This window comes from Anguilla rostrata, chromosome 11 (genome assembly GCF_018555375.3).
Source record: "Anguilla rostrata isolate EN2019 chromosome 11, ASM1855537v3, whole genome shotgun sequence".
NCBI classification, from domain to species: Eukaryota; Metazoa; Chordata; class Actinopteri; order Anguilliformes; family Anguillidae; genus Anguilla; species Anguilla rostrata.
In genome coordinates, this window is record NC_057943.1 from 26,226,400 (window position 1) to 26,348,295 (window position 121,896).

The following is a 121,896-nucleotide window of genomic DNA, read 5'->3' on the forward strand; positions in this document are numbered from 1 at the left end:
GGGGTGATGCATGGCTACTTGGTCAAGAATGATCAAGTAACAAGGAATTCCTTTGTGACCGGTTTGAAAAAGAGGAGAAGGTCACAAGTTTGAGCAGCGCTAAACCTCACCCTGTCTCTTAGTTCCTCTTGAGTTTTCTTCAGCCTATAAAAAGCCTTGCGTTGCGCTGAGCCAGCCTGCAGAACGTGCGTTTCTGTGATAGCTTTCACGTACTTGAAACTCCATGGGAACGGGACAATGTTTACATTATCAACTGAGCCTTGCCAGCTCCCTCTCACTTTGCCAGAGGAAACCTCCGCTGCACAATCTCTGCCGGGCCTTCAGCGGGCAGATAAGATGCAGATTATTTGCCGGTTAATTTTTTCCATCTCCGGCGCAAAGGAGCCAGCCTGGCAGCAGCCGCATTCACTCAAAGTTAAGCGAATGAGTTTTCGACGTCGCCTCGGCGTGTCGCGTTGCCGCCCCTGTGGTCCGAGCGCGCTTTGGGCGACAGAGAGGTTGCCTGTCTACGTCACAAGGCTGTTTTTGTTGCGTGCCACCTGCTCCTCTGTGACACGAGGGCTGGGCTGAGTTTGTCCGTCCCAGGGGCGCAAAGCCGGGTGGACCTGTCTTGGTGCTTGTGGCGATCCCTCTGGGGCGGCGATTGCGAAACGGCAGCGCTGCTGGAACACGCAGCCCTTGGTCTGCGACCCCGTGACGTCAGACGCCTGGCTATCGCGTTACACCGGCAGCACGTCGCTCCCGTGTTTGCACACACAACCCCAGCAGCTCCTGAGCTTGGGCCCGGACCAGCAATGGCAGCCCAGCCTTCGTTTTCATGATGACTAGTTTTAGCATGACAGTAAGGAGTCATACATCTCAGGAATGCATTAGCACAATATCGTGGTTCGCTATTGCAGCACAACTCAAAGGCAGGATGAGTTTACGCTGCCATTTTTTATTTTGGAAATTAAACTGTCTTTGTTTTTGATACGCTTTAATATTTTGACTGCAAGTAGCCATTGTTAAAGTTTGGATAGATGTTGTTTTTTTCACATTTATGTGCAGGTACCTGTCCTCCTGTGGCATCCTGATGACAAAGACTTCCAGAATGCTTTGCTACCAAGACTGGGAGACGACAACCATTCCCGCACGCAGAACCTTCATTAGCTTCACCAACAAGAGGAAAGAGTACTCGGAGCGCAGAATACTGGGGTGAGAGGTGCAGCCTGGCTCAAAATTCCACGTATGAAAATATAACTGCAATCCTGCTGCTACTGTGCACAAGGGAGGGATGTCTGTCAAGCAGCAAGTCTTGAGACCAAACCTTAAACCATCATGAATCGGAGACTGTTTCTCCCTCCAGTTTTGAATTGGGACCTACTGTAATGTTAATGTTTATTTAGCAACAGGAAGTGAGGCGTGATGAGGCAGGGTTTGGAGAGCCTTTAATAACGCTGTCGCAGTAACAAGGGGAGTGTAGTGGCCTGCTGTGCTTGTGTGGACATTTCCTTACACTGCAATGCAATTTTCGATACTTTTGCATTGTTATGATTGCAGATTAAGCTCCTGGTGCTGTGATAATTTACCACAATTCAGAAGTTCACTGGATAAACTGCACAGAAAAAATGGCGCATGTGACAAAGATTTTTTTTAAACGTTTAAAGGATAGTAAATCATAAATGGCCTCCACTGACTTTCTGTTCAAAGAAGTGAACACGTGAATTCTTGGGATTGTTGAAATGCACACCTCTTGCCCCCTCGGCGCAACATTATGGGGAGCTAGTGCATTTCGTAACATTCCGTCGCATGCTGCTCCTGTAGCATGGTCCCAGCTTCTTGGATTAAACGGCCCCCAGAGAAATGAACAGGAGCGAACTTGCGTACGATAAGATAATGTCCATTTCTGCAGTTAGGAATGTCTCCTCTCCCTGTGCGTGAGCAGGTACTCCATGCTGGAGATGTACAGCGTGGTTTCCAACGTCGACGACTACAAGCTGTTTGTCCCGTGGTGTAAGAAGTCCCAGACGATAATGAAGAGGAGTGGGCACGCCAAAGCGCAGCTGGAAGTGGGCTTCCCCCCCATTGTGGAACGATACACGTCCATGATCACAAACGTGCGCCCCCACCTCGTCAAGGTCAGTGCCTCCGCCCCCCCCAACCAAAAACAGGACTTGGTGTCACAGCTGACACGTGTCTGCGTAGGCAAGGGGCTTTGTCCCGGATCAGCTCAAAACGTCCAACTAGATGAGAATGGCAAACTTGCCGAAAGAAAACAACAGGACCATTCCAGAGTTACTGAGTAAAATGCTACACAGCCCACACCAAAGGAATGGCTAATAAATTAAATTGCTGTTTTCATAATGAGTTCTGAGTTGGCTGAGAAGTCATCTTTAACTCTGGACTCAAGGTCTGATGTGCTGATTGTCGGAGACGATGGAAGCCGTCTGCAGACGTTCATAAACTCAGTGGTTAACACTGAAGACGTGGTCTCTTAACGCTGGTGAAGGTGCTGACAGCCTCTTCTGCTCTCCGCGCCCTGCAGGCCGTGTGTACGGACGGGAAGCTCTTCAACCACCTGGAGACGATATGGCGCTTCAGTCCTGGGCTCCCGGGGTACCCCCGCACCTGCACCGTAGACTTCTCTGTGAGCTCCCTTCCCCGTGCCGTACCTCCACCAACTGGGGACCCCCAAACAAGCACTGCCACTGTTCCTCTTTGGGACGTCTCTCTATCTCTCTCTGTCTCTGTCTCTCATATTAGTGCAGTCAAAATTTGTGATAAAACGTGTGGTGGTACAGCCACTGTTTACCCACTATAGAACATTTACGTACTCTTTACTCTCTGTCACATGAACAGCCAGTTTGGTGTATGTTCCTCCCACTGTAAGTCTAATGATTTCTGTTGGTCACTCATTTATATGAATTAGGAAACGCATCATTGAAATGTCTCTCTCCTCTCTTTTTCTTTCTCTCCCTCTCTTCCTCCCTCTCTCTCTCAGATCTCCTTTGAGTTCCGCTCGCTGCTGCACTCCCAGCTGGCCACGGTGTTCTTTGACGAGGTGGTGAAGCAGATGGTGGCGGCGTTCGAGCGGCGCGCCTGCACGCTGTACGGCCCCGAGACCCGCATCCCGCGCGAGCTCATGTTCCACGAGGTGCACCAGACGTGAACGTCCGCGCGTGTGTGTGTGTGCCGCCGTGCGTGTGCGAGTGTGTGTCCCCTCCCCCCTACCCCCCAAAATGCCATTTCAGTGTACGGTCAGTTAACGTGTTACCCCCCCCCCGCCTACGGGACACTCAAAACCAGAGACCCTCCTCACACTTTTATTCGGCCACACAGCTCCAGCTACTGCATGTCATGTTCCAAACTGATGGACCAATCGCCTGGACCCTCTTCATCCCCCTGTCTTTACACTGGACCCGTTTTCAGCACCGATTTCAACAAGCGGCACCTTCTACCTCTTAAACTGGGTCCCCGGTCCACACATCGCTGTTTTTACACCTGCCACTACGATCACGAAGTCACTGTGAATAATTTCAAAATCGCCTCGCTTGATGAAGTGAATTGTATCGCCGCCCGCTAATTAGCGAGAGATTAGCGATCAGTTCGAACAGCTGACGGCAGTTCTCCGGAGCTCACAGACTCTGGGCCCCCCGTTGAGGTCTCATTTTGAATGTTTGAACTGACAGCTGTGAGCGGTGAAGCCTGAACCTTCAGCGCTGAGGTTCGCTCTGTAATCTGTGACATCATCCCGATCCACCCATATTCCCTTGTCGCAATCCTGGTGTCCAATCACGCGTGGCGTGGTTCAGTTGACAGCGTGGCCTCATCAATCCTAGTGGATGGCGTCAACAGCAGACGGTTGTTTGGTCAGTTTTCGTATCCCTCCCCAGTTCCGTTTCCCCATTGCGCACAGCCCATTACGGAGATACTCTTATTTCTTATTTTTAAAACTCCACGCCATTGCTCTTAGGTCTTGAATATCCTCTGAAATCAATAGGGACTCAATAAATGTATTAAACAGAAAACTGTTATTGCTATTTTCATATTCTAGTGCATTTTGGTTCCGTTTTATTAAACAGTGAATTGAAAGCGTTAAGGCTTTCGCTTGAATGGCGGCATCGTTTGAAGCCAGTCAGGGTTTGATAGGTTATGGTCAAGCATGTATTTCTGTGTGTCCCCTCTTTTCTCTGAGGGCTTTCTGTGAGCCACCATTCATCTGGGAAAAATAATTCTGCACTTTATTTGTACAAAGGAAAAATTTTAAGTCTGGCTAATAAAATCATAGTCTTTTAGAAGAGGCTGATTTGTGTATTCACATATTATATATTCAGTGTTCAGTACACATCCAATTCTGAAATGAATTCATTCACTCCTTTTAGATGGTTTTAAATACAGCTGGCTCTTCGCCAGTCTTTTTGTTCTGTGGTTGTGCAGAGAGCTTGAAGGTGCTTGAGTTTCCTGTTAGTTTATTTATTTCATGAAAATGTTCTTTTATCGTAACCAGGCATACACTAATCAGCAAAAATAAATACTCTGTGGCAGTTATGTTTTCCACAAACTGAAAATCTAACTTAGTCTGGGTACAGTACAAGAGAGTGATTTTTTCAGTTTGACATTTTCCAAATGTTCGAAAATCATTAATTCACCTATAAAATCCTTCAAAATTGAATTGCTATTGAGGGACCTTGAGAAGTCTGAAATTTGCTTTAGAAACACTGTAGGAACCTTGTAGGTTAAGTGCCAGTTCCAGTGAATTGCTGAATTTGTACAGGTACCTTCTAGCCTGTGGCTCATTGAGTTGTGGGTGACACAGGTGTATGCCCTGACTGATTGGGCTGTGGGTGACACAGACGTTTGTCCTCACTGGTTGGGTTGTGGGTGACACAGACGTTTGTCCTCACTGGTTGGGTTGTGGGTGACACAGACGTTTGTCCTCACTGGTTGGGTTGTGGGTGACACAGATGTTTGTCCTCACTGGTTGGGTTGTGGGTGACACGGGCGTTTGTCCTCACTGGTTGGGTTGTGGGTGACACAGATGTTTGTCCTCATTGGTTGGGTTGTGGGTGACACGGGCGTTTGTCCTCACTGGTTGGGTTGTAGTGGATACAGGTGTCTGCCCTCATTGGTTGGGTTGTATGGGACACAGATGTTTTCCCTCACTGGTTGAGTTGTGGGTGACGCGGGACACAGGTATTTGCCCTGACTGGTTGAGTTGTGGGTGACGCAGGACACAGGTATTTGCCCTGACTGGTTGAGTTGTGGGTGACGCGGGACACAGGTATTTGCCTTGACTGGTTGAGTTGTGGGTGACGCGGGACACAGGTATTTGCCCTGACTGGTTGAGTTGTGGGTGACGCGGGACACAGGTATTTGCCCTGACTGGTTGAGTTGTGGGTGACGCAGGACACAGGTATTTGCCCTGACTGGTTGAGTTGTGGGTGACGCGGGACACAGGTATTTGCCTTGACTGGTTGAGTTGTGGGTGACGCGGGACACAGGTATTTCCCCTGACTGGTTGAAGCCAAGTGGGTGTAGAACAGCTGCTGTTAGCCTAGATATTTAACATTCCAGAGTAGTTTGAAATAGATCTGGTCTGTGTGGTACTTTTTTTTCTTTCTAATTGGGATGGACGCCTAGTTTTGTGTCATTTCATTTCAGCCAGCCTAAGCTCCAAGCAGCCGCTCTGCTAACCTTCTGCCACAACCGTTCCAGCTCACATTCTTTCTCTATCAAACCTCACAAGTTTCCACCATTACTGCAAGGGTAGCAGGTGGTGTTCGTAAGAAACATTTGTGGAAAAACTGTGACTGGTGGAACTTGGCCCTGAATTCACAGGGCCCATAAAGCCTTTATAACGTCTCTGAGCTTTCTTCATTGGTCATGCACAAGCACCCAAGGACAGAAATGGGTGTGACGCTTACATCTCCCTTGACTTTGGTTACTGAATAGACACTAAAATCCACTTTTAAAAGCTATTTAAATAGTTAGAATCTCAGAATTGCTACTCTTCGGCCTGTGGCTGTTGTGACTGCTGTAACCCTCAGCCTGTCAACAGCACTGAGTTTTCACTTTTAATGAGTGGGTTGTGTGTGTGTGTTTTTACCTGAAAGCTGATGTCTTTTGATGTCTTCTGGTGTCTTCCTGTTTCCAGGCAGCTCAGCAGACATTCTGCACACGCACACCTTGCACAAGCCTCACTGCACCAATAAAATCACGGAAAAGGAAGCACACTACAGCCGTTAGGCCTGCAGGCACTCTCGCAGCAGAGCAGCTTAGCGCTCGTTTCTGTCAGGTCGATATTTCAGAAGCCCCATGGAAAGGCCCTGATCACAGTCATTCACACATTTGGTCAGTGATTTTCAGGGCCTAATGTGTGATTTATTATCCCAGAAGGAGGCCAATTGGGCTGAGGCGTGGGGGAGAAAAGACGTCGATTTGTCACCCAGGAATAAAATGGCGATATCTAATCAGATAATCTCTTTCGAACAAATGATCAGTCGGCGTTACAAAAGGCTTTGTGATCACCGTCGCTGTCTCTTTCCAAACGGCAGGTATTTGTCTGAATGTGCTGACGATGATCTTCCAGCTGTCTAATTTAGTCTCGGTTTCTGCAAGAGCGCGAGAGCTCGGATATCTGGCACTGGGGAAACGCGGGGCTGCATCACAGTGCCGATTCAGCCTGACCTGATGTTTCTTTAATCAGGCCTGGGGCCTTGTGATTGGTGGATCCCAACACATAGATTTGTCGCTTGCAGTGACAGGCTAAAGAATCATCATGTTGCTCTTGATCCTCTGTCAAGCATTATTTAATGAATGTTCCGGATAAAAAGAACTGGGTAGAACAGTCTATGAAGGTCCTCCTTATGACCTGCACAAAGCCTTCCTGAGTACCGCATGATCTCTCAAAAGGGTGCAGAGTGTCAACATGTATGTCATAAATTATGTTCCGTTAAAGTGACATGGTTTATGATTTGGTTGGTAATGTGAGAGATGTTACGATAACGTTGTCTGATGACATATGGGCTTATAACCGCTGCTGTAGTGCTCATTACGGTCTAACGTAGGCCTAATGAAGGCCACATGCAGTTCTTATGTATGACCCTTTGTAGGAAATTAGGTGAATTTCTCACAGAACTGGAACAGTTTGCAAAAACCATATTTTAGCCTGAATTGATGCAATCAGAGAGGAGGATCTTAATGAGCATAATGGATGTAGTTACTGCACCCAGTCAAAGTCTGAACCATTGAAAAGACTTTAGAAAAGGCTTTTGGGCTGAAATGAGTGGCTGTTCCAGTGGATGTGGATGGGCCCCACGGTCTGGTATTGAATCTGGACTGTGCCGGTGCTGATTGTGGCCATGCAGTCTAGCCCAGAGAGGGAGGGAGTCAGTCGGTCATGATGACCGTATCTCATCACTGGACCCCAGCTGGTTCGCCATTCCCCTGGTCTGCCTGCTCAAGCTGCACATGAAGCGTCTTCCTCCTTTTCATATTCTGCAGAAGCTTAGCTTGTGGACTTCCCGCTTGTCTGATGGCGGGGGCTGGCTGGTGAATACTATTGGCCAATCTGAACTAGGAGATGAAGGGGGAAAGAAAGTGAAAGAAAAACAATATAGCTCCACATATTTTGCGGTTCATGAAACCTCACGAATCATTAGTCCAAGAAACTGAGAATTTATGAAGGCTGAAAAAGGCTGAATTTTTGTAGGATCAAGGCACTCCAGTCACATTGTTTTCCAATTCACTAATCCTCAGATTGACCAGTTAAACAACAACAAAAAAAATGTTTTCCTTTTCCAAACATCTTTGTTCCAAATCGCAACTGTGAAAGTATCAGTTGAAGTTTTAAAACTTAACTCGACAGATCCATTTCGACTGACCTTGCCTTCACCTGTCCAAGTTCAGCAGTGTCCCATGTGATATCACGCCTCGTACGTTATATAATCATCCTGACTGCTGTTCCTGTAAATACCCATATCCACACTTCATTCAGACAGCGTCACAAGGAGGAGGCGGGGGGGGGGGTTTGATGAGTGGTACATTTCCAGCAGTCGGGCTCGCTGACAGGCGTACGCTCGGGCCCGTCCGAATCCGCTTCGCCTGGAGCGTTTTCACCCGCCTTGCACTCCACCTGCTGTGGTCAGGGGGAATAAGTGAGGAAATGTCCCTCTGCTCCCTTTTATAACCTGTCATTGTTATATTTGTTTATTAAATTCAGGATGTAGGGTGGTCGCGAAGTGTCCTTTTTTCCTGTATACTGTATATATGCTGCTCTTATTTATTTTTCCAGTGCTGGTGAGGACCCGTCAGAATGTATGTCAGTTAAAAAAACAGTTGTTTCGTAATGAAAGGGATCTCCACATTATATATAAGTGGACATTTGGGGCTAGGTGTGATGAATTTCAGCAAAAATGAACATTTTTAGCAGCACAGATTATTGTGGAGATTGGAGTGGGGGAGAATCCCTGCAGTTTGCAGTTTTGTGGTTGAATGTCCATCCATCTAGAAATTGAACCGAGCTGGTGATGGGTGGGTGTAACGACACTTGAAACTCTACGGTGCTTTATATTATATTAATATTGTGAAGAATGATGACTTTAGCATGGTTTAATTTTGATGACTTCACTGAATTTTCATGTCAGACAGCACTGCTGGCAATTAGAACTTTTTAGTTTTTACTTTCATTGAGTACCTGGAAAAATAATCTCATAGTATCATATATTATATCATATAATGTACTGTAGTATACTGTAATTTTCTGATTTGAGAGGGGGCTGCCCATAGTGGCAATACTATCACCAAGCATTTAAAATATTTTTTAGAATACGATATACTGTTCAGTGTTTTTTGTGTATTTATGCCAGGGAGAATCAGGTATTAGAGTCTTCGTTTCTATGAGGAGGTTCACTCCTGATTGGCTCCTTTTGGAGTGATATAATTGGGTCTTCAGGCCCAGTGTATAGTCAGGGTGTGCCTGGTTCTGCTGGTCCTGGAGCTTTGAAGGTGCATTTCAGTGTCCCATTTGGCTTTGATCATTTATCTCACATAAGAATGTGTAGATACTCACAAAAATTAAACTGGGTTTAGAGCTTGTTCAATTATTTATATTTTTTCACATATTCATTGCAATATTTTTGTCAAGGCTGAAACAGGGACATGTTTTGCGTTTTCATTCTATAACTTGACAAAAAACAAAGCTGACACAAAGCAGCTGTGGAACAATACACATAATTGTGCTTCCTTTGGTTTTAAACTGTAAATATTTTTTAAAAATGACTTTCCTGGGGAATGTCAGCTGTCAGGAGCAGGTGTGTGTGCATGTGTGTGTGTGCGCTAGTCTTGATCACTGTTCATCTCCGGTAATAAACTGACTCCAACTTTTAAATGAGCTGGCCTTAGGACTGTATTCATTGTAACCCCAATTCCCTCTGCTGTCATCATTGCATAGCAGAATGCATTAAGTGTTATTAATGCAAACGCAGAACAGATTACAGAACACCAAGGTAAAAGGAGGAGGAGCAAACTACTTAAAGGAACACTGCTTAATTTCCCCCATGCTGTGTTGGGGACAATGCAGAGATTGAACGGTACCCTGATAGAACATACAGTGCACGGTGGTCTGGGCTTGGGTGTTTCGACTGCTCTTGAACCAGACTTGATTTGCGTTGGTGTGAGCAAGTCCTTACTGTACCTGGTCATTTTAATGGACTGATTGCGTCTCACTTCACTTCCTGAAATTCCCAACCTGGGTTTTCAAACAGGAAACTGCTTCTGTAAAAGCGTCACATGGCCCATTTCCTCCTTCGCCCTGCTTAAATCTTCAGTGCCAACCGATTGTTGGCCATGCTTTGACCCTCAAGTCATGTGCTCAAGTTGTCTCACACGATACTGGAAGCCTATTTCACATACATACATATAATTTCCCGTGTTCAATGCCACCTTAGCCCATCCATGTATATTATTTAATTTGTTTGAAGAGGTTGTAAACTACTATATGAAATATTTAAAATAAAAAATTGAAGCTGCTTTTGTTTTTGTGTCGATCTTTTGTGAATCCCAGTTACAGGGGATTACACACTTGAATCAAAGGGTGTAAATTGTGTATAAATTGTGTTTATAGAAATTAATAAATTCATATTTTATTGTAAAAACACACAGTAAACATTCAATGAATGTATTGACTTTGTACAATAAAAGTAGAGTTAAAATATATGAATAATTACCAATAAAAGTAAAAATTTATTTCCTGGGTTTTTAAAAAAAAAAGAAATTGATCCCCTGATGTTTGACCTCCTCAAAATGGATCCAGGATCAAATGCTGGGGGAGGGTAATGTGAATTTAACAGGCTGAGGAAAGGGGCCCTTCATAAACAGAACAAATATAGAACCTGCCGGAACGGGAACGGAAACTGTGAAGATGTGGGGTGTGAATGTATAGAAAGAATGTGAAGGAACTCTGGACCCGTGATGTTTGGAGGGGGAGGGGGGTGTCGTCTTCTGCCTTTTCAAAGGGCGATCGGGGGTGGGGACAGAAATCAGAGTGGGGTAATGGCATTTAGGCCAGCTATTTATAAACCGTAGGCAGCAAGCAAGGAGCAACCATAAACAAGACAGACAATCGCTGCATTACACCACTCACTCTCCAGAATACACAATATAATGCCAGCAGAACACCATTTCAGGCACGGAACTTACCATGGTCTTCACTCAACTAATCAGACTGGTGGAACTGGGTGGCTGTGGCTGAAGTCACACTCCAAGGACACACAGCCTTGACATTACCAACCCCTAAAATGGACCAGAACAACAAAAACTAACTTCTCCCAAACATACTCTGGTCAGATTCAAGGCCATATTTTTTATTTTAACACAAAATGAATGTCTTTATAAAGTTCAGAATGTTAAGAAAAGTTCAAGATCGCAGATGGATTTTAATTCCAACATGTTCAGTGAAACCCTTGAACGTGTATTATTGATAAACAAGATCTAGGATTAATATGAAAATCATGTGACATTTATCAGAAGCTGTAATCCAGAGCAAACGACTTCTGCATTTTTAAGCTAGTTTCCATTTATACAGCTGGATCTACAGTGAGCTCCATATCGTTTGGGACAAATACTTTTTTTCTTCTTCTTGATTTGGGTCTAAATCAACAATTTTAGATTTGTATTTTAAAATGTAGAAATTATATGCTAATGCTTGTTGAGGTGTTGCCGTCAAACATTCCAGACACTCTCAAACTCCAGAACTCATACAGACCTGCCAGCCTGCCTGTACTCCTGACAGATTGCTCTGAGTCTGCGTAGAGCGAGGACCAGAGCAGGTTTCTATGGTGCTGTAGAGTCAGGTTATGGGCAAAGGTTATTACACTGCAGCCAACAGGACAGCCCCCATCTACTTGCAGGACATGATTTGATCCTATGTCCCTGCTCGACCACTCCGCTCTGCGGCAGCAGGGCGCCTTGTAACCCCTCCCACCCGACCAAAGGGATCACAGAGCTTCTCCACCCTAGCTCCCCAGTGGTGGAACAAACTCCCCGTCCCTCTCAGAACCTCCCCCTCACTACCCATCTTCCGCCTGGAAGACTCATCTCTTCAGACTATACCTAGACTAACCACCACCACGCTGTATATTTCACTCTAAACCCCCCCTTTTCATGACACTTGTTACATGTTGCCCCATCCCAGCACTTTTTGGTAATTTGTATTTGTCCTAATACTGTAGCTTATTCTTCTGCCTAGTTGGCTTTGCAGAGGTTAGGCCTGAATAGTGTGAACTAAACTGTGTTCTTGGCTAGAAATAGCTGTACAAATTAAGTATTGTATCTTACTGAACCTGTGTTTAGCAGTTGTCTATGACCATGAAATGCACTTTTTTGTACGTCGCTTTGGATAAAAGCGTCTGCCAAATAAATGTAATGTGATGTAAAGGGGAACAAGGAGACCTTTATCTCACGGTTGGTTGCATGTCCCTGTCAGACATTCCTGAGGAGGAACAGACCCGCAGGTACATCAGCAGCAACTTGTCCCTCAAACATACCAGTATGTCCAGCACCATGAATGGCAGGGTGTCAGTAACCATGTGCAACTATGCATTTTGGCACAAAAAAGTGAATCTTAACATAATGCAGTAAAACTTAATTTAAAAGAATTAAAAATTTTTTAAACCACACAAAAAGTCATAAATACCCACCTTAACTTGGAGAACTGTGCTGGTCAGTCCTGTATTGTAAAAGGACCAAATAGAACCATTTTAAATCAGCAATAAATAAATATCACAGGAAACAGTGTTCGTTAATAAAAACATTTATTGGTTTTCATTTTTTTTGTTGCATTTTCCATTTTTTACTCCTATGCATTGCCCTCCCTTCCAAGCCCAATTCCCTGTCCCTCTACAGTTCCCCCTTATTATTCCCACCTCAATGCACCCCTCGCCGCCTCCACCCTCGTCTTCACTGCATTATCCAATCAGAGTAACCTGCGCTGTGACCTCACAATGGGACCAAAACCACACGGATATAAACTGGACAGACACGCACACGCCGACACACGCAGACCCGCACACACACAGTGCGTGAGGGAGAGAGAGAAAGAGACAGCAGGCCACACGCCACACGAGAAAAACAGGACCGTCAGACCTCACTAACCGAGCACAGAGCAGTGGGAAGCGCTGAAGCGAGACTCAGGCAGAAGGAATCGAGTGCACCCAGGTGCGGAGTGTTTGAGGGCCTGTGCGGAGACAGGTAAAGGTGCACGGGGGCTCCCCGTCCCGTTAGACCCGAGAGCAGCCCAGGAGTACAGCCTACAGCAGCCCGTCCAGGGGGACTCCCCTACCTACACCCCTCACTGGCCAGCACAGTGTTATTTACAAACAGAGCCGATTAAAGGGCTAGCCTCTTCCTGTTAATGCCGACTAAATCATTAAGCTACATAAGAGTAGAACAGCCTGCTGTGTGTACATGCGTACGTGTGTGTGAGCGCTTGTGTAAACCTGAATTCCAGCCTCAACACCACTGTCAGATTACAGTTGAGCACCAGCAAAATACTAATTATTATTATACCACCAATTAAAAGCAGACAAAATAAACAATTCTTTTTTCATTACAACATGGATATCGCACACCAAACCAAGTCATCTAAAGGGGGGAACTACGTCAAACAAGGGGCGACCACTGGCGACCAGGACTCAAGTGCTCATTTAGGAGTAGCAGATCACTGAAGTGCTCCGATTTAGCAAGAAAAAAAAAAAAAGTACACACACCATTTAAACTCTAAAAATTTAAACTGGCTTCAAACGCACAAGACGGACTCCTGGACTGCTCCTTCCCAATGTTTCCTGGCTGCTCTCAAGTGGGGGTGGGGGTGGGGGGGTGGGGGGGATGAGGGGAGAATAAAAGAAACAACCAAACTGAAAACTGACCTCCGCCTCTTCAAGCAAAAGAAACCAGAAACCCAGCACCCACTGTACCCTTTTCCACAAACCGAGCTATAATTTAAATTAGTTACACCTTACCCACTTTACACTTTTCCAACACATCCGGGTTTCGGGCATAAAAGGCAGCGACTGAGGCGGCCAGCGGCAGGTCACTCTGATCAGAGAAGGCGGCTGCGCGGGCCAGAGGCCAGAAGGGAGGCTCGCCGAGGCAGGAGAGCCTCACGAAGACCGTCGATTTAAAGGGGCAGTACCCATTTAACTGGGGGGTGGGGGGACAAAAAGAAGAAGAAAAAAAAACGGCCTGATCTTTAGTCTAACGGGAGCCGGGACAGGAAGCCGAGCGTGGAGTGCTGTGGCGGGGAGCTCTCCCGCCGCGGGCCGTCCGGGCTGAAGCAGGGGCAAAGACGCGCGGGAAAGCTTTTTTTCGGGAGAATTCGTTCGGTTCAGTTTCCTTGTTCGTGCTGGCGAGGTGTGGAGATTCGGCAAACGCTGGCAGCGCCGTTCGAGAGAACTCCGACCCTCAGGAGCAGCCTGCTGCCAGCCTCTGCCCTGTCAGTTTCGTCTGTGTGCGTTATACCGAATGAGAGGGGAGCGGATGTACGCTCGCCGGGCCTCCCTGGACCAGAGGACACTAAGGTGAGCGCTGTGTGTAAAGACTGCAGCCATGTCACGGGCGTGGTGTGTTGTGGCGAGGTTGTGTTGTGCGTACAGGGTTGCAGGTTCTGACGAGCCGGATGCTTCCGGAAAACCCCCCATCCTCATGAAGGGATCCGTACGCCATGATGTCAGAACGGTGGCGATGGCGATTAGCGCGCGGCGGCCCGCCGTGTCAGTCTCAGCGTTTGCCCCGGCTTCAGCAGGAAAGGCCCCCTTCACCAGCGGTCCCTCCTTTTAACGGAGCCAGGCTCGGGGCTTCTAGAAGCTTCCAAACCACGGCGTTGGGGTACAGACCTCATCGGTGAGATGCGGCGACACGAGACCATGCGCCATTGGCCAGCGTGGAGCACGAGAGCTTCACGATTGGCTGGTCGCCTCCCTGAACCCAGGGAAGAATAGGGTTCCTTTTTAATTAAGCTGCCAGACTTCAAACCAATGGCGCATGTTCTCAGTGGAAAAGAAGCACTTTCTAAAAACTCTGTTTTAAGCATGGGATGTTTCAAAAAGGGGGAATAAATACAGAAAGAAAAAAAGAAAAAACTTCCCTCTCTCTTTTTGAAAACTGTTTTTTTGTGTGAAAACATTTATCAACGAATACCACTTTACTTGGTAACCTAATGCAATCTAATGTAAAGGCCCTTTTTACAATTATATCTCGAAACTCATTTAAAAGCGTACTGTCTCTTTGAATCCCCCTCCCCAGGGGTAATCTTGCAGCTCTTCCTCCTCCTCCTCCCCTTCTCGCGCCCCTCCCCCCCGACCCCGTCCCGCTCTTTAACCCGACTTGGCCCCCACCAGCGCCATCAGCCCGTCCGTGCTCATGGACTTGGGGCGCTCCAGGGGGAACCCCAGGGCTCGGCTCCACACCAGCTGGGCCAGGACGCCCAGGGCCCGCGACACGCCGAACAGCACCGTGTAGTAGTTCATCTCCGTCATGCCGTAGTACTGCGGGGGGGGAGAGAGGGGGCGTCATCACACCGCTCAAAGGATGCAGCACTGCACAAAACGCACGTCCCAGTGACGTCTAGGGATGGGGCAAATTCCAGTTAACCCTCTGAAGTGTAAGATCAAATACGAGATTAGAATGTTCTGAATGTTCCAATGCTGATGTAACGATCACTACTGGCAACTGAAAGCAGTGGAGTTCTACAACATATACTTAGAATTTTAAAAAACATTCCACAAAAACCTACCATTCAAAGGGTTAAATTCAGTCAATTATGGAAATGAGCAGAAACTCAATTCACAAACAATTTCCAGGATGACAATCCTATGAGCCCTTTCTCTCTCCAGTTAAAGAACTCAACTGCACCACAGGCAGTACGGGAGACAGTCTTTCTGGGCAGGGCCTTGGAATCCACCTCGTTTGCATCCCTTTTGCCTCTCCAGGCTTACTGTATGATATTCAATTCACAAAACTATTCATGATTACCATTAGAGCTTCACTCACAAATGCGCATGAATAAACTGAAATAACAGCATGTGCCTTGCTAAGCTCCAGGAGTACACAAGCATTAAAAAGAACACTTGGCTGGGATTCAATCAACATTCAACAATTGACCAACAGTTACAATCACGAGGTGCTGCTTTTCCTTTACAAACAGTTTGTGTTGTGAAAGAAGTTCAGCAACTGCGAAAACAGACTTGCCAAACAGTTTGTGAAGAAAAGAAGGTGACATTTGTGTTCAGATGCAATTGAAAGGCAGGTACAAATGTTGACTGAATGCAGGCCTTTCTTCATCTACCATTACCATACTGCGTAAATGCATTCACAGCATGTTCTCACAGACTGTCAGTTTGAATTCTGACCTTAAAATGAGTTTTTAAGTCGCGTTCCTCAGACCACCTGCTCTTTCTCAGGGTACGCACACTTTCGGCTCCCCCGCAGGGGTAGCGACCCCACACCCACCTGCAGCAGGACCCCGCTGTGGGCGTCCACGTTGGGCCAGGGGTTCTTGGCCTTGCCCTGCTCCAGCAGGACGTTGGGCACGATCTTGTAGAGCTGGGCCACCAGTTTGAACATGGGGTCGTCGGGGAGGTGCTTGAGGGCGAACTCGCGCTGGCAGGTGTACCGCGGGTCCGTTTTCCTCAGCACGGCGTGGCCGTACCCCGGCACCACCTGCGCCGACAGGGGGCGGGAGGGGAGGGGTGAGGGGGGGCAGGACAGCCCAAACTCCCCATCCCTACTGGACCCATCTTACACATTCCAGCATCAATCATTCCCACGTTCAACCATTTTTTTAATTTTTCATTTGGCATCTACAATCCCATCTGAATTTGAAACGTCCAATTTGCGAGCTGTGTACAAGCATTCTCATATACAGCCGCTGCTGCTGGACAGGAAGACTGAAGACAACTCGCGGTCCTCCTCCGAAACGCACGGTGTCAGCCAGCTGCTGGTGTTCACAAGCCACGCATGTGCACAGAGCGGGGGCAGAGGAGACCCAATCATATGCACGCCCAGACAGCTAGCCACGGCCTGCCTGGATGGCCAACAGGGGTCGCTCGGACAATCAACACCGCTATATATGTCCCTCACGTATCTCATATGTCCCTTGGGTAACGCAGAGCTAATTATACACCGGCCCTGCAGGGCTGCCAGCCACAGTCGGCACAGGCACAGATTTGCCCCGCGGCTGTGGTGCTCACCGCAAGCAGCACGTTTACTGAGTGAGCTCCCGACTCACATTTCAGACGTTCCAGTCAGACACGATTAAAGCTCGTTTTAAGTGAAGCTTTCAAACTGCACCAGCCAATGGCCTACTGCTCGCGTGCCCCCAACAGCCGTTTGTCAGTGCGCGACACTGAAACGGGCAGTGCTGCACAGGCGGGGGGCCTCCTCACCCTGCCGGACTTCAGCGTGTTCCAGATGTAATCCCTCAGCTTCTCGTCAGACACCTCCCCTCCCAGCTCCTTCTGCAGAGCCGTCAGCCACACCAGCACCTCCTGCAGGACACAAAGGGAAAGGCGAGCGATCAGCATCCCCTCCGCGCTGGCCTGCTCAGTGCGCACAGCTCTGCCAAAAGCACAGCGGTTATAATCAGTTTCCATACAGAAGATAAATACTTCAGCAACAAAGAAATCCATAAATAAATTAATACACAAACAGAGATGCAGAGAGCAATAAATGCCCCAAGATATATAGATAAACAGATTCATTAAAAAGTGGCTGCATGATGTTAGTCATCAAGATGAATAGAGCAGTGTTACAGATGAAGATTATACATATTTATAATAGTTAAGTTGGTACAGAGAGAGAAATGTATATCCAGAAACATGTAGGGTGCATCAAACAGAGATAAGTGGGTGAACAGATACAGAATGTATACTGTACATAAACAAACAGGGAGGGTGAACATTATTTAGAGCAGTATGAATGGATTCAGATAGACTTTAGATTTAGATAAGGATTCACATGCAGGGTTATATAAATGAGATGAATGGATATTGGGTCAGACCTGGTTGGCCAGCCCGTGCAGGGGTCCTGCCAGCCCGTTCATGGCGGCGCTGAAGGAGAGGTAGGGGTCGGACAGGGCACTGCCCACCAGGTGGCTGGTGTGGGCACTGACGTTTCCACCCTCATGGTCACTGCAGTGGGGAATAATCACAAGAGCTGCCTGCGTCAGAGACAACAACATCACCATCCGCTAACAAGTGAGGCAACGACATCACCCGCTAATGCGTGTAAGACAGACATCACCATCCACTAAAGAGCCCGAGATGTTGCCAGCTAACAAGCGTGGGACGATGACATCACTCACTAACAAGCATGAGAAATCCAAATTACCACCCACTAAAAAGCATAAGACTATCACCATCCGCTAATGAGCCCAAGACTAACACTGCCACCCACTAACACTCGTCAGCACTTCCACAGTGCAACAGAATATAAACATTTCATATTTATTAAACATTTTAAAACAACTTAAATGGTGTTCAGGTGAGTCAAACAGTAAGATGACAGGAGAAAATAAAAAAGTAATAAAAAAAGAGAGAAGCATAAAATGAAGTACAAATACAAACATACTGATCCCAACTGTCAATTACTTAATACTGCACTGCCCTGTAATTGTTTCCATTCTTCCCTTGCTGTCCCCACAGTTACCACTAGAGGGCAGAGTCTATAAATCCAAATACAACAACCTCCAAAATGAGTCATTCTAAAACCCCCGTGGCCAAAGCACGGCCCTGGTCCTCGTGCACCAACACAGAAGTACGCAGTTGAGCTCTAATGGGCTGCAGCAGTCTCGGAACACCGCAATACAACGCAGAAAGATAGGGAAGACATAGGAACATTTAGGGCTTTTGAACTAAATTTAGCCACAATTGCTGCTCTTCTTTCCATATACTTTTTACAGACAGAGTAAAAACCGTAGCAACCACTAGATATAAATGATTACTGGTACTAATTTCCTTAAACCAACATGCAAAAACTATAATTCTAATTTCTACCTATGCATCATCTATTTTTACACAACTGCCACTGTAAACTCATAACAGCACACAGCAAAAGCTCAGCAGCATACGTACTGTAGCCACCCGCTGCAGCATACAAGCATAAACAGGACTGAAATAAGATTCTGTGAAAGAACTGTGAAAATGATCATGAGGTGTACAGGGCACAGTTCAGGGGCAGGGCATGGATTGGTCACTGCCAAATCACACCAATCACTGCCCTGCTTCGACTAAAGTACAGCCAAACTCACGCGTCAAGCGCTAAACCGGGTGCAAGGGAAGGCAGACCGTTTCAAAGTCTAGATGCACATCTCTCTTATGGGGGCTATTAATTTGTACTGCATGACATTGCTAGTTAATATTTTGCAACTATTCTATATTCATTAGCAAGCTAGACAGCGCTTAGCATGCTCCCAATTCCGTTGTCATGTTCCATCATGATTACTTTGCCGTGGTAGCCTCAACAAGGCCAATACTGGAAGTAGCCAGCTGTATGTATTTATTGGCTATTACACAACAGTTAGCTGCATGGCTGTGTGTACATGACGTGTGCATTCTACTGGCAGGCGTCTCATCTGGGAGTGGTCTTCAGGCACCTAGTTGCCATGGTACCGAAAGCCACAGCAAAAAAAATATCATTAAAATATTCTTGTGATGCGATACTGGAGTATTTAAACAGGGTACCTCTCTCCCTCTTGCCCGTAAAACACAGAGTTCCGGCAGGCTGCTGGCTTTCGGTGCGTTTCAGCACTTAATGCAGGTCACTGACTGGCTCAAGTCCACACAGCCCGTTTCAAAGTGCCAAACTTGCTGCTGATTGAAAGGAAACCACGGCAACCTGCATGCCCTACAGCCCGCCAGGGCTCCAGTTAAACCCGTCTGTCCAGTTAATTCAGGAAGTAAATTGAATTTCGGATTCATTTCCTGCACGGAGGAAGCTGAGATTGGATTGACCCAAACCCTGATTGGACGGTGTTCCATCAGAGGGATTGCACCAAGCAGACTCGAGTCTCGCCTCACAGTTCACAGAGAAGAACAGCCCTCACTGTAGCGTTAGGCATTCCAGGGCCAGTGTAGAACACGGGTTAGATTCTCAGAGGATGGTTTGCAAACTATACTATATTTGCCACAGACCTCTTCTCACTATTCAACTAACTAAGCCATTGGTTAACTATTGAAAAGTAGGCAGAATTATTGCTTCGAATTGGCAAGCTGAGAGCGGAATGGTAAGCAATAGGCTAACAGCACTCTGGCCTAGGTATAGTTCACAGGTAGGTGCACACTAACCTGTGAATGGTTAGCGCTAGGCTAAGTGCACCCTGGCCTGGGTATGGTTCACACTAGGCTAAGTGCACTCTGGCCTAGGTATGGTTCACACTACGCTAAGTGCACACTAACCTGTGAATGGTTAGCGCTAGGCTAAGTGCACTCTGTCCTGGGTACGGTTCACACTAGGCTAAGTGCACTCTGGCCTGTGTGTGGTTAGCGCTAGGCTCACTAGGCTAAGCGCACTCTCACCTGTGAATGGTTAGCGCTAGGCTAAGCGTACTCTCACCTGTGAACGGTTAGCGCTAGGCTACGCGCCGCACTGAAGGTTAGCAGGCTAGCACCTGGCCTGTGATGGTTAGCGCTAGGCTCACTAGGCTAAGCGCACTCTCACCTGTGAACGGTTAGCGCTAGGCTACGCGCACGCTCACCTGTGAATGGTGAGGTATAGCCTCATGAGCTCGGTGAACTGAGGCTCGCTGTAGCCCAGCATGTTGGTGAAGTTGTGGGACCAGTCCAGGTTGGAGTCGATGGCGCCGATGCTGCTGCCCTCGCGGTACAGGTTGCGGTAGATCTTTGCCGCCACACACGGCAGCTTTGCGATCAAGTCCATGGAATCCTCATAGATGAACTGGAAGAGGCAGAAAAATCACTGCTTAACATCCCCATACCTTATAGTTAGACAAATATAACCAGTACTGCTATACTAAAGATTTGACTGGCTTGCTGTGCACTTCTTTCATTGCTTGTAGTTAATCCCTTGTCACTATGTATTCATAGTATGGAACATCCATAAAGCTGAAATAGATAAACAGGAAGAGGAAGAAAGGGTGTGGGGATGGGGCTTCAGGCAGCCTAACTGACGTATAAGGTAGACTCAAGGTCAGCTGTCATTACGCAAGTCCCCATAAAGAAAGGCACTTCAGACATCCAACCAGTGTTGAGCAAGTCATACCAATTACTTTGGTTTCAATCTTAGACCGAGAAAAACACCCCTGCATTCTTCATATCTATTATACATGCATTGCGACAGCAGACATCAAACACATTAGTCATTCCAATTATTATCTGTATACAAAGCAAGAATGCAGTTGTGAATTATGCAGGGAATATTCTTGCCACCAGACACTAGCCTAGAGGATTAAATTTTAGTGAAGCAAGCAAAGAAGACCAAGAGATTTTTTTAAATAAGTGAAAGATTCACATTCAGCATTGAGGAAAATATTACTTTCTTCCCCCTTCCCTCCAGGGACATCATATACCAGCTTTATTTCAGATACTCTTTGTGAAGGAAAGAGTGGATTTTATAGGTGTTTTATGTTTTGAAACTTTCTTTCTTCAGAACAGTGTGAAACTAACCTTGTACAACTGCCTCCAATATCATAAGCATTGTTAAGCCCAGAAAACAAAACAAACTACTTAACAACCACCATGACAGAGGGCACAGCCTTTCATCACCGAGGGAAAACAAAGGTAATATCACATAAATTGTAAGTCGAGCGGCCCCCGGTGCTGTCCTCGCTGTGAGCACCCCCTGCTGGTGAAGCCCCGCACGCGCGCTCACCTCCCAGTACTTGGCCTTGTTGACGCCCTCGGAGTAGGCGCGGGCGAAGCTGCTCTCGCTGTTGAGCGCGGTGATGGCGGCGCTGAACTGGGACATGGGGTGCAGGTTGGTGGGGAAGTTGTCCAGCATGGTGACCACGTGGGACGGGAGGGCCGCCCGCTTGGCCCACTCCTTAGACACCCAGCTCACCTGAGGCAGGGGGGCGGGGCGGGGGCACACAGGCTCAGTCAGCACAAAACACATCCACTTCTGAACTCTGACTCAGTGAAGACCCCCTGGGGAAAGGGCCCATGCAAGACCTCACTGGCCAACTATTAGCCAACACCTGTCAATCATTGCAGCTGGGTGCAGCCTTTGCGAAACATACGTCCGGTACAAGACAGGAAGAGAAACTGCTGGCAGCCGATTAAGACCTGAATGTTCCCTTTCAGATCAAATGAAAGTGTTTACAGAGTGTTAAACAAATCCATACATGCCTTCAAGTCTGATATGGCTGAAAAAATCATTCAGCTACAGTGGTGTTTGGTTATTGGTTGGCAGTAAACCAGCATTAGCACTTTAGTGATGCTGCATCTAAATTCACTGCTCTGGTAGTGTTCACCAGGACACTATTGCTCATATTAATCAGGTGAATGCCTATTACAGGTAAAGAATATCTGCTAAGTGAATGTAATGTAATGAGCTTCAACATAGTTATAAAATTCCCGATTCTGCATTCTTTTAACTGGGCTCAAGTTCATGCTGAGGTTCGCACAGGCGCTGTGATTTTCTCACTGATAAAGACACTCAATATAGCTGTGAAGTCCTCATAGCTCTCCAAATACAAGCATGAAGAGCAAAATGGAGAAAATGGCAGGAAACACCATTTCATTCAAAAAGTGTCAAGATAACTGTGACCTGCTGCTGGGGTGGCTGCCAGTGGTTGGTTGGAGCAGATGTTGCATGGGGCTAAACCTGCACACAGGGCTAAACCCGCACACAGGCCTAAACCTGCACACAGGGCTAAACCTGCACACAGGGCTAAATCCGCACACAGGGCTAAACCTGCACACAGGGCTAAATCCGCACACAAGGCTAAACCCGCACACAGGCCTAAACCTGCACACAGGGCTACACCCGCACACAGGGCTAAACCTGCACACAGGGCTACACCCGCACACAGGCCTAAACCCGCACACAGGCCTAAACCTGCACACAGGGCTACACCTGCACACAGGGCTACACCCGCACACAGGGCTAAACCTGCACACAGGGCTACACCCGCACACAGGGCTACACCCGCACACAGGGCTACACCCGCACACAGGGTTAAACCTGCACACAGGGCTACACCTGCACACAGGCCTAAACCTGCACACAGGGCTACACCCGCACACAGGCCTAAACCTGCACACAGGGTTAAACCTGCACACAGGCCTAAACCTGCACACAGGGCTACACCCGCACACAGGGCTACACCCGCACACAGGGCTACACCCGCACACAGGGCTACACCCGCACACAGGGTTAAACCTGCACACAGGGCTACACCTGCACACAGGGCTACACCCGCACACAGGGCTACACCCGCACACAGGGTTAAACCTGCACACAGGGCTAAACCTGCACACAGGGTTAAACCCGCACACAGGGCTACACCCGCACACAGGGTTAAACTGCACACAGGGCTCACCTGCACACAAGGGCCTAAACCTGACACAGGGTTAAACCTGCACACAGGGCTACACCCGCATACAGGGCTACACCCGCACACAGGGTTAAACCTGCACACAGGGCTACACCCGCACACAGGCCTACACCCGCACACAGGGCTACACCCACACACAGGGCTACACCCGCACACAGGCCTAAACCTGCACACAGGGCTACATCCGCACACAGGCCTAAACCTGCACACAGGGTTAAACCTGCACACAGGGCTAAACCCGCACACAGGGTTAAACCTGCACACAGGGTTAAACCTGCACACAGGGCTACACCTGCACACAGGCCTAAACCTGCACACAGGCCTAAACCTGCACACAGGGCTACACCTGCACACAGGCCTAAACCTGCACACAGGGCTACACCCGCACACAGGGCTACACCCGCACACAGGGCTACACCTGCACACAGGGCTACACCCGCACACAGGGCTACACCCGCACACAGGGTTAAACCCGCACACAGGCCTAAACCCGCACACAGGGCTACACCCGCACACAGGCCTAAACCTGCACACAGGGCTACATCCGCACACAGGCCTAAACCTGCACACAGGGCTACACCTGCACACAGGGCTACACCCGCACACAGGGCTCCCCTTGTTGGCCTCTCACCTGCTCCTCTGTGGGGACCTGCCCGGTAACCAGGAGCCAAAACAGGCCCTCTGGGAGGGGCTCCTGGCCTTCGGGGGCCTTGGGCAGCAACTGTTGACATTCAGGAATGCTGTATCCACGGAAACGGATTCCCTGGACACAAAAGGAGAGGGAGGGGGGGGCGCAAGAGAGAGGTGAATCCTCATGACGGATGAAAGGTGAGGACAGGTAAAAACAGGTAAAACAGGTGGAACCAGGTTAAAATACAACCTGCAGGTGGTACATTACCTGAAAGCACATTCCGACAGGCTTGCAAACGTTCCTTTCAGATGGTAGTAAAATCAATCATTGATTTCCTCCACACAAAACTCCGTAGTCACACATACTCCAGGAGTATGTCCCAATATTTCAGTAACCTTTCTTCCCCCTCCCCAACTCGGCCCACCCCATCCCAAACCAAGGTCAGCTGGCTCAAAATGGTTGCATAACCCGGGAGGCGTGGGAAGTCGCGTCTGCTGGCCAGTGACTTCCCACGCGCAGGTCTCGTGATCTGGCGCGTTGTGCATGCGGGAGATAAAGGCCTGGTTCCAGCCCCTCCCCTTTACCCGGGTTAGTGACTCACGCGCGCAGCGCTGTTACTCAGCTACAGTGCGCTTGCATAACGGGAGGTCTCGGCACAGGCCCTTACACGCAGGACACATCCAGGGGCCACTCCCTACTGTACCCTGTACCCTGAATAGCTGTGCTTCAATTACAAGTCCCCTGCAGAGTCTAAATAAAGTGCGCTAATCCCAAATCAAAATAGTGTGGCTCATTTTAACTGTGACTGACCTCCCCCAGACTCCACTCACAGGGGAGTTAGGGCTGTAGGTGCTGGGTGCAGGTGCACTGGTGTGTCCTTAAGTGAAGTCGCTGTAGTGGGAGACATGGCTACGCAGGGCTCCCTGAGATAAGGTCGTGGGGTTGCCAGCGTGGAGCGCAGGACTCACCTCATCTGGATCCAGCACAGAGGTCTCGTACACCAGGCCCTTCATCCCCCTCATGCCGCCGTATACCTGCAAAACACACCCACAAACACACGCACACACACGCAGAAAGTCAGTCAGCAGTAGAGCCCAGCACGGTCGCGTATTCATTCCTTTGACTGCACAGAACGCTGGCGTTACACTTTGGCTTGAGAGATTTTCCGACTCTCTCGCTCCGGTTTTACTCTCCCGCTCTGATTTTAGATCGTACCGTTCCAAAGAGAAACCTCAGAAACCTCAGCCGGACAATGTTTGGACTGTCAGTGCAGGAGGAAGAAGACCAGCAGCTGAGTCACTGAGCGGCGGCCATGGAAGGGCAGAACCCAGCCTGCGCACGGCACGCGCTCCACTAAAAGACTAATGACTTAGTGCTAGGAGCGGCAGAACTCAACGCAAGACCGCTGTGCCCTCCATTCAAAAAGAAACAGGGGTCTTGTTGTTCCCATTTACCATTTCAAACACTGACAGGCTACATTATCAACAAGACGTTGAGTTAAACAACATTGTTGTTCAATTAAGAGTTTACACAACACTCATTTACGTAACGGAAAGACCGTGACCTGTAAATTAACCTTTGGGCATTTAAGACTTTAAAACAAGGCTGACACTGGTCTGAGAGTCCATCACCAAATGCCTTTCACCTCAATATCCCATAATAATGCAACCTTTTCATTCAGCCCTTCCTCCATGCAATGCTATACTTGTCTCACATCAATAATTAACTTTCAGACTGATGACGTGGGCGTGTGTGAGTGAGTGAGTGAGTGCATGCGAGCCCTCATGTCAATGTGCATCTGTCACGGGTCGCATGCGTTTTAGCATCAGAAATCACGTGTGTGTGTGTGTGTGTGTGTGTGTGTGTGTGTGTGTGTGTGTGTGTGTGTGTGTGTGTGTGTGTGTGTGCGTGCGAGTGTGTGGGGGCAGCAGTGTAGTATAATGCGTAAGGATTCGGTCTCGTAACCCAAAAGTCACAGGTTCAATTCCCAAACAGGACACTGCTGTTTTACCCTTGAGCAATGTACTTAGCCTGTATTGCTTCATTATATGGATGCAATGTAAATGCTATGTAAAAAGATGTGCAAGTCACTGTGGATAAGAGCGTCTGCTAAATGCCTGTAATGTCAATTTTAAGATAAAACTTAATAGCATAAGGAGGATGCGGTAGTCCTCCACGCAGTAGGTGGCACTGGTCATTTCACAACAGAGGATTAAATCAGCAGTGCCGTCATGGGGGTACACTCACCATGTCCACAGTGATCTGGCCGATGTTGGTTTTGCCATACTGCTGTTTGAAGTTCTTGATCCTGCTCTGTTCTTTGGGGATGAGGTCTGAGAGAACATCCTTCAGGTTCTGCAACGGATCGGCCAACAAAATGTCACAAATGCACCACTCATTCACAAAATAAACGCACGAACCAACTACCCCATCAAGCAGGACCTAGAAAAGGCAGAACAGACCAGAGAAACCAGGCGGCTACGCGCTAACGGCGCGCGGTTCTGCAGACTCACCGCTGACGCGCTGGCGTTTCTGGCGGCCACGAGGACGCAGGCCGCGTTCTGAAAGAGAGCAGAGGAAGAGAGTCACAGGACCGGCGGGACAGAGCGCCGCTTTTCAGAGTGAAGGACGCTGGGAGCCCCTGCGGGGGGGGGGGGGGCAGTACCAGCTGTTCAGGGAAGGCGGTGCCACCGCCCGGCTCTTAATAATGAAGGAGAGCTGCTCCGTGCGTCTGCGGCACGGAGGCCGGAATCTGATACGAACAGGAACAGCTCAGGTGGAGTCACTGATCAGACCGAGAACAGGCTGACTGCCATTTTCCCACCATGCTTTCAATTCCTTCCCAAAGAAATGTTATTACTTCAGGGATGAAGGAGTCCCCATCTGAACCCTGGCAAGAGGCCCGGCTCGCTTTCTCCAGATCACGTCTGCAGAAACAGGCCCACGAGTCAGCATTCTAATCGTGTTATGAAATCCAATCTGATGCCCTACCTTTCTTCTCTCTCACACACACACACAACTATTTATCTCTAAAAATAGCTTAAAGGATTAAGACCAGTGATGTGACGCAGACGAGGCGTTCTCCAGGCGCGATCAGTACGACATGCACACGCACGTCACCAATCGCTCCCGATTCCTCTGCCACCCGGGATACCTAAAATTTCCACTTTAGGTGTGCCACAAGACTCAGGCCGGCACGGGGGAGGAGCCCAGACTAGGGGATTGGGAGGGATTAGGGGAGTGTGCAGGTCGGGAGAGGGGAGGCAAGCTGGACGCGGGCCGGAAATCCCGCCGCAAGCCTCGACTGGCACGCTGCCACGTCCCGTAAGCGAGAGTGACCGTACCGAAATGGGACACCTGGGGGGGAGAGGGCTGAAAGAGGAGTCCCGCCACTCTGGCCACCTGGACGGACTCCCGCAGCACACTGCTGCAGAGAACGGCCGAGGGCAGCAGAGTGCCTTCCACGGGCCTCGGTAGTTTCCAGAACAATCCGACAGCGGCCGCGGGTTTGGATTAGCGCCACACCATGACTGCGTCGGTTCTCGTTCGCTAAGAGATCAGCAAAACTACGCCAGGCAGGTCGGACAGAACTGTCACAATCACAGAGTTGTCCATCTGCAATTGTGCTGAAGTGCGCGTGGGTGTTCTATTTTTGACCTTGGTTGCACCACTGCCGTGCATCTGCTTCGGATAACTACGACAGTCGAGCATATTTTTAACCCCGCTGGTGGCATCATTCCACTTCCTACTTCCTGCCAAATCTGCAAAACATGAGTCCGCAGAACGGCTCCCTTCAGAACATGGGAGCTGGACCAACCGATTGCTGGTGTAAAGGCACGCGCTCAGATTTTTGAATGCCGTGGGAAATATCACAATTCACACTGAGGGGGAGCTGACTTCATAGAACTGCAGCCAACACAAGAAGAGCCTGACGCCATTACAGAACCGGGAATCAGAGGGGAATCACTGGCAGCTTCTCAACGGCCACGTGCTCTTCCCTGCAGCTTCAGCCGTTCTGGCCTTACATCCATGGTTACTTTGTGCTTTAAAACAACTGAGTGGAATGGCAACACTATCAACAGGAGCATCGCACACTGTTAGTATTCACGCTATGCAAATACAACATTGTACTAAAGTGTTACATATTTGCTTTTTTTTCAAATCTTGAAATGTAACCAAGTCCACGACTCTGGAATACAATCAATGCAGTCAATGCAAAACAAAAAAAGTTCAAATGGAAATATGGCCCTCCATCAAACACCTAATGCTACCGGGGTGCCTTATTTTAGAGGAGTGGGTAGTCAGCTGCATTAGGGGCAGACACTGGACAGACCAACAGTTTGGTGTCAGAGGGCATCAGACTATTAGCCCATCATTTAATTTATACATTACATGCAGAATCTGAAGATGTCCATGGCAACACATTTTAACTGAACAGCTTGCTTTTGTGGGTTTTCTGATTATCATTTCGTTTTTAGTATATGTTTTCAATTGGCCCTGAGTTTGATAGAGATGAAGGATATTTCAAGATATTTACAGAAGTCTGACAACTAGCAATAAACATGCTTCAGCACATACAAAATTGTTGGGGCCAACTGAAAATATATACCAAAACTGAAACAGTATTTAAAAACTCAGTATTTTAAAAAAGTGTATAAACCCTTTAACTTCCATGCAGCTGCACAGGCCAATCAGAACCCAATGTGTCGAGTGGTTGATGAAGACAAACTCAACCCCACCTGCCACTGATTCTAGAATATCAAAAGAAGCCAAACACCTGCTTACAGGAATGTCAGCATTCTGTAGCTTTTTAGGCTGCATTTCAGCAGGAAGGTTCCCAGGGGGCATAGTCAGAGGTCATACTGCTGCTCGCTGGAAACAGCAGCAGAAATCACATGACCACCAGAAATAGAGCACATATGGTTTTTGGCACACGGGGCACCAGAAGATTTAACTGCCCAAGGCAGTTAATGGAGCACACAGCCGAGGCCATGTGTGCTAGCCCTGAACGGACAGCCCCACCTGTTCACCTTTCACCTGTGCCTTAGAGTTGAGCCTGACAGGCCTGGTACGTCAAACAAGGCCAGCTGACACCCAGTTCAGGCAATCCTGCTAAGTCTACCTCCCCCATTAATTTTGTACAAAAGTTTCTCTGGTCATTCACAGATCAGCCAGCAGACCTTCTAAAAAACAACCTGACGCCTATCGGTCCGTTGTAGTTTTCTGTGGTTTAATATTGCAGACAAAATGACCTTATTGCAGACAAAATGACCTTCGGCAGTAACAAAACACTGCCATAGTTTTGCTTCACAGCTAGAAACTATACCCTTGCATTTTTCCATCATCTTACATTTCAGAAGAGTGCACATTTGATGACCCCCCCCCAACCTAAAAAATAATTGCATACCAATCATAGCAACATTTCAACGCTGATAAGTCCTACCTAACTCCAGCTTATCTTCAAATCGGAGTTCATTGTAATTTCTTAAAAGCAATTTACAATAGCACCAATAGTCGTGGGATCAATGTGCAACATGACAGCAGGTCATTGGAACAGGGCAGTAGGTCCACTTCCTTCTAGGTCACAACCGTTGTCATTGTGGAAATCTGATAATGCTGTCCCTTAAAATGTTATGACCTTGTACACAATAAGGGACAGGAGAGAATGTATGACTTGGCTCCACCCAACAGTCACATTAACAAATTTGATTTGGGAAAACAAAGTCGTGGTGACTCAGTTTTACAGGGGGTGCATTTGGAAGACCAGGAACAGCTCTATCAAAAAGGTAATAAATTGCCAGTTTTCACTGAGCCCTTTCTTGCAGATAAAACGATATCAATCGCCATAAAACAGTCCTTCCGGAGTCTGAATGTGCTAACCCGGGCTACAAAGAACAGATGAGATTACTTCTGAGCAATTTATATGACAAATATGCATTTGCCAACACATATCACAAAAACTAATTGTGCTTTTAAAGCGACAGACTTGCAATCCACAATTGTTTTTGTATTTATACTAGAATACTTGGGCACATTCAATTTATTGGTCTTTACAGCACCATAGCGATAAATTACCATATTAAAACACGTCTGTCCGGTCTGTACCATTTCACTACAGACTATAGCGCGAATACACACATTGAACTTAACCGATGGAATGTAATATGCATCATCCGCCTGTATCAGAAAATAGAGCATCCACCCAATAGCACAAGCCATAAAACTCAACCATCCAAAAGCCTCAGCAAAGGTTTTACAGATAGGGACCGCGTCCAAAAGCGTAATGTACATAAGACTGTTGCTGCAGAAAGAAGTGCACTTTCTGCCAGAGGTTTTAAAAAAACTATGGCTATAGTGCTGCACTGCAGTTTTGATGCACCTAGTTAGATGGCTCATTAGCTAGCCCACTGATTAAGGCAGTGTAGCGGGCTTCTGTGGCCTAACGCCATTAAGGGTGGCTTGCTAACGAGTTTGAATATAGGTTACAAAGACATAGGTTACATAACAAAAACCTATACGTTCATTTAAAAGGCATTTATAGCCAGAAGCAATAAAAAAAAATAAAAAGTACCTAACTAGTCGCCTAATAAACCCAGTTAACTTGCTAGTGAAGGACAACAAAGTTAACTCTGAAACTAGCCAGTGCTCTCAGCTAACGCTCGTTGGACTTCCTTCGCTTTAGTCACAAGCCATCAGGAGCATTGGTCGTCAACTATCGAGCTCTACTTAAGAAATGACTCAATAGTATCTAGCCAACAATTAACGTTAGTCCAAGTGTAACAGTCTTTGTGGAGGGCAAATGAATGACCATTGTGTCAGTAAATGTAAACGCGATCGACAATTTGAAAGGTAAAACTAGTCAAATAACTTCAGCTACAGAACCAGAAGCTAAGCTAGGTAACGTTAGCTAGTTACTTACGTGCTCGCGAAAATGAGCCCCCCGACCAGGGCAAACAGGAGGCCATCCGTGCCCGTAGCCTTTCTTAAACTGGCTAGCTAGGTATAGAATTAACTACACTACTAACTAGCTAGGCCGGTAATATCAGTCTTAACTTCAACAGGCTAGCTATCCAAGTGCTAGTTCATGTTCATCCATATGAATCGAATGAATTAAGACATTTTAGCTAGCCTTTGCTGTCTAGATAGCTAGCTACTTGAGCGTGCGATACCACAAAAGGTCTTCATCGCTCAGTCAGCTAGTTAGTTTGCCAGCTAGCTAATTACATAATTTAAACCGGCTAAATTAGTATCGATATCTTACCATTTATAATGGTTAGTGCGCTGGCCGGTGATTAAGGGGATACAATAATTTCAGTTACCTAAAATATCCAACCAGCAATGCAGCCAAGAACTTAGGGCTAGCGCTAGCTAGCGCCAGCCACCGTAAGACACATTGGCTCATACAACTCTGCAGACAAACAACACAGAGTTGGCATTGTTTCCCTCCTCTTACCTTTGAATTGAGGAGCCTAGGCGCTAGCCTGCTTACAGTCAGAAGGGACATGATGTTTCTGAAGAATATTGTATTTTCCTTTAATTATTAAGCCGCTGCCGATGCACCACGGAGCTTGGTGAAGGTGCCCCTCCTGATTCAGTAGAGTGAAGGTTGAAAGAGAGACTCGGGGCCGCAAGTAGTCGCAATTTGGATTGGACGGGGCCTAAAAAGGTGGTAATGGCGACGAGGCATGTGATTGGCTGGTAAAACCTTCAGAAAGAAATTATTGGATGCCAGTTCCTACATTTTGTAAAACAATTGGCTAAAGTTGGGTCAGTCCGTTTTAAGCGACTACATTGAGCAGCGGTTTCTGAAGTTGCCTGAAACTCAACCTGAAAACTAATGATAGTGTTTTGTCAAAGCAGGATCAGATCATTTGTTTGACTAAAGAACAACTGCTCCCCTTTTAGTTGAAAATAAAAATTATTCACAAATCCACCGTAATATTAACATTATAGCGGCATGTCGTTTTTATTTAACACAGGCGCTATCATGAAAACCTATTTTCTAAAAGCGTGTCTCCGCACCATTTTTTGCATAAAATAAAAATAAAAATACAAAATGGAAGGAACTATATTGTATACAATGTATAATGCTGTTTTGTGAAGCCATGTGTCTGCGCTTCTTTGAACTTGAAGGTTAAGATAAGGTCACATTCAGAGAAATTTAAAGACTGTAAAATTTAAAGATCCATCCCTAACACTGTAGTGCGAGCTCAGTGAAGTTCAGCTTATATATAGTTTTTTTTTCTCCCTGGTGAAAAATAAACAGAGGACTGAAGCCCTCAACAACACAGGTTTTGGGTGATTAAGCATCACATTTCTACCGTGAATAAGGAAGGCTGTGTCTGTGTTTAACGTAATCTGCACACTAGCTTGCTACTGGCTTGAATTTGGATGCAGCAATCTTACAGCCTTTTCACATATACACATTTCACCTTTATTTATTTGGAAGATAATGATCTCAAAACAATAGGATGCGAACGGTGCCAACAATCGTATCGGTGAAGTCACTCAGGTAATATTAGACCATAACCCCCCCACCCCCCATCCTTTTTATGTGCAATGTGCATATGAGCGAGTCCCAGTTCACAGTATTTTGAACCTGATCTGTGACAGTGAAGTCAAAGAACCCACGCGGTGATGCAACATGTTCGTTCCGAGATAGAGATCCACTGAGCTGACAAAACCACTAAGGTCAAACCAATAGGTCAGATCTTTGCTGTCCCAATACTTACTATAGGCTGTGAAATGGGCTAAAAGTTTCTATGTGTACCTTTTTATACATTAAACCTTGCCACTGAGTGACTAGTAATAAAGTAATACGTTGCCTCTTTCGCACCTCAAAGAACACAGCATCACGATAGCTTGTCTCAGCTGTCTGTCATCATAAGCTGTCTCCGTCTGTTTGAACATATAGTGAGCTTCATAATGTTAGGGACAAAGACATTTTTTCTTGATTTGGCTTGGTACTCTAAAATTTTATTTTCCATACATAGCTCCCCCATTTCAGGGAACTGTAATGTTTGGGACATATTAATGTTGTGTAAATTAAAGTAGTCATATTTGATACTTTGTTGCATACTTGTTGCATGTGATGACCGGTTGTGTGTGACTCATAGACATCCCCAGGTGCTGAGTATCTTCTCTGGTAATGCTCTGCCAGGCCTGTACGGCAGCATAATTTAGCAGAATGTTTGGGATCATTGTCTTGCTATTGGGTGAAGCACCATCCAATGAGTCTGGATACATTTGGTTGAACTTGAGCAGATGTTTCTGTACAATTCATTCTGGGGGGTGGCGCTTGCCATCACTCTAATACAAGGGAATCGTGGTCTCATCTGTCCACAATACATTTTTCCAGAACTTTCCAGGATCTTTTAAGTATTTCTTAGCAAACTGTAAAGAGACTATCCTGTTTATGCCGCTAAGTAGAGATTTGCATCTTGCAGTGTTGCCTCTGTAGTTCTGATTGTGAAGACTCTGCAGACAGTAGTCAATGACACATCCATGCTGGCCTCCTGAAGTGTATTTCTGATCTGTTGGGCAGGTGTTTGTGGGTTTTTCTTCATTATAGTTGGAATTCTTCAGTCATAATTTCTCGTGCACTCTGGCAAAGAAATATACCCGACACCTAGTGAGAGCCGATGGTTACTGGTACATTACTGTTGAATTTTTTCCCATCAAGCACAAAAGAAGCAGATGTAATAATTGTTCAATAGGTCTTGTTGCATTTTGCCAAAAATTAGGGACCCCAACTGGCTCTGCCAGTGAATTCGCTAGCGATGAGCGTAGGATTGACTCTCAGCTAAGTTATCAGTGAACTGTAACCAGGCCTTTATGCCGGTGGGACAAGATTGACTTTTGCCACCAGGGCTGGGTGGATTTCAGTCAGCCAGGGTTACTGAAGAATCCAGTGTGCCAGGTGCCAACAGCTGTTGTCAGGGAGAACTTCCCTCTAGTTGCTCTTGTGGTGCTGTGAGAAAATGGCCATTAGCTCATGGGTGAGAGCACTGGAGGAGTGCTGATGCTTCAGCTGCAGTGCACCTCACCTGGGGCGAGCTGCGGCAGTGATCTCTTGAGAGACACAACTAGAGATTCCACACTCAGGAGCATAGGCATAGGGTTCTTTTCCACTTTGGGGGAGACACACTGGCTTGCAAGTCTCACTAGCATACCAGCTCGTAGCAATTAACTCATGTGAAAATATTGGGGGTGAAATGTGTCCCTGTCTTCTCCCAAACCTATGCCCGTTCTCAGGAGAAATAAAATATCCTCTAATTTCTGATTGGGAACTTTGGAATACAATTTTACCAGTTTGAGGTCATAGACAACTATTGTTTGAGTTGTTGCATTCATTTTGAAATGAACTTACTAACAGGCTTTGAGTCTATTGAGCATAAAAAACCAAAATGTATATAAACCAAAGAAGACAATACTTTATTTTAAAAAACACATTAACCATACCTTTTCGTGAAAGAAAAATACAAAAAGAAACTTAATGGCTTAAGGGCATTCATTTACAAACAACATGCACATCACCACGTTTCCATGGCTTTGGTAGAGACAAAGCAGGCTGGGAGGGGACTGTGTGGAACTACAATCTAGTGCATTCTGGAACATGAAGTCTTGAGCAGGTGCAATGTTAGTCTATTTTTGCAGTTATTGAGTTTTCACATTTGCAATACAAAGGGAAAACAAAAGATATTTTCATTAAAAGTACAAAAAAAAGGGGGAGGAAATGAGACTGACTTTAGGCGTACACGCTAGGTAGCACTCAGATATCTGGTTATTGCTCGTTATCTTGATTTGTCAGCTTCTAAGGAATGTAACATTTCCAATTGAATGATTATATCCTTACACAGTAGAATACAATTTTTTTTCAGTGGGACATTACACTATATGAGGTTACAGGTAAGACACAATGAGAAATAAAAACAAATTCTTTTTAAGCAGCCAGATCAGAAATATTGTCAACCATGCAATAAACCTGTATTAAGATACGCATTCACAATCCAGTCAAGTGAAACCATTGGGGAAAACTCTTCTTCATTCAGGGAAAGAGACTGACTCATTAGCCTTATAAGACATACAAATCAGCAAAAAGAAAATGCAAGGACTGCAGTTGCTTGTAAATACAGCAAAATGGGTGGAACCATGTGTTCAGCAATACAAATAATACTAATAATAAAAAAAGATCAATTCATTTTGCACAATAGGCTGATTCTCAGCCAGCAGAAAAGTCATCCCCTGCATTCCTAAGGGTGTTCTTTTCTGAACTGGTGCAAGCCAGGCATCCGAGCAGCAGTCTTTTTTTAAAAGGTGATCTTGAATCCCAAGCATCCACTGGCTGTTCCAGCATTTGCTTGTAAGTCAGATCCTCTGCACTGAGTCACACATACCAGAGACGTGTAACACCTTGCGAGAGCCCCCCGCAACAAAAACATTTTACACAGGCCAACGAGGGAATGCATCATGCCGAATCCTACAGAAGGCCAAAGTAAACTGGACAGGTCTCTGGTATCAGTGCGCAGGTGATTCCACGCGCACGGATATGAAAAGAAAGGCAAAATGAGAGAGAGGGAAGGCCCCCTTTCGTAGAATTCAGAGGTGCGGCGCGAGAGGCGGGCGCTTAAAATTCATCTGCAAATTTTTCTGCTTCCCTCGTCCCGCACCGCGCTGGACGGTCTGATCTGGGGCAGCGTCAGACCAGCATTGGGGTCCGTCATCCCTCCATCAGCTTGGGGAGGGGTGAGTGGGTGGGGGGGATTCAGTAATGGTCCTCCTGGCTCAGAACTGCAGGGTAGTGGATGTGCAAGCGTGGAGAGGGAGGGGTTTATAAATTGTCCTCTCTTGACCTTCAGATGGTTCTGGGTAGGGGATGCGCTAGCGTTGCTGGAGTGGGGGGGGGGGGTAGCAGGGTGGGGATTCAGTAGGCATCCTCTCGGTCCTCGGCTGGTTTGTGGTAGGGGAAGCGTTAGCGTTGCTGGAGTGGGGGGTAGCAGGGTGGGGATTCAGTAGGCATCCTCTCGGTCCTCGGCTGGTTTGTGGTAGGGGAAGCGTTAGCGTTGCTGGAGTGGAGGGAGGGGGGTAGCAGGGTGGGGATTCAGTAGGCATCCTCTCGGTCCTCGGCTGGTTTGTGGTAGGGGAAGCGTTAGCGTGCTGGAGTGGTGGGGAGGGGTAGCAGGGTGGGGATTCAGTAGGCATCCTCTCGGTCCTCGGCTGGTTGTGGTAGGGGAAGCGTTAGCGTTGCTGGAGTGGAGGGGGGGGGGGGGTAGCAGGGTGGGGATTCAGTAGGCATCCTCTCGGCCCTCGGCGGGTTTGTGGTAGGGGATGCGCTAGCGTTGCTGGAGTGGGGGGGGGGGGTAGCAGGGTGGGGATTCAGTAGGCATCCTCTCGGTCCTCGGCTTGTTCGGGGTAGGGGATGCGCTAGTGTGGCGGAGCGGGGGCGCAGCGGGGCCTCAGTAGTCCTCCTCTGGGGACTCTGGTTCGGGGGCGTAGGGGAAGTACTCCAGGCAGGCCTGGTAGAAGTGGCAGAGCCTGCGCTGGCAGTGCTGTCTGCTGCTCTCCTCTCGCAGGGCGTGGCCCTCGTCCGGGTACAGCTGCAGGGAGTAGTTGGCCTCCATCTTCACCAGGCGGCTGAGGAGCTCGGCACTGTGCTGGAAGTGCACCCGCGCTGTCACACACAGGCGGGGTGAACAAGAGGGGGCGGGGTGAACGAGAGGGGGCGGGACAACGAGAGGGAGTGGGGAGAACGAGAGGGGCGGGTGAACAAGAGGGGGCGGGGTGAACGAGAAGGGGCGGGAGAACGAGAGGGGCGGGGTGAACAAGCGGGGGCGGGGAAACGAGAGGGGCGGGTGAACAAGAGGGGCGGGAGAACGAGAGGGGGCGAGGATAATGAGAGGAGGGCGGGGAAAACGAGAGGGGGCGGGAATAATGAGAGGGGGGCGGGGAAAACGAGTGAGAGAGGGGACAACGAGAGAGGGCGGCGAGAATGAGTGGGGGCGGCGAGAAGGAGTGGGGGTGGGGAAAAAGAGAGGGAGCAGGATCGAGAGAGGAAGAAAAGGAGGGAGGGAGAAAAAGGAATAACATTTCCATAACAAAGCAGAGGTATTCAGGACATCAATACAATATAAAAATTGTGTTTTATTTAACAAAAAGGAAATGGAGAGCAAAAAATTATGGGGATCTATCGTATTTTGAGATTTTAAGCTGTAAACCTTAATAAAAATCGACATCCTATATCACAGCAGTGTGCTGTATTACATTTATATAGTTTTGACATTTAGCTTATTAAAAACGTTAAACAGATTATAAATCAGCTTGTCTAATGCAAATTAATGCTGCAGATTTTTATTATCTGAGGATAATGAAGCTTGGGACTCATCCGAATCCCCTTCAAGATTTCTGTTATTTTAATAATAGTGTACAGTATATGTTCTTCTGAAGAAATTTCTGAAAGGGAGTTCCCAAAAATAAGTACTGCATTTCAGGGAATCATGTGAAAATTCCTAACACGATACAGCAGCATTTTCAGTTTCTTATTTAAAATCATATTACAGAGTATTACAGTAAACAATAACACTCCTCTATTGTATGAGCACAAATGAGAAATTACAAATCTACAAATAAAAGGAGGACAGGACAAAGAAAGGGGGGAGGGTGTTAGTGCTGAGAGAATTTCCTATTACTTTTTTAAAAAATAGCTTAAAAAATACAACTCACTGTCAGCAGTGCCGTGCAGTAGCAGGAAGTTCTCATCTTTCAGTCTGTGGACTTCCTCTAGCACTGACGCAGCCTTATAAGGGGAAAAAATGGATACCCTTCAGAAACGCAGATTCTCTACAACAGGGGGCCCTTGAAGGTACTGTAGGGGGTCCCTGGCCAGACTTGATAAGCAATGACTATATTTACAATTAAGAAAAAAAATTAAAATATATGTTTTCAAATATAGCACTTATTTATAATGCGGTTCCCCTTTAATTCTGGGTGGGTCGAGGTCCCTGGTCAGAAAAACCCCTGGCTCTACATAAACCAGCACCATCAGAAGGAAGCTAGGAAAAGGAAATGAAAAGTCTGTAATAATGATGATTGCATCAGTGCCTTTAATCTAATCATGTAACGATAGTACAGTGCTGGTCATCTAATCCAGTGTTACTCAAGTTCGGCCAAGGGAACCCCTGAGTTATCAGAATTTTAACAAGCTGTTTATTACCCTTAAGTAAGCTTTTCGTGTCTGAGGGATTATTTACCCCATTAAGCCACATTATGTCAGACCTGTCTATTCATGCCATGAAGAATGAAAGTCCCACATTATGCTATATTGCAAATGATTACATAAAGACCGGTAAAACATTTTTTAACTGATAAAATTAAAGACTGAAGTGAATCAACAGGCTCCTAATTGGTGAAATTGTGGATACATGGCCACTAAAACTCACCATTTAGTAGATAAAGAAGAATTCAGGGACAAAGCAAATGATACTGAGCCAAACCTGCATTTTGTTATCAGTTCAAGGGAAAAGCCATTAAAAGCTTAAACTCCTCCCCCCCCAAACCATTTGTCAACTTGTGTTGTGGCTACAAGTCTGCTCAATGCAGTCATGACACGACCACTTTTCTACCACAGTGTTTTGTACTCAGTGCATTACCAATGTCAAAAAACTTTAATTTCTGTCCCACTAACGGACGTCATATCGACCTCCATGACCAACGTTGACTAAACGTCTAACCGACATCAAAACGTTCGGTGGGATTTGTTCAACAACCTTAATTGAGCAAGAGAAACAAAAACCAGGATACACCAGGTTCCCCTGGGACTGAACTTGAGAGCCACTGATCTAATCTGAGGATCTGAAAGCACTTCACTGTGAAATGGGGTAGGACACTTTTTTTTCGATGCCTAGCACCCACCCCTTGGGAAAATGCACGGCAGTCATTGCTCACCAGAACAATCACCACACACCAACTGAGTGAGGAGGGAAGTATTTATTAACACAATTAAACTGGGGGATAATTAGAGTTCAGAGAGACAGATGGGGAATTCACCTCGGACAGAATCTAATCCCCCCTGTTTGCAATAAGTGTCACAGGATCCTTAATGACTACACCGAGACACAACTTTGATTTAAAGTGATAGTTCACTTTACGGAATTTTAAAAATAATATTGCAGTTTTAGTGTAATTATGTTCATCTGGCCTAGGCAAATTTGTGTATGCGATGAAGGAGAGCTTATTTTTAGAGAAATTTCTGACAACCTGCCAGAAACAGGATGTCACTGCACAGACAGCTTTGGAGTTACTTGAAGTGTTTTTTCTTGCTTTAGACTACAAACCACTGAATACCATACAACAGGCATGTCATATGAATATCTGAATATCAAAAATATACTTTATACCATGGTCTGGGCCAATCTAAAACACTTTAAAACCAAAAATATCAAAAAAGAAAGTGAACATCCCTTCAATATCTCATCTGAAGGACAGTATCTCCTAAAGCACAGTGTCCCCATCACTACAGAACCCTGGTTTTCTGATTAGTCCTGAGGTAATACTTCCCCTACACTGGCTACACTAAAAGCTGTGGTGTCAGCATGAGCTCTGCAACAGAGGTCACCACTAGGGGAGCTGTGCTCAATGTCAATACTGAAGGGTGAGGAAAGTATTTATCATATCAACTCGTGTTTCTAATCAGCTGATCAAACTGGGCCAGATCACATATCCTAGCACAGAGGTTCATTATCCTGGCACACAAAAAACACAGTGTTCTCTATAAGAGAAAAAATTATCCATCATAGAAAAATATTATGCAGTCAGCTCACTGCACCCAGTTTCTTTGGTTTGAATCGGTAAATAAGTTTAAGGTGAAAACAAAAATCAGCTAAATCTGTGGCTCTCCAGGAGGAAGGTTGGCCACCCCTGTCCTAGCCGCTGAAGGTCGGGGAGAGTTGCTCTGAATGGGTGGAGACAGCCTTGTGCCAGTTTTGTAAACAAACAGTCAGTGCATGAGGGACCTCACCGTATAGAAACTCTCTTCTTTGGCAGGAAGACCCAGGAACCTCTCCGAAAAGGCAGCACCTACACACAGAGTTTACCTCATCTTTAAACACCTCTAACACACAGCACAGAGTTTACCCCACATTTACACACCTCTAACACACAGCACAGAGTTTACCCCACATTTACACACCTCTAACACACAGCACAGAGCTTACACCACATTTACACACCTCTAACACACAGCACAGAGCTTACCCCACATTTACACACCTCTAACACACAGCACAGAGTTTACCCCACATTTACACACCTCTAACACACAGCACAGAGTTTACCCCACATTTACACACCTCTAACACACAGCACAGAGTTTACCCCACATTTACACACCTCTAACACACAGCACAGAGTTTACCCCACATTTACACACCTCTAACACACAGTACAGAGATTACCTCATCTTTAAACACCTCTAACACACAGCACAGAGTTTACCCCACATTTAAACACCTCTAACACACAGCACAGAGTTTACCCCACATTTACACACCTCTAACACACAGCACAGAGCTTACACCACATTTACACACCTCTAACACACAGCACAGAGCTTACCCCACATTTACACACCTCTAACACACAGCACAGAGTTTACCCCACATTTAAACACCTCTAACACACAGCACAGAGTTTACCCCACATTTACACACCTCTAACACACAGCACAGAGTTTACCCCACATTTACACACCTCTAACACACAGCACAGAGCTTACACCACATTTACACACCTCTAACACACAGCACAGAGCTTACCCCACATTTACACACCTCTAACACACAAGAACTCAAGTTTAACCCCTAACACCACTCTTACACACACCTCTAACACACAGCACATAGCGTACCCCACATTTATACACCTCTAACACACAGTACAGAGATTACCTCATATTTAAACACCTCTAACACACAGCACAGAGCTTACCCCACATTTACACACCTCTAACACACAGCACAGAGCTTACCCCACATTTACACACCTCTAACACACAGCACAGAGCTTACCCCACATTTACACACCTCTAACACACAGCACAGAGTTACCCACTTTACACACCTCTAACACACAGCACAGAGCTTACCCCACATTTACACACCTCTAACACACAGCACAGAGCTTACCCCACATTTACACACCTCTAACACACAGCACAGAGTTTACCCCACATTTACACACCTCTAACACACAGCACAGAGCTTACCCCACATTTACACACCTCTAACACACAGTACAGAGATTACCTCATTTTAAACCCTCTAACACACAGCACAGAGTTACCCACTTTACACACCTCTAACACACAGCACATGAGTTTACCCCACATTTATACACCTCTAACACACAGTACAGAGTTCCCCTCAATTTAAAACACCTCTAACACACAGACAGAGCTTACCCACTTTAAACACCTCTAACACACAGCACAGAGTTACCCCACATTTACACACCTCTAACACACAGCACAGAGTTTACCCCACATTTACACACCTCTAACACACAGCACAGAGTTTACCCCACATTTACACACCTCTAACACACAGCACAGAGCTTACACCACATTTACACACCTCTAACACACAGCACAGAGCTTACCCCACATTTACACACCTCTAACACACAGTACAGAGATTACCTCATATTTAAACACCTCTAACACACAGCACAGAGCTTACACCACGTTTACACACCTCTAACACACAGCACATAGCGTACCCCACATTTATACACCTCTAACACACAGTACAGAGATTACCTCATATTTAAACACCTCTAACACACAGCACAGAGCTTACCCCACATTTACACACCTCTAACACACAGCACAGAGCTTACCCCACATTTACACACCTCTAACACACAGCACAGAGCTTACCCCACATTTACACACCTCTAACACACAGTACAGAGATTACCTCATATTTAAACACCTCTAACACACAGCACAGAGCTTACCCCACATTTACACACCTCTAACACACAGCACAGAGATTACCTCATATTTAAACACCTCTAACACACAGTACAGAGATTACCTCATATTTAAACACCTCTAACACACAGCACAGAGCTTACCCCACATTTACACACCTCTAACACACAGCACAGAGCTTACCCCACATTTACACACCTCTAACACACAGTACAGAGATTACCTCATATTTAAACACCTCTAACACACAGCACAGAGCTTACCCCACATTTACACACCTCTAACACACAGCACAGAGCTTACCCCACATTTACACACCACCCACATGGAGGACCAGCCAAAGACTTACTATAGAGCCGGAAGTCTGTTATGGGAGCCATCACAGCTGCACACTTGAACAGCTTGTCTGTGGCAGACAGCATCTTTAGGGTTAAATAGCCTCCAAAGGCCTGTGGGAAATAAAACAACCAAAGTACAACAGCAGAACAAGAAAACATATTCATATATATTCCACATATTTGTATTTTTAACAAGGAAAATCTACTTCAGTTACATCAGTATAGTAACAATTACAGGTTTGGCATATAACTGATAATTGTATAACCTATGCAGCTTTTCTAAAGCATTAAGGAAGTATGTTTAGATAACATTTTGTGATATAAATGTAATTTCTTAATGCTACCAGGCACCTGACATGGAAAACAGTATGTGTGTGTGTGTGTGTGTGTGTCCGTGTGTGTGTATGAGTATTTGTGTGTTTGTGTATGTCTGTATGTGTGTGTGGTGTGTGTGTATGCATATGTGTGTATAAGTCTGTGTGAGGCCAGGGACTCCAGAATATTTGGGATGCAGGGACACACCCACACACACCAAAATGATAATGTCACATGACACCTCTGAAAGCCAGAGGCCCCAAGCCCAAGGAGACCTGCATGCAGGCCAGCAAGGGGCCCGTTCTGTCTGGCAGGCCACAGAGCGCAGATCGCAGCGCACTTTAAAGTCTCATCAAAGAAAAAGTACCTTCCCGTAAAGAGCGATCCGTCTGTGGTCTATGTAAGGCAACTGCATGAGCCACCTGCAGGGAACAGGATAACAAGGCAATTAGTTCACTCAACGGTCCTTCTGTGCCGTTCTGCCCTCTTCCCAATTCGAGGAGGACCCTGCAGTAATGGGCCAAGTCTATGAACCTAACGGGGATTTCCAAACTGGAATTTAAACTAAAAAAAAACAAATATATATACTTTTAAATGAGAGTATTTCATGGCAGTTGATCTTGAGGGTTCTACCTGACTGCTACCGTTAGCACACACGATTAAAAAGACTTAAGCATGTAAAACAAAACTATCATTTGCACAAGGACGTTGTCAAGGATTTGTGTGGCTTCAGCGTCATGTACTTTCTGTGCCATGCATCTTATAAAAGAGTCTGATAACAGCTATACAGCAGCGTAGTAACACAAGCACCAATGGTTAAAAGGTAAGGAGTAATGGCAGCTCAGTGGCAGTATATCTGGGTATGAAATTCTTAAGAAGGGCTGTTTTATGAGTGCAAAAATAGAATATGAGTTAGACCAGAGGTAGTGTTGGACACCCCTGAGTTGTAAAAATATTTTTTTTGCTCATAAATAAATAAATGGGAATGAAAAGGATGAAAATATTTTAAAACTATATCAGCCCTGTAGGACCAAAAACTGAAAAATAGTTTCAAGAGAATCATTGAATGCATAATTTAAACTCCGGCAATAAAAAAAACAACATTGGCCCCCTAGTGGACAACTCACTCAACTACACCCAGCTGATCCTTGACCGCCAGGGAGCCCAGTTTTCGGGGGTCGAGGGCGGGTGACTTCTGACCCCGCGCGACCCCGTTCCTGCCGTCCACCCAGGCCAGCGCCACCCCGTGGGAGCTGCACAGTGCCTCCGGCCAGCCTAACGAGAACTCCTCTGTGACTGCCTGGCTGCCAGGAACTCCGTCTCTGAGGGAAAGGAGGGGTAGAAACAGGAGAGAGAGAGGGAGATCGGGAGAAAGAAGGGGAGAGCGGAGGATGCAAGACAGTTGATGATTTGCTCAGAGGATGATTTTAAGAGACAGATGGCGAAATAGTATGCCTAAGATCATTGTTGCATGGACGTAAAATGTCTCATTTTTATTTTATGGCATCAAACATATTGTGGGACTTTCGTGTTTTGAAAAGCTGAACTGTGGGGAGATTTAAAAAGCACAAGCTGAAATCTCACAAAGAAAATTCTGTCATTCAGCACCAACTGCTGCCGTTAAATCTGAGAGAGAAAGTCACAGATCTTATGACAGGAGTTGTGGTTCATGTGAACGCTCTACCTCTGGAGAGGACGGGCCCCCCCGCTGATGCAGCTCGCTTTGAAATTTTACTCGTAAAAATTGGACGGCTTCCATCCTGCCACAAACACCCACAATGCCTCTCTAGATGGGGCTGGGCGGTGTTTTCATGAAGTATTCATTTTTAACAAGCAGCTGGAATGAATTTTACATTAAACCAGCCTGGACAATGGCCAGGGTCCCAACAGCTTTTCACTATTCAGAGGTGCAGAGCCCTGACGCTTGCGGTCCTCCAGGCAGCTCACTAAAAGGCGGGGACTGGCATTGGTGTGTGGCGTGTGGGCAACGGCGGGGTGGCCTTACACTATGAGGAGGAGCGGGTGGAGGTTGCTCTCGTACCCCAGGGGCAGCGCCATCTTCAGGTGAAGATCTGAAACGCAGAAGCAGAACTTCATGTTTTGCTCACACAATCAGCCTGCTCCTCTATGCAGATCATAAGGAGGCTGGCGGCTAGGCTCAAGCGGCCTGAAGCTCTACATGCGTTCCCAAATCACAGGTCCCTAAGTCCTACACTGCATTACCACACAACACCAGCACCCTGTCACACAGCACTTATACACACACACACACACACACACCGTAATACACACATATATACACATGCACTTATATACACACACACCGTAATACACACATATATACACATGCACTTATACACACACACACACACACACTGTTATACACACATATATACACATGCACTTATACACACTTATACACACACACACACACACACACATACACACTTATACACTCTTATATACACGCACACACAAACACACACACATACGCTGATACACACATATGCACACACACCTGGAAGATTGCTCCTTTGGGCCATGGTAGAAGAGCAAAGCAAAGCCCACCGTTTAACACAGCGACATCAAATGGCTGCATTTTTTATGCGATGCTGCCATGGTGACGCTTCACTGTCTGCATCAAGATATAACCGAGTGGTGATTCACTCGCAGTGCATCCTCAGCATTTGCCAAATAAGTACCCAGACTAATAAAACGCTGCTCCAGGCCGTGCTGGCGGGTCTGTCCCAGTACTTAGTCATGCCAGAGTGGGTCGCCTCTGATGGAGATTTGTGTGAGCAAGTGCTCCACAGGAACCCAGTAAACCCATCAACAGGGTTCAGTGACTGCCAAACAGAGCAGTGCGGGACAGCTAGGGCCGTCGCATGCACTTACCGAAGTCCACGTCCGAGAGGGTCTGAAACTGGATCTCTGGCAACCGCTTTCCCTCCAGGGCCTGAGACAGTGGCCAATTATCCTCCAGCACAGTGTATCCTGGGTGGTAAAAAAACCCACTGTGATTGGACAGCAAGGCTTCACGAGCCCACCCACGCCTTCCAGTTTGTAGTACGTCGGCCCTGTGTTGTCATTTTCATTTGCATACATACATAGGGTATGTTTCAGGCCTCAAAGCAAGTATAGACCCTAAAGCAATGGTGTCCATCTCCAGTCCTGGAAGGTACTTGGTGGTTCCCTTTCAATAAGCAGCCAATTAAGGCCTTGAGTCTAGGCGTGTAGACTCTTCAGACAATGAATGACTTAAATTAATCACTCGTGCTAAAACACACCAAAAACTGGCAGACAATGTGGCCCTCCAGGACTGGAGTTTGACACCCCTACCCTAAAGCCTATAATACCTGGGGTGGACAATAAGGGCCGATCTGTTTCAAGATTGTGTTGCAACTTCTGCTCTTGATAATTTAATTAGCTCAGTCATACCTCGATCTGACATTTGTATAAGCACCAGTGAGATCCACAGGCTGCAAGTGTATCTTAAAGAGTTTACTGTGCTCAAGTACCGAAGTGAACCAGTGTAGTTTATAGCGCTGTCAGAAAACTAAATCTAAGGTAATTGGTTGGAACAAAAACCACCACGCAGACCAGCCCTCCAGGACCGGTGTTGTGAACCCCTGCTATATACTAAAAATGTTACCCTTGAGGCGGACAGTACTGCTGTAATTGTTGACTACAGGGATGTCAAACTCCAGAACTGACGTTTGTCCAGCAAAATTCTATGCTAAAGTAATAAGGATCAAAAATATTACATCTGAGTCAGGTGCTCCCCGAGCACGGCATATGTGGTGCAAATACTGTCCTCTAGTGGTCCTTATAGGAACCACATCATATTAATGGGTCGCTGTGCTTGTTAGAACCGAAGACGGTGTAAAAAAAAAACACCACTCACTGTACGGATCATTTGTCCTGTGAACAGTAACTTTGGGGATACCAGGGCCTGGAGTAACAAAAACAAACGGCACTGCATTGAGACCACAGGAATGTTACTTCATAAATACAGAATCAATGAACTGATTACATAATTCTGTTTCAGTTAAGAAGGCAAAAAGAGAAACAGGCACTGAGACCTCACCCAAGCAATGGAGGATGAACTGAGTTTGGTTGGGGCTGAACTGAGCCTTGAAAAAGCTGCACCCCTCAATAAGATTGCAGGTAAGGCACTGTCTCAGGAATACTCCCCCAACATCCACACTGTGTAAGAAACAGAGATGGAGAGAGAGAAAGTGGGTGATGTTAAACAAACAAAAAAAGAAAAGAAAAAAACACAATTCTGCAGTTTCTCTTTCCTCTTGGTGGAATTCTGAGCTTCAATGAAAACTGGCGTGTTACTGAAATGATGAGTTGCTGAAATGTTGAAATGAGCTGACTGAAATTGAGGTGGGGGATTAAAGATAAATTGGTAAAGCTAAAACTGTAAAAAAATAAATAAATAAAAAGTATTTAATTTGAACTAAACCCTGCTTATGAAGTTTGGAGCTGCGGTCAGAACAATTATGCTGAGCAAAAGAGAATCTAGATTGAATCTGATGACTATGTGAAAAGACACAAGAAAGCAATATTTCAACATCAAATGAACAATCAGAAGAAGGTTTTAAAAAGAACACATAGCGCCTCGTGCCCCTCCCCAAACCCAAACTCCCTCTTCCCCTCCCCACACACATTGTGCCAAACTGCATTTCGGACTCATTTAGGGCTCTGCACAAAGGCACTCTGCTTCACAAACGACTACCCAGGCAGCCCCACAGAGTGCAGCGGGGGAAGGCAATGTTGGAGAGAGCTCCTATAACTGGTTTCTGAGCCCATTGCCCTCTGGCAGTGCGGTGCTGTTTCAGTGGGAGCGGTCCGCTGGGATCACTGAGTCAGTCACCCAGTCCGTCAGTGACTGACAGGGGCCGCCGTTTCCTGCAGGCACAGCCGACCGGTGGAAAAGGACCACAGCGTCAGAGGTGGAAGGGGACGATAAGGGAAGGTAAAGGGACGCATCACCAGTATTTCTGCTGAGGGAGGGGGGAACATGATACTCCAGCTATACACGTTGCATTAAAAAATGTTTTACATAGAGTCCAGATTGCATTCATTAACTATGGATTACTAATGAATGTGAGGTGTTTGTTTTTGTTGTTTTTATTGCTGTTGTTGAGAATAAAATGATTAATATGAAGTACAAAAAGGAGCAACAACAGAAAAAAGAATGAGATGGATGGTTCTTTCATGAACTGGAACACTTCCTATTTCTGCAAAACTATCGAAGCGGGCAAACAATGGTTATCAAAACAAGGGTTATTTTTTCTCTCTGCAGCTCACCAGCCAGCACTGCTCCTTAATGCAGCTGATGAGTTAAAATTCATTATTCCATCCATATTGGTCCTTTTCCAAGGACGAGGAGTTTACTTTAAAATTTTGCTTTCCGGGAGATACAGTAAAAAAGAGCAAATTTGGCGTTGCTTCCTGGATGACTGCCCCTGCGTATACAGTGCAGCCAGCTCCCTGGCAGTCCGATACGAGGCTGAAGCTCAGTAAGGAGGGCCTCCAGCCTTAATGAGGACCGTACATCAGCGGGCTTTTCACACGCCAATGAGTCACGCTGTCGTAGCCGTCCGCGCTAAATGAGCGAAGTGGCCATTTGGGAGGAGGAGCTCCTCCGTGCGGCAGCGGCAGTCGCCTCGCTGGTACCGCCGCGGCGCTGCCGGGACGTGTGAAGTGTGTTCTCCGTGACTTCGGGTTTCACTAATGGAACGGCCCCCTCCTCAGCCCGTTCCGTTAAATCTGCGCTGCCACCAACGCCATCTTCCATTTTCCGTGCTAATTACACAACAGAGGTGTGGAGAAATTCTGCATCTTGTGTGTGTGTGTGACAGAGAGAGTGAGCATAGATGTGTGTGTGTGTGTGACAGAGAGAGTGAGCATAGGTGTGTGTGAGAGAGAGAGAGAGAGAGTATCTGTGCACGGTTGTGAGTGTGTATGTGCGTGCATACGTGTGAATGAGCAAGCATGGGTGTGTGGGTGTACATTTGTGTATGCATGCATGCATGCATGTGTGAATTTATGAGTACACGTGTGAGTGTGTGTGTATATGTGTGCATGCACATGTATGTGGGTGGTGTGTGTTTAGATTTCCATGTTAATCCTAAGTACATAAACAGTCACGTGAGGAAGGCAATAACATTATAGTAACAGCCCCCACTGCTCAACGAGCCAGTAGAATACGTAAATAGAAGCGCTGGAAGGAATTTCTCTTTCCTGGATTTGGAGCCATGTGATTCTTTTTTCTGGGATATAACTGTCACTTCTGTTTGTGCCAGCAGAAAAAAATATGCGTGTTGGAAACATCAAGTGTGGCACCTACTAACCACCCACACTATTAATATTCATGAATACAGCCATAAGGATGCATTTATGCATCTCAAAACTGTGCTTCTAAGCATGGCGACACTTAGGGCCGTTTTGCAGATGGTTTCTATGCCTATATCCTGTGCATTGAGCAATAAAAACTCATAGATGCGTTTGTTTCCAATCCCAACACAATATTCTCTCACGAAAGAAATCACTGCACTGGGACTTTAGTGTCTCAGAGCTCCAAAACAAATAAACTGCTGAAAAAATAAACGGACCTTTTTCACAGGGGGCAAGGAATGGGTGCATTATTGTCACTTGCAATAAAAATGTCGATGTTGTTGCAGACAACATCTTCTCACAGCCGGTCCGCTGGTCTAAGTGTTGATTTCCTTTCGGTGCATCAATTATTGAAACTGTTTGAATGAAAAGCAGGCCCGCTTCACAAACTACCTGAATTTTAATGATAAGAGCACTGCTCCTTTAAAAAAGTCCCCACAAGTACTTTATGAGATGTGAAATACAGTGCCAGAGTATAAAGACGAATCATTTTAGAGTATTGAAAAAGCATTAAATAATGCAGGAAGGAGGAAACTGATAAAATAACCCGATAAAGGCCTCAGGCGTCCTGAAGCAGCAGTCTTACCTGTATAAATGTCTGCTCTGCCTGGATTCTTCAGTGCTCAGGAAGTATCTGTAAGCAGCAAACAGGGCGGAGGAACGTCCTCACACTCATTCCACACAAAAATGGATATTTATGCATTATGACACACAAGACCAGGGCCTCTGAACAGGCCGTGTAGGTAAGCCAGTCACCGAAAATGAGAAAGGATCAGCCCGTAAGCTCCAGGGCGTATAACCCACAGGCTCTGACTGAGACAGATTTCTGAACTTTTGAGCGCTTTACTCTCGAGAAAGCTGCTGAATTGAATCTGACAGGAACTTTTTTCCCTCACTCTTTGGGGATATGAGATAGCCCTCCAAATTTGAAGGGGAAGGCGGGGGTGTTGACATGGCAACAGTGTTCGGTCCCTCTGCGTTGGCCTACTCTAAGGTCACTGCCACTAAAACGGGGCTAATTAACACCTGGTTTTTATGGTCAAAACTTGTGAAAAGAAACTCCGCAAGGTCTCATGGTGTCTTATAAATGCAGCCACTGCTCCACACATTTGGCAGCAACATTGTTATCATCATTTCCCATCTTGTACCTCTAGATGTATGCAGATACCCTTTTAATTAAATTGTTGTTATACATAGCTCAGGAGGTAAGACCGATTGTCTGGCAGTCGGAGGGTTGCCGGTTCAAACCCCGTCCTGGGCGTGTCGAAGTGTCCTTGAGCAAGACACCTAACCCCTAACCCCTAACTGCTCTGGTGAATGAGAGGCATCAATTGTAAAGCGCTTTGGATAAAAGCGCTATATAAATGCAGTCCATTTATACTGGTAATTAGGTGGCCCTGTATTCTTAGCGGTTTAAATATAGTTTTAATTACGATCAGCTGGCTCCAGTAATAACAACGCGCTGCCATATTCTGAGCATTTCGCCTCCTCACATTCAGCTGTACATGGCACAGCTTAGTGGGTCATCTGTGCTGCGGTGCTCTGCTGCTATTAGCCGCGCGTGCTAATCTGTGCTGCGGTGCTCTGCTGCTATTAGCCGCGCGTGCTAATCTGTGCTGCGATAGCTCTGCTGCTATTAGCCGCGCGTGCTAATCTGTGCTGCGATAGCTCTGCTGCTATTAGCCGCGCGTGCTAATCTGTGCTGCGATAGCTCTGCTGCTATTAGCCGCGCGTGCTAATCTGTGCTGCGATAGCTCTGCTGCTATTAGCCACGCGTGCTAATCTGTGCTGCGATAGCTCTGCTGCTATTAGCCGCGCGTGCTAATCTGCGTCGCGGCACTCAGCCAGGCGTCACACCCTCCCGTACATTTTCCCCTGCTCCTCGTCCAAGGCGCACAGCGACGTGACGTCCCAGTTTCCCGACGTCAGGAAGCGAGGGGGGACAGAGGGGACGGCGGGCTGCTCAAATGTCAGGGAAGAAAGAAAGAAAAACAAAGGGAAGAATTAAGGAGGGATGAATAAGAAGCAGACTCAGGTTATATCATCAGTGGTGCTGTTAGCATGCTTTAATATCAGTCCTTGGTTACCCTCCCAGGCCAATAAGTACCATGAAATGTACCAAGCAGGCCCTCTGAGGGAGGTCGTAATGCAATTACTGAAGGATAAAAGAATAAACCGCATCATCCGTGCTCACTATTTGACTGAAAACAGAACTGACAGAGAGATTGGTACAGCTGCACCATGATGTTAGCAGAGCTGGAATTTGTGCAGTCATTGTCATTGTGCAGAGATAGCTTTCACTACCAGCCCATAAATCATATGGGCACAGAATGGCGCACACACGCACGCACGCATGCACGCACAAAGGGTATTATTGTCTCCTGGCTGACCTGAACCGGAAGGGCCGCAATGTGTCGGAATTCGCCGCGAGCGCCCTGCTTGGCAGGGAGAGTCAGGTAGAACACGGAACCATCTCCAGAAAACAACGGCACCTCCTGTTGGAAGGGAAATGCAATGACGCTCAGCACCAGCGTAATCTACTGAGTTGCCAGCAATCAATACTTTCACTTTGTTGGGATGAACCTGGATCTAAATCACTTGAAAGCAGGACAAGACAGCTTACGGATGAAAGGAGATGTGAAAAAATACGATTCGGAAAACCACAAACTGCAAACTGCAATTAAAAAACAACAAAGTATAGAATCACAGGGTCCAAATTGCACAATGCAGCAAATTATCCCAGCACAAACTCTAAAAAAAAATGTATTCCGTCTTCAAGGCTTTCTGTCTTCTGTAAGAACTATTGATTAATGATCTGTCACTAAATTCAGCAAAGTTTACAGTATTTGTGTCAAAATATTTGTATCTCGCAGTGACTCTGTGACAACAGTTGTCACAAATGCATTGCTGGAATTTTACACAAATACAATTTTTGGGTAGTTTATGAGCTCCTATGATATGATAGCCAGAAGTGGGCGAATAATAATTACCTGCCGCTGATCCTGCCAGACATCCACAGCCATTTTGTGTTTCTGGGATTGAAGAAAAAGGCAGTGAAATCATCCATGACTGTCATGAAAAAACACTCTTGGGAACTACCCCATTTGACACCCACATACATGCACACACATACGCATGTATTCCGATAGTCTCCCTGAGGTCTGTATTCCCCACAGACTCATTAACGGTTAAATCAAACATAGGGCAGATATTGGAGTGGGCCACTGTGGATTGGCACATGACCTTTGACCTCTCACCTCTGAGCACGCCCCGGTCGTGGCCTCACACACAGAGAGCACTGATTGGTTCTGAGGCCTGTTCAGCCAGCGCACGGCGAGGCGGGTGCTGCTGATCCACTTCACCATGGAGATGTAGTAGTTCCTGTGCAGAATGCTGGCTTATGAGGAGGTTTATATACTGTAAATAACATAAAGTAATGGCCCTAATGTTGTTTATATGCGGATTCTACTCCATAATTTGGTGTATTACACACACTGCACCTCAAGCATAGAGTCTAGTCATAGAGTTTTTTGTTCTAGAATGAACAAAAAAAATTTCAGTCACACAGTTTTAAATGTCACCCAGCTCTTAGAAACATTTTCAAACATGCAGAGGTTCATCCGTCTCCAGGGAAATTTACTGGATGCTGGCGCAGCACTTGAGTGAAAAGATATGAAAAGATGGAAATAAAATATGTGGTTTAGCTGGATGTTAGATTTTGGGAAGCTCTACCTAAAGGGTACAGAAAATGTAATAGATTTTTTTGCTTGGGGGTGGGGGCGGTTACCTGGTCCTGAACGAGTCTGGGGGAATCATCTCCAAGGTGTGGGCGGGGCCGTAGAGGTTGACGACGAAGAGGCCCACTGCAGGGATATTGGCACCAGCCTATAGGAGCAACCGTGCGTCAGGCTGAGAACCTTCCTTCCATTTTACACCAAAGCTAACCTCAACTCTTCACCCATTTTGTAAAAACACACAGCCTGAAGACCCTGTTAATGCATTACACCGGCAAACACTCTTAGCGAACTTGCTTTTAAAGGAGTGCAGGTTGCTCCAGATTTCATTACAACATGCTCTGTTCAAAGCATGACATCCAGCAATGCCAGCCTTGGAGGCCCTTTCCAGCTAGAATATAACCTAAATTTGAAGAATAAAAAACGAATGCTATATATGAGAAGAAGTTTCTCTGAGTTTAATATTGGCCCTAAATGACCCATAATCAAAGCCATGCCAAGCAGAACAAGCAATGATCAAAAACAGTCCTGCATTTAACTGAACTCTTCTGCCTTAAGCTGACAGTTCAAAGCAGATTAGAAAACGTTCTAGCATGTTTCTCTCGGACCACGGCTCACCTTGGGATAAGGGTAGAACATATTGGAAGGGTAACCCCCACCCAGGAAGTGAGGTATCTCCATAAAGGGCGTGGCTGAATTGTTGATGGTGAGGTAAGCCAATCGAGCTCCATCCCCGGACCACCAGTGGGCGGGGTACGTCAGCAGCACCTCCTCTGTCATTTTCAGCCAGTTGGGATTCAACAGAGAGGAACAGAGAGCACAACAATGACGTTTTCCCAATATTCTACAAACGTTCTTTTTACATTTTGCCTACCAGCTATTCTCAGAAAAATTTTTTAAAACAAGAAATGCAAGTAGACATGAACCATTTAGATTTTTTCCCTTATTAAGCCAATTACATCAAATACCTCATAAACGCCACCGTATTGATCTGAACAAACAGGCGCCCTTAATTAGCCACACTGAGGGAAACTAGAATGAGATGTAAATCGACTGAAATTTGACAGATGCCCAGAACCTTTCTTACCCCCATAGATCCAGTCAGTCACTCCGTTGACAACCAGACCCTGCCTGCCCGAGGATGTGAGGCGAAGGGGGCCACTGGACACCTCAGACTGGTAGTATATGTTGTTATCATAGACAAAAGCCTAAAAAGAGGAGATTATTGTTCAGTTAGACAGGAGAGTATTGTCCAGTTAAAGAGGAGAGTATGGTCCCTTTAGAAGGGAGTGCAGTCTTACCAGCTGGTTCCCTTGGGGTCCCCATGCAGCATACTGCACAACAGCAGCCTCCATCTCAGGGGGCTTGAGAGCAGATAAATCCCTGGAACATAAACACACACACACACGCATATATACACATACAAGCACACACACATACGCGCACACATGCACACAGACACACAAACACATACACTCAGTGAAACAGAATAAATTTTAAAGGCGACATGAAGGGATACTAATGTAGGTATAACTAAGATTTTAAGGCAGGGCTTCACAGTCCATCCATACCTATAAAGTACCTTGAGACCATTTCCCCCAAAAAACAGGATGCAAATGAAAACTGAACAGAAAATGTGGGCATACCATGCACAGAGAAAAATCTTTGGGACAGATCTTTAAAAACAAGCAAACAGAATATCCTGTCCCAAGACATTCTCAGGAGGCTGGGTTACTGATCGCAGTCACTTGTGGGGACTGGCCAGTCCCACACAGCAGGCAGTGGGGTGGAATCTCAGGCAGTTGCAGCCCCCCGCTTGCATTCTCCGGAGCAAGGCCTTCCATCAACAAACAGATGACGCAAATCCTAATGGATGAACGCAAGCAACAGGGGCTCCTGACTGTGGATTGAGTTTTGAGTAAAACACACAAAAAATTGCTGGCACGGCCCTACATTAAACGCAAAACTACAAACCTGAGACTGCAGCTAAGAGGGCAGACGACGCGCAGGCCTTTTCTCTGGGACGTGGGGACCCACAGTAACACTATGCGTGGGAATCAGATGGAGGGGATGCCGACGGGAATGGATGGGGCATGTCAGACTCCGGGAGCCAGGTTTCTGTGGCTGCGAACATGCTTAGGAAAGGGCCAGAGAACAGCCTGGCTCTACATACCCAGTGCCCACACTGTAGACCACATAGGAGGCTGTGTAGGACTGAGAGAACACCTGCAGGAGCAGAACACAGTGGGGACTCAATCCTGCCTCGATTACACACCCGATCTGACTCGTACAATCACACACACACGCACACACACACACGCACACACACACACACACACGCACACACACACACGCACACACACACACACACACGCACGCGCGCACACACACACACACACACACACCGCACGCATGCACACAGACACACGCACACACACACACACACACACACACACACACGCACACACACACACACATGCACGCACGCACACAGACACACACACTTATACATGGCCACACACACACACTATGGCCTCTTTTCAATCTGAAAGAAGAAAACACCAAATGTTTTTTTTAGTGCTTCATTTCAGTGAGACTTGCTTCTCTCCCACAGCATTGTGAGTTTAGTACTTGCTTCATTTTAAAAGGTAACTACATCAAATAATCAAAGGTTTATTATACCGTTTCCTCCCTTAAAGTTTCATAGGGATGCCAGTATCCTGCTTCACAGAATGGAGAAATCTGTTTCCTTCTGATGAGGTCAGCAGAGGACACTTCACCACTTCAATGAATGGCTGATGAACGGATGCATGCCTTCAAACAGTATCTCCTTATTAGCCTTCAAAGCACAGATGGTTATCTGCTATGAACCATTAAACCTTTAACTTTTCAGTGAAATATCGATATTTCTTAAATGCACATAAACTGGCTGTATGCCTCATTTAAGTTTCATCTAGTTAAGACACACACCAACTTAGTTTACAAAGCGTGTGCTATATGCACTGCCAAGCAATGCACCCAGTTTCTATATTTCTATACTTCAACATTTAAGTGATCAAGAGAAGCATTAAAGAATCAGTGATGCGACATAAAAAAGCCATTTGCATTTGAGAGGAGAAGTGGTGGAGAGATTAGTTCTGGGTTTTGAATGGGATTTGATAGCGGGAACTAACAAGTAACAAACAAAAACAAATGAAAATTTCCAGTGAATAAATAAACTATAGCAATTAAAGGAAAGGCATAACAAAATTACAATTCAGATTTTCAGGGGCTACCGTTCAGACATTGGGAATCTTTCAAATATACCGTTACAATGGTGATTCAAATTCATGGACAAAGAACGTTGGTGTTAGATTGAATAATCTACAGCTGTACTTCTGTCAGTTGTAATCAAACATCATACTGTTGAGTATATAGAGGAACATTACCCAACCTGAGCATAATCAAGCAGCCTAACGCAGCTACATGCAGAAACCAAGGCCCGTGGAAACCCCCAACGTTCATCTCTCTCACCAGCACCAGGCTATTATCTGTCCTCACGGGCTTCAGTTTTAATTTATCCATCATATCATTCACGACAAAGTCATCAAACTGCCTGGGAAATAATTAGTAAGCACATCGCAATCAATTTCGCACCTCGTCTGAGAGTCCAGGAGCGGAGCCAGCGTCGGGACCAGCAGAGGGAGGGCTCTAACGGGGAGGGCGGGGCCGTCCCCACGGCTCAGTGGCGCAATTACCGCTAATCTACCTCCTAATGAGCGCGATGCAGAGCGCTGCCTCGGCTTCAATGGCGTGTGAGACCGGCGACCAAAACCGCGGCCCGCTGAGCCAGTTTGGCCACTAGGGGGGGGATGTTCTCTTACAGTTTTTTCTGATTGCTTAGGCACTATCTTTGAAACTATAGGCTATTTTTGCAAAACTCTACACATTAACCACAAAACCTTACACCAAACCAGCAAAACATTATACATCTCTTGCAAAAGCAAACAATTCTTGCAAAACTCTTCAAATTCTTTTAAAAAATTGTGTTTTTGCATCAATACAGTACACACAAACCATCATTTTAATAAGCACACGAAGCACCAACTACGCACTGATAGTATAAATGAAAAACACTTGTGGGTTTTGCTTTTTCTGTGTAGTAAACACGCATACACAAAGGTATCCAAATGTGTGTGTATTCTGAACATAACACACTATCATAACACACTAATACAAATAAGGGGAAAAATTAATCTTTTTTTTCCTCAAAATGTTATAACACTCCTCAAACAACAAAAGCGCAGTAGTAGAAAACAAAAACATTTGTGTTAGAAAAGAAGAACAGAAAAACATATCGCTAAATCGCGCCTTCTTTGTGGGTCTGGTCCTCCTCTAGTTCTCACCCCTTTTACTTTCTGTCCAATATTGGCCTCCATTGTTGTCCAAACGAAATGTTTACCTGTGGCCTATTTATAGTTAGAACATTTGCAAAACACAATTTTTTAAAAGAGTTTGAAGAGTTTTGCAAGAATTGTTTGCTTTTGCAAGAGATGTATAATGTTTTGCTGGTTTGGTGTAAGGTTTTGTGGTTAGTGTGTAGAGTTTTGCAAAAATAGGCTATAGTTTCAAAGATAGTGCCTAAGCAATCAGAAAAAACTGTAAACCGCTCTCGTGTTTTTAAAACGGGAGGTGGACTCACGCCTCTTACCAACGAGCACAATCTATTAACAACCCACACAAAGACGTTATTGATTCCAGGCACGGTGTCTCGCTGGAGAACTTCGGCCAAAAAGGAGCTGAGGCTGTCCCAGTTCGAGTGCTGAGCCTCTGGGAGACTCCATACCTGAGTGAAGAGTCAGTCCGTAACGAGGCTGGGTCCACAGCCTCCATGGCATACTAAAGAGCAGTGGGGTTATTTTCTTATTCCCACCAAGGCCTGCCTTCAGGATGGAGATGGGGGTGCGGGGGTGGGGTGGGGGGGGTGCTGCAGGATAGGGGGAAAGCTCAGGCGGCTGGGTCGGTTTTGCAGAGATTGCTGATCCGCATAGATCTCCCAGTCTGTTAGATTAATGGCATGGTTAGAGTTTACACAACTCCGCCTATCCTCCCGGTTCCAACGCGGGACGGTGCAGCAATGAGGCAGGACGGCCTCCGATGGCCACCCAAACAAAGCCATCCATTACAGGGCCGCGTATCTCTCACATCTGTCAGAGGAGCGGGAGGCATCTGCAGAGTAATGCAGTGCCGAATCCCGTCTGGGGCCCGAACGCAGGCTTCAGGACCTCACGATGTTCCCATCACGCCTCAAACCTGCTGAGCGAGAGGTTTCACAGAAAACTTTTAAGGGAAAGTTTTCATCTTGGTGGTCAGCGGTGAAGTCAGTGGATTAGCCGAGCTCACTTTAAACCCAACAGAACGTGCGCATCACCAGCAAGGATTCATATTAGTATCTTACTAATCTACTGCAACCAATTCACTACAGAAAGGAAGGAATGTCTTTCTCAGACGTACATTTCCCCAAATGAAAATGAACATTCAGTAATAAAGACGGGAGCAGGAGTGTGCCGGGGGGTGGGGGGTGGTCTCACGCGTCAGTCCTACCTCAGGAGCCGCACCATGGGAAACACAGTATTATAAGAGAATGACAGCTGATATTAAAACGGTGAGAAGCAGCAGCAGCAGCCATTAAGACCAGAGGGAGGGAATGGTGCTCATGAGGCTAAATGAGCTAATGAGTTTTTACAGGCTGTGGGGCCGGGGGGGGCGGGGGGCATGAGGCGCAGGGCGGGGGGGGGAGGGAGCAGACTCGTCAGCTTAATTAGCTGTTTCGGATTTGTCAACAGCCGTGGCTCCGGCTCATAAGTCACTATTAGGGAAACACGCGCGAGGCGCCCGGAGCAACAGGATGAATCTCGACGAGGCTTCGCAGAGCGTGGAAAATGGGAGATCCCCCCACCGTGCCTCAGCAGAACGCCTGGCCCCCCCCCACAGGCCTCTCGCTGTAATAGGGCTCGGAAGGGGGGGTTTGAGTGGGAGAGGAGGGGTGTTAAGCACGTGAAAAGGTTTTCAGAGGAGAGCGATAGCACCGCGGCTCTGAGGAGCCCTTTACACAGGCCGCGTAAAGCCGGTTTTTAACGGGCCAATTAGAGCGGGGCCCTCGGGAGAGAGACCCCGCGCCCGCGCTCGTCCTCCATGCACGCGCTTCTCCCTCATTCCTCTCATTCACTGTTTGACTGGGAGGCGCCGCCATCTCTTCCTGTTCTCCTTCATCTCTCCAATAATGCATTGCCTCCTACCATTCCTCTCCTCTTGGCCTTCTGTCTCTCCCTCCCTCCCTCCCTCAGTCCTGCTGCGTCTGTACACCTGTGCAGTTCCGCCACTTTCACCTGATACGACCTCTCCGTTCAGCCGCAAGGTGCTTCCTGCCACACGTGCACCCCCCCGCCCCCGCTCCCCCCCATCAGAGCCGCACCTCCTCGTATTAATCTTTCCGTCTTGCCTACATATCATCGGTCCTCCAGTGAACCACAACGTCCACGGCACTTCGCTTACCGCCCCGTTGCAAAAGAAAAAAAGGTTTCGATTTACACCGAGCCCACGCGCCCCCCCACCCCCGGCACTCCCTCTCCCCGGCCCTGCGTTTGATTGATACAGGCTGGACGACTGGCACGCGTTGCCTCATCCCTCATCCGCCGTGCTCAGGCCTGGCAGCCATCTTCCGCAGACCGCCCCCCTCTCAGCCTCCCCTACGAACGCGGCAGCCAGCTTTCAGCGCAAACCGCCCCAGTCAGCAAAAACAGCCCTACAGAGAGAGCGGAGGAAGGAGGGAAAACGGGAGAGAGGAGGGGAAAAAGACAACCTTTCCTCTCGCACGTTCACGGACACATCCTCACTCACTCCAGGGTGACATGGACGCGCGTCCGATTACAAAAAAAAAAAATCCCCGTAAATTGTTGAAAGGCGCACCGAGTCCCTCACACACAGAGAGGTATGAGCGCGCACACGCGCTCTCACGCATTCCAGGCTGCGGACGCATCTGCATGCGCGCAGACGGCTGATCCTTCTGAACCTGGAGCGAATGCAGATTGGCAGGAAGAGCGCATGCAAAACAAAAGGTGCATACAAAGAGGCAGCAGCCCGCTTGCGGTCCTCCTCCAGTGGGCCACGCTCGCTCGCACGCTGCTGGTAAATGCCAGCGCAGTCCCTCGAGCGCGACCAAAACCAGCCCTTATCCTGTAAGAGAAATCCAGATCGAAGGCTATTTGGGACTCTCGGTAACCAGAGACTGCTGCTGGAAAATGCTTTTTTGATTTAAAGTGCAACGATGACAACAGAGTAATGCCAAAAATGTGATGTACAGCGTAAAGGGCATACGCGTGTACACACACACACACACACACACACACAAACACAAAAGAGAACTGTGATATATATCAGTACCAGGTTTTAATAAGCAATAAGAATTGTGCCGACAGAGGATTTTTCTCTCTAATACCCTTTCTCTCTTTATTTGGACTGCTCTCCCACAGCACCTCTCTGTCGCTCTGCTGGGAAAAGTGAAAACAATTTATTAAGCGCGGCGTTATTTACGCTGTGGAGAGGGTCAGCGCAGGACGTCTCGCTGGCGGAGGCGGCGGGGAAAGACGAACGCGTTTCATTCGGTTCACAGAGACGGCGAGGTGATTCAGCCAGCCTGCGCTCTGCCTGCGCTCTGCCTGCGCTCTGCCCGCGTTCGCCTCGCGTCCGCGGTTACAGGAGCGCGCTCAGGGAAAAAAAGGGAAACGGCGATCCGTAGAATCTGGCACACAACTTTCATCATGAGAACCCCTCCTCTGTTGCGCTCGCCGCAGCTCTGCACTGGCACGAAGCCGATTCGTCTTCCCGCTCGCATCCACCCCCCCCCCACCCCCACCCCACCCCGTTTCCCCCCTCCCGCCCCCGAGTTCGAATATTCAATTCCCCGCACGTTTTCTCCGTGATTCGTCGCGATTCGCGCAAAGAACAGAAAATGCAGCAGCGGGTGCTGGCGGCTCTCTCTCCCTTTGTCTGGGAGCCGGCTTCGCGGTGCCGCCGTTACACGCCTGATGCTCGCTAACGGCCGGCAGCCAGCGGGAGAAGAGCGTCGGATCAAAGCAAACACTGAATAAAACTGCTGTGCATGGAGCAGGGCTGCTGTGCCTGTCCTTCACAAAGGAAACTAGGCCAGCGCAGACCGAGGGGTAGCCTCAGCGTCTTTAATGCAAATGGACACCTCCCTCTCCGAGCCTCGTGCCAGCGTCACTCTCTCAGCTATGCAACAACTGTGCGTGTGAGAAGGTAATGATGAAAACTACTTTGTTCATTAGGGCAGGGCTTTGGAAAGGACTGCATCTCCCATGATGCTGTGCCTGGAAGGAGAATGGTTTCACCGACGCACATCTTTCTCACCGGGTGAATGTCGTAGGCCAGCAGGATAAACTTCTGGTCGGCAGACACCTGGAATTTGATGGCTTTCAGGTCCTTGGAAAGCGGAGGGAATAAGAGAGAGAGAGAGAGTGAGAAAAAGAGGAAGAGAGAGAGAGAGTGAGAAAAAGAGGAAGAGAGAGAGAGGCGCTGGTCAGGCTCTGCCCCAGAGGACCTGGCTCATCTGCCCCCTTGTGTGTCTGTCCCCAAGTTTAACCGTGAGCCTTAGCATTCGGGAGCACTGGTGTGTGTGTGTGTGTGTGTGTGCAAGTGCGCGTATGTGCGCGCACGTGCGTGTGCTGTACATGTGTATACGGGCCAGTGTGTGGGACTAATGAGGGTGCACATCAGAGAAGTGTGGTGTGGCACAGGAGGGAGTGGCAGAGAGCTCTCTGAGTTTGACAGAGACGCGCTGAGCTGCGAGGGGGGTGACCCACATACATCTCTGCGCTGAACGAGGACGTTTCAAAGCATTGCCATCGCTCCACTATCTCTTTGAAGCCAGATGCAAAGGCTTGGTTTGTGAGTCAACCCCATGCATTAGAAGAGAGAGGAGGCAGCCACTGCATGAGCATACTTGGGTGCTCTATCTCTCTCACACTCTCTCTGTCTCTCTCTAACTCTCTATCTCTTTCTTGTACACCATCTTTCTCTATCTCTCACTGTCTCTCCCACTGCCTGCCTCTCTCCCTCTCTCTCTCTCTCTCTCTCACACACTCTCTCTGTCTCTTTCTCTCTAACTCTATCTCTGTCTCGCACACCATCTCTCACTCCCTGCCTCGCTCACTCTCTTTCTCTATCTCTCCACCTCTCTCTCCTCCTCTCTCTGTGTCTTTCTCTTTTCACACCCTCTCTCTTTCCCTCTCTCCCTCTCTCTCCCTCTCTCTGCCCCGTTCTCCCTCTCTCTCTCCGGTCAGTGCCAGAGCCAGCGGCTGGGCAGTGACTCACGAAGGTGGAGTTGTCCAGCAGGGTGGTGGTGAGGTTGAGGTGGAGGCTGTGTTTCAGCACGTATCCCGCCCGGCTGCGGAGCGCCACCTCGTTCTCTGCGACAGGAAACGCAACTGGAATCGGGCGGCAACAGGAAACACTCCGGGGGGAGAGGCAAGGGATCCAAACAGGGGTTGGGGCCCCAAAAAGGTTATGAAGATGTGTGTATTTGTGGGGGATCCTCCGAAAATTTAAGAATATATATATATTTTTTGAAAGAATATTTTGTTTAGTTCCACAGTTCTTGAATGATGGATTACAGCCATTTAGATGAAATAAAATGGTATCTGATTTACACGTCCTTATTAATATTATCATTATTATCATGTATTATATGTTTATATTTATTATTACATTTTAATCAGTCTGAAGTTGATATATAATCTAATTTGAGACATGACTGAATGTAATAGTATGTTAAATAGCATTAAAATTTAATTGCTGCCTGTAGTCACAATTGGATAAAGAATTTTTTGTCAACCTTCTATTAGCCTCCTGGTGGTCTGTGGCTTAGCTATTCAAAGACATGGCAGTTTGATTGTTACAGTCAGGTAAGGACAGCATTGGGAAATGTTTTATCTCAATTCAGAAGGTGATACATTTGGACGGTTAAAACCATGAAAACATGCACGAAGGGGTGCATAGGAACAATAACCCCCCTGGATTTGACTGAACCCTCCCACACGGATCTGTACGGCAGCTCTCACCATTCAGCCAGGTCACGCAGGGGTCATGAACTTTGAACTCCTCAGTCTCCAAATCCTCTACAGTCAGGGGGGACAGGAGAGTGAGCCGAGACTCATCTGAAAAAGGGAGGGGGCCGCAAAGGATGAATGAAAACACTTTCCTGTCTTACTTTCCTTCCACAACTCAACTGCCAAAGCTAATGAAATTCACAGGAGGTCATAACGTTTGATGTCACTTATCAGTGAGTTCTCAGCCTGCCATAAAAGCAGCTATATTTTATTTTTTAAACATGTGTATGTGTGTGTGCATGTACCTCTGTCTGTGTGTGTGTGCATGAATTGAATATGAGTGTGTTCACCTCCCCCTCTCCATCCCCGCCCCCCCCCCCCGGTCCCCCACCACTCCCCCTCCCCCAGCCCTGCACCCCCCTTCAGGCCGTCTTACCAGGGCTCAGCAGGATGACAGCAAGGATGACCAAAGACATAACCCCCAGGATCACCACCATCGCAATCCCAATGCCCTTCCAGTTTCGGGGGGGTCCCCCTGAACCCCCCAAGTCCTGCTACAAAACACAAATACAGAAACAGTTACAATCACACACAGACAGACACACACTTCAAACACACATATACATACACATACACACAGACTCACTAATTCAAACACACTCACACATACACACGCACAGAGACTCACTAATTCACACAAACAAACACACTAATTCACATACACACACAGACACATTCACTCACTCACACACACACACACGCACACACACACACACACACACACACACACACACATACACACACACACACACACACTCCACACACACTCACGCATGCGTAACCAGGTTCGTTTATTTCTCACTCGTAAAACTAAGATCAAACACGTTCCTTAAAAAGCGATGTTTGCATCAAATGCACCGATTAAGAAAACATGCATAACATGTGTGAGGCAGGAGATTAAAAATTTCAATGGTACATTGACATTATCAGCTTTTGTGAATACACTGTACATGGAGCACATGCCACACCACCCGTGCTCATCAGAGTGCCCCGGATAAAGGGAAGACATACGGATGCGCAGGTTGCTCAACCCTTTGCTAGCCACTCCCCCCTTCCCAAGTGACCTTGCATAAACCACCAAAATCCCAAAATGCCTCAATACAAGAAGAATATTAAAACAAACCAACAAATAAAACTAGATAAGCGATCACAGAGAAATACAGCAATACGAGGTCTAGTGAAATAATTACACCAGAATTAATCCTGCGACAGAGGCACACACACTTTCACAGACACACACACACAAACGCCCCTCCATACTCACACACACACACACACACACACTCACACACATATACACATACACACGCACACTCCAGACTCTCTGTCACACACACACACGCACACACACACGCGTACACACACACACATACACACGCACACTCCAGACTCTCTCTCACACACACACACAGGCACACACACACGCGTACACACACACACATGCTGGGTAAGGCGTTTCTCAGGCGCTGAGAGGAGCACATCAGTGCCGCTTCATTTCCACAGCCTCGCTGCAGGGATTGTTTCAGAGGCTGGATCAGTACAGAGGGCCTCCAGAGAGAAAAGAGAGCGTAACTCAGAGGGGGGGTTCAAGCATTAAATGAGAAATTAATTGCCGTCTGTATTTTTCTGTCAAAGACTAATTTCACCTGTAAGAGTATTTGCCTGTGTGTGGGAGGGGGGGGAGAGGGGGGCAGCTTTATAGTACCATAAATAAAATGCATAAACTCTTCAAGCCCATGAAATATTCTCTTATCAATACTGCAGCCTTTATGGACGCCGTAAGCAACTGCTCTTTGGCGCAACTTAATTAAGCAAATTGACTGCTCCTGTCAGTAAAAAAGCCAAATAAAGGAAGACGGAGGAATTATGTAAAACAGTTAAACGCAGCAGTATTAGAGGTCTGAGTCTGTGTGGTTTGTGTTTCTGTTTGGTCTGTAATAAATTTCGGAATAACTGCTGGTCACCGGGACCCAGGCTCAATGACTCGAAGGAGGGGAGCGGTGGCTTTAGTCAGACGTGATCGTGGCCCTTTTCAAAGGCAACGTGAGCTCCCTGGTAATGATGGCTCAGGCAGTAACGTGTGGCCTGGCGCTGCCACAAGGAGCTCAATCACGGGCTCCTGCCGTAAAACCTTAAACCTAAAAACCATAAAACAGCCTTTATTATCTCCGTCTTCACGGCTAGCCTCTCAGGCCGGCCCGAGATGCACCCCCCCCCCCCCCCACTCGGGTATGCAGCCAGGGCCCCTGTGTGCCACCAGCTGTCAAGAAGCTGGGGCCAAAAGAAACAGGAACACCCTAACACACACACAAACACACACACACTCACACACATACAAACACACACATACTCACACATGTGAAAACACACACACACACTCACACGAACACACATATACTCACACATGCAAAAACACACACACATACACACACTCACACACACACACACACACACTCACACATGCAAAAACGCACACACATACACACACACACTCACACATGTGCACACATACACACACACACCTGCACAATTATACAGTCCAAACACAAACACATTCATACACATTGAGTTGCATGCTTATACAGTATACACACAAACACACTGATACACATATACATTTATGCAGCATATATACATACCAAAATGCGCTCACTCACACACGCGCATACACATTTATGAAAATAAGCACAAACACATAAACGTGCTCCCGCACCACAGTAGAACACAGATGGGAACCTCAGAGTTACTAATAACGAATACAACTTCAAAGCAGCGTAATGCAATCACGTCTTTTCAAGCCCCTTCTTATAAGATACAAGTTTCCCTAACACACGGCAACCATTAGCACTGATGCAAAAAGGTGAGCATTAAGCGGTAATGGGTCACACATTCCCTTAATGAAAAAAAACTGGAAAACACTCCCCCCTCTATTACTGTGTGTCGGGTTCCATCTAAATCGGACAGATTTTGAGCTGAGCAAGTTTCCAAGGGAGTGAGTTAATGAAGCAAATCTGTGGTATCTATTTGTGTACAATAAAACACACATTTCGAAAAGCTGTTTGACATTTTAAAAGAATCATGTTTCTTCCCTCGTTTTCACCCCTGCACTAGGTGCTTTGGGGTCACACACAGGGCATTATTTATTTTTTGCTTAAAACCACAAACCCCTGGATGCCCCTATATCTGTCACTGTAAAGCTAGCAGGCCCTCAGAAACGTCAATAACGTAAATATCTGCAAACTACCCCTTATCGCACACAGAAACAGCCTGGGCCAATCGAAAACACTGTAAAACTGAAATACTAGCGAAGAGCTCCGGGAAGGGAACTTTGAGCGGAGCTGGGGACTGAGCACCACCGGCTCGCAGGCAGACCACTGCGTCCCATTAAACGTCCCCTCTCTGCCGCCGTGTCTTTATTGGCACGGCCAGACCTGCCCTCAACGTGCTTCTGACTCACAGTCTGGCCCGAGTCTGCTTCTACACAACACTTCCCTCCCCGTCAATTTGGTCAACAGCTTTCAGGTCCTCTGTAACTGATATACATACGTGCACGTTTCTTATGCATTTTTTCCACTTTACTTAGACCGCCACAGACAGCAGATGGGATCGCGGCCCAGACAGTGCCACGGTGGGGGAATCTGTATTTGGGTTGAGAGTCGGCCACCGCGAGGACTGCACCACGCAGTCTCTCCGTAATTTACAATGTCTTGTGGGTGAGATCAGAAGAAACACCGTAGTATTTTGTGCTACCCGTTTTCAACTGCGCACTTTATTCTGATGCTGCATGCAAACAGTAATTACAGCATGTCCACCTGAAGAATAGAAGTATCTCCATATTTTGTGAGCCAACTCCGCAAGCGTGAATATCCGAATCCACTAATTATCAGGGACTATCAAAATTATACAAGGGGCATCTCTTTCACTGTTGTGAACATAATCAAAAACAAACAATATTATACAGTACCTATAAATACTCCTGCAAGCATGTATATTTACACACACATACGTGTATGCACATGCTTGTAATTGCATACACAGACTAACATTTAATTCTTTCATTGAGACTACAGTTAACACAAAATAAAGGGCCACAGATGTTCTGACGCTGGGATGTCTTAAGACTTTGAATCTACTCATTGACGGTGTCGCTGGCAAAACAAGTCATAATTCTCACAAGGACTGTTAAATGGATTAATCGGGCCATTAAACTAGACTCTCACAGCAGTTATTCAGGGACACAAAAAGCAGCACCTTCTCCATACCAAGAGGCCGCCCATGATGGTGGAAACAGAGCAGAACATCCTTTCATTTTTGAAGAGGCCTCTTATTTGCAACCCTCTCACAAGTAGTCAATGTATATACCCCAGACAACCAAACATAAAAATGATAAATTGGTTTTATTGGTATTATTATTATAGGTTTGCCTGTGTGGTTAGCCCAAACAAAACACATATGGCATACACACATTTCCTTGCACACATATATACAGACAGGTATACATACATGCTCTCTCACACACACAATTGCACAATATGCACACAGAAAATAAAAGCCCAAATCATCCTTAATCAACTGACTATGTCAGTTATGATGGAAGCAGTGTTAGAATGGTGTGGAGCAGCAACTGTAAATGGCACTTGCAAACACACACACGCACACACACAAACACACACACACACACACGCACGCATACACATTTATGCTGCACAGGTGTAACTGACATTATGCTCTTATGGAAAGGCAGCAGTGGGACCAGAGGGGCTGAGATTACATCATAAATCTAAAGACCCAAGGCCTGATCACAAAGTATAATGCTGCTAAGCCCCAGCGCAATTCTGCTCCTCCCACCAACCAGTCAGTTGACTCCCCAACCAGTGGCTGGGGAGTCAAGGCTGCAAACTGATATGGCTGGTGCTATTAAAAAAGACCCTGTTGGTAGGGAATTATATGAAAATTTAGGCCAAGCACAAGTAGAGCTGGGTAGTCAATAATTCAGTTTCTAATCACATTTGTAGATCTGAATGTTTTACCAAGCAAACCCCATTCTAAATGTTGGGGTTTCTGTGTAAGTGTACGAGATAGGATGGCGGCGGTAACAGTACAGAGCTCCCTTCCACGTTTCAGAGATAATCGACCAATCACAATCGCAGTCGGACTGGCCATCAGGCAATTCTGGCAGGTGGCAGATGGACCAGTCCATTCACTGGGGCACTTTTGGACCACGATCCTAACAATCCCCCCCACAGCCCCTCCAGGTCCACGATTGTAACCCTTCTCCCCTCGGGGTGGGCCAGTCGAGTTGCCAGAACTTGATTTTCCTCCCGGTCTGGCCCTCGTCACAATGACAAATAAACACAGAAATGTGGGAAGAGAGACGGCTGAAGGGGCGAGGAAGAAGAGAGGGTGGGTGTTAATCAAAATGAGAGAACAGCAAAAGGCTGAGTTTTACTGCAGGACCAATTTTACTGTCCCTTTACTTTGAGAAGTAGCCATCACCCTCCTCACCCTCCTACCTCACGTTCTTCATTGGCGGGCTGATATTTATTTCTTGTGTCACATAAATTTGTGGCTCTGTTCTTAATTTCATTTTCAACAAATAAGTTCTGAGGAGGTAAAAAAAGATATTGATCGCTCTGCCGCGTGGACTCCAGCCAAAACCTTATTTTTTAAAGGCTGTCCCAAACACCAGTGCTACAACAACCCCCAAATTAAAACCGCTGAGCCCTGGCCAATGGGGACGCGTCCGAACCGATGTTCTGCCTCGGGGCAGGCCAGCTGTCACCAGCAGATCGATGGGTCGGGGTCGGCTTCATCAGCGGGGGATCCGGGAAAACACAAAACACCTACAAGGATAAAACGAGCTGCTCCGTGACTGCCGTTGTCTTTTTTTGGGTTTAATCTCATTACGGAGATTCAGGCGCACACCGCCCGCGTCGCCCCCTTCTCGCAGCGAGACACGGGCGAGGCGCGCGCCATTAAAGCGCCGCGCGGGGCGAGCACCCCCGGCTCAATTTGTGTAATTTGTTCGCCTGGCTGATCCCGGCTCTGACTCTGGTGTTTTTATTTCTGAGTTGTCTGTATAATTACGGTACGCCCAGATAACGTTAAAACTCCTCTAATGGGATTCACCGCGGCTCCGACTACGTCCCCCCCCCCCCTCCGGGCGTAGAAATTAAGAGGACGCTTTCAATTAAAGGGGGCCTGGGCGGGTGGGGGTGCGGAAAGGCAGCGGCCAATGGAGAGGAAAGGTGGCTGTCACGCGGAGAGGAAGCGAGGCTGGAGACTTGGGAGCCCGGTGCTGACGCAGACGTAAGGCTGACGCAGAGATACATCGAATAACAACAGCTGGGGGGGGGAACATGCACACATCGGCCTCAGAACATTGATTTGGAAAGGCACCGTGAGGCTGACATTACAACGAACCCTCGATGAATCAATCAGCCCATCGGAAAAGCACACAACAAGGGAGGAGCGGGCGTGGGCGACCCCCCTCTGAGACTAGGAACGGGGCCTACCTCTCTGAGATGGGGGATGGGGCCTACCTCTCTGAGACGAGGGACAGGGCCTACCTCTCTGAGACGGGGGATGGGGCCTACCTCTCTGAGACGAGGGACGGGGCCTACCTCTCTGAGACGAGGGACGGGGCCTACCTCTCTGAGACGAGGGACGGGGCCTACCTCTCTGAGACGACGGACAGGGCCTACCTCTCTGAGATGAGGAAGAGGGACTACCTCCCAGCCCCCCCTGCCATCGGCCGGGCGGCTGGCACAGCGCTGAGTTCGCGTGAGGAATCGGTGCCAGTAGCCAGTGGTGCTGGGAGAGTTTAATACATCCAAAAGAGGTAGCCAATCAATATGAAGAATGACCATTTGGCTCCAGGGGAAACAATTAATTGAAAGAACACACTACAGGATGGAAGCGGATAGACAAGCCTCCTGGGGACGTCTCTCCCTTGTAAAGTTCAATAATACACCCCCCTGGTCTCCTAACATGTGATACACACACACATACACACGCACATACACACACACATACTGTACGCACACAACACTTCCTTTCTCCTCTGAAAAGCAACGTGGCAAAATTTCACTTTCTTCCTCGCTCAAAATCTACACTGCCGAATGGGAAGTCATTGTGAAGATCAGAAACAAAGAGGAAAAAAAAGCACCTGAGCTTCGAAACCACGAGCAATTATTCAACCAATTCCCTGTGCGCAGAGACCACTTCCAGTAGGTTCTGCGCAGAGTCAACAACTGAAGCGATTCATAAATTAGACTCGCGGGATCACCTGCAAAAGACGGCATAAACAACACCATAAATCATGCCGAGAAGACTTGTAACACTACTGCAGCTGTTGCAGAGGCCGCTGGGTGAAATCTGCATAATTGTATACGACCAATTACGCTGCCATGCCTGCCATAACCGTGACCAAACCCAGCAGCCTTGGAGCAAATGGAGCCTACTCAAAGCAATGGAAGAGCATGCGCATTTATGTCAGAGACAAAGAGACCGCTCTCCTTTAAAGTTGTGTTTAATCTTTTCGGTTTTTTTTGGAACTACTTACTGTGGTGCACACAAACTGAGACTGCTATGCTCGTAAGTACAGGCAGAATAATAAAATGAATATTTATGTCTACAATTGTAAATAAACACTCTTACAAATGAATCTGTTGATATGTAGGCTGCAGCCTTTTAAAGCTACCTGATGTTCTGAGAGCTTCTGAGAGCTTTTTAAAAGTACACATAAATACCATATTGGCAAAGCAAAAACATACAGTAAAGTTGAAAAGAATAAAAAAACAAAACATCCTATTCCTTCAAAAAAGGAGATTCTGATTGTTGATGGAAATATTCCAATTTTGTGAATGAAGGTTTAAGAATAAACATCCAACTGGTCTTACTAAATCAGCATTTAAATTATTTCATGTACATAAAGATAATGCTATCATGAGAAACAAGAGAATTTCCAATGGATAGCATGCATTCCACCCATATATTCTGCCTCATAAATTTCACATTCACCAGCTACCACAAGCCCTTTGTGAGCTATGCTAACAGTTCCCAAACCACAAATTATGAATTAAATTCTATTCAATGAATGTACATAATATATGAAAAAGTACCAATTTTACATAAATTTTCCAGTGTGACATTTAAAGGCAGAAAATTTCCAACTCACCAGGGAAGGGGGAGAGAGGGGCAGCTTTGAGCAGAGCAAGAAAAAAGAAAGGGGGAGGAGCTAGCACACACACAAAACCATAGTATAAGAAAACAAATTATAATCCTGCTTACTGTGAATAATTTTGTGACAAAATATAAATGTAATAAGCAGTATAAAAAAACTAAATCACTACTTATTTCAGAATTCATGAATATAAATGATGTCCTTGGCTCTACGGTTCAGAAATATGGCCAGCTGAGATCCTGCAGTGTGCACAAGTAGTATCAAAGCGTGGAGACTCAGCGGGTGGACCGCTCAGAGACAAGAAGCAGTGACTAGCTTTGCATGCTTCAAAGAGGAGGCACGCATTTCTGAACACGTCTGAACTGACTTAAGACATTGCGGTGATTGATGAAGCAACCAGATGCATCCAGGCACTTCTCAGTCAAAAAGGAGAAAAGTAATAGAGCGAGAAAAAACAGGGGATGCACAGTTTCTTAAAAGATAACTAAATGACACACAGTAGTTATGCACTGCCACTAATGCACCACTTGCAGCTATAAACAATTTCTATAAATTTTCTATTAATATTTCTTTTTGAATTTGTACATACAGAAGAGCCCCATTGATTTATTTTAATTTAATTCAACTCAACATATAAAATCATGGCATGTGATTTCTAGTGTGCCTATTTCTAAAGCATTAGAATTAAAGTCAATGCCACATTTTTGGTGAAGAATATCTAAAATAATTTATACAGTTTATTTTAATTAGAGGAAAATTTGAATAGTAATCAATGCCCCCCTTCCCCCCCCCCCCCCTCGACAATCCATCTGCTCAGCCTCCCTTCCCCCTCCAACCCCCTACCACCAAAATGAATTCCTGGCTATGCCATTGGTAAGCTTAGCTCACAATAATAATGCTGCATCCCAGTAACAACCCACAAAACCATGATAAAAGAATTAAGATTAGCTCACAGTGTTTGCACCCTGTAGATATCGCAGGAGCACATGTCTTTTTCAGGTTGACAACCTCTAGCGTGTTTTTAATGGATAAGCAAAACTGTGAGGACAGTGCTCTGAAAACAAGAAATCAAAACAAAAACCTGACACAATTGCTTGAAAACAAAGGTCTGCATGTATTGTATTACAATACATCTAAAATTTGTAATGAAAAATTATTTCCAAGTTTGGGACCAGGTTGGTCGCTATGACATAGATAGCGTATTTAGGCAAAGTTGGATTAATGTTTTCTGTTGGCACACGTTATTAGCAGGGACACTGCAAGGTAAAGTAGCATAACATGGAGATTTGCAAATGGAGATTTGCATCTCTTCAGATGCTTCGTTACAGGCGAACAGTGCGTCAGGAAAATCGCAGGACCCGGTATCTCCCGCCCGCAGCGCTCCTCGCTGTCCCTGTCATACGCCGCCCGCCGCTGCAAAGAAGCACAAAAGCCCCCCTCGCCTGAATCCCCCCACCCCCTCCCCTCTCAGGCACATAATCGCTATCCAGCCCCTCCCCTCCGGCAGCCATGTTCCGCCTCCCGCCGTTTCCCCCCCACACACTGCCCTAATTCAGCCAGCGCCTGACAGGCGGTCTCCGTAAACCCGACAGGCAGAGTGTCCCGCAGCCCAACAGGCAGAGACTCCCCACAGCACGACAGGCAGAGTCTCCCTTTAATCCCCATTACTCAAATCCCAACTGCCACAAAAACACACAACCAAACGGAGACACTGCCCCAAGATTCAGAATTTTGCTTCTTTTTTTGTCCAGAGACCTTTCCCCATATAGACAGCTCTTATTCACGCTAGGTAAATGAATGCTGTTATGTCACACAGTTGAAGCATCCAGAAGGGAGGGCAAGTGCAAATATGAGCGTTTCCAGAGCAATCCCCACTTCTTCATTCTAACGATCCCGCGGGCTCCCGGTCCAGAGAAGCCGGGGCGCTATATATGGGCAGCACATGGGAAGAGACAGCGAACGCATCGTAGCGCGAGCGAGAGAGCGGCGTGAGGTGTGCTTCTGCATCGCCCCCATGACCCGGCCTCCCGTTACGCCGTGCGCTACGCTGTCCGAGGCCTGACCCTGCCAGCGGAGTCTGTCCGTCGGCAACGCAGACTGGCACATTAATAGCGCTCCTGCTGCTGTCGCCCAGGGAGGGAGGGATTCAGTCCCTGGGGTACGGCCCCCTCCTTGTAAAAGAGTCACTCCTTTGCTCGTTGGCGGGCCTGCAGTCTGGTTTCTGCATAAGCAGCTGAACTGGTGCAAACGAAATCGGGGGCAATTGGGGCTGACCGCAGAACCCAAAGTGACGACCAGGCCATGTGCGTTAGGGGCCTGGAGGATGCATGTGCTTGTCAGGCACTGAAAGAGGATGTAAGAGTGAAGGGTTGAGCCTGCAGTTACAACTGGACTTTACAATTCAGGAGAAGAGAAAAATGCAATAGAGAAATATAAAATAACTGTGTGACCTACACTGTTTGGATAGCCAGAGAAATGTGACAGAACCATCTGGACGTGCACATAATGGGAAATTAACTGTCTGTGTGTGTGTGTGTGGGGGGGGGGGGGATGTGGGGTCATTTTCCATTTTCTGCTTGTCTAGCAGAACATTTGAGAACATCTGCTGATTGAGAAGTCTGATCACTGATGAGATGACAGACGCAGACAACCAGAGTATGTGTGAGACACCCCTGACAGCAGTATTGTATGTTTGGGACTTTTGTGGTATTTTTCACACTGTGTCCTCCACAGATGCTGAAACATCTTTGTTTACCTTGCTGTAAAAATTAAAACCCTTCAGATGTAATTGAGTCTTGTCATAACAGGGCCACAAATCATAGGCCATAACAGGTGTCTCAGAAGGAAATAAAGAAATCTGTGGCCATACTGGTGCACTGTACTACTACAACTACTACTACTCTAACTTTACTCTTACCCTTTTAAGTTTTGAAATGAAAGCAATAATGTGTGTAATGTGTTACAGCAAAATTATGGATGACCGGTGCACACACACACACACACACACACAAATGCCCACAGAACACCTTTAAAAGCAAGCTGGGAGGAGGAAACAGCTCTTCTGCTCCCTGTTTCAAAAGACTCAACAGGCCTTTTCTGAAGCCAGACATGTTGCCGGTGTTCTCTCCTCCAGCTCGCTTTTAATGCAGCCAGTGGGAATTACCTTTATCTTATCTGTAAATCAAACAGATCGGATTTACTCTATGTTTGAGAAGTTCACCTCAGTTTCTCTTTTAAACACACACACATAGAGGCACACACACAGTCAACAGGCACGCACACACTCACAGGCACACACACATGCACACCCATAGGCAACAGGCACACCACACACACACACAGTGTTTTGTATGGTCTGTCTTTCATATTGTTCCTGAATAACTGCATCTGTATACACATGAAAATAATGACTGTACACCAAGTAAACCACACAAGATAAGGTAATATCATGAACGTTTCCAAGTGACAGTGCTGCATCGCTCTTGAGGCAGCCCACAATGACAATGAGAAATTTTTCTATCTTCTAATAAAATGAATTAGCATATTATAAATGTATGTTTGAACATAAATAATGTATAACATACATGCCTAATGTAAATAACTGATTAAAATGTGCACTAGTTGTAAAAATAAATTAGAAAAACAAAAATTTTACAATAGTGAAAGAGATTTTGTTTTGTTGGGTTTCAAAGTAGAGATTCTTTTTACATGTGAATCCTTTTAAAGTGCATTCACCAGACATTGCACCTTGTTTTTTAGGTATAATTTGAATTTATCACCATGATATTCCAAATAAAAGTTATTGTGGCACGCGTTGAAGTACCGCGCTGATTAAATATTTCTGAGATCAGCTTGCGGATGTTCATCCCTACTTTGATCCTCAAAAACAGTTACTCAGGATCACCAGACAGAACTAAAAAGAACAAAATTAAGAAGGGCAACTAACACCAACAGGGGCCACATTATGCTAAAACTGAAGAACATCACAGAAGGAAGTTTTGGTTTCTCACTGACGTGTACTGCAGATTCCACTTGCCTGCTGAAGAGGCCATACTTCCCTTTGGAGGGGACTGTGCTAATTGAAAGGCGATCGTTTCCTATGCAGTAACTACTCTGCTGTGGGATGAAATATCAATCCCATGATACGGTCAGTTAACTTGCGGTCGCCCACTTTATCAAGCACAAAAGCATATAAGCCATAGCTAGCTGACTTATCCACGATCCCCTGGAAATGGATCGGCTATCCCTGTACGAACATTCTGACAGGGAGACTGATCATTTTCTTATATCAATCGGCAGAGGAATACATTGGATACAGATGAGGCTACTAAAATTCAAACTGGGAAGCACGTGATGATGTTGCAGTCAGAAGCAATGCCATAACTTCGATAAGGATGAGAGAAAAGAAGAAATTAACCTCTTCAGTAATGGAATCGGCCTCAAAAGGGGAAATACAAAGAGAAATCGATCTCATGGCAAAGCACAAAAGAGTTGCTGCCAGTTATGATAAATGGCACTGATCGTAGTAAATATAGTTGACTGAATACGCTCTTCGAATAGCCAAACGCGGTCGATGCCACAAGTGAGGAGGAAAAATGGTAAATGCTGGAATATGAAGAGAACAAATAATTTGAGAAAATTTAAAATTCTACATAACGATGAAGAAGACAAATAATAGATGATGGAACATGAAATGGCAGCTTGCAAGGGTCCCAGGGGGTTTGGGGGAAGATTTATTGAGATTATCTCTGTACTCCAACAAAGAAAAATTGGATGAACGACCCCCTCCAAATATATATATATATCAGATATCAATACTATTGGAATTGTGTTAATGAACAGGGTTATTTGATGCATGGCGATGGAACTTTCCCAAGGGACAGAGATTAGGCATCGCATTTCCTGAACAGTTTCTGAGATATTGGGTCAGAAAGATACTTTAGCATAATCTTTGGGAAGTTAACATCTAAAGTTGAGTGCATTGAAGAAACCTCCTAATTATATTCTTAAATGACAAATTCTGTGTTATAATAACCAATGCAGGCTGAAGTATTTTGTTTTCCCTGTGCATACATAAAGTAATTTTCAAAATCTGTTTTAGAAATGGTTCTGTTTCAGCTATGCCAAAAGAAGACAAAATATACCACAGGACCAGAACAGAAAATGGGACTTGCCTTCTTCTCACTGGAATAAAGTCGATGCAAACAAGGTTACAATTTTGTCGCTCCCCTTTCACTGGTTTTGGTTTTCCGTGACTATGATAGACCCTTTCTTAATTTAGGAATATTTTTTGGAAGAAACATTTTTTAATTAAAAGGGTTTGGTCTCCCAGACTGTAAAAAGTCTGCACACTCCCTCCAAAACTCCTATGTGGCAACAAGTCATCGGAAAGGAAGACAGGTGGCATTTATCTTCACTGTGGGCCTTTGTCCAAAGCAAAGAAAATGTCATTTAAAAAAAACAAGTATAAAAGGTTCAACTGTGATTTCCGTTTGCCTGTGCAGCTTCAGATGGAGCATACTGATTTAATTAGGGCATCATATGTAATAGGAAGCCTGAAAAGGCCATTGGACATCGGGAGGTGCAGTTAAATTAATCTCTGAATGTTTTTCTGTAGCACTGGAAGTTTGTCTGCAGAGTGTAGATTGCGTATAGTATCTAAAAGCAATTATAAATGGCACTTTTAACAGCTAACACAGAACAAAGACAAAGATAAAGGCGTTTGCTCATATGTTCAAACAGAATGGGTAGGATGTTAGTCTGTTGTAGTAAATGACTGCTATAGGAAAGAGTGAGATACCATCAGAATCATAGCTACTAGTACTGTATTGCTGAGCTCACGGATTTCTTACAGGCGAAAATAAATCCCGAGGGGTCGAGATATCAGGGAGTCCTTAACAAATGTCCAACATAATTTACAACTAGCAGCTTAGCTTTGACGAGAACTTAAACGGTGCATATTTGATGGTCCTGAACTTACCTGCACACGGTCCTCAAACATTGATCACTAATAACAGAAATAATATAAACAATGTAGTAACATACCACAAAAAAAAAACTACAGCGCCTCAAAAATAGTAGTAGTAACGTCCTTTTCATGAATTAATTCCTGACAGGGAGAAGCCGTACAAATTAGCTCGTGTAGGGTTTCCTCATAATTTCAGGAATGTGTAGCTACAGGCACATGGAATCCGTGATACAAAAAATAAAAATAAACCGCTTAATAAGCAAGTAAATAAAAATATAACGGGGTTGCGTAGACGGTGAAAGTTTAGAATTTTCTGCAGTAGGTGAAATTGATAACAGACTGTTGGCCGTAGAAGCTGCATCGGCGGGAAGTGTATGCAGTCGTGACAACAGAACATACGAGAGTTCATTTTAATCCTTGGTAATGTTGTGTAACAATGCCTGTATATTGTACCGCACGGAAGGGTAATAATTTAGAAACAAAGTGGAAGATAAATTGAAATTCAGGAAATATATCTGAAAACGGGCAGACTCTACTGCCTGGACAACCGTCTCATTATTTAATTTTCTGCTCATTTTTATTTTGTTCATTCCTATTCATCCTCCCACATGAAGGCTAGGCTACGTTCAGGGTAGCGCGAAAACGTCTGTTCCTATGTTGTCATTAAAAAACCAGCAGCAAACTAAGCCAGATTTTTAAAAAAATATTAGCAAAAACTGGGCGCATATTCGCGCTAAACAACTAATTAATTTGCAGAATGCAGATGTAACAATACCTTCAGTACAATTTGCAATCGCGGTCATTTGCCCCCAAGATCCACAGGGCAATGTTTGGGTAGCTACATATTGCTTCGTGCCGACACTTTCCACAATATAACACACAAAAAACTCATTTGTGGGGGCAGGAGGTAGGTATCCCTTGTCTGCAATACGTTTCTCACCGCCCATAATTAAGCCTGATCCTTCTCCGGTTCCGCTCATGTCGTCACGCTCGACTGCTTTTGAAACTGAAATGAATTTTTATTTCACGGGAGCAGCGTAACCGCTTCTATGCAATGTGTACTGCCCTTGAAAAGCAGCCGTGCTCCCGCATTCCCCTCCTTATTATTCCAGGAGCATGCAGGTGCAACGGCAAAAGCAATACAACAGCAACTTTTCGTACTTTTCATGTTGCGCGTGGGTGACGGGTGGGATGTGGACTGATGACCCAAGTCCCGTGGTGTGCAAGCTCCTTAAATATGAAACGTGTGGTGATTTCTTGTCAGCCACCAGCAAATGAGACGTTCATTAAAGGCAGAATATGGCAGAGAAGAGAAACGGAAGAATCGCGGCCCGTTTATAATCCTGTTCTGCACCAACAAATAACTGAATTTTCTTTCAAGGGGGAAATAAATTTAACTATTTGATTTCTTAATTAACCGCAGCCAGCCACAATATACTGTGGACACGCTCACTTAAAACTAAGCTTATGGTATTCCATGACTACTCAAAATCGTTTCTACTTCCATGGGAATACACTTAATGTAGATTCAGTAACTAAACCTCTAAGTACAGTATTTGAAAATGACAAAGTGCTTGTTTGAGGATTTCAGAGTGTATACTGTCATGGGCATGCACATATTAACATGTCAACATCGAGACCTTATTGGCACCTAACTAATCACACAACTCATCACACACACGCACATACAGACAGACAGACACACACACAAATAATATCAATATTAAAACTGTACCGTTGTTATTTCTGTGTTTTCCCCATAGCTAATATACTTCAGATGTACAAATGAGCAGCTTCAGTAATTGCAGATGCAAATCATGCATCTTCACTATCTGACAATTACAGTAGGCTATTGCCTGCGTCTGTTCTACACACGCATAATGCCCAGGCCAAGCGCACGCAATCATACCAGACCAGAAATATTGAACTACAGTCTGGTTGAATTAAGCAACCTAACGAGTTTCGCAAAACTTTAAGGCAGCGATGATCGATATAAATGGATGGAACTGGTGGGGTATTCATTTAATCACTGAGTAACGTGGATACGGTACCCTGTGTGCCTAATAGGAAAATTAAGGGTTTTGCAATTAGCAACGAAGAAGAAAAGCATTAAGTCAATGGAAGTAATTCTCAGGCGCACACTGCAGTAGGCTACACAGAGTAGGCTACAACTAACTACGGACAGCGATTGATTTTATAGGAAGTGTGAATGGGATCGTGAGGAGAGCATGACGATGAATGAACGGTAGCATTACAACGGTCAACATGGTTTCGCTTGGGTTTAAATTGCAAATACACAGAAACAATTAAATGGCACTGCATTCTTCATATGAGGGACCTCCTTCCGACACCCACACACGCACGCACACAAACACCTACACTCACATTATCACATACTCCTATAAGCGTGCGCACGCACTCACACTAACACATATGCACCTCACGCACGCACGCACGCACAAACACATCGTGCTACGGCCGAAGTGGCTTGCGGACCCGGTGTAGTTTGCTTATGTCCCAGTGAGCGGCTCAGTGACAGTCCCCGGGTGTAACCAGTTTCATTTGACAGTCTGCGCTCACTGGTAATTTCTGTCAGTTTGGAATCTTCCATGCGGTTTATCAAGCACGACATGCTGAGCACATGCATTTTGGTTGAGTTTACCAGCTCTGTGGTCATATTCTGTTGCGTGGTGGCGATCATCCTTGCAGTTTTCAATTAGGCTACAGCTTCTTGCTAAATGTTGGAGCCCTCAGTTCCTCCGATTTCTTAAGCGGACCCTTTGCTTTCTTCCTTGATCCTTTGAGCGCCTCTAGTCCTCAGCTCAGTGCCGAGGGCTTTTTATTTTTTGCGTTAACTTGCTCAGCTAGAGAATGTGAATAACTGATCTGTATAACTGCTCTCTCTCTCTCTTTCTCCCCCCACCCCTCTCACTCTCTCTCTCTCGCTTCTTCCCCCTCCTTCTCCCTCTCCTTCTCCCTACACACTACGACCATAGAGCGTACCAAGATTCTCTTCCCTTTTCGCCTTTGTCAATACTATTGACCAGCTGGGAAATTAATCAAGACAGCACGCCACCTCGGCTTTTTCAGTAGTCCTATTCTGCTCGCGATCTTTCTTTTGTCAAGTACCTGCCCATAGAGCGATTTAATAAGGTGAAAATAAATGTAATAATTGTAATGGTTATGATGATTGATGTGATTATGACAACATTAACAACAACAATAATAATAATAATAATAATACGAAGAAGAAGATCAGTTCTGTGGTTTTAAACGTTTACTTGTCTTCAAATGCATAATTTGTTCACATGGTCATTTGTGATTGGTCAAAATTAACGACCATTTACAAATTACTGTAGATGGCCGTCGAATGTAATGGTTAAGGAACTAGCCTTGTAACCGGAAGATTGCAGGTTTGATTCCCAGGTAGGACACTGCTTGAGCAAGATACTTAATCAGCATTGCTTCAGTATTTATCCAGCAGTACAAAAAAAGCTGAGTAGGTGACTCTACATAAGTGTTAAATGCCTGTAATGTAAAAAATGTAATTTACTGCCTATTTGTAGTATCACACCGTGCATTACAGTGTTTAAGTCCCTCTCTCATGAGGTTTGTAAAAGTCCATTGAGCATTTTTCTTCTCATGCAGCCACCATCAACTCATGTTTCTATAGTCTCTCCTGAAATCCAAACACCCAGAAACAGACAGTTGAAGCCTCCTGAATATATGTAGCTACACATTGCCAGCTAGTGGCCAAACCACACATTTCCTGCAACTACATAACTGTGTTTGGAGTGTCCTAGTTCAGATATTTTCAAAGTGAGGTTCAACTCAGTTCCCAGAACTGTGCTTATGAAAAATTGGTGACTGGGTCCTGGTAGCTACACTGCATGTCTTCCATTGCCTGTTCTCGCTGTATACTGTGAATAGGAATTCTGCTGTGCCAGGGATCTCACCTTTTAAAATTATCTCTGTGTACGGTTAGCCTGTGGCTAATATCTGTCTGGTTACTATTTATACTCTTTTCAGCATTTCTAGAAGCACCTAATCTCTGTTTCTCTGTTTCAGACCAAATCTCTTTGACAACATTCCCACACTTGCTCCTGGCTTGTTTGAAAAAAGGAGAGATTGTATATTTTCTGTTATGTTTATTCTTATTAAAACTTCACATCCTGGGGTAAAACCATGTTTCAATGTCTAGGCAAGAATATAATTGGGGATCCTTTTTTCCAGGTGCAGTGGCAGTTGGTGAGCTGAAAATGGGTGGGTCTGGAAACTTCCCCTTAAACTGATTACTATTCTCAACCTGTTTTCAGTGATTTTCCTTGATTATTAATACAGCAACGAATTCACAAAATGCTCAATATCATCAGATATAGCCAGCTCTCCTCTATTAGGCCATTTAGCGAGTAATAAAATTATTTTAATTTGCATTGCAGTTTGATATTTAATCCTGATCAGTGTAGTGATGAAGCATGCAGTTTGATATCTAATCCTGAGCAGTGTAGTGACACAGCATGCAGTTTGATATCTAAACCTGAGCAGTGTAGTGACACAGCATGCAGTTTGATATCTAATCCTGAGCAGTGTAGTGACACAGCATGCAGTTTGATATCTAAACCTGAGCAGTGTAGTGACACAGCATGCTGTGCTGTAGTGACACATTTAGTGTAGTGTAGTGACACATTTATCAAACTGCATGCTGTGTCATTACACTGCTCAGGATTAGATATCCTGAGCAGTGTAGTGACACAGCATGCAGTTTGATATTTAATCCTGATCAGTGTAGTGATGAAGCATGCAGTTTGATATCTAATCCTGAGCAGTGTAGTGACACAGCATGCAGTTTGATATCTAAACCTGAGCATGTAGTGACACAGCATGCAGTTTGATATCTAATCTGAGCAGTGTAGTGACACGCATGCATTTGATATCAAACCTGAGCAGTGTAGTGCACAGCATGCTGTGCGTAGTGACACATTTAGTGTAGTGTAGTGACACATTTATCAAACTGCATGCTGTGTCACTACACTGCTCAGGATTAGATATCCTGAGCAGTGTAGTGACACAGCATGCAGTTTGATATCTAAACCTGAGCAGTGTAGTGACTCAGCATGCAGTTTGATATCTAATCTTGAGAATGCTGAATGTGGCAGGCAGTTCTGCTGGGTGCCACATAATTGGTTATTGTGTCACCCAAGGAGGAAGTTTTTCATTCGGCAGGATTGAGCCCTATGACAGAGTGATTTATTGGGGGCCATAAGCCTCACAGTTCCAAGGTCACAGGACACTTCTTCAGAGACACTATGTGGAATTTTTTGTGCTCAAGCAAGCAAGCTACCTTAAAAAAACAATACTGCATGTAGGTAACAAGAAATGTGCGGCACTCCCTTAAAAAATGCAAAATGATGAGGTAGATTTGCATTTTTGTACACAGGCCCTAAACATAGGCGACAAGGGTGGCTGCCTAGGGCACAATCCATGATAGCTGGTCCCCTTGTCTGTGATCGCAGTTTTCCCCCTGCACCCCAGTATGTGATTGCAATTTTCCTGTTTCCATGTTTCTTGTAATAAACTGTTAAATATTTTGATGCTCTTGTTAATCATTAATCAGCACATCAACAGACGAACTATCAGATTGTACTGCCTGAAAAACATAATCCTTACAATGATGACACATACTAGACTGGTTATGTGACTCTTTCATTTAGAAGCTTGTGTCCTGTTTCAGCCCTGAACTCCAAAAATTTTCCTGCCATTAACGACTACTGCACTGATGGATACATGTATAATTTTTCTTTAAAAAGTGCAGGGTGTTCCAGGCATAGACCTCTGTAGGGATTTAGCCTTCCGCCTCTTTACAAACACAGACAAATATTTTCTATAAGTCACAATGTATGTACATGTTATTCAACGAATAATAGCCTATTAGCACATTAATTTATCAAAAACTCAATGCAACAACCCAAAAACTTTTAACAAGAGAACTAAATTATATAGGCTAGTTAAACCCAGGGCACTCCTGTCTACCAACAATGCTTATTAAATGGTCAGGATAATAGATCACATTTGCACATACTAGTTTTTTTACAAAAAATTTTTCCAGCAAGTAGCTACAGTAATGTTTTTTTCCCCCACACGTGACCAGAGGCAATTCTTATGAACAGGCAATGCAGGCAACTGCCTGGGGCTCCAAGCATTGGGGGGCCCCAGAGGGCTTAGTTTGAGTGATTTTCAGTAACAGGATGACAGTGGAAGTCAGTCAGAAGGGCTGCATGGGATTTTCTGCCTAGGGCTACCCCCCAGTCACTAGAACAGCCTCTGCATATGGTTTAGGTTTTTATGCCAGTTTTCTCGTAGCTAAATATACTTTGGCAATTAAAGGGAATATCACATATCTATCATTTGTAGCTTTCCTGTTTGTAGGTTATTTCCTTACTCTCCGGTGCGAACCTTAAAAACGAATAAACTTAACTGAGTGCGGTATCAAGTCAAGTTCTGGAGTATAACCTTAGTTTGCGTCTGGCCCCACCCACTCTTACGTTACCCTGCACGTAGGCGTGTTGACGGAAGGGCGAAGTCATTGGCTGCCGGGTAAATTTGAAATGTAACCGAACTGCTCGTAGGAGGAAACGAACAATTTGCTCCTCTGTTGGCTAACTTGGACGGGCAGGGGGAATCATTCGGATTAATTCCGCAACTTTTTTTTCGTGGAGCCGAAATATTCGGCAGCGGAGGACACTAAAAGAGTAAGTTTACAGTTGTATATAACCAACTACGTGACCGCTAACGTGCTCAAAATTAGATAGCTAGCTGGAATAGACTACTTCACTTTAATCTCACGTTAGCTAGCGACAACGTTCGTGGGTGTACCAGCGTTTTGCAGATTGATCCAAATTCATGGGTTCACATTGGTTAAACAGAAACATTGTTGCTATCTCTGTTGATATTTTATGTTCGTCCAGTTAGATAACTGCTGTCTAAATACAATTGGCTATATAACGTTAGACAGTATCACAACATGCTTTGGGTGTCATTGTTGTCCACGTTAGCTAGCATTAACTCAGAAATTTGCTTGCTAGCATGTCCATGCACGGCTAACGTCCCTACACGGTCATGCATTAGAACTAACTACAAAATTCAGAATATCACTGGCCAAAAATAACTTTCAGACGTTTACTCTTCATGTACGTGACTCTTCAGTTTACGTTTTTGAACACGTTCAGTTTAGGCAATTTGAAAATGTTTAGTGTGGACTTCTATGATCGGTAGATTTAGATCTCCACTATTTGAGGTGCTCGAGTCTGTTTTGAGGAAGTTGCTGGGATCAATCACCACAGTATGTGCCGTTTCCATTTGCCCCAGGACATGGACACCGCGATGGTAAACGTGCAGGGCTTGTTTGATAATCTGCGGGCGCACGTGGAGGTCCTGAGCGAAGGCGTCGAGCCTCGTAAGTAGTCACATTCAATAGCAGGATATGAGTTCTGGAATCACAATTTTTGGGGCGGGGGTAAAGGTAGGGTTTGCACTGACACCCACACCTCTCCCGTCCTCAGAGTTTATCCAAATGGCGCTGAACTTTGAGGACTGCCGGCGGAAGTGGCTGAAGCTGGAGCAGGACCTGGGATCTTGTAAGGAAGTTCTGGCCAAGGCGGAAACAGAGAGGGGGGCCTTGGAAGTCAAGCTCAAGCACGCTCGCAACCAGGTGGACGTGGAGATCCGCCGGCGCCAGAGGGCAGAGGCTGACTGCGAGAAATTGGTGTGTTTTGTGCGCTATCGTGGCTTGTACCTGCCTCTGACTCAAACTATTACATTTGTGTTTGAATATTAATTTGTCATTTGACTTGTGTATGTAACCTGTCGCGTGCATTCTACTGTACGTTGCATTGAGATTAGGAATGCAAGTGCAGTTGACTCAAGGTCCTTGGAAGTGTTAAAAGATGGAGAACATGAAACTGTCATATTTGCATGTTTACATTTTTTTCTTCTGCTTTTCGGATTGGTTTGGAGATGGGTTTTGTGATCCACAGCAAGAAAATACACTTTGGGCAAAGAAGCTTGTGCAAAGTTTTGTTTCCAGAGGGTGTACATATGAATATATTAATTTCATAGAGTATGTTCACGATTATAAACATAAATATCAGTTTTTATATTGTGCCAGTACTTAATTCCTTGAGTGCAGCGGTCTTGGGTAGCACACCATAGGAATCCAACCAAAAATAATACTACGCATATTTTTTGGAGAATAAGCTGGTAATATACATATATATGACCGCTAGAGGCATAATAGTACGGTGCAAACTGCTTTGGACACTACAAGTGAAGTAACATTTTTTGGGGGGGAAATCTCAGAATGTAAACTCCCTGAGTATAAGTCTAAATACAAATTTTCATCGCATTCAAAGACAGTGGACAGGGCACAGGCTGGCATTATCTATGCTGAAATGCAGGCAGTGAGTTTGAGCTGAGCTCGCCTACCTGAGGAAGCGTGGGTAGAACAGCGCGTTCTCACCCCCCCCCCCCCCGTTTGTGCTGCAGGACCGTCAGATCCAGCTGATCCGGGAGCTGCTGATCTCGGAGAGCTCCAGCAACAGCATCCAGCTCAACGAGGAGCAGCGGTCGGCGCTGGCCTTCCTCAACGCGCGCTCGCAGGCCTCGCAACTGAACACCAGCCGCAGGTGAGGCCCCAGCGCGCTCGCCGCCCTGCATCAGCTCAGCCAGGGGCTGCCGAGCGGCACGCAGGGTCGCGCGTGCTCTCTGCTGATTCACTGTTATTATAATCACACCGTGTCTCCCTTTCCGTTGCAGGTTAACCACAATAGACGAGTCTGCCTCCAGTCTGTCGGACATCAGCTACGACCAGACCAACGAGTCTCTGGTAAATGCATCCAACGCAGATGGTCTTTGTGTGCACTCTGTGTGAAGTGAGCAGTTTGGACCACTTTGAATGGATGCTCTTAACAAATTTGGGCTGAGGCTCATAGATTATTAATTTTTTTCATCAATGGAAAGTAGAAGCAGCTTTAGTATATTGGAAGCGGTCTCTGCTTTGTTGTTCGGGTAGGAGACTGGTCATGCCATGCTGAACACGGTCTTTTCTTTATTGTGCAGGACTGGGACTCGTCTGCGGTGAAGATGGTGCGGCTGAAGAAGAGGCAGAAAAGAGTGAGTCCCCTTTACTCTCAGAGCCAGGCAGCGAAAGGCCGTTTTCACCCCATTTATCAATCCAGCTGAAATGATCTCTCCCCCTTTTGTGACATCAGCGCTCCTCCCGAAATCACACCGAGGGGCCCCTCTCTGTCGCCAAGAGGTCCCGTTCCACTGGCCGCCCGTCTGATAAGGTACGGTATGGTGCGGCCAATTAAAAGGGTGGAGACTGACTTTAGGGGTGGAGCCTGGGGGTGGGTACAGGGGCGGAGACTGGGTACCTTATAAATGGCATCACCCCTATTTTTCCTTACAAGCTTGTTTCTTTTGTGTTGGCCTTCCGTAGCTGAACGAGTCCATTGTGGCCAGAACCACTCTGACGGTGCCTGCAGATGGTGGCTCCATCGAGGCTGTCGCCACCATAGAGACAGTGCCCTACTGGACCCGCAGCAGGAGGAAGACATGTGAGAGGAGGGGGGAGGGGGTGCCATCTAACTCACCGTTTCCACATACGTCACCACCCTGGCAACCATCCAGAGAATTAAAGTTCCACCAACAAAAGCTCACTGAGCTAACCATTCATCAAAGACACAATTGAGGCATGACTTCTGAGGGCTGATTCATCAAATTGGCCCTCAGCAGAGTTTAGTTCAGTTCCATTTTAATTCAGTCATTGGGGGAAATTAAGTGAATGTTTTTTTTCCATTTGTCAGTTGGTTAATTAAATTTCAGTTGGCTTCCTGAATTGTCGGAAATTAAATTAATTGACTCCACCCACCTACGCGTAGAAGGTAGTTGGAATTCCCTGCCAGTTCTGGCCAATCGGTGCCCTCTCTCCTTAAAGGGCGCTAGGCTGTGATACCTAGGTAAAGCTTGTCAGTGCTTTGTGGTAGATGTGCTGGATTTTGTGAAGACTCTTTCAGTGGGTAGTTTATATGTGGCTATGTTATCAGTGTCTTAACGTGGCCCACCCCTTTCTCAGCAGTAGTTCAAGGCTGGGAGTCTGATTCCACCTCAGCTGAGAACGTGCCAAAGCTGATCAGCAAGCCGGAGAGGGTCCCTGTGTCCGAGCCCAGCACCCCGCAAGGCAACGGAGGGGTCCGCCTGCACGAGTTCATCTCCAAAACGGTAGGGGCTCCAACCCCCCCCCTTCCCCCATGCTCATGCACTCAGACTAGGAATGTGAACGACACATTTCTGACTGTCGACTAGTTACTGTCTGAAATGGAGTAATCGTTTTTTACCATTTGATGTAGGACACCGCTAATAAAAACGTGCTATGACTTGAATCAGCGTGGGACCCGAGATTAAAACATTTAGAAATAATCAATAAGCATTGATTTGTTTTTTCCAGAATGATTATATGCTGCTTCGCTCACTGTACAGGTTAACACATCACCCAGGCTTCAGGTTATAGTCACATAAGCCTCGGTAGTTAGTGCTGTCCACACAGATGTTTATCACAACGTTGTCGGACTTGGATAGAGTGGTACGGAGAGAGGCCGCTGTTTCACTCCATTCAGTTTGAGTGATGGTTTGTCATGCAACCGTACATCGCACAGGAGTATATTTGGGCTCGACAAATGGCAGTTGGTCCCTAAACCCTTAGCCCTTAGCCCTTTACCATGCTTACTGGGAGCATGTCTTTTGTTGCCATTTTAGCTATTAAATCTGTTGTAGTTTGAGCTGGACAGCACTCACATTGATGGGGTCTCACTACAAAGGTGGGTTCTTGTTTGCTGTGATCTCTTGGCCTAGGGTGTTAAATTCTTAGGTGGGTTAGCATCATTGATGTTAACGTGTGGAATTTGGCAGCACATATTTTGCACTGACAGTGTTTTCTTCAAAATCGGTCCACGCGCCACATTTTGCAAGCTGGCCATCTTTTCAACTGACCATAAGTAACGTTAAAATGTTAAAGTGAATGACAACAGGCCCTGCCCGTCCCCTCTATTCCCATTTAGAGCAGTAGCCTAGGTCACTTTGGTTGTCTTATTTGAAAACGGTCTGAGAGTTAATCAAGAAGTTTTTTTTATTTTTTATTTTTTTTATTTCATTTAACATTCAACATCGACAAATTGTTCACGTCCCTAACAGTCTACACACGCTCTCAGAATGTTAAATAAAAGTGATGCATCTTTAGTGTATCTGTGGCCAAGCCTGTTCACCAGGGTCTGTGTTCTTGCCAGAGGCCACTTTCACAGAGCATCATTGGGTGACAGCGGACTAAGAAAAATATGTTGACAGTACCTGTGCCTAATATGTATTTCATTGTGGCTTTCTCAGTTTAAAAAAAAATAAATACAATTTTTTAACTGATTTATTTGAAAGGCTATCCAGACCCTGCGCTGCAGTTATAATGTACTCATCCATTAGGGAGGAGCCGGTGTTGAGCTCTCTGGCAGGCTCGCTCACCTTAAACGGCCCCGTCCTGCCGCGGCGGACAGGGAGCGCCCGCATGCGTGTGTGGACGGCATCCGTAATCGCGGTGGAAAAACACTGAAACCGCAGAAAGCACCGCGCCGTGGAAACGCCCTCGGGCTCCGAGCGGGAAAGAGCACACGAAGGGTGAAAAACTGCCCGTTCTGAGCGCGCTCACTCCTTCCCGCGCAGGTCATCAAGCCGGAGTCGTGCGTGCCGTGCGGGAAGAGGATCAAGTTCGGCAAGCTGTCCCTGAAATGCCGCGACTGCCGCGTGGTCTCTCACCCGGAGTGCCGGGACCGCTGCCCCCTGCCCTGCATACCCACGCTCGCCGGCACCCCCGTCAGGATCGGAGAGGTACTGCAGCCTCCCCATGGTGGCTCTGTTTTGCTGCATCTGCTCTATGACTTTGAGCGGGTTCACTGAGTCTTTCTCTCTGTCCCCAGGGCACCCTGGCAGACTATGTCCCTGCCTCATCTCCCATGATTCCCTCTCTGGTTGTTCACTGCGTCAATGAGATTGAGCACAGAGGGCTGCATGAGGTGAGTGGATTTAGATTTTATTTTTTGTATTTGTTTTTGTGCATTGGATAGAGGAGCCAGTCCTCTAAATGGATTTGATGTCTCTTGCTTGGTCCTACATTCAGCCCACTGTGTGAGCAGCATCTGATGTTCAAAAGTAGCAACTCCATTTTGCCACTAGAGGGCGAATAGGCCAGGCCATAGCTGTTAAGTTATGCTGCTGCCCAAGTGCCCATAGTGCAGACTAGTATGCACACAGACTACAGTTGCTTGCCCAAAAGAGTCCCAATTGTATACATCCCTGTTAGTGTTCTGTGTGATTGGCAGGCTGAAACTGCGTGCATCCTTTGGGGGCCGGGCTGTACCGGGTCTCAGGCTGAGCTGTATGTTCTTTGCAGGCCGGGCTGTACCGGGTCTCAGGCTGAGCTGTATGTTCTTTGCAGGCCGGGCTGTACCGGGTCTCAGGCTGAGCTGTATGTTCTTTGCAGGCCGGGCTGTACCGGGTCTCAGGCTGAGCTGTATGTTCTTTGCAGGCCGGGCTGTACCGGGTCTCAGGCTGAGCTGTATGTTCTTTGCAGGCCGGGCTGTACCGGGTCTCAGGCTGAGCTGTATGTTCTTTGCAGGCCGGGCTGTACCGGGTCTCAGGCTGAGCTGTATGTTCTTTGCAGGCCGGGCTGTACCGGGTCTCAGGCTGAGCTGTATGTTCTTTGCAGGCCGGCTGTACCGGGTCTTGGCCGGCTAGGGCTACGCGGTGAGGGCTGAAGGAAGTTCTGCGGGGAAGACTGTCCCTCCTCGGGCAACGGTGGAAGCATCCGCCATCTGCGGCCTCCTGAAGGACTTCCTGCGGAACCTCAAAGAGCCGCTGCTCACCTTCCGCCTCAACCGCACCTTCATGGAGGCCGCCGGTGGGTCAGGGGTCAGGGGTCAGGGATCACACAGGAATCCGCTTTTTCACCACAGATTCCACACACATGCACCGCTTCAGTGTTCCCTCCTTCCTCTCTGCTCGATTACAGGAGGTTCTGGGTGGTAAAGGTTCACACGGCTACCATAGTCCATTGTCACGCTTTTGTACTTGGTCACGGCCTCCTAATTTTCAGAAGATTCAAATTGCAGTGTTTTTGCTTCTGTAATAGAGACAGAACTTGTTAAGAATGGAGAATGAAGCTGGGGAGACATCCTGTCAGGGTTTTGGCTTCCCCACCATTTCCTCCCTCTTTGACCCTTTCTGCTTACCCGTCTGAATAAAGTGGGAAAATACATGAATATATAAATAATGTAAGAATACAAAGCTGTGTATCTAAGTCTAAAGAATGAATTCTCCACAAGGATGCTGGGTAATTGTTGCTGACTGGGAGGGGCGGGGGGATGCAGTCCTGTGGCTGTGTAGGCACAGGTGTCCCAGACTCTGACCTCTGAACTCTGTTGGATATCCAAGTTCCATTTAGCAGTTTCCGCAGACTGATTTATTTTATGTTTAATACTCTCATGAGCTGCACGGAGCTCTTTCCAAATGATACTTCTTAGATATTCTGGAGAGATCATTGATGGATAGTTCAGAGTTCCCAGCCATGATGATGCCGCTGTTTTCGCTTGTAAACAAATATCTTCTACAGAGGATGAAATTTATCATGTGAGATTGTGAGAGTAGGGCGAGGGACGTGTTCAGCAGGCGAAAAAGTCTGAAAAAGTGCAAATTCAAACGTGCCACCGTTTTGTTTACACTTCTGAATACTAGTTATTCAGTTCTAACTAAGCTAATATATTTTCACCGTTCAAATTATGCTCGATTTGCAAAATTTGTTCTGAGAGTCCTATTCTCAGCTAGGAACCTCTGCAGATTTGCAGAGAGACTGATAAATCACTGCATTGAGCAAAAGTGCAAACCTGAGCTTTAACGGATTATAAAATGTGCTACGTGGTCTGGGTCCAGACTTTGACTTGTGGTAATCTATGATCATCAAAAAGCTTCACAAAAAAGGGCTCTTCTCATAATGTACGTTATTTAAGACGTCTAACCGAAAATGTTTCAAATGTTCCAGTTTCTGGAACAGCTTGTGTGTTGGGCTGCTTGCTGCATTTTAACAGGCTCTGGCTTCTTTCCCAGAAATTCAGGATGATGACAACAGCATCGCCATGATGTACCAGACCATCAGCGACCTGCCCCAAGCCAACAGGGACACGCTGGCCTTCCTCGTCATTCACCTGCAGAGGTAGAAACGCGTACACACACGCACATACACATACATGCACACACGCGCACACATGTACATACTCACACACGCACATACACACACGCGCATACATACACACACGCGCATACATACACACACGCGCATACATACACACAGCACGCACATACACACACGCACATACACACACGCACATATGCATACACACGCTCATACACACACATGCACGTGCGCATACACACACATGCGCATACACACACATGCACATACACACACGCACATACACACACACGCGCATACACACACATGCACATACACACACGCACATACACACACACGCGCATACACAAGTTAATTCAGTTCTCTTTTTCTACTGCATTGTACTGTGAAAGACAGGGCCTGAATCCCCAGATAAAGGCAAGGTTCCCCATAGTGGGAGAAAACAATTGTGGTGAGAAACTGGTGCACATACTTGCACTCAATCACAAATCCCTCTCAGGGTTTCCACGGTTCTTCAAAATCCTTGAAAGTATTTGCATTCTGGAAAAGTCAGAGAAAGTGCTCAGTTATACTGTTGTCCTCGAGCCACCAGTAAATTGGCCAATTTAAAACAAAAAATAGACAAACTGTAAAGCAAGTGAGATGCATCCATCTTTCTTGCTAGCTCATTAGCACAATGTTACTTAGTGTGCCGATTATGCTAACAAATTGGAAAGCTTTTTATTGCATTAAGTCACCTACAAAAAGCCATTGCTCACTGGAGAATGAGGCGTGTACCTTTGTACATGCAGAATATTTTGAAAATAATGTAGTTACACCTCAAAATAGCCCTACTGCCCAAGGCAGCACTATTACACCAAAAATAAAACCTTGAATTCTACATTCATCTTCACAATGTCATTAAAAATATTATCTCAAATAAGAGTCCGGAGAAAATCAAGCTTGGGGCTCATATCTCAGGTGTCTGATCATGAACCCTCATCCAGGGTCAGGTTCACCCAGTCCATAGCCTAGCCACATCCATTATGAGCTAAACAGCTAACCTGGCCATGAATCTGTACCTTTTCTGAGGCACTTTGTGAATGCAGGCCCAGGGTAGTGTGCCCTGTAGGAGGGCGCAGGTTTTGATTGGTCCGAGTCTGACCCGGGTTGTGCTTCCAGGGTCGCTCAGAGCACAGACACCAAGATGGACGTGTCAAACCTGGCTCGCGTGTTTGGCCCCACGCTGGTGGGTCACGCAGTGCCCGACCCGGACCCCCGGACCATCCTGCAGGACACCAAGCGCCAGCCTAAGGTACTTGCTTTCCCTACCCAGGGCTTCAGCTAGCTGTCCTGCGGTCTCGCAGCAGTCGCCTCAGCTCTTTCATTACCTACACCCGTCTTCATCTTCAAAAATATCTGTGTAAATGCTACATTTTAGACATGGCTGAACTGATGTAAGAACTTGCATTCCCCTGTCTGAAATGGCTTATAAGCTGTTTTAACTGAGATGAGACTTAAGAAAGCTGGCTAGTATTCCTTAATTGGCTCAGAACTGAGCCCTCCTGTCTTTATGACCTTTGACCTATTGACCTTCTGTGGAGCTGATGCAGTGTGGCTCAGGGCGCTGATGTAATTCTTGTGTGATTGGACAGGTGATTGAGCGTCTCTTGAGCCTGCCTGTGGAGTATTGGAGCCAGTTCATGATGGTGGATCCTGACCAGGCCCTCCCAGGTCACATGATCATTGAGAACACCAACTGCTACGCCACCCCTGAACATAAAGGTGAGTCCATGCCCTTAATGCACTAGCACACAGAAGAGGCCACACTCATAACGCACTAATACAAAGGTGAAATCACTCTCGTAACGCACTGGCACAAAGGTGAGATCACATCTCATAATGCACTAGCACAAAGGTGAGATCACTCCCATAATGCACTAGCACAAAGGTGAGATCACTCCCATAATGCACTAGCACAAAGGTGAGATCACTCCCATAATGCACTAGCACAAAGGTGAGATCACTCTTATAATGCACTAGCACAACGGTGAGATCACTCCCATAATCCACTAGCACAAAAGTGAGATCACTCCCATAATGCACTAGCACAAAGGTGAGATGACTCCCATAATGCACTAGCACAACAGTGAGATCACTCCCATAATGCACTAGCACAAGGTAACTGTTACAAACAATAGTAATTTCTCTATCTCTTGCAAATGACAGAAAGTGGGGAATGGGAAGTTATCCATAAATTTCGGACAGATGGCCTTGTTTCACACCTTTATTGTAGAGATTTACACATTTTTAAAAATGATTTATGTGTAAAAAAAAAAAAATTAAAAAAAGCAAAGAAGGTCACACTAACACAGCTGGTTGGTCTTCAGAGCGTGATTCTGATTGCTGCAAATTATGTTTTTATCAAGTACTTTTTGTGGATATGTGAAAAATGTGAAACTTTAACTTCCATCCAAGAACCGATTTATGCGAGTTCAGTCTATTCCCCTCTTTATCGTTTGCGAGAAATGGAGAACTAATCTTCTTGAGTCCTGCACCCAATCAGCTGCTGTGTGGCTCATGGTCTGTGGCGGGAGGCCCCCCCCGTCACTGATTAACGGCTCTTATCTGTGTGCCTCTCTGCGCTCCAGTGAGCATGCTGGGGCCCCTGACCACCCCCGAGCACCAGATGAACAAGACCCCGTCCTCCAGCTCGCTGTCCCAGCGCATGAAGTCCACCTTCGGCCGGAACACTCCCATGTAAGCCCCTCCTCTCCCGGATCAGCCCGTGACCGTCCCCCCCCCGTCCCCCCCCGGTCCCGCTCGGTGACTCTTCAGGTGCGGGACCTGGCTAAGGTTCACGCGTTTGTGCCGGTTAGCTAAACGCGGAGAGGACTTTGCACTCCGGGCAGACTCTCGACTTTTCCGGGTTAATCTTTCACCGTGTTATATGGTCGACCGGTGTCTGTTCCCCGCGGGGTGCATTCTGAACATGCGACCTCGCCGGAGCTCGATAACGGCTTTACTGTCCTTCACGCCCGACATCTCACCAGTGATTTATAACGTCGGCTTTTTATGCTGCCAGCACTTTTTTTTTCTGTAGAGCTAATGGGTTGGTTTATGATGTCTGGAACTTGGTTGTTTTTCAGATTCGGATGCAAGACCAAGTCTGCGACCAACTTGGGCCAGCAGTCCGGCTTTTTCTCTCCAATCGTGTAGTGGCCCCGGTGCATCCTGGGAATCGGCTCTGTTTCCGTCTCTGTACGAGGCACAGGGCGGGGCTACAAAGCCTTGCAATATTTTTATACCCATTTTTATTTTCTAACTAATTTTACCAAGTAATACTTCCAGAGGTTTTAGGTCTTCTTTACTAAAATGCCTTGTATCCTGTAACACGACTACATTTTTAACGTCTTTTAAATGTTCAAGTAACGTATTTATAATCAAAGGGAGGAATAAGCTATGTATGGCTCTTCCGTCAGTGTTTTTATGCTTTGTTTCTGTCTTGCCAGAGCTCTGATTTACCTCCATATACAATATTTAGAAGCTCTGCTTATGAAACCAGATTGTGGTTGAAACTGATCCAGCGGTGCCCAATCACGTGCCGTGGGGGGGCGAGGGCTTGCAGGGTTTCACTGCGCCAATCGCTACGCCTGCTGATTTAGCTAACACACCTTCAACCAGAGAAGAGGGAACTAATTGGTGGAATCAGCGGGCGAGATGATTGGCTGGAACGAACACCTGCATACTGCCGGCCCTCCACCTCATGATTGGGCGCCGCTGGTTTAATCCAAACCCACATTGGCTGTGCGAAGCGCGTAGGCATTTCCGCACCGATTTGGGTTGCGTTTTACCTGTGTTTTTACTCTCACTAACTGGCAGGCTGAGGTGGTTAATCTGTACCCCACAGCTGCGCAATCAAGCGTAAAACGGTTCACTGTATTTCTGTGATTCAGAGACCAGCCATGTGCACAGGGGGATGGCAACACTGGCACAATGTGTTTTGAAAAATGAAGAAAATACTGAAATTTACCTTTAGGTAAATGTAAATATAGCCACACGCCCCCTGTGCAGCTTTTATGAACAATTTTGTGAATTGGTGATCATACTGATTAATTTAAAAATATTCAGAGTAGGAAAAAAGTATCACTTTATATTTTAACCCAGTTGTGTTTTATATGTTGTGCCCCTCATTATAATGGTAAAAGCTTAGGAACTGTCGCCTTGCAGGCACAGAACTTTGTAATATGGGCCTGTAAGAATTTCGAAGCGGTTTCCATAAGAGTAAATTACAGTAAATTAGGTCGGCAGGGAACAGTGGTTCTGATCTGCCTTGGTTTAAACTGTACTTCAGACAAGTTTGCTACATGTATTTTCAGTTTTATATTGTATTTAATTTCCCCAATCCATTTCTGATCACTATTTGAGTATGGTCAGCATGTTCCTCTTCTTCAGTGGGAAAGTATAGCCTTATCGACTCCTAACAAACCTGTTTGAACTTTCTGGTACGTATTCTTAATATTAGAACCTGTCTTCCGAGCTAGCATACTTTTCTCATGCATCCGGTGTGCAATATAACAGGGTTACTTTCCATGCAGCTAGTTTCCAAAGTACCGCATCGCTACCCTTTGTCCAGGTGTTTAGTTGAACTCTGTCTGTACCAAGGGGTCGCGATGATGACCTTTTGCCACTAGAGGTCGAGGTTGGGGAGAGGGCGTGCAGTGCGTTTGCATATGATGTTTGCCTATTTGTATTCTACGAAACGCTGGCTCTGGTTACACAATGGGCATTGTCTCCCTCGCGAATCAAAGGTGGGTTTGCACTCCAGGTGGCCTTGAGCCATTGTGTCCAGGGGCTAAGGTGTCAGGAAGCTAACTGCGCTCACTCCGCGAGCCCTTTATTAGTGCTTTATGGGACCTGGGCAATGTGCAATTGCGCTCTCCGATCGAGAACCCAGCTGCTCTGTGCGTCGGCGCCTAACGTGAAATGATTGAGCAGCAGCCTGCTCTGCCCAGAGGACCCTGCTTGGGAACGGCGTGCTGGCGAAGGGAAAGGGTTGTGCTGGTCTTTGCTTCTGGACTGCACTCCTCGAAGCCGTGTGGGTTTACATCCGAGTGCGTGAATACATGTTGTGTGCTTGGACACGCTGTCCTGTTTCTCTCCAAATACAGTAAACATTTGTAACAATCAAATTGTCTCGCTTCGTGATTTTGCATAAAGCTGATCGTACTTTTATTTAGTGCACATAGTATAAATGGCAGGTGTATAATTCATATTTAAAAAATTGTCACAGTACAACAGAAAACCGCTTAACCCCGCTTTGTAACCGATATGCATTTTAAACACTTGGGATTTAGTGCTTTTAGTCTGTAGAAGTGCTTTGGCTGTTACTGGGTGCCCTTTTCACAGAAACTGCCGCTGGTCTCCTATTACCAAAAGCCTTGGGCTAATGCAGAAATGTTTTGCTTTGAGGTAACTGATGTAATCGAGATCTCTGTAATAACACCGCATGGTCCCTCTGCCAGTGATTGGGGCGAAAGCCTGATTTATACTTCATAAAAAATGACGTATTTTCAACAGAAGAATGTGTTGCCCGACACTTTCAGTGTCACGCTCCTCTAGAATTTTATGTCGCAGAACTTCATAATTTGTTGCACAGGTTGACAGCCAAATGGAACACACGAAATGAATGGTCAGGAAAACGTCATTATTTTCAGTTTATATGAGTGACATATAAACGGTTTTGTTTGCATCATTTTTTGGAACTGAAGTGGATCTAAAATGAATGCCTCCCTTATTTCACCGGGCGTCGCAATGTTTTCACAGATGTAAACAGCAGTTTGGCGTCTCGTTACCTTAGACAACAGAACCCTCTCCACAGCTCATTGCTGAAGTATAAATGCAAAACGTCCTGCGACACTCATTTGTCACACGGCACTTGTCGAAATGGTCATGCAACAAAGTATATAATCAGGCTTAACTATACGCCAAGATAAACTCCCTAAAAGGAAGCATGGCCTATCACTGGAGGCGGGGCCAGAGGAGAGGAGTGTTTCTGAGGTAGTTCTGGAAGGCGGGGTCTGACCCCCACTTCTTCAGGGCCTGCTGCTCCAGAATGGGGATCCCGCTGACGTGGCGCAGGAGGAACCAGAGGAAGAGAGGAGACACCACGCTGAGGTGCTGGACACCCCTCATCACCGAGGAGGCGGACAGGAAGAGGCCGGACCACTGCAGGATCTCCCCCAGGTAATTAGGGTGCCGGCTGTACGCCCACAGCCCGCTCTGGATGAATTTCCCCTGTTGAAGGAGAGATGTACAGGACAATTTAATGGCATGCAAAACAATACAGGATTGGTTGAGGCGAAGGATGATGGGTTTACAAACTTGCTAGCTTTCTGCTTACTGTCCACTGTAGTGTGCTTTTTTAAATGATAAAGGCCCTACTAAAGCCGCGTTTCCACCAAAATTACCCGGAACTTTCAGTCCCAGGAACTACTTTACCAGGAACTAAAAGGTTCCTTCAGCTAATGGTTGTCTGCGTTTCCACCGGGGTCTAAAGTACCGCGAAGATTAGGCAAATTAGCCCACTGACGTATGAAAAAGCAACGTTGTCGTCGGTCCGTCTGTCATATGATTTCTTCCGTAACCCCATACTACCACCGAAGTAGCCTACATTATTTTCTAATAACCGGGACAGCCCGGAAGGGTTTATTCCACTTATACAACGGTTTACCAACAATGACTATATATGGTTACTTTTGTATTTATTGATTTTCATATATCCTCTCAAACACATTCATTATGTTTTATGCGAACATTCGCTTTCATGTCTTGACATCCGAAGCGACAGAATGCATTCACATTTATATGTATAACTGGCAACAACAGCAGAAAACATGCACACGTTGTAAACAATGTGCTGTTTGATTACTTTCTCGTCGTCAATTCCATATAGGCTAATGGCAAAATGACAAGAATAGAACGAAAACTCGGACTTGCGTGAAAATGTAAATTAGTAGTGGTACAGCCACCGTTTGCTTTCCTTCGAAGTTACTGCTAGCCGAGCAGCGAAGTGTGCCCTCCAGATGCGAACCATGCACCATAAATTAGTCCATAGTCTTCCTGGTCTTTTCGTGGAATTGAAAAATGGCAGTACAATTGAGTAAAATTACGGCAGTCTGAAAAAGCTAAAGGGAAGATTACTAGAATTAACCTGTTATTTTACCCGGATAAAAAGTGCGGATGGTGATTTCCAGTTTGCTTGTACTGTATCACCAATGTTAATTATGCAGAACTACCGCATACCTCACATAAATGTATCAAACGTTTTGAGTCAATTACAACGGGCTAACAAAGAAAATCCGGAAGAAAATATTCAGCAACCGAATTAATCCGTTTGAATGTTTTGGTAGCCTACGTAATATGCTGTCCCAGCACGAATGCTTAGTATTTTATAAAACGAATACTAAAGCAAGAAAAGAACAGAAGAGCACACGTTATAATTCCAAGACGTTGGCAGGCTATAACGAAAACTAGGCTACTGCGCCGCATAACGTACAAGTTTGATTTGAAGTTATTATGAAAATAAATTGGTTTGCGCGCTTCATATTTTCAAACATGGCGGGTAATGGCGGAAAATAAATACAACACAAATGCTGCGAGTACTCGACCAATCAGAAATGTTCAGCGCTGCAAGCTCCACCCAAAAGGTTCCTGTACTTTCGGAAAGTACTACCCCCTGAGCAGGAACGTTTTGGGGGGTAAAACAAAGCCCCCAGAACTAAATTTAGACCCTAGTTCCTGCGGTGGAAACGCTCTGAGTTCCTCAAAAGGTTCCTAGTTCCGGGGTATAGTTCCTGCGGTGGAAACACGGCTTAAAATGGGGGTTGCATACAGCGTTATCGGGGTCCTGTTTAAAAATCCACTTCTGCTGGTCAGCAATGGCCTCCGTGGCAAAGCCCAACCCCCACAGGCCCCACCCCAGGTAATCCCGCGGACCCAGGGACTCATCCCGGTGCTCATTGTTTAGAATCAGGGTGGGCAGGAGCGTCACGAACACCCACAGAGCTGAGAGAGAGAGAACGAGAGAGAGAGAGAGAATGTAGTGGGTGCTTCACTTCCTTTAGTGGGGTGGCTGAACTGCAGTTTGGTGTGGTTAGTACCTTGGACTGTCCAATACACAAAGAAGGTTCCGGGGCTGTCCCTGACATTGTTAAACCTGCGGTCGTGCCCGTCCTTCATTATCCGCAGAAAGAGGTACGTGCCCAACCTGCAGGAGAGGAATGCTGTCATGTTGCTGCCATGCATGGCCTTGTGTGATAAACTGATTGGCCCACGCTGTAAAGTTTTATTGCCTTCGGTATTGCTCAAAGACCAGCTCGTTTGCAGGAGACACGGAACAATCAAGAAATCGGAACTCAAAAGAGGGAACTCACTGTACTACTGAATCTCACAGAAATATGAGCGCAACCAAAGAGGCTATAATATAATCATTTCAGGACAGGAGGTAATAGCACAAGTGCAAACTTGAAAACCAAGACTGGAACCACAGACCTGTCCAGAGTTAGTCATTTAATTTAGTCATTGATACTTTTAAAGGAGTGGGGATTAAAACGGTTTAGTTTATTTATTTGACTAAAGCACTCACCTCAGTCCCCATGCTGTCACGAGTCCAGTTTGCACATTCTGCCGCACATGACCGCTTCCTCCCCATATCCGACTAAGATGGGCTAATAATATAAATGTACCGGACCCTAAAAATGCATTAAATCAACAGTTAAACGTAATATCTGATGCTAGCTCTACTTTGAGCACGAAAAACCGAAAGTATGGTCATTTTCCCACAGGGGAAGTTTTCCTGCTGGAGAACGAGGCGTGCACCAAGAAATATTTTACTCAAGAACATGCAAACTAAGTACCAAAGGTCAAGGGCATAGTTTCAAGTGCACATAGACCGAACGGTTGCTCAGGGCGCAAGACATCATTGCATTCAATGGCATTATTCTTTCATTGGATCTGACTGGTTCTTTGAAAATATACATGAAATGCACATTTTGAATCAAAAGTTGGATGTTGCCAAAGGATCAATTAATCGAGGACGTTCGGATAATACTCAGAATTGACAGTTCGCCACAATATTCTGCCAGACCGCTCTGCTTCTGTTTGATGGTAAGTTTAGGACTATTTAATTGGTTGCTAGCTGGAACCACACGTACTATAGGTCTATATGAGTAAATGCCAACACAGTAAAAATGTATAGTAGAATTAGCAAGGTCTAATGAAAATTGAACAGCTTTCTACAATTGGTTATTTTGACTGTCTGATAGCTAAATCTCAGAAGAACCTAATTTTCATTGGTGGCTCAAAGGTTTATACGATTTTCTTCTGTTAAGTACCTCATACACTAGATTAATGTATAAATAATTTCTTGCCTAGCACGAGTAGGCTAATGAGCGCTCAAAAGCCCACACGTGGAGCTGTACACCAGCTTATTCTCGACTGCTACGCTAGCCTACTGTACAGAGACTGGATCATTTGAAGTTCGTTGCTGTACTTATATAATCGTTGTTTTGTAACAACGATCAAATGATCATAGATGGCCCCCTAACAACAAAATGTGCGCAATATAAATGAAAAAGTGAAATGAAGTTATATTATTTTGTGAAACCTTTTAAATAGAGGATACCACCTAAAGTTAGGTTTCCTTGAAACATCGATTCTTTTGGCAGATCTCTAGGAAGCAAATTTTAAATCTGAACAAACTAACAATAGTTAGCTATATCTATATTTTAATACTCGCGCCGATTTACCTGCTAAGTCGTAAAATTTCTCCGTTTTCAGGGCGGCGGCAACAGCCCAGCCGACCCACTGGATCAGTAGATCGGTGGCAGCACATTTCACAAACGTGCTCCCCATGACGATATCCAACATATCCTGAAAAATCAAAATATGCTGTGACATCAGCACCCCGACCTTGGAGAAACCCCTGGTTAAAGTTCACTTCTCCGCAAGCGCTTCGGTTTGGCGTACGGATCCGCCCCGCGACCCGCAAGTACTTGTCGGGACTGTAGTTTTTGTGGATATGATCTAAATCCTGTTGTTGTGATCAGAAATGAGCGTTTTTTAAGTACGGAGAAGTGGCCAAAGCGTTGTCCTCAATGTAGCATAACGTTATGCGTTCGGCCATCCTATGTTTTTCGCTGCATTGCTGGTTTACCCACCTTCGTATTTACCACTAGACTATATCCCTGGGAACAACAATCCCCAACTAGGAGAGGATAAAATGGTTACGTGGTGAAAAACAGTTTAAGAATTAGGCTAGGTCATTGGGATTAACAACCTTTCAGCCAACACTTCGTGGAGTCGTGACCACGGTTACATCCGTGCATGTCCTCCTAGCCCCATAGTGAATGAGCTAATCTTTGCAAGCGAGCAATGTCGTCGATACCACCACTAGATGGCAACGTGGAGCCCTGCGAGCTGTTTTTACGGATTAGTGTATTTGAGTATTTTTATACGGTTTATGATTTGAGTCAGTTAGCTAATATTTTCTTTTTTTGTTAATGTCGGTGGGTTACCTTTCCCTAGCATCTCGGTACTCAAAAGCCCAGTTTAGATCAGAACCGTAAGAGCAGAAGAGACGAGACTGGCCTGATTATTTAGGGAATGTTTGACTATTGTCTGAGCGAATTAAATAGTACACAGTCCAAAACGACGGTTAACAAATTACATGACTGTTTCCATAACAACGAGTTTTGAGTTGGTTGAGCGGCGCTTCTGCCATGTCTCGTCAACTCTGCCATGACTCTGCCTCTGGACCACAGAATACAGTTCTATGCTCGGAGACTACAAAATATCCGATAAACTGCTTTAAAATACTAATTTAAAGGCTTCTGAGAAAATGATAAAAATCGTATCATGCAGCAGAAGTAAATCACAATCAAAGTGGAGTCTTGGGGAAAGGTACAATTTTCAAAATAATATTGCTTTGACAGTTTCACTGCTTCTAACCATCACTTGGGGGGTGTGGTGGGGGATTGTCTTTCCATGATGTGTAGAAATCACTGTCAAGTTTGGTGTGGTATATTCTGTCCTCAAGATGGCGTGGTCATAACTCATGCAGGCATGCACAAACACTCAAACTGATATTGTGCTAATGTGAGGAGCTCAAATCACTGTTGAAAAGATAGCAAATGTGGAACAGGTGTTGGTGTGTTTGTGTGAACTGGTGCTGTCTCACTATCCTCCTCTCCCCCTCCCACTCCCCTTTGAAAGATATAAAAAGCTGCTGCTGGTTTGCGAGAGGAAAGGGTGAAAAAGAGGAAGAGATGGCCGAGGGTAAATCGGACAGTAACTGTAATGTCAGCCCCGGGGGTGCCGGCCATTTCGCCAAACGGTTCCAGAGATCTCTCAGCCGGGCACAGGAGAAGGTAAGCCCTGCCCAGTAACGCGGTCACACGTCTGTGCTTCTGTAACACGGTCAACTGGACCATATTTGAACTGTCAAAATAAATAAGCTGTCAATGAGCCAGGGTCCCGAAGTTAAACAGTTCTGTGTCACATCTGCAGTCATCTGTCACATCATATCACATCACATTTAACAGATTGCTTTTTAATTCAGCCTGGATAAGACAAAGTACATGTTGTTTACTTTAGATTTCTAGAAGAGTAGCTGTTGCAATAGAAGAAGACAAATAACACTCTTTGAACCAATAACACTGAAAAACAAGTGGTAGAATGTACTGTACGGTTAGCATATGCAGCATGTGCTATCCATACTTTCAGCATGTAAACAAGTGCTAAGAATTGAAGAAGTGCTACGACAGAGAGGCCTGAGGTAGGCACAGGTACAGTTTGAAGAGGTGGGTCTTCGGTTTGGGCCAGGGACCTCACAGTCCTTAGGCGTCTTCTCCATCTTCGGTCCCTGTTGCGCTGCTGTTGATTTGCCCCTGCTGGGAGCTGATGCCTCTCTTGTGATGTCATGCCAAGGCCACGGACGGCCGTTCATTCCGATCGTACGAGGAACACAGAAACGAGTGGGGCCACAGCTGCCGCTAATCCTGTGCATTTTTTGTTGATGACTTATTGCGGCGTCATGGAGATCCAGAACAGTTACATTCCTCAGTCCTCGGCTGTATCTCACCCGGAAATGTTGGCAGTGCAGCTCTGCAAATGGAATCACTTAGTTTACATTGTACAGCAACTGGAGAGTATCTGTTTATTTGGTTGTATGTTTTTGGTTGTGTCATATGTTTTCTGTGAAAGCTGCTCAGAGTTACTTGAAATGCATTTTCTTGCTTTAAACCACACACGCATTGACAATTACAACGTTCTAGCAATTGTAAAGTCAGGAGGTCTTTGGAAAAGTTTGCAAGTGTCTAAAATATCCTTCATTTCACAATAGAAACTCTCTCGGCCAAGTGAAAACATAAACTAAAACAGAGATAATATCAAAATCTCCAGAAAAGGGAACCATCTGGTCCGATGATATAAACTGCCTTGAGGGAGAGCAGCCAGCAGGTGGCACGTTAGAGGACCTGATCGGCTGTGTCGCACTAAGCTTTCCTTTATTTATTTATTTCTGTAAACAGCGCCTAAATTGTCCATGATTGAAGTGTGTTATGATCTAAACTCGCTGGGCAAATGGGTAATCATGTCCAAGGACATAATTACACATTTACCCAGCTCGTCTGGGCCGAAGATCAATTTCAAAATGAAACAGTAATATCTATCAGTTACATTTACACAATGACATTTATAAATTACACAATATATTTATCAATTAGATTTACACTAATGCATTTATAAACCGTATTTAAACAATGAAATTTATGAAATAGACCCTATATGGTTCCATTGGGTAAATCTTATCCATTGGTCATAGTAATGCTGACTATTGTGATGATATTATAGCGCATTGGAATATAAGTTTATGTAATATATACATATCATTTGATAAACTTGGGTTGTGAATCCAAGGATGCAAACTATTTAAAATATGGTAGATGAGGCTTGCACTCACTGGTGTATAGTAATGATTTGTCTTTTTTAAAAATCATACTGTGTTTATTGGTTAACCGGCAAATAAAAATGCATTTTGGCTACACACTGTCATCAGTTTTCTCTGTGTTCACCAGGGGTGCTGGAAACGGGAGGAGCCCCCCCAATTTTGACCCCCTCACTTTTTGTGTTTAATGTCAGTTAGTCTCTTAGTTAGGGCTGAGGCCACATGCCATGTTTCATTAGAAAGTTTTAGAAATTTTTAGCAGCCTGTGCTTCATCCAGCGATAGCACCAGCAAGCATGTTAGTGATTGGGAAATATGCAGCTGTGTGTCTATGTCTCTGGGAGTGACCTGCCTGCATTCCTGCCTGTTACCAGCACTGCACACAATCTATGACAGGCTGTATGCTGTGCTGACAGATGTACAGTCTGTGACAGGCTGTATGCTGTGCTGACAGATGTACAGTCTGTGACAGGCTGTGTGCTGTGCTGACAGACGTACAGTCTGCGACAGGCTGTGTGCTGTGCTGACAGACGTAAAGTCTGTGAGAGGCTGTTTGCTGTCCTGACAGACACAGTCTGCGACAGGCTGTATGCTGTGCTGACAGATGTACAGTCTGCGACAGGCTGTGTGCTATGCTGACAGATGTAAAGTCTGTGACAGGCTGTGTGCTGTGCTGACAGACACAGTCTATGATAGGCTGTGCGCTGTGCTGACAGACGTAAAGTCTGTGACAGGCTGTTTGCTGTGCTGACAGACACAGTCTGCGACAGGCTGTGTGCTGTGCTGACAGACGTAAAGTTTGTGGCAGGCTGGTGGTTCCGTTTGCCCCTCCTCATGCCTCGAATCCAAGTGAATGGGAAAGTCATGACAGTCATATGACAGCCACTAGTCTCATAGTCACATTCAGCGCTTACCGACGTTGGTCGGCAGCATGGTGAAACGACCTTTATGGAGGATGCCTGCGGTTGCTGCTTTGTTTTATTGGTGTACTCTGTTCAAAACCCTTTTAGGGTTAAAAAGGCAGGGTTATCACAAATGGCACCCAAGTTTACATTTCCTTTCATCACCATGATTTAATTTCCGTTTATTTTTCTAGCCCAGGGCCTAACTTCTACTTTAGGCGTGACTATTTTTTTTGGCACATTACACGTGTAAAAACAATCCCCAAAAAATACTGCACAGTAGAAAATCATTAAATATCAGACAGCCACACAGGTTTAATACAGTCCCTTCCCTTTAAAGATCAAACCTGGAACCCTTTTCTTTCTTAACCCCTTAGCTCCGCCTTCATAGTAAGAGAGGAGAACGCCAGTTCAAACTGAGCCAAAGTTAGCCTGTGAGAATGTGTTTTAAACACCCCTGAGGTGCAGTGTAGGTTTCTGTGCTCTGACACTACACCAGTGTCAAACTGCACCGGCAGAGCTCACTCAGTCTGCTTCCTGTCTCAGGTCCACTTCCTATCCCATGGGCCCTTGCAGCAGGATTTGGACCTTTTCACCAGAATGGATATAAACAATGGTGTGAAGTCAAGCTGTGATTTTGCTTATTGCACACAATCTTCATTGCACCAAAACTGTTCTAAGGGGCTGTGTTGACAAAAAGAAATGTACTCAATGAATGGAGTGGAGCCAAGGGTCTGTTGAATGTTGTTGTGAAATTATAAAGTTGCTTAAAAGGCACTCATGCACATGTTTTAGAGTGTTTATTATTTTAAGAGGATTGGGTTGGAAGAGGTGACATTTTGATGTGAATTGCAGGTATTGCAGAAACTGGGGAAGAGTGCGGAGACCAAAGATGAACAGTTTGACCTGTACGTCCAGAATCTGATGAAACAGCAGGTACAGAAAGCTAAAGATCCCCATTTTTTTCCACACTGTCATGCAACTGCTCCCTAAAAAAAACCCCCTGGCTGCTCCCAGCGCCTGCCTGCGATACCATTTCTCTGTGACACGCAAAAGAGTGGAAGGCCTGGCTGGAGGAACAGGTCGCTAGGTCATGCAGCAGAACTGGAGAAGCTGGGGCTGTTTGGGGCCCAGCTTGACACAGTGCCTGATACTCTGGGCTGTATATGAATGAGGAGCTCTGATGGACTACTCTATGGCCTGTTCTCATCATCATATATTCGTGTTCTGTTGTTGTGGTACATGCATTAGTTTTTATTTTCTAGAAACCACAGAAAAGGAAATGAGGACATGTTTGTGCAGTACCTTTAACAGTGAATTATGTGCTGGGATGCACTTAACTCACAGGATCACAGGATATGTCCCTGTTAAGAAAGATCTTTTTTTTCCACAACCATTTATAACATTAATCAGCCATTGATCAGTACAGTTTGTGGTGAATTATTTGTGGGATTTTATCTGATGGCTGAAATTGTTTGTCATTTTGTTTGTAACGTTTTGGTTCTTCTCTACCCACAGACCGATGGGAACAGATTATTCAAAGACCTGAAAACATACTACAACTCTGTGAAAGGTACACTCTGCTTCTAGTCCTCACATTGATCGAAATGCTTGTGATAAAGTTGTTTCCTGGAATTAAGAGAGATGGATGAGATGTGGTACATGCCTGAAAGTTTTTCTGACCATTGCTGACCATTGCTGCTCAGATCTTAATCTCAAGAACCGTATATTCTACTATGCTGAAGCGAACGAATAACTGTTTTTGAAAATGTTTTCACTTCAGCATGTTTTTGTCATCTAAGACACCTGTATTATGAAAAAAATCCAAATACTTAAAATAATTATCTTCTGTATCTCAGAATATGGTTTAGTTAGGTGTTGCCAAGACTTGCATAATGAATGATGACCTCATTTATTTGATAAGATCCTCAGTTTCATTTATCTCCTGCATGCTTTCATCTTGATTGCTAAACATGGTTAGAGAGAGTTATTATTTTAGTTAAAATTCCATTACTGCTAAGAGACTGAACCTGGTTCAGCACTCTCTGCTTGGAGTCACTGTGATGTTACTGTGGTGAAAGTGGAGTTCCTGTCCTGTTTCACAGCGATGCGCGAGGCCTCCAAACGCCTGTCCCAAACCTTGCTGGATGTCTATGAGCCTGACTGGATAGGGGATGATGACCTGCCTGCAATCGTGGAGGTCAGTCACTAAGTCAGTTCTCCCTAAGCCAGGGAAGGAACGCACAACATGTTGCCTTATATGTGTTGTGTACCACTGTGTCTCTCTATCCTGTTTTTCAAATGACCTCACTTCCTGTCTCCCTGTGACCTGTCAAGGGTGAGGACCTCCTGTGGATCGACTATGAAGAAAAGCTGGCGGACCAAGTCGTTCGCACTATGGACACCTACATGTGCCAGTTCCCAGACGTCAAGGTTAGTCTTACCGGCACATACACACACACGACACGTACACACACATGGCACACACACACACATGCACATGCATATGCACACACTCACACACACACACCCACATATACGACATACACACACACACACACACACACACGCAATAGGCACACACACACTACACATATGCCATGCATATGCAAATAGCATACACACCATAATTTCGAAATATTATGTTTCCATTACTCAAATCACTTTGCAGATGCACCACAGTACTGAAAAGAAGAATGTTCTCCACACCCTCAGTGCTCAGCAGTGTCTCTCTCTCCTGTCCCCCTTTCCCACCCCCCACCCCCCCCACCCCCAGGAGCGCGTGGCCAAACGGGGCAGGAAGCTGGTGGACTACGACTCCTCCCGCCATAACCTGGAAGTGCTGAAAAATGCCAAGAAGAAAGACGAGGCCAAAATAGCAAAGGTGAGACACTAGATGTGTGCCTCTCCCTGCAGTGCATGGAATTCCCGCCTGGGCGTAAGCATGTGTGTCTTATTTTAATTCAAGTCCCACAGCGAAACATAATTACTGTCCTGAGTGAAGTCTCAGGGGTGACTGTCAGTAAATATGAGAATCTCCATCAGCTGTTCTCCCCTGGCCTTATTTGGCCTCTGTAACAGTCTCCTGTCCAATCATGTTGCCCAGTGGGAACAGTAGGCATCTACGGAGAGGGCCAGTTGTGTTGTCTGGTGATGTGTAATTATGTGTAACTGTCTGTTCAGAGCAGGGAACTGAAGCCGCAGGCCTTTCTTACCATGCAAGACCACTCTGGCCAGCCCACATAGTTATCTAAATGATTGTAGTAAGTTAAATGATATTACCATCCTAAGACCCATGCATACACCTCCCCAAACACCCATGGCAACCTGAGAGAAATTTTGGCAACTGTGCTTTTCAATGTGTCTGCCAGTCAAGTTAAATGTTGCCTTGTTACCTCATGTAGGGAAATTGATTTGGTTGCCGTTTCCGTGCGCAATACACAATTACAAACTTAAAAAATATGAAAAAACACCACATCAAAGAGGCACCAATTTAATTCTCTTTGTAAAACCTTAAGGCTCCTGGAATTAGTCAAAATGAGTCCCCATATTTCGATTTGAACATTCAGGAGACATTCTGTGCTCTCTGTGCAGAAGACCTGGCCTCTTAGGGCGGAATCCGACTCTGAATCAGGATGATGTTTCCGTCTGTAACACATGGACACAAATGTAGCACTATCACTGTGGTTTGCACTGCCAGCAGAAACATAGCGTTAGCACTGTGCTTTGCGCTGAAAACACAAAGGTAGCGTGTCCACTGTGCCTCTCTCTGTGCAGGCTGAGGAGGAGTTCGCCTACAGCCAGAGTGTGTTTGATGAGATAAACACAGAGCTGAGGCAGGATCTTCCAGTGCTGTACCAAAGGTGAGACCACACCTGCAGACTGGGGCGACACATACCGATCAGGGCTGCCTACATTACTCTAACATCCCTCATACAGCCGTGATTGTATGTGCTCGTAGATTCAATAATAATAACAGTAATAACCATAATAATGATGAATTATTCTTATTTTCATTTTTCATGAACCTTAAGATTCTGGATAGGGATAAATTAACAAGTGTGTGACCAGGAGTCTGTGGCTGCAGTGATAATTAACATATGGCCATTTAGCTCATGCTCTTATCTAGTGCCACTGTAAATACTATCCATCTCTTCAGCCATTATAGTATACTGTCACCTGAACAGGTTTATCTGTTAACATTTATATCCAATAAAAAATATCAATAAGTTATAAAAAGGCAGGTATTTCAATTATTGTAAAGTATGCTAAACCAAACATGTTCCCATGGTACTTTTTTCCTCACAAAGCACCCTTAAAAATAATTAATCCACACCCCTGTTTTTGTTGGCTACTGAATGTAATGGAAATCCCCCCCACCTCCCCCCCCACCCCCCATTTCCCTGCAGTCGAATCGGATGCTATGTGACAGTATTTGAGAACCTCTCCAGCTTGCAGGAAGTCTTCCACAAGGAAATGAACGCAGTGAGTAGGGTTTTGTTGGCCGTGTCTGCCAGGATTGTGGTCTGGAAGTTAGTGAGCCTTCAGGCAGGGGATTCGTACTGTATAAATGTTGGCAGATAAAGAGTCCATCTGATCTGCTGTGCTTGACTGCCTAACCCTCGACACCAGCGCCATTGTAGTCCATCTGCAGTGAATTCACAAGGTCGAATGTCTATATCAGTTACAGTGTCTCACAAATATATGCCTCAGTAGTTTTTCATTGTATTGAAATGTTTCCTTCTCTCTGATCTGCTGAAATGGAAGTCTTACATAGACAGTATGTCCGCTAAAGCACAAATTCCCTTTGTAGCGGTTGGATCCATCCGTCGAGGCATCGAGTCTCACAAGCCAATATGTAACTGGCCACAGCACCCCCTGGAGGGGTGCAGTATGAGCTTCACTTGTTGACTGCGTCTGCAGTCTGCATACATCAGTGGCATTAGCTGTTTCGTCCTGTATAGCTCTGCTCAGTGGTGGACTGTGGAGTGAAAAGAAGCAATGGCTTCATATAGTGCATGTGTGCCACCTTTCAAATTGACATAGGATGCTACAGCAATGAGATGGGGCTGTAATTTTAACTGATTTTCCTACATTGGGGAATTAAAGTACGGGGATGATTATCTGTTAAAAATGGTCACTGACTGTTAGGGTCAAGTCCTATGTGCTTATCTGTGCTTGTTCTTTAAGTTTGTTCTGATTTCTTTCAGTTCAACAGTGAACTCCATGGCATGATGAAGAGCTTGGAGACTCAGCACTCAGACAAGGTGTTCATCATCAAAGGATTACAAAGGTACCTTTTTCATTTTGGGTCTGAGGTTAGAGGAAGATGAATAATTTGCCCTTCTTTCAGGTGGGAGATGCAAATGCAGAGGGTGCTTCAACCATGTTAATTTGGGATTCATTCATTTTCTGTGAGTTTTACCAGTTCTATGTATAGTTTAAAATAATTGAAATTGTATCATACATGTTGAGCTGCTGGCAAGAGGAAGCTTATGTGGTTATTGGTTAAACTGTAAGAGAGCAGAACTGGGAGGGACTTATGTAATCATGTTGGTGTCTGTCTCCTCCTCTGTTCAGGTCTGCCTCTAAAAACTCCAAAAAGAGAAGGTCCTTTAGGATTTCCTCTCCCTTCCAGAATAGCAGCCCCTTCCCTGCTCTGGACCAGAGCATCAGCCCTGTCCGCACCCTGAAAAGAAGCAGCAGAAGCTTCAAGGAGGACCTGGAGGCCGAGCCGCCAGCCAATGAGCAAGCGGCAGACCCCACATCTCTGCCCGCTGAGGAAGTGGGCCCTGCGGCTCCAGAAGAGACCTCGAGTGAGAAGCTGGAGGAAGAGGAAATAGAAGAGGACGAGAAAAAGGAAGAAGATCCTACTGTTGACCAGTCAGACCAGAACTCTGACCAGCCCAGCGCCTCTCCTTCCACCGACCCCGGGGCTTCTGAGCCCCGTATCATAAATGGCACTCAGGAAGACCCCCCAGCACCTCTCGCAACCCCCGAGGACCTGGAACCAAAGGGGGAGGAGACCGGAGATGCCACCAGCAGCACAGGAAACTTGCAGAATGGCCCTGATGTTGACGGCGAAGTCCTCAAGGTGAAGGGAAGGGAATCCATCTCTGTGGAAAGGCCCTAACATATGCAGTATATGGTGTCACAAGTAGCTCCAACAATGTGTTTCAAGTCTATGGCTGGGGGCGGAGTTGGGGTGAATGTGGTCCAAGCCTAGTTTACTACGGACCTGGAACCTTCCAGTGCTGATTATAACACTGTTCCCAGGCAGTCTACAGCTGGAGATGCATTCATTTCATGCTCATCCAGCTGGTGACTCTTTCAACCTGCATTCTTGTTTTCAGACATAACTGACACAACAGGCAGCTGACCTATTGTGGAGCAGGAAGGCGGGGCGGTGGGAGTGTTTTATAGGGTTGTGAATAAGGTCACCGTGCTTTGTTCAGCCAGCCATTGATATGGTGATGGTTTATTCTTCAGTTAGTTTCATGATGCGCCTGTCCTGCCCATATGTAGGCTAGCCATATGTGTACAAGATTCTACTACACATGTTCAGAGCGAGATACTATAACAGTTAGCTAGAACAAGCATTTTTTCACTGAGGGATTTAACTAAGTAACCAAATTATGCATAGTTCTAGCACCTAATTGTTCCTGTTATGATTACTTCTTAAAGAAAGATGGCAATCATTTTACACATTATGTCATCAGATATGCTTATTTTTTACTGAACCAGTAGGCCAGCTCTTACATTGGGGTTATTTTGCCTTAAAATATTCCAGGAAGCAGGGTGGAAACTTTAGCAAGGGAATATGATGTGCAATCTGAGCTGACAGCTCACAATATTACCTAGAATTCCCTCTTTATGTGGAAATATTACTCAGCTCAATCTTTCAAGGGTGGCATGATATGGCAATACATGCTGCATTATTTATCCAGATTGATTTTCCATCACCGGCAGACTGGGAACCTGACCAAAGCAGATTGATCCAGTCTCAACTGGCCACATGATGTTGGTCTGTGGTTGGTCTGTGGTCTGTGACTAGACTGACATTCCGCAGCATTGGGCCTCCACTAAACTGTAACTGCTGGGCTTACACTCGGACGCTGTAATATGAATGTGTTTTCCCTTTGTTTCTCACATTCAGGGAGATATCTCACAGGATGTAGAGGAGCTGCACATCCGGGAAGAAGAGGTCAGTGTTCATTTTAAGCAGGAAATTTTCCTGGGTACACCATAGCTCAGTATTCAGTGTTTCACTAAAGTCAACACAGTTCCTCAATGACAACTGCTATTTTACTTTTGGAGCCATTTTGAAAATGACAAAGATTAGCTTGTCTACAGGATGGAATAGGATAAATAAATCACCCTGCAGTGACGTAATATTAATTATGAATCGGTAGTTGCTAATTGTGGGCTGCCTGGTAACTCATCCTGTTAAAGTACTGTTCCACTGTGTACATAATGCCCCACACTCTGGTATTGGGAGACCAGAAAAGAAATACTGGTCAAAAATTGAAGACTAAAACTCTTGTTAAACACTGTTTGAAAGAGGAGCGTCACGTTAAAATGGGCCCTGTGTTTCTCACGCAACCCTCAGGCTGAAGGCATTGCGGCCGGAGAAGAGAAGAGCCACCTGGTCGGGGAACAGGAGCCCCAGAAGCCCAAAAGGGCTATCCAGGCGGACGAAACCCAGGGTGTGGAGGCACAGTGAGGGCAAAGCCTTTTTTGGATGTCTGCTCCCTTTGACGCCAGGGGACAAACGCATACAGATGGAGTGACAAAAGGAAAGGCGCGACACCTGCAAACACCACATCAACACGTCGGCCACACAGCTTGCAGGAGGACAGCCTGCTGTTTGTTTTTTTGTGTGGTTGTCATGACTATCCCTTGCCCTTCGTCCTGACTGAAAACCTGTCTGACGTATGTCATCTTCATGGAAACCAAGACTGGTGTCCTAAAGGGAAGTATCCAAGAGGAGGAGAGAAATTGCAGTCGATCAAATTGTTCAATAAGCTGTGTTCAACCTTTATGGCCTTAAATCAAGCCAAAATTTTTCTATATTAACTAATCATACACTATTATTCCACAAAGGGGAGATTTATTAATCAAATTAAACCTGGAAATTTGGCACCAAAAGTGAATATTTTGTAGTTTGGTAGCACCATCACAAACACTCATTATCAGCTGTGAAAAGTTTGATATATTTTCACTGTATGAATGTGTACCTTTGAGACTGGTAGTAGTTTGACATGGTTCCATACAGAAGTCACATGGAATCTGAAGTGTCCTTTACATCCTTACTGTAAGTATATTCCAAATGCATTTTCAGAAGTTAATTTTAAATAATTTCAGTATAACATTTTCTGGGTGAATGGCCTACACCGGCTCTTGTCAGGGCAATTAAAATGTTTGTTGTTGCGGTTTTTTAATGGGTGCTGAGGAACACGCTGATATCCAAATGATTTAATTTTCTGAAATATGTTTGAAATAATTGCTTATTCAGGTTTGACAGCAGAATGTTTCTAACTATACAAATTTGATGTAAAATATTTTGAATTCACTCAAATAAAAGTGAAATTTAAGCAAACGGAGATGATCTTTTCGGAACTTGTTCTTGTTGTCAGTGTTACATCAACCTCGTGTTTGCCGACAGTCTCGTGAAACTTAGCATTCACATACATTTAAAAATAGCATGTTCTATTTCCACACCAGTGTAAGTTACACACGTGGCAAGTCACTTGATGGGGTAACTTTGCATTTCGTAGTGGCATGTAGTCATATTTCGCAAGAGTTATTAAATTTGTAACCCCATAATAAAGCGTTAGGGTATTTTTGTTCCTTGAATCAGGTTCATTGTCTTATTTTCCGCGGGGACGAGCGAGAGGCGGAAGGCTCATGAACGCGCGTTCTATGAAACCTCGCGGCACCCTCCGACCGTCTGCTTTGTTGGGACGTCTTTTGAAGTTTAGCCGCTGCCAAGTAAGCTAGGTTTATGTGTTTGTTCCGTTTAAGTATGTTGTTTTATCCAGCTATTTAGAGAAAACGATACTGTAATTGTACCTTACAGCAACTACTTAGTTAGCTAGCCAACTCCGGTTTCAGACTCGTCCAGGTAAGTTAAACATGTTCACACAGCTGTTTGTATTCGCGAATAGTTTGAAACGTTTTTAAAAGTAAGTCGTTCGTTTCAACTAGGTAGACATTTAAACTATTAAATATAGCTGTGTAAGACACCTATAATTAATATAGCCTTTCAACACGCGGATAGACATGGTTTAAATTGTTAATATGCCAAGGGGGCTTTCGTTGCCTATTTAGCGAGGTAATAGAACAAAAAAGGCGAAGAGCTTGCTCAAGCCAGGGTTCGAAAACTTCAACTTTAGTGAAGTGAACTCAACTATGTTGGGTTTAGCGTGTACACAGCAACGCGTACGCGTCATTAACATAATTGGCTTTAACTAGATAGACAATTGACAAGTTAGACGAAGCGAAACCAAAAAAAATGTACGTATGTCATACGCTGATTAACTTCTCAGAGGCGACACATGGTGTCATACACACGCGTTTCTTTACAAGCTTGCTCTTTACTCAATACAGTGTTGATGTGAAAGGGGAAATTGGTCAGCCGTTTCATGGGGATTGGTTTCTTTTGTATGATCAGCTCTGTTTGTTAAAGGCGTTGTTAAAAATTCTCTCAGGGAGGTTACAACCTGACGTTTCGATTTATTTTTTAAATCAGCAGCGAGCAAGCATCACACGTTTTAAGTTTAAAACGCCCCACACACAAGTAATTGCAAAAGAAGAAGATTTTCCTAAAAGTTTTTTTAAAAGAACATCTTGTGGAGTAAGGATATTTGCGATTTGGGTCACGAATATTTTTGCGGAATTTGCAATCATTTTATGCCTTCTTATGGACCCAGTAATTTGTGAACCGTGCATTGTGAAGGACACCTCGGTATTCTTACCTTTAGAGGAGTTTCGAACTTGAGGTTACTGGTTACAGTATTTTTTTTACAGCAATTTACCAGTGTTGAGAATGATAAATGCTAATTTCTTTTTATTTTTTATTTTGCTGATATTTTTATGTACTGTTTTCTAAACTAACGCTTCCGTGTAAGCCTATTGAATATTCGAGCCTCTAGTGCTTTGAGTTACAGGCAATTTTACGTGGAGTAGTTTTCAAAGAAACCAAACGCCAATATATGTTTTAGATCTAGTACAGAAAATTCATATTAAGGACAAAGTCTGAAAAATGTATTTCTCCCGTTTAAAAAATTGTAGAACACTGGGGGAAAAGGCCATTCAGCCCATACTGGATTTCAATTTACCTACTTGAGTATCCACAACTGCAAGCCTGGATACTGAGCCAGCATAAACAATTAGTGTACTCTTAAAATGTGTTTAGCTTTAGCAAAACAAAATAATTATGATTTTGTAAATAAGCAAATGAGTGGTTAAATAGAGCAGTAGTGTAAGAATTAGCGTTGCGTAGCAGCCCAGTGTGTTGGTTGCATGCAGCTGTAGAATCTTGTCTGTGGCATTTGGAGACGAGGTCAGACAGTTGCTGCCCTCATCCCCAGGACATTCCAGGAAAAAAACTGTTTTAATTGTCTACTCAAGCTTTGCTGTAGATGTTTAAAATTATTTTTATTTGATTAATTTGTTTTGTACTTGACGTGCTCATGCACCTGGAAGTTGAGCAGAGAAACATTTCTAGTGCTTTATCTTTAGCCGCGTACTACCTGATTGCGCCAATTCTCCAGTCATATCTGGAGGGTACATTCAGAGGATCATCAGACCCTACACACCAGCCAGACCTCTCCGTTCTGCCACCTCTGGACGCTTGGCACCTCCCCCTCTTCGCGTCTGCACTTCCCGCTCCCGTCTGCTGTCTGTCCTGGCCCCTCGCTGGTGGAATGACCTCCCCGTGATGGTCAGAACAGCAGAGAATCTCACCACTTTCAAACGCAGACTGAAGACTCATCTCTTCAGGCTGCACCTCTTCCTACCCCTCCCTAGCCTATAGTTCAGCTCACTGTACCTAGCTAGGATAATTTGATTATGTTAGTGTATCTGGCAGGATTGTTTTTGTATGATTAGGTGTGATTCCAGTGCTAGTTTGTACTTGGTAGGATTCTTGCTTGCTGAACAAGCTTACTCTACAGGGTTGGAGTCCTGATCGATGTGGTCACTTCTGGCACTACGATCCTTACTTCACTCTAGTGTTTCTTTTGCGCCTCTACATCATGAAACCTATGCACTTGTTGTACGTCGCTCTGGATAAGAGCGTCTGCTAAATGCCTATAATGTAATGTAATGTAATATCTGGTAGTTCGACACTGGGAAACCCTTTGACTTCAAAAATGTATTGGTAATGTCATTGTTTTTGATAGATTGTTTTTGTCATTTATTTCAGGTATTCAAACAAACCCCTTGATCTGATTGTTGATCTGCTGTCACCATGACGGTCACGCCACTCATTACAAGTAAGGGCGACTGTTTTGTTTTCCACTGGAAAATATTTATGCCCACACTCGCACGTATCGCTGACCAATGGTTTTTTATGTTATCCACTTCCTCCTGACATGGTATGTCCTGTAAAATACTGGGGAAATAGATATTGAAACCTGCCATTCAAGCTCTATGGGCCTTTTTGGGGGGAGTATGTTTGTTAATTTTCCTTAAAGGTGCGTATTTGTATTTTATAGAGTTAACTTAACAATAAGTTTTGGTTCCCTTGTGCTTACAAGTAAAAACATAGAAGCATCCATCCTGCTGCAGACCTAGGCCTATGTAGTGCATAAGTTTTTACCAGGGACAGCTGAACTGTGCAGTACTGTAACATGATTACAGTTGCAGATGTTTCAGTTAATGTAGCTAATATGATAATGTAGCTAATATGATAATGAGTCACATGTGGAAAGAGACGAATTGGAAGAGGACCGGAGGAGGACCAGACTGGTGCTATCTCTTATTGCCCTCGGGATGAGTCAGTCCAGGGTGGGACCACCATTACCTGAGCATGTGGTCAGAGGAACAGCATGCAGCTGATTAGTACCAGTCTTCTTTTAAAAAAGCGTACAGCAACAGCAGCTTTGGGCCTGTTTCCACCCACTTCAGTTTTAAAAGACATGAGTTGGGGTTAATAGTGAGAGCGCAGAGGGGAGGGAGGAGGAAGTCGGTAATGCATCATAGGCACATGGGTGGAGCCTGCGAGGGAGAAAACAATCCCGCACCAGTTAAAAAAATAAGATAAAAATCCTGTCTGTCACTGTTCTGAATAGGGACCTCCTGTAGCAAATGCCTTTGTATCATTGCTTCCTAAAGACAGTATTTTGGCAAAATAAACCCAACAGGACTCGAGTGCTGTCCTTATGCGGTTACTCCCCCGGCAAGGAACCACATCAACTAAATTATGATCCATGATCACTACTACTAACAAACTACGAAAAGTGCAAAATATAGAGCTACAAAACCAATAGAAAATGGAGCTGGAACGGAACAAGGAAAGACTGAAGGATTTCTAGCTAAACTAATCTAGAGGGAAAAAAACAATGTCCAGGCTGTTACAACTCGACTGCAGGTGGCTTGAAATGAGCAGGTTAATTTGTACATTTGTGTTAGATTGGTCTGAATACATAATACTTACCCATCAATCAAGAAGAGGGGTGGAGATGGGGCTTTACCTGCTTATGTAGATGCAGGTTTTTACCTACTTTTGATTCTCGGATGTGGGCTGGTCTCCAGGCAAAACAAAACTTTTCACCTTTGGGTAGCAGTGTGTGGCTATTTGTGTGCTCAAAATGCAGTAGCACAGCTTAATTAGATTTTTGTTTTTCTTTACTATGGGACTGATGTGATCAAATGGAGACAGGATAATCTGCTTTAGAACTTTTAATGTGATTTGGTGTTTATTACCCGTTTAAAGGAGCGTGCTTTATACTGTCATACAGTACAGCCTAAACTGCACACCAAGGGCTGGACTTACTAAGACCTTTAGCACGTGCCAAATCCTTTTAGCACATGAGAAACCAATAACATGACCAATGATTGGTCTCTGTATTTGTTTTGCACCAATCATTGGTTGTGTTATTAGCTAAAATATTTTGCATATGCTAAAGGTCTTATGAAATGAGGCCATAAGTCAGTCCTTTTAGCATCAGGCTGATAAAGGTTCTCTGTCACAGTGGACACAGACATGTCTATGTCATTTCCAGTGACCCAGAGTTTTCCTGTTTGGAAATGCAAAATGAAAGTGGAAAAGGTAGCAGCACATTTCCCTAAGCGTTTCTGTTTATAATCAGATTACCGAAGTGCTGATTTGGGCTGTGAGCAGAGTGTTGTGCAATCCCTCAAGTTGATACTAGTGTGCACAATGTACCCGCACTGGTTAAGCTACACTGATGCATTTTATGGTTTTGCCCTCAGCTCCAGATGTAATGCCGTACACCACTGCCGTTCCCCCCCAGACGGACTCCACTGTGATTGGAGGTAAGAGGGAGGGGGATGTAGCCTGTAGACACCAGCGCTCAATCGGGGCTCCACCATGTGATGTCTGTTCCAGCAGCTTCCAAACCTGTTCCTCATGAAGCTGTGTGAACACTTGTTTTTTCATGCAACACGTATCCAGTTCATTGACAAACCTGATTGTGGCTGAAGTTAGTGCGGTATGGATTGGATCTGTCCAAATCGGAAATGAATTGCATTTCGATGTAGTCTGAGTCAGATCCTGCCAGTACCGGATCTGAATGAAAACACAAGAACAGACTATTTCTGTCCTCAGCAGCCTCTTGTTGACAAGTGAAATCTGCCAGCTGCAAGACACCCTGCTGTAGAGCTGGTCATTGGGTTGGAACGCCAAGAGTAACGACCTAAAGGCACTGAATGGGGTCAGTGCATTTAAAAGCATACAAGGACAGCCACATATATTAGAAGTATAGAAGCCTGAATTGCTATCTATTGGATATGGGTATAAACTGGGCCTTAAATGACCGACCAGATTAATTTATGATGCCTTTATCCAACGTTCACTACAGGCTGCAGTGCAGCAGCTATTAAACAAACTAGTACAAGGAGGCATGTCTGATTCATAATGTCATTGCATCACAGACATGTATCATCAGTACAACGCTAATATTTAATGATTGCAATTATATCAATATTGACATGGATGTATATGATTTATGAAGTATGGATCAGCGGGCTGAACATTGAAAGGGGTAAGTATTTCAGCATTTTTCTGGGCTTGTAGGATCCCTGGCTTTCGGAGCTCTTGTTTTATATATAAGTCTTTCATGCAGGAATATCTTATGCTCCAGGCATTATGCTTCCTCTGGTTAACTGTGCTGCCTCAGACTGGGATATGCTGCAGACGATGCCAAACACAAATCTCACCAAACCCACACACAGCCTTTCTGTGCGGTTCGGCTTTTCTGCAGGCCTAATCCTAATGCGTGACCGCCGGTGCTGATGCTTAGAAATGCACCGATATCCATGATGGACAGTTGCCGATTTTATTTTCATGGATGGAAAAAATATATATTTGAACATGGTCTTGAATTCAAAGCTACAGCAAATGGTACATTAATTAGTGTTCTTCCTTCCTTAGCTGTAAATAACCTGTCTCACTGGTCACATTGGTTCAGGTAGCTGTGGGTACTGTTTGTCCTTGTTCTTTGTCTTGTTCAGAGCAAAAGGTAATCAGCAGACAAGGCGGTTTTAGAATGTTTTCATAAGAAACTTTGTTCAGTGCAAACTTCTGAGTTGTAGAACCAACTGCTGTTGTCTCAGCTTTTGAGTACAGCTTTAAGGAAAGGACACATCCATTTGACCAACATGGAACTAATTGTTGTAAAAACGGTCATCATATTCAGGGGCTTCAGAAAGTATTCAGACCCCGTCCCTTTTTTGTTCCCCCACATTGTTGTCATAGACTTTAAAATACATTGTTTTGTCTTCAATCTGCACACGGTAACCCACAATGAATGAAAATGCGTTTCTTGAAAATTTTGCAAATGTATTAAAAATAAAGTATTCAGAACCCTTATTCTGTGCTTTGTAATGGCACCTGTATATATAGTTCCATGTATAATTTATGTTTTGATGTGGACTGCTTTGTCTTTACTCAGATTTATTTAATTCTCTGTCTCCTCTGGTCGCTCAGTTTTGCTGTGAACCGGGCTTTTCAATAACTGATGCTCTCCCTGGTGTGAGTGGCTGTGGCGGTGTGAGACCAGAAGGGTTAAAGGTCATTCCCTGGTTGTGTTCCCAGTGGTGATCGCGCTGGTGCTGCTGACCATGGCCGGCCTGGCCTTCCTGCTCTACCGTTACCTGTGCCACAACCGGGGGGCCTACAGGACCAGCGGAGAGCCCGCCCCGGGCGAGGACTACGAGCCCGTCGACCCCAGCGACAAGAAGGAGTACTTCATCTGAACCGGGACCAGGACAGGTGCATGGAAACCAGGATGGAGGGAGGGAGGGAGGGAGGGTGGGTGGGAGGGAAAGAAAGGGGGAGGGAGGATCTTGAGTTTCCAACATCGAGCGTTGTCCCTTGGATGGAATGGGTTGTGGGCAGGCCTGATTTGTTGGAGTTCGAGGAACAGGCGAAGAGAGCCACGGACAGTGGGCGGAGACGTTTGGGGCCAAAGGTAACGGAGGAGAGAGGTGTGGCTCTTGCCTCCCATCACAGTACTGGCCCCTCATCAGCAGCGGGCAACCGACCACAGATTGTATATGAACGGGGTATTTAATGCTGGAGCTGGCGTTCACGCTGCCGCAAATGGTGCATTTTATTTTTATTTTATTTGCGGAGATTCTGGTGAGGGATACGATAGAATCCTGTGAACCCAGCTATGCTAACTACCAGTGTTTTTATTTTATTCCTTTATTTTTAAAAAAATCTTCAGGTGTCAAAATTAGGTCAGATATCACTTTACCTGTTCAAATATGTCACCTAACTTGAAAGTTACGTGACAACGTGTAAAATTCCTTTCTGAGTGTAGCAGATAAGAATTTGTTCTTAAGCACCAGTAACAGGTCTTTTATTGGATACTGTCTGACTAATATTCTATTGACTGTTTTAATCAGACAATTTGGACATAAGGCCAGGAATGGAAAAAAGTAGGTTTCCTTTCCTGCAAACTGCATTCTAAAGTCATCATTGTATGGATTGGAAAGTGACGTCACAGCTAAATGCCTGATTTCCTCCATTTTACACTTTCCTGAACATGTTCCCGTGTGAAAATGGAGGCTGTGGCTTAAACGGACTGATACAAAGATACACAGTTTTGTGACGGTCAGCACATTTTCTTCACCTCCAGCTAAAAGCAAATCCCTATAATCTGAGTGTCTTCTGAAGAGCATGGACTTGAGGTTGCGTGGCCACGATACCCATTTGATGAACTGTCTTACTGCTGCAAATGTAAAGAAATCGAGTGCCATTTGGTGGCATCCAATGCTGTATAATGATAACGGTTTAATGGCAGCCAGAATAAACTTTGTTTGGCCGAGTCACCACGGTCACGCTTTGCTGTGGTTATTGCCGTATCTGTTCTTATACTGAAAGTGGAACCGTAACGGAGAGAAGAACGAGAAATGGTCTTTTTTTCTTTACGGCTGCATTTTTTAAAGCCCAGGAAACTGGAATCAGCACAACACTGCCGCAGACTTTACGCAGTGTTGCGGGCGTGCAGATTTAGGATTTTTAGTTTTAGTTTTAGTTTAAGTTTTATTATTTTTGCACAATTTAAAAAATACACAATGACAAAGATAACAAATAATATACAGTGCAGGGAGAGGCAGAAAACCCAGTGGGCTTATTTGAAGCCTCCACCTAAATAATGTTAAAATTTCACAATGTTATAAAGAACATAAACCATTTTCCGCCCAAGGTGTCTTTGATAACGCAAACTTCACATTCTGTACGTTTATGCTGCAG

General features: G+C 45.6%; 6 protein-coding genes across 13 annotated transcripts in view; 3 read left to right on the forward strand and 3 right to left on the reverse strand.

Annotated features, from left to right (window-relative positions):
- Positions 1 to 10,007, forward strand: part of coq10a (coenzyme Q10A) — an 11,898-nt gene extending 1,891 nt beyond the window's left edge. The window contains exons 2-7 of one of the 4 annotated variants that reach the window (XR_010324109.1): positions 1,048 to 1,194; positions 1,925 to 2,117; positions 2,525 to 2,626; positions 2,981 to 3,133; positions 3,319 to 5,091; positions 5,217 to 10,007. Coding sequence is in view for 2 of the 4 variants with exons in the window: in XM_064299040.1 (XP_064155110.1) it covers positions 1,048 to 1,194; positions 1,925 to 2,117; positions 2,525 to 2,626; positions 2,981 to 3,133; positions 3,319 to 3,444 (721 nt within the window). In the remaining 2 variants the exon portion in view is untranslated. Of the gene's footprint in view, positions 1 to 1,047; positions 1,195 to 1,924; positions 2,118 to 2,524; positions 2,627 to 2,980 lie in introns of all 4 variants that reach the window. The other 3 variants (XR_010324108.1, XM_064299040.1, XM_064299042.1) reach the window with 3 other exon arrangements.
- Positions 10,008 to 12,273: 2,266 nt separating this feature from the next.
- cs (citrate synthase) lies at positions 12,274 to 31,317 on the reverse strand. Its single transcript, XM_064299043.1, has 11 exons — positions 31,132 to 31,317; positions 26,192 to 26,239; positions 25,926 to 26,033; positions 24,647 to 24,712; positions 23,679 to 23,810; positions 21,361 to 21,549; positions 20,228 to 20,427; positions 17,534 to 17,663; positions 16,920 to 17,021; positions 15,985 to 16,194; positions 12,274 to 15,020 (listed from the first exon to the last, which is right to left on the reverse strand). Exons 1-11 carry the CDS (start codon positions 31,180 to 31,182, stop codon positions 14,850 to 14,852), a joined length of 1,407 nt encoding a protein of 468 aa, XP_064155113.1. The 5' UTR covers positions 31,183 to 31,317; the 3' UTR covers positions 12,274 to 14,849.
- A 4,535-nt stretch (positions 31,318 to 35,852) lies between these two features.
- LOC135234435 (inactive dipeptidyl peptidase 10) lies at positions 35,853 to 79,734 on the reverse strand. Its single transcript, XM_064299044.1, has 25 exons — positions 79,441 to 79,734; positions 63,002 to 63,119; positions 62,578 to 62,673; positions 61,832 to 61,926; positions 60,869 to 60,940; positions 54,633 to 54,685; positions 53,761 to 53,842; positions 53,547 to 53,667; positions 53,078 to 53,232; positions 52,513 to 52,610; positions 51,983 to 52,106; positions 51,716 to 51,757; positions 51,116 to 51,220; positions 50,593 to 50,684; positions 49,312 to 49,359; positions 46,405 to 46,523; positions 46,222 to 46,269; positions 45,213 to 45,311; positions 44,323 to 44,389; positions 43,445 to 43,639; positions 42,685 to 42,739; positions 42,014 to 42,113; positions 39,691 to 39,749; positions 37,398 to 37,470; positions 35,853 to 36,348 (listed from the first exon to the last, which is right to left on the reverse strand). Exons 1-25 carry the CDS (start codon positions 79,477 to 79,479, stop codon positions 36,134 to 36,136), a joined length of 2,370 nt encoding a protein of 789 aa, XP_064155114.1. The 5' UTR covers positions 79,480 to 79,734; the 3' UTR covers positions 35,853 to 36,133.
- A 3,623-nt stretch (positions 79,735 to 83,357) lies between these two features.
- racgap1 (Rac GTPase activating protein 1) lies at positions 83,358 to 96,233 on the forward strand. The gene is made up of 18 exons (XM_064300269.1): positions 83,358 to 83,527; positions 84,144 to 84,231; positions 84,338 to 84,540; positions 85,320 to 85,459; positions 85,590 to 85,659; positions 85,893 to 85,946; positions 86,045 to 86,122; positions 86,275 to 86,392; positions 86,911 to 87,056; positions 88,542 to 88,706; positions 88,796 to 88,890; positions 89,223 to 89,238; positions 89,613 to 89,775; positions 90,978 to 91,083; positions 92,224 to 92,356; positions 92,697 to 92,826; positions 93,693 to 93,801; positions 94,191 to 96,233. Exons 2-18 carry the CDS (start codon positions 84,147 to 84,149, stop codon positions 94,258 to 94,260), a joined length of 1,881 nt encoding a protein of 626 aa, XP_064156339.1. The 5' UTR covers positions 83,358 to 83,527; positions 84,144 to 84,146; the 3' UTR covers positions 94,261 to 96,233.
- A 13-nt stretch (positions 96,234 to 96,246) lies between these two features.
- si:ch211-210c8.6 (uncharacterized) lies at positions 96,247 to 100,971 on the reverse strand. Its single transcript, XM_064299051.1, has 5 exons — positions 100,851 to 100,971; positions 99,689 to 99,794; positions 99,204 to 99,310; positions 98,936 to 99,108; positions 96,247 to 97,338 (listed from the first exon to the last, which is right to left on the reverse strand). Exons 1-5 carry the CDS (start codon positions 100,969 to 100,971, stop codon positions 97,063 to 97,065), a joined length of 783 nt encoding a protein of 260 aa, XP_064155121.1. The 3' UTR covers positions 96,247 to 97,062.
- Positions 99,161 to 121,472, forward strand: bin2a (bridging integrator 2a). 5 transcript variants are annotated; one of them, XM_064299047.1, is made up of 16 exons: positions 99,161 to 99,297; positions 102,316 to 102,470; positions 105,804 to 105,884; positions 106,467 to 106,521; positions 107,054 to 107,148; positions 107,286 to 107,381; positions 107,725 to 107,832; positions 108,726 to 108,811; positions 109,358 to 109,433; positions 110,159 to 110,241; positions 110,529 to 111,042; positions 112,105 to 112,152; positions 112,558 to 114,072; positions 116,377 to 116,446; positions 118,389 to 118,451; positions 120,232 to 121,472. In XM_064299047.1, exons 2-13 carry the CDS (start codon positions 102,369 to 102,371, stop codon positions 112,669 to 112,671), a joined length of 1,458 nt encoding a protein of 485 aa, XP_064155117.1. In that variant the 5' UTR covers positions 99,161 to 99,297; positions 102,316 to 102,368; the 3' UTR covers positions 112,672 to 114,072; positions 116,377 to 116,446; positions 118,389 to 118,451; positions 120,232 to 121,472. The 5 variants fall into 5 exon arrangements, with proteins under 5 accessions (XP_064155117.1, XP_064155115.1, XP_064155119.1 ...); XM_064299045.1 differs by lacking the exon at positions 99,161 to 99,297 and adding an exon at positions 99,973 to 100,209; XM_064299049.1 differs by lacking the exon at positions 99,161 to 99,297 and adding an exon at positions 99,973 to 100,209 and having other exon boundaries at positions 112,558 to 113,939.
- The last annotated feature ends 424 nt before the right edge of the window (positions 121,473 to 121,896 follow it).

Bases quoted from the DNA above. Each gene is read 5' to 3' on its own strand.
- bin2a (XM_064299047.1), top strand. From the start codon at position 102,369: ATGGCCGAGGGTAAATCGGACAGTAACTGTAATGTCAGCCCCGGGGGT. The intron at 108,812-109,357 runs GTGAGACCACAC...ATTTCCCTGCAG, and splicing joins CTTCCAGTGCTGTACCAAAG to TCGAATCGGATGCTATGTGA. The intron at 109,434-110,158 runs GTGAGTAGGGTT...GATTTCTTTCAG, and splicing joins TCCACAAGGAAATGAACGCA to TTCAACAGTGAACTCCATGG.
- racgap1 (XM_064300269.1), top strand. From the start codon at position 84,147: ATGGACACCGCGATGGTAAACGTGCAGGGCTTGTTTGATAATCTGCGG. The intron at 89,776-90,977 runs GTGGGTCAGGGG...CTTCTTTCCCAG, and splicing joins CACCTTCATGGAGGCCGCCG to AAATTCAGGATGATGACAAC. The intron at 91,084-92,223 runs GTAGAAACGCGT...TTGTGCTTCCAG, and splicing joins CTCGTCATTCACCTGCAGAG to GGTCGCTCAGAGCACAGACA.
- LOC135234435 (XM_064299044.1), bottom strand. From the start codon at position 79,479: ATGATCGCCACCACGCAACAGAATATGACCACAGAGCTG. The intron at 61,927-62,577 runs GTGAGAGCTGCC...TTCCTGTCGCAG, and splicing joins CTGCGTGACCTGGCTGAATG to AGAACGAGGTGGCGCTCCGC. The intron at 60,941-61,831 runs GTGAGTCACTGC...CCGCTTTCCAAG, and splicing joins TGCTGGACAACTCCACCTTC to GACCTGAAAGCCATCAAATT.
- si:ch211-210c8.6 (XM_064299051.1), bottom strand. From the start codon at position 100,971: ATGTTGGATATCGTCATGGGGAGCACGTTTGTGAAATGTGCTGCCACC. The intron at 99,311-99,688 runs GTGAGTGCTTTA...CCTCTCCTGCAG, and splicing joins GTGACAGCATGGGGACTGAG to GTTGGGCACGTACCTCTTTC. The intron at 97,339-98,935 runs GTATGCAACCCC...CTCCTTCAACAG, and splicing joins AACAGGACCCCGATAACGCT to GGGAAATTCATCCAGAGCGG.
- cs (XM_064299043.1), bottom strand. From the start codon at position 31,182: ATGTCCCTTCTGACTGTAAGCAGGCTAGCGCCTAGGCTCCTCAATTCA. The intron at 26,034-26,191 runs GTGAGTCTGCAG...GATCCGTTGCAG, and splicing joins GAAACGCCAGCGCGTCAGCG to AACCTGAAGGATGTTCTCTC. The intron at 17,664-20,227 runs GTGAGCGTGCGC...TCCCCACTGCAG, and splicing joins CTATACCTCACCATTCACAG to TGACCATGAGGGTGGAAACG.